Genomic DNA, 144,179 nt, shown 5'->3' on the forward strand with positions numbered 1-144,179 from the left:
TCTCTACAGTCTTTGCACACCTACTGCAGATTATCACATTCTTACTGACAGATTATCCCAAACTCTATCATATTGGATGGGAAGTGTCTCTGAATTGGTCTCAACAAAGTTATATTGGCGTCTGGATTCTGGTTGAACTCCAGGGGCAGTCAGAGACTTGTCTCGAAGCCACTACTAAGTTGTCAGTTGTCCAGGTCATCTTAACCGTGACCCAACTCTCTGAAGCAAGACCTGTCTTACCACTCTAAGACCTCTTTGTATTGAAGTCTACCTCCACTCTGCTGCATAGGACTACTTTATCATCTGAAAATGCATCACCTCTGCTTCAAATTTGCCTGTGTCCACACTATATGTACTAAAAATGAGAAGTTAAGAAACGCTGCTGCCTATTTATAGTTGCTAAAAAAGCTGTGTCTTAGTCCGGACAAGCAGAAACTGAGAAGATTGGAAACAATGATGTAGAAACTCAACTGCTTCTTGTTTACACTGGCACACACATGCCCAGTGTACATGAGTGATCTGATAATGTGATTTTTCAGGCATATTAGTATGGATGGGGATGGGATGAAAACTGATGCAGAGCCAACATGCTTGTGCACAAAGATCATTTTAGTTTAATAATGCTGCTTTGAGAAGCAAGCCTCTATCACCCTGCTTCACCACAGGGACGTTGTTAGCAAGGTGACAAGAAGTGCTTGATGTTCACCAGTCATAGTGATGGAGGATGGTGCCCAAAGAGGTTTTTGTCTCATTAGTGGATAATGTTTTTCCTCATGCTCTCAGAGTCCTTGAAATGTTGTTAGGCAAAAACTGTACACTGAATCTTTGGAATTATTGCTTTTTTTTCACAATCAATATATATATATGGGCAATGTGTCTGAGAGAGAAGGGAGGAATTGAGAGAGAAAGCAATATCAATCAATATACTGTATCTCCATAGCTGTTGAAAAAGCATGATAGAGAGGGGAAGAGATGAATGGAAGAAGACATGCAGGGGACTCCAGGGCAGGAAGTAGAAGGACAAATACTGGATAATTTCATCTGATTTCTCATGCAACCCATGGAGAAAAAAGGCAGAGTGAGAGCAGTAGCAGGAAATGACAGCCGATAAACAGGCTCGGCTGTTGCCTCCATTAGTCGTCATTTCACTGCCTACCGTGGGACAGGATACCATTTTCAAATGCTGCTGAAATCCACAGAGAATAAGAGGCCCACAATTATTATAGACATCTCATAAATAGATATGTCATATCTTTCCAATCACTGTCTGGGGGGAATTTGTGAATTACCTCCAGCCATTTGCAGGCAAAACCTCTGAATGGTCCCTCCATTTGTATTTATCTTGATTGTGCCAAAATAGATTGTGTAAGATGTCATGTGCGTCCGTGGAGGTGCTGCATTTTCAGGGGGAAAAACCCGGAATACAGTGTATCTCATGTACACAGATGTGAACTTTATTGAAGTAACGGATATAGTGATTTATTTTGCAGCTCCTCACTTGGAAATGAAAAGAGATGAATCCATCAGGTGCTTTTATATGCCTGGAGGATGATATCACAGGAGGTAGTGAATCTGACAAGATAAAAAGTGAAAATAAACATCAAACTTTATTTGAACGGAGCAGCTGTCAACCGTTTGACCTCCATATTAGGCTGTGTGTGTGGTTGTTGGGGGGAGGGGGGGGTTCCTCAGGATGGAAATTGCCTCTCATTTTTCACTGTAACTTTGTTTTGCCGAAGCCGTGCTGGGGATATGACTGTGCACTCCTTTATCGTGTCTGAAGAGGAAGAAGAAAAATCACCCCTCAGAAAACAATGCGTGCTGCAAAGTGACAGAGAGAAGGGGGGAGAGAGTGAGAGAAAGTGTGTTGAAATGGCAGTCCCTGAGATGGATGACAATAAATTCCATCCCTCAGCTTGCTTTTTCTCTTTATTGCTTTTTTTCATACATCTGTTGGAAAATATGACCCAGCTAAAGGCATTGCATATGCTCCGCTCCTCAGCTCTTTGTTGGTGTAATTGCTTAAGTGCAGTTAATTGCCGTATGCTTAGAAAAGCAGGAAATAATCCACAATACACGGAAGTACACCCAGAGAGGAAGGGATTATAAATACTTTTTTTCATTTGGAGGCAATTCTTGAGGAAAATAGTGCAATCCGAACCAAACAGTAATATGTGATAGTTAACTAAAACTCTTTTTCTGTCATGTACTTGAAATTAAATGTATTTTCACACTGTACATTATTCCGATCAGTAGTGTTTGCATATATCTTCAGGATTTTGCTTTATTTAGTCGTCAAAATGTAGAAAATATATCAACCTACTAATTCCATAAACGTCTGTCTGACTGTATTTGGGAAACATATCTCGTGAACAGTTCATTTAATACACTTCACACTTGGGATGTGTTTTTGTAGAGGTCATAGGGATTAACTCCACTGATAACCTACAGCAGTGGTCGGTAATTGGATCAAACTACAGGTCAAAATCGCAGCCATATCGCTTTGATGATTTTGTATTTATTTATTTCACCATATCTGACTGACACAGTCACATGCAGGCCTTCGTGGGTGTAGTGAGTGCTGAGCTCCGCCATGGCAACAACATTCAGAGAATCCCTTCCTGTTTGGCAATTTTTCTTCAAGGTAAATGAGCAATGTTCATTTTGGTTCTGCAATGCTTTAAATCAAGCTGAATTACAGAGCTTTTATTTCAAAAAGATGTGAACTTTAGTCTGAAGACTGTGTCCATTACTTAACAGACCTCTGATATAGCTGAAATGTAATGTAAAAAAAAAACCTTTTAAAGTAAATCATTCAAACTATATATATGTATACATACACACATTACACATACATGAACAAAAATTGTATTTAATTTATGAAAAACATTGACTACAAAATCTTCACTGCAGGTAAACTAGATAAAACCAAACAATAAAAAAGTGGCAGTATATTGTAGAACTGTTTTTGGAGGACTCACTAATGACCATGAATAATTCTGGTAGCTCCAGAGCATTACCACAGGCCAAGCACACAGCCCATTCCAAACAGGCAGGTTTAGAACAGGCCCTGTACGAGTAGAGTTAAAATTATAATACTAGTCCATGAAATACAATTTTGGAAAATCTCTAGGGTGTTTCTGTTCATAACGGTTTGAGAGAAAACTAAAATACTTCTCTACAAAAAGCCCTTTGTGCACCAATTCAATGGTAAATAGAGCAAAGTGGTGAGATCAATGTTATCATCTAGGAATTTACGGGGACATTTTTTTGCATTTTGGAAAAGGTGTATAAGTACATGTTTGGATTCTTTCTGAATCACCAGAGCGTTGGGGGGAATTACTGGTAAAAGTAAGAACCTGAAAAAGGTTTTCAACAAATTCAAACGTTTTTTCTATTTGATTATAATGTGGTGGTTGTGAGCTTTTCCATGTGTAAATTTAAGCAAAACAGTGGCATTCTTGTTTTTGCAGAAGTATAAATTGAGGATGATACTATACACTATACTACTATACACACCTTATGTAAGAAACAAAGGTCATTCGATGTGTATATGTGAACAAGTGTTCGGGCCAATGGTGAGAAATATGTAAAGCAAATGAAGTCATTTTAATCACGACTGAAATATGACTTGGAGACAGCTTCCTGACCCCCACTGTTTTTGCCAAGTTGCTTTGTAATGTTGAAATGTACAATTCTTCACAAAGCCAAGCTTCTACTGGGCCTGTCTGTTTGAAAACTCTGTGCTGAACAGGATCAGTTGTCTGATGGTGGATCCTGATGGCGGCAGTGGACAATGACTGTGGACTATATGGTGGCATCCGATCATGATGGTGGATCCGGATCATGGTGGCTGCTGACCATGGACTATGATTACAACAAAACTGCTTGTAATCTGCTTACACGTGACATCTATTGCACTTCTGTCCGTCCTGGGAGAGGGATCCCTCACATGTGGCTCTCTCTGAGGTTTCTACTTTCTTTTTACCCTGTTAAAAGGTTTTTTTAGTAGTTTTTCCTTACTCTTGTTGAGGGTTAAGGGCAGAGGATGTCACACCATGTTAAAGCCCTATGAGACAAATTGTGATTTGTGAATATGGGCTATACGAATAAAATTTGATTGATTGATTGATTGATTTGTCCCTAAAACATCAATGAATTTAAGGAATTAGGGGGACGATCTAAAAGCAGCGCTCTTGTCTTTGAAGGAACATATATTAACTGTGATTTTGAAGACAAATACTGAGGTTTTAAGGTGAGATTTGTTTGCCCCTTTGAACAATGCCCCCCAAAGAGACACGCTGAGAACAATGCTATTTGACTCTTAATGCTGCAAATACAGAACAGTATTGGCCATGACGGTGCAACGGTGACCTTAAATCACACATTTTTAACCAATAACAGATACCGATGTCATGAATAACGAATCCATTTATTGTCATTATCAATGGTTGGAATACACCTGAACATGTACTACATATTGCAACACATTAACAAACTGCACTTGAAAGCATGATAATCACCACTATAAATAATAATTCAAGCTTAAATCATTAGGGACTCTCGTGGATTTGGTTTTACTTTGAAAAGGTTGCCCTCGACCGTGGTTACTGTTAAGGCCTGGATTCTCTCTGTCATTGGGTTTTGATTTAGTTTTTTTTTTTTCTTCTATGTGAATCCATGCTCTTTTTCCAACTGTTTCCCTTTAGCCTTGGTGTCATGGTCATTATCTGTCAAGGACAAAAAATAAATAAACAGAGGCCAGAATGTCATCAACTGTGTTGCCAGAAAAAGGCCTTGAGAGCAGTGTCGAGGCGAAAGGGACATAGCTGAAGATGAAAAATCCCTGCACGCTGGAGAACACTGGAAGATATATAGCAAAGGTTTGTTTAAAAAAAATGTTATGGATAAAATTCCTGCCTTGCAAGCCATCATAAAAGTCCTGTCCAATAACTCAGGTGTGGCCTTTTCTTAAGCCTGAGAAAAACTGTACACCATAAAAGAGAAACATGGCTTCTTCTATTGCAGGCTTTGTTTACCTCGTTTCCTCGGTGGCTCTGAAGCACAGAGAGAGTGATGTATCTGTCAATGCTCTGATGGTATGTTGGGGAATGTGGCGGATGGAGGTGAGGGAAAACACATCACAACAACAAATAGGAAGTGACACGCATGTGTGCAGACGAGGATGTACAAACAAACACCCACTCGCACAGACACTTAGAAACATGCTCCAGCTCCCAAAGACACATTTACTTTCTTGTTCCATCACACCCCTAGGAACATTCCGAGAATTTCAGGAGTGTGTGTGGCGTCTGTCAGCGTGGCAAGACGGCCGGCTTAGTGTGCTCCGTGGTGTGTGACCACAACAGCCTGAGCCACTTCCAAGTGTGTTTGCATTTCTTATCTGAGTCAGGGGCCAGGTCAGGAGGGGTCACTGCTCTTATTTGCCATGCTGATAGACTGGGTAATGAAAAAGCCTCCCAGCAAAGAAACCACACACACTGGGAACAATCCCACAATCGCATGCTCAAATGCATTTCTATTTTACTTCATCCTCATTCACATCTCCCAAAAGCTGGTTACTTCAGGTTTTCAAAGTCGGCTAAACCTCAATAAGAAAAAAAGAGGAAAATAAAAGTTAAACACTCCAGTCACTCCAAATATATTATTGAGACTTAAAAGTTACGAAACATTGGGGGAGATTTTAAAAAAGCCCTTTGAAGTCAAATATGACTGAACAGAGTTACCGTCTGTTAAAGATCTTTGATGGTATTTTTAGTTTCAAATTTGAATTACTATTGTTTGTTAAACAGGTGTGACGGGATAGTTGGCTAACCTGAATTCTTCACGTCTTCTGAAAGAGATTAAAGGGACATTTCTGCAAAGTTAACACATTTTTGGTCATTTGGTGGCAGAAGAAAAACGAACACAAAAGGCGTTCTGAGATTAAATAACATCCAGACGAGATGTAAGTCTACTATTCACTCTAATTCACAACTTTATTTCGTTTTATATTATAAGAAATTAACATATAGGCTGAAGTAGAACAGTAAACTGTGGCCCCTCAAAGCAGATTTGACGAAAAATAAGCAAATTAAGTAGCCGCTGATGTGTTTTTTCTGTAGGCAATCGATAATTAAATAACTAAGGACCACTGTACTGCCTCCTCTTTCGCTTCTTTTGGCATGTGGGTTTAAAATGTATCCAATACAATGTCTGACTTGGGAAAATTCAGTTCTTTCATCCCTGTGGTCCAGCTCTGGGGTATGTCCGACCCTGTTTGGCCTAATCCTGGAGATGTATCACTGCAGTCTGCATCACTCATTTTACCGCCCTCCATGTACCTCTGCTGCCTCTCTGCTACAGGCAATTTCGCTAACTTCAGGAGTAAAGTCAAACATTAAATAAATGTAAAGTCAATTATTGCTTTCAGTGGTCAAACCTCGACTCCAACAAGCCATCATCCCACCTTCCTTAAACCACTCTCATGGAAAGTCAGTAAAAAAATACAACATAGCACAGATGAGAATACAATAATTTCTAAACTGCAAAAATATCTTTAAAATCACTATTCTAATCGTCATTGTCACTGACAAGCTATTGAGGATACCAAGTTTTATCTATGATACTATGTGCTGCTTAAAACAGATGCTTGGTATGGCCAACAACTAAGCGAATGAAACAGTAATGTTGTGAACCACAGAACATAACAATTAATAAAGCTATCTGTACATTTTATTTGTCGCTAAACCACCCTTTACACACTGTCAGATATTTTCATATTGCTAGTTTATACCTAAATATGCATTAGAGCTGCTTTAAGTTATTTTAAATACAACAGAAGAGCATTCTCCCATTACATTAGGAAAAGTCCTGACAAATGTCTCTCAAATGAAACACTTTTCTTAAAGTCAATACTCAAATTCAGATATAAATTGTGTACATAAAATGTGTTAATTAGTGTTTACATTTCAACATGAACAGAGTCATGACCCACCCAGTACCTGGGAGGACGAGACAAAGATCCTGGAAGTGATTTTGTTTAAAAAAGGTGGAAAAGACAAAAGACAGCATAATTTTTACAGTGGTGATACCACCCTGCTGATCTTTCAAAACGTTTGATATACTCAAGATGTTAAAGGGAGAGTTCGCCAAAAAATGAAAATTCAACAAACCCAGAACAAGAGATGTGTCTTTAGTCTGCGGCGGAAGATGTGTAGACTGTTTGTGCAAACAATTGTGATTTTGTCGAGTGTTTAGCTCGCAGTGAGGGAGCAGCAAGCCGATTGGCAGATGCAGAGCGGAGTGGACGGGCTGGGGTGTAAGGTTTGACCATGTCCTGGATGTAGACTGGACCCGATCCATTCATAGCACGGTACGCAAGTACTAGTGTATTGAAACGGATGCGGGTAGCCACTGGTAACCAGTGAAGGGAGCGGAGTAGTGTGAGTGAACTTAGGTAGGTTAAAGACCAGTCGAGCTGCTGCATTCTGGATGAGCTGCAGAGGTCGGATGACACTAGCAGGTAGAGCTGCCAGGAGGGAGTTGCAGTAGTCTAGGCGTTAGATGACCAGGGCCTGAACCAGAACCTGCACCGCCTTCTGAGTGAGAAGGGGACGTATTCTCCTGGTGTGCAGCATGTATCTACATGAGCAGGTTGTTGCAATAATGTTGGCAGTAAGGGAGAGTTGACTGTTGAGTGTCACACCCAGGTTCCTAGCAGTCTGGGTGGGGGATAACACGGAGTTGTCAAAGGTAATAGTCATGTCATGGATGGGAGAGTCTTTTCCTCGGAAGGAAAAGTAGTTCGGTCTTGTCAAGGTCAATTTTCAGGTGGTGTGCAGACATCCATTGAGAGATGTCAGTCAGACAGGCAGAGATTCGTGCTGCTACCTGTGTTTCTGATTGGGGAAAAGAGAGGATTAGTTGGGTATTATCAGCGTAGCTGTGGTAGGATAAGCCATGTGAGTGAATGACAGAGCAGAGAGAGTTGGTGTACAGAGAGAAGAGGAGGGGACCCAGGAAGGAACCTTGAGGGACCTCAGTAGTAAGAGCACAAGGTTCTGACACAGAACCTACTTCACTTGTGCTTATGTTTTATGTTTCAGAGATAATAATGGTCCTGTCACTTGATAACACGGCAAAGCAGGCTTCACTTGAGGTTGGGTTTTCGGTTCGATCCCCCGTTTCTCCCATTGTGCGTGCTGATGGACTCTGCAGTAACTCCGTATTTATCTGCCTGACCTCCTCGTAGAAAGTTCGTCCAGAAATCCAGAAGAAGTCGATGTCTGAACACAGCAGGGGATCCCCCGCTAGATTCACCTAATATCAGGGCTTGCAGACACTTGGATGACACCACATGAGCAGTATGGAGGCATTTTATGTTTTTTGTTATGACGCTTCCTCCACGCAAAAAAAACCCCAAAGGAAATGAAATTTATCCCGGTGAAGTGGTGTCATACACGTAGAAGACACACTGACAATGTCAAGAAAGTTCGTGATGATAAGAGCCGACAACGGTGTCGGGGTGATGTAAACATGATCACGTGATCTCAGCAGCAGAGTTATATGTCACTTCCTGCCTCTGTCTGCTGCACCCGGCTGCTCCAACTCTCACCTAAATGTCTGTGCAGTGAACCCTCCGCTGTGTTGTGCATGTGTGAAAGGGAAACTCTGGGTAAACTCCATATAGCCAATTCTCTGGGTTTCACTGTAGGTCATGTCTGAAATGGTTTATGATTGATGTATGATAGAGAAGAGAGAGAGCTGCACAAAGATGCACTGAATGATTGTGAGTGTGATGGCAAAACTATACTGTGAGGTGCCTTGAGTGGTCATCAAGACTAGAAAAGCGCTTTATAAATACAGACCACATATATGTTATAATAATATAATATAATAATTCTCTAATATCTGCGCTATAACCCGTTCCCAACATTAATACACTTGCTATTTAATTCTCCTCTTCTCCAGCCTCTGCTCTTCTTTCTCTATATTCCCTCTCTTCCTCTTCCTTTGGGGAGATTTTGGTCCCTCTATCCATCAATGCAACTATAGTGTGACCTTCTCCCCTTGTGTAAGCAATAATAGCACCCACAGTGCTAACACTAGCCAACCAAAGCCCAGCTCATTCAATCACTCCCGATATGAATCTGCTTAAAACTCAGCCATCGAACACTCAGCCAAATCCATCAGTGCAGGCTTAAGATCTGTGGCCCACGCGGTGCTGATAAGACGTTCTCTGTGGTCAGAGCCTTGTGATGAGGAGCATGGTAACAGCTGAAAGGCTCGGAGACTTAAACAGTGGTAAAGGACGGGAACCATTAGAAGAATACTTGTGGTCATGGCTTTGGTTTGTTTTGCTGCTGTGGGAGCCAAATACTTAGTTTTTATGTAATTGGAGCGGAGGATCATTTTTGTCAGAGATCGTGTATATGATATTTTTCTTAATTTTTTTGAGGACTGAGAGCTAAATTGGATGCATGCCCTTGATCCCTGCTGTTGTCTTTGTTATTTCTGTCTTTTGCACTTTTAGTCCCCTTGACCATTTCAGCGCACAAGATGGAGAGTTGTTGCTTTCCCCTCAGCGCGGAGAGCATACCCATTATTTGTGTGCGTGTATGAGGTATATATTCTGTGGATTAGCAATGTCAGCTAAACCCATACTGCTGTATAAACGGGAGGAAGCTCAAGGACAGGTAGCTTATAATAGAGCACTGGGTTCTATGAACTCAAGCCTCTGCAGATGGTGAGGGTCAGGGTGCACAGGCCTGCTGGGAATCCAAGTCAGGGGCTTGATTAAACACTGCCCCACTGCAGGGGATCCCCAGAGGGGTCACATCAAGGAGCCTTGCTTGCTGTGTTTCTGCTCTATAGCCTCCTGCCACGATTTGGAAAGTTTGCATTAACAGGTTCAGGAAAGGAGAGATAAAAAAGAGAACAGGGGCAAACAGCTTTTGAGATACTGGCCTTAAGTGTATGTATTTTAATGAGAAACAGGATATCCTGCAAAAAGATCCAGGGAAGATGGAGATGAAGAGGCAAGAAAAAGAGGACAAAGGTCAGATACAAATAATACAAGATAAAAAGGGCAAAGATGACAAAGGAAAGGCATTAACAGAGCAATAACCTTCTGGGTGTTGGCAAAGGCCTGATTATGGTCCTTCTGTGCATCTCTGCAGGTTAACTTCGGACTCAGGCAGAGTGGACGCAGCTGCAGCAGCGTGGAAAGGAAACTCTAAAATCATATTCCGTTTGTCTTCCTCAATACTTCGATCCTTGCCATATCTCTCTGATGCATCTCACGATTGCCACATCTCCACTCCACTCTTGTAAATACATCATTTCCTCTCCTGTCCTCTGCTGCATAGCCTCAAAGAAGATTAGAAATTATTCAGTCGCTCATCTATCTTTCACTGCCAAAATGAATAAAACAGGGGGGCTGTTATCTGCTCGCCGTCTACCCTGAGACATCTCCACCCTATCGCATGGTTTTAGTTTTCCTAATCTCTCTGCTCCAATTTCTTTATGGCAAAGCACTGCTGCTCGCATTCTTCCACTGTGATAGGGCAATCTGCTTTATTTAATTATTCACAAAGCAATCTACCCAAGGTGCAGATTGTGGACAAACATATGCAGCTGAATTGAGGGAATAAATACACTGCACTCATGGGAGGGCAAGAGACATTTTTAGGACAGGCAGATATCTATTTCCGTGTGGTATGGCACATCACCCTGAGGATTATGAGATCTACTTTACTTTAAGACATCCATTATGGACACAGTTAAACAAAACGGGAAGCTTTTTATCCAAAGCAAGCAGTTTTGGAGGTAAACAGACAAAGCCTTGCACAATCTCAGGCTTTCTGCTGCTTTATGTACAGTCATTTCTAAAATAAGTAAAATTCTACCATGAGACTTTTCAAAACCTAGATTACAAAGTGCAAAAGGGGTAAAGGATTAAGCACAAAATAAATTAGAAACAGAAATGGGTGTCGGTTTGTTGACCAGTCCACTACCTGGGATCAAGGACAGCAAATGCAAAGGCTCCTTATGTTTACAGTGTTGAGTGAGGTAGGCTACAACTAGCAGGCCTCATCATGAGGACCTGAGGGGCCTGGCAGACGGCATCAGCACTTCCCTGATATACTCTGGAGCAGGATTATTAAAGACTGTATAAATGAAACAGAATTAAATCCTCAATTTGATCAGAGTCCAATGTAGGGACATCATAACTGTCTGAGAGTGATATTAGGTCTTTGTGAGTAATCTTGCAGCAGAGATTTGGGCTGACTCTAAGCGGGTAACAGCAGCTTGGCAAGAATAAAGAGCACCACACTGGTCTAAGCAAAAGCAATTATTTTAACGTCTTCCAACTGCTGTAAAGAGAGGGCATGTTTGCACATTTTCCTGAGGTGCAAGTAGCGGGATTGAATGACTAGAAGTGTTTATCAAATTTCAACTGGTCATCAAAAATGATGTCTAGGTTTTTGAAAAGAAATAAAAATAATAATCTATTAGTAGGTAATGAGCTGAGGTGTTGGAGGATGTTTGCAGAGAACTGATGTGGAGTGAATCACAGAATCTTATTTTTAATGTGATTCAGTTGAAGAAAGTAGTCAAAGTTGAGTGGCTTAACAGATAAATAGAGCTGTTTGTCATCAGTATAGCAATGTCAATGTCAATTTTATTTATATAGCACATTAAAAACAACTTGGTTCACCAAAGTGGTAGGTATAAGGTACAAAAAGAAAACAGCAACACGCAATAAATCAAATACCAATAGTAAAAATAGAACAAGATAAAAATAGAATAAAATAAAATATAATCTGCTGGGATAAAAACATTCTCAACTCGAAAAGAAGGCCAAGGAGAAGAGATGGGGATTTAACGATTATTTGAAGTGTGCTAAAGAGGCGGCGGATCTAATTTGCAGCTGGTGGTGAGCTGTTCTATAACTTTGGGGGGGCGACTGCAAAGGCTCGATCGCCTCTAGTTATGAGCCTCGTTGTAAGTAAGTCCAGGAGCAGCTGAGTGGCTGACCTCAGCTCTCTAATGGAGTGTGAACATGTGCCAGTCCATTAAGACATTTAAAAGTTAACAATACAATTTTAAAATTGATCCGGTGACGAACAGGAAGCCAGTGGAGAGACCGCAACCCAGGTCTTATAAGGCTCCTCTATATAATAAACACAAATTTGGAGTCACGTGGACGGGAAGTCGAGTGAGAGAGAATTGACCACTTGGGCACCCACAAGTTGAACAAACAAGGAAAAGCCCAAATAACATTATATTCAACCATTTGGAGAGGTAACTTGCAGACTAAGACATATATGTAAATGGTAAGTTAGGGATATGACTGAAGGTAAGGATTCTGCAGACGGTGTTGAACTGAGACCATTTTAGGATTTAGGTACATAGTGTGATGAAAGGGACAGGTTCATAAAACCAATAATTTTAACGGCCTCTTTAAGTAATTTGGGAAGCACACTGTCAAGAGGACACACAGAAGAACGAGTGTGGGTAAAAGTATCAAATCAAATGGGAGAACACTTGACTAGCGGGACAAGACAGATGTGGCATGGCTCAGTATTGGAGCAGGGCAGGCTGGAGGGCACAACAGATGTTCTTATTCTGTTGATTTTATCTGCACAATTAGATAAAAAAAACTTTTCACAATCTTCCACCAAAGGTCAGAATGTCAATAGATAAAAAAAAAAAAACTAGGATCATTTTTTGTGGTGGATGAGATCATTGACATAAACGGTATGTACATCATTTGTTTGATTCAGTACGACCATTAAGTCTTGCATTTGAATGTAGTGGAACGAAAGTCATGTGATTTTACACATTCACTCTGCTTGTCCACATTCTCTTTATACATGTCATAATGTATCTAGTGAGAAGACGATTTGGAAACAGATTTGGTCCTCAGAGGGGCAGCAGCTTCTTGAGCAGATGCACATATATCATTGCAATGGTTAACCATGTCATCAACATGCAAAGATGATGAACCACAGAAACAGGAGATGAAAGGAGCACTCAGGGATTGGAATCGAGAGCTGTTGTGGAGTTAGTTCAGTTGCACAGGGATTTAAAAAATGTGAGGCAGCATTCAGTTGAAAATGCCTTCTCAGGTTTTCTTATATTTACCATTTACTCATAAATATGACAATTTGTTCATTGGTTTGTGGGAAGACGTATATAAATTCAATCACCCCTTTGCTACACATCTGTTTTTTTTGAAGGTGTATGACATCTTGATTGGGTTTAAAGGTTCTAAAGATTACATTGGACATTAAGTGACTTTATAACAAGACTTATTACACTCAGCAACTATGGACAACAGTTGTAAAAATAATCACTTTTGATCACTAAAATGATCACTAATGAAAATGGAAAATAAAATATGACACCTACTTATTGAAAAGAAGCTGGACTATTAAACTAAATCTAAAGAAATGTCTCAGAACTTTAGACAAAGAAAATAATTATTGATTGAGCTTTTGAAAAAGCCAACAGAAGAGATGGGTTAGAAGTATTGAAGCCTTCCCCTAAACAAACAAAAAAAAGAACAACCCTTGTATCTGGACATTGAATGATATCTGGGTAAATTCAACGCATCAAAAGCAAACATTGGAAAATCCCATAATCTGACCTGAGTTGAGTCAGATTCATTTGTTCTGACCAGTGACAAACTGCCTCAGAACTGTTCACGGGGTAGAGCAAGCACAATGTAACAAAGCCAGAGGGGTTCAGGGGAGGGTTTGAAGAAGTTTGAAGGCTGCCATCTCCAACCAGGTTAGCTGTGGACATGAATTGGATCTGGTGCAAACCCCTGGATCATATGGTACCATTGAGGTGACCATCTTGCAGCATACAAGTCCGATGTAGGAGTGGCAGGGACTGCTTGCCCCGCAGCTGGCCACTATCTCACCGGTGTAGTGCCAGGCAAGGGAGCGTGGCAGGGAAGTTCATCATGTACAGGAGCAGGGCTGCACGCACCAACAGACTTAAGAACAGATTCTATCACCAGGCCATCAGGTTTCTAAACTCAAAGTCAAATCATGTTTAATAACCTTCAGCATATCTGTTTACCTGCCTGTTTGCACTTTCTTTTTTTTTCTCAACCTCTGAAAAATGTGCAATTACTTATGCATACACATTCCATACAGTTAAATTAACATTACATTTGCATCCTTAAATGCTACACTGGACCTTTGAATAGTTTTTAGTTTTGTATTGTATTAGACTTTTTTATGTTAAGCACCTTCAAACTTGCTTTGTGTTTTAATTTGATTATTACACTGCTGAGCTGATCTGTTCCTTCCTGTCCAACACCACTCATTGTACTGTTGACCCTGTGTTAACACGCACATGTCAAATAAAAACCTGAAACTTGGCTGCAGAATGCAAAACCACCAGGGAGGAGGGTGGATCAGGGAGCGGAGACAGAGCAAGTGGAAGACTGCCAGCGCAGCAATTATGACGATAAAACAATTGTGAAGATACAAAGCAATTATGGAGATAAAAAAGTGATCTCTTAACTATGTGTATCCAAGTTTACACACACACCACCTTAATAGTAGCAAGCATTCAGTCCAATGTTACTCATTAAAAAAAACATCTGATAAAGAGAGAAACTTAAACAAGCAGGATAGTATCCAACAGTGTCCAACAATTAGTAAAATAATAGCAACAATAGCAATAGAAGGGTTTATTTGGCCCTATTGTGTCCCTGATGCATGATGGGCTATCATAAGATGACCAATGTAAAGGGTTAGGGTTAGGGTTAGCCTAACCCTAACTTAGACCTGGGGCTTCTAGGTAAAATGCAAATACAAAAGCCTACATAGCACACTGTGCTAAGAACTAAGGATTTTAGTACTTGACTGTTACAAGACTCAGTCTTCAATAACTGGAACCTTTTTTAAAACAATGTTTTAGTCTCATTCAGAAAAAACGCTGTCACATATATCTGCTAAAAGTCAAACAATACACCTTATGTGCAGCATGTGTTATTAGTATTGGCTTAATGGATATTATTCTAAATGTTCTCATTGGCAACACAATGGCCAGTAAATTACAAGATGAATTCAAACAGGCAACACCAGATAATTTATGAGCCTGTTCCCGATGTTTAAGACACTGTTCTGAGATAAGATGTAAGGGGAGATATTGGTTACACTTTGGCACCGTCTAATTGAGGTCTAATTTGGACAGGTTGAGCACTGCTTGCGTTGCTTGCCCTGACGGCACGCCACCGCTGTGAGGCCATTTTATTCATCCAAACTTTACAGCTGCTGCCTTTGAAGATTCAATTAAAGAGTACTCTTTAACTACTCTCAAGCCTCAGGTTTAACATGTTTTAACTAGGTTTAATCGTCCACATCATATCGTGGATATTTTGTTTATATAGTTTGTCCTTGTTTAACATTGGAAATGACCTAGAATTTACTACCATTTAGTTTTTTATAAATCATTAATTTGAATATGAATAGCCATTCTTCTGATTATCATTCCATGCCCTGGTCCACTCAGTTATTTACTGCTATTGGTTTTAATAGTAGCCTCAGTCTAACTAGTCTAAAGGAGTGCAGGGGGCCTCATATGTCAGAAATGTTCAGTTTGCTTAAGACTTAATAAACATATATTCCTGGAATGTGGCAAACAGACACTCAACTTCTAAAACTGCAAATATACATTGCAATACTTTCATCACTGGGCTATAGGCTCAATCCCCATTGTTTTATATTATAGAATTAAAGACGCATTACCTATGCAGCTTTTTTATAGATATTGTTTTTGGCCATAAACCTCTTAAAGTAGCCTTTTTCCAACCTGCCAACAACCAATACAACTCAAATACCACGAAAGACATAAAAAAGACATTTAAAAAGTGCTTGTGCTGCTCATTGGCCAGCAGCATCAGCAGCACCAGGTGCTCTGGGCAGGTGAAACCACCTGAATATGAAGTAGGCCGGGGCTAAAAAAGGAGCACGCATGATCAGCAAAAACCTTCGATAGGAAAAACAAGAGCAAAAAGGGCCAAACACACAAAGTCTCTCCTCATCTTTACTTGCAATTCACATCTCAGTGCTTCTTCACGTTTGCTCCAGACTCCTGCTACGCAACTTTGATTGACACATCTCTGACTCATCTGCACCACGTGACAATCCCAGCTTTCAGATGGCTTCATTATTAGCTTTCAGAATGAGTTTCCCCACTCCCACAGGGCAGCGGAAAGAAGGCAGATGAGACGTGGTTTACTACCACTGGAACAGGCGGGCAGGTGGGATTATGAAGGGGCAGACAGTTCTCCGCAAAATCTCTTTGTGCAGCAATTTTCTGTTCTCTTAATTTTGAACCTTACACCTGCTCACATCGTCCCTGTTAATTAGGGAGTTGTGTGTGTATGTTTGGTGTGATTGTGTGTGAGAGGGCAGAGTATTTCTGTTTTCAGTGGTTGGATTACAGACACTGAAAAAAACAATTTGTGATTGCTTTGGAACAATAACATGGTAAAAAGAAGATCATGAGGAGAAAAGAAAAAGGAACACAACATGTGTGGATGTGGGGATGGGGGTTTGTAAATCGCAGTGGAGCCAAAAGTGCAGGTAGGGTGGGGCTACAGTGTGTGTGTGTGTAAGCAGGTGTATTCATGTGGGTATGCGTGGGTGCGTATTTTATGCTCGCATGAGTGAGCATGCTGATGTGTTTGACTGATACTGTGTATTCATGCATTTTAATAAGATTCTTTTTGGGTCTGTGTTTCTTAAGATCTCACAACTGCACCCGCTTGCACCCAAGAGGGAGGCCTCGCCCTCACACCAGGAATGCTGGGAATTCTGTCTCTGGCTCCAACCTCTCAAATAAAACATTAAGCGCTATGCACACACCCCGGAAAATGGAGTACATGTGATTGTAACATTGGACTCAAACCAGCACAGAGGTAAAAAGGACAATTTGCTGTAAGACCTCCTCCTACACAACTCCAAACACACACATACACATGTTCACACACACACACGGCCAAGGCACTTTACTTTGACACATTCAGTTTTGCAGGGACATGAATATACATTTCATTGCAACATGAATAACTAGGGTGAGTCGAGTGGCACAGTGATGAAGCCTAGTGCCTACTGTCTGCCTCCCCTTTGGTTAAACAGCATTCAGCATAACTTATGCGAGTGCCAATCACTCCAAATGAAAAGTGCAAATTAAACTCTCACGCTCAAATGCATAATTAGACCTCTGACTTGGCAGTGGAGCATAAACGATTGAGGGTGGAGAGATGAGTGGCCTTGCAGTTTCCCCCCCCCCCCCCTAGTAGAGGTAGGTACACACGGTTATTAAACTGTGCTGGCAAAGTGTCACAGTCTCTCTCTCTCTCTGTATATATATATATATATATATTTATATATGTGTGTGTGTGTGTGTGTGTATATATATATATATATACACACACACACACACACATATATATATATAGATATTCTCGGGCAACTGAGGGGGAACATTTTCTTAGGCCTGTAGACACTTTTTCATAATTCAAATTGTACATTTTGAAAGTTTTGACTTACCCATTCACTACAGATATAACTACTGCATTTTTAATAGGATGACCTTCAGTAGCCAACATACTTCTCGTCGTGTTTCTATGCTGAAATGATACAATGATGCAGGTTATTAATGTATTAACATTCTTTGCATTCTTCACAATCACTCGTCTAAAATCTGATCACCAATAATAGGAACATATATTTACATCCAAACATGAAACATAAAATGCATTTGATTGCTAACATAATTTTAAATAATTAGTTTTTCACCAAAAAAATAAGCAATATGAGTACTGGACAAATTCTAATAGCGTAACTACCCACGGCTTCATGTTTAACTGAAAAAAAATCATATGAAATTTATGTAAATAATAAAAATAGTATTATAGGTATAAACTGTATCAGCACATGTTTTGACTGTCAGCTCTCAGACTTATTCTGGTACAATCATACACATTATCAAACATAAACACATTCTGACCAGACACTGGTGCTGTGTGGGTGGACAACTGTTCCAATAAAAGCTGCCATGTGAAAAGCAGCTGATGTTTGTCAGACTACACAATGCATAATAAATAAATAATAATAATAATAATAATAGAGCTCATGCATTACCGTCCGGCTGCAACCGATAGATCAGTGGGTGCATTAATACTGATGCTGAAGTAAGATGAAAACAGAGATGAATACATAAACTATGCTAGACACACATTTTGCAAACCACTGCACAAATAGAAACATTCGTTTCAATAAACACCACAAAAAGTTGTGGATATAATAACCAGACCTTGACTTGAGTTATGATCATAACTGTTTTCATATTTGTTTTCATCCCTCGCAATGTTCCCAAAGACTCTCTGTCTCAACCTCCCTGCTGAGGTTTAGACTTTGGAAAGTCTCGAAAAGCCATACGATTAAATCACTTTTATTACATTCAATTTCTGCAAGGAGCCAACAGGAAGTCAGCTGGCTTGGACAGTTGCAGTATCAGACGCATATGTTCACAACTGGCTTGGCTGGAGAAGAACTCTAGTGTGCAGGCTCTGTGGGCCCAAAAACGCTGAAGCATGAAGAGGCAAGTAGCAAATGCATTCAGTCAGCAATTTTCCTAAGAATGAATGTGGTATCCAATTTTCTGTCATAATACACCCATGGGTACAACGCACCAAAATATTAGGATTTATGGAATGAAATTCATGTACTGTATCATCCTAAATTTCATGGCAAGTAGTTCTTGAGATATTGCCACAATACAAAATCAGTGAAATGCTATTATGCATGTAATTTGATATAATTTACAGACGCAATTCTAATTTTAAAGACAAACCCACACTGCCTCTGCTCAACACTGACAATATTACTTTGTATATTTCTGCAGCAGAGGGAGACTGTGAATAGCACACTGCTGCCTTGGAAACAGAGGCTCTGGAGAGAATGAGGAGCTGATTAGAGAGAGGGAGCTTGTCTCCAATCAAACACAGTGTCTTGTCTGCTACAGAGAGTTCTCTGCCCTGACCGGGAGGGTGTGAGGGGTCGTGTCCCTATTTGCAACTGGTGCAACAATCCAAAGCCAGTTTAAATGAAGACGTTTTTGAGAAAGGATTCTAAGCTCAGTAGGTCCTACACAGACTCTGTGGATCAGATTGCGCTTGCATTTTATTCTTTACCATTGTTTTAACTGGTTTAGAACATTTGACTGAAATTCCAAATATGTCAAATTCATATTGTATGTATTTTTTTTTGATTGGCATATTTAAAGGAAGTGTTGTCACCTGAAAATACGTCAGCCATGTTGTAAAGCGAGCAGGTGACAGGGTCAAAAACACAACTAGAGTTACCGCACTGCGTTTGTATGACTCTGCCAAACGGTGCAGTTTTTGTGTACATATTTCTACATACTTTTGTCATATAGCTGTCACTGTAACCTTTATCTTTGACAGCTTAAACACCGGAACATGAAGTCATGGTGACCTTAAATTCCGTCAAGGCATTCTTGAGATATCGCGTTCACAGGAATGGGACGTACGGATGGACGTACAGATGGACAGACCCAACACATTATGCCTCTGGCCACTGGCTGTCGCCGGCGCGGAGGCTTTAAAATGTTCTGCTCATATCCAGTGCACCACAAATAAATCATTTCTATTCCTCAGCATATAATCCACTGTGTATGTGCATTATTTTGTGGATCTTCTGAAGTAGCTAATAAAAATTGTTAAATAATGGCCAGTGGTGAAAGAATGAATCATGTATGACTCATGTATGAACACTATAATGGTGGATCATGTATGCACTGTGAAGTGCTATCAATTAATAGCATTGTATCTTGTCAATCGAGAATGTCTGGCCTCCAGCCTGGAAATCGCCTGTTACACAATTTGATCCAGAAGTAATTCATGTACACAAAAAGATGTACTTAGAAATCAGAAAAAAAAATTATTATCAAGTTTTGAGAGATGAACATTGTTGGTAGTGATCTTTGCATTACATTTATTGACAATAAGGCAAATTTAGAATAGCCCTAGTAATTGTGGCTTGGTGACGCGACAGGGGGCAGGGATATCTAAAATGTAATAATTGAATGTAAACCCATGCAGTGGTGATTACCTTCCCTCTCAGGGTGAAAACCTCCTGCACAGGAAACACACGCTGACAGTATTTGAGATACGATGAGATTAAGATTCATCCTGTTGAAAAAGTGAATGCCACAGGTACAGCCATTAGTTTCTACATTAAAAAACGTGACCACATAGATTCTACTACACACATTTAGTGTGCTCTGGGAAATGCAAACCTAATACACATTAATACACACACACACATGCCGGCTTGACTTTATTTTGGCATGCTGCTCTGCGGTGAGTGGTGCAAGGGTTTAGAGGGATTGGACGCCGTTGACTTTGCCGTGAACCTGCAGAGCCTCCGCACTCTCACAGCTGCCTCACTCATCATTTGTGGAGGGCCTCCAATCACTGTGGAAAATCAGGGCTGGGAAGGGCAGAAGATATATCACTCCTCTCCTCCTACCCCATTTCTCTCCTTCCCTCCCTCCACCTCCTGTTATACTGCACTCTCCAAACGTGAGGGGGTTTTATTACCTCTCATTCAAGGCAGCTGTCATAACTCACATTTCTTTGAGTTTATCTAATATTCCAATTATACAGCTGCATATTTGACGACCGCTATTTTTAAGAGCACTTCTCAAGGGCACAGTTGCAGCTCAGGCGTTTCTCAGCAAGCAGACTATCTCAGGTTGGCTGGCTGTGGCGTCTGCCTCCTCGACAATGGAAAAAGTCAAATCATTTCCACCTGAGTTATTTCAACCATTGTACCCACAGCCAACACATTTTATTGTTATAAATATATATTTTGACATTGCTCCTAACCATTAATAGGTGTGCAGGGATTTTTGTTTAAATCATGGACTCAAGCATATGAGGATGCAGAATTACTCTTTCTTTTGTTTCATCTTTTGCCTTCTCATTCACAGAGTTAAAAATACTCAACGTATTCATACAAAAATAAAGATACATCAAATATCAACCCATTTGTCAGTAAAACAATATCTAACAATATTAGAACTGATTTAACATGACCGGTGTGTATAAAATACATGTACAGCTTCCTCCTCTGGTGGGCAAATGGAACATCCCCCCTGGGACAATACCAAGTCACTAAATGTACAGGGGCTTAAAGTTGGCTGGAATAAACCACACCATAACACAGCTGTTTGCAGGACACATAGTGATGAGGTAATGTATCGTGATTCTCATTCTTATCTCATCCATCTTAGGAACATGGAGTTGGTGAGGACTCGGGAGCGCTGGTCTGTACAGGTTAGCCTATAGCCTAGCCTATAGCCTAGCGCGTAGCCCGGCTCACTTCCTCCGCTTCTGTTTCCTCTTCCTCCGCCTAAACGTAGGCTTTTCCAGCCTGACTGCCGCAGATCATTGCTCTGACCTTGTGGGTAATCCGTCTCGACCACAGACATTGATAATAGTTTATAGAAAAAGCCAATTTTCTCCCGGATTGTCTCATTTGCTTTTGTAGGTCATAAAGAAGCAGCAATATAAAAATAAGACAGTTTCATTACCAGTTAAAACTCATTGTAGGGGCTTTAAGAAAGTTCCTTTGAAAAACTGTCAAAAAAAAAAACAGGAAAGGAGTTATCTGATCTGGACCAGCACATCATTGGAAACACAGCACTGCAGGTGAACCCTGAGCATCTGTAGATACCCAACCCCAGCTTGACAGGACCCGTTGGGACCGGACATTTCAGGCTGGGTTCAGAACATTTTTTTCTCAATAATATCCAGGTTCAGATCAGTCTCATTGACTATGCTGGTGTCTATAACGTGGGAAAGCATACAATAACCCCCTGTTACAGGGACACAGTAACACGTACTCAGTGCAGATACATTAACTGTGTCCGGCTCGAGCTCGGACACAAGAAAATATAATGCCTGTCAGGTTCCGGTCGGTTTCGCATCTCCTGGGTCATCTCTCATCTCAGAATCAGAAATGAACAGGATGTTGTGGCTCAGAGGGGAGAGTGGTCGTCCTCTAACCAGAAGGTCGGCGGTTCCATCCCAAGTGTCTTTAGGCAAGATACTGAACTGCATGGATGTGTGTATGTATTGATGAAAGGCAAAAACTGTGCTGTGCTGTAATGTCTTCTAAAGAATTGTTGGTGAATGTTAGAGACAAACTTAGAGAATTGTCACTTAATGCTGTATTACAGTGAAGTATTTTAGCATGTTTCAGCTCATCATTTTGGTTTGGTGGCCAACACTCTCTCACAGCTCTTACCAGCCTCCTTTCATCAGCAGCAAGCACCTGTTTTCAGTTCACTACTGCACTACATCCCACTGTACACTAACTACACAACACCAATCAGAAAGTTGAAGCAATTATGCAACTACTGTATTTACTTGACCATCCCAGCTTCGAAATCACAATATCGGTACACTGACTTGTGATAAAGAGAATGGTGCCTCTTTCATTCCCAAATCAAAGGCTCCGCCTGTTCTCACATTCCAAAAATTTGGTGGGCAGGTACATTTGATCAGTGGAAGGCATAAATAGTCGGCAGCATAACCCTCAGCAAATCCTGCCCAGACAACACAAGAATAAAGCCAGACAGTCGATCAGTTCAAAAGACAAACAAGTCATTAATAACTAAAGTTTATCTCTAATATTCAACAGAGAAACTGTAAAACTGTCACGAATTTCAGACAATTTGTGTCTGTTACTGTGACAGCACATTCTGGAGGCTCTTCTGTAAACTAGGGATAATGAGGATTATGCACAGTTCGGCTGCGTCTAAGTTAAAGATGGTCCTGTGCAATCAAAGCTCTGGTGGAGCGACTGCTTTTGTACATGATTTGCCAAACCGCTTGGACTATCTTAAATCAAGAGTTCATAACGATTTGTGGTTGCAGAGGCCACTTTTGCTCAGCAAACATTACTTTGTGTTGCTATGTAACTTACCATTAGTAAGTCGGTGATTAGCTCCAGCACATAGTATGAGCATTATGCAGCTAAAGTGCCGAACCAATGAGTTGTTTTAGTATTGGTCTGCTCTAACTAATGATTGTTGCGTTATGTGTGATGGTCTGGGGCGTCAATTGTAAAGTGGGTTATGCTGAAAATAACAGCTTTTCACCAAATGTAGCCCCACAACGCATACAAAAAGTGGTAAGTCTTTTTTGGTAAGTCTTTTTTTCTCAGATACACAGCAATATCTATATTGTGTAGTATATATTATACCAATATATCTACAGATTGTATTATACTTTGTCATAATCTAAATATTAAATTAAGTCTAAATGTTGGATTTTAAGGGAAACTAAAATTCACTCATTTTGTATACTCAGCACTCTGCCGATGGAGGGGTGGGTGGAAGACACCATAGGAGCAGTATGGAGGCATGTTGTGTTTCTTTTCTGTTTTTACATTTGAGGGAGTTCCCAGTGAAACACCAAACGTGTTTTGTGGACTCAAACACTTCACCCACCCCTCCACTGGCCTAGTGAGTAGATAATGAGTGAATTCTCATTTTTTGGTGAACCATCCCTTAAACACTCAACAGTTATTTGACTTTAAATTTACACACCACCACTAAATACACACCACTTTTTAAAAACGTTTTACAGCTAAATATACACTTTACACTGGCGCCCCTTACAATGGAGGGTGTCGCGAAGCAGCTTCTGCAGAGACACAACATGTCCCCTCCTCTGCATCCCACACAAAGTCAGTGACAAAAAATATTTCGTTTTTCTCTAAAAAGGCTCATTTTCTTAAAGTGTTCTCAAAAATGTTTTCCTCAAAACGACTGCCTGAATGCCACAGTGATACTGAGCGGGTCAGGGCTCCTCTTGAGCTCAGCCAAGATAAGAGCAGAATCCATCATTAGACAGCCCATCAAATCATTTCACTAAATAAGATTTTTGGCGAGTTAATACTAAATTCCCTTTCTTAAGATATCTGATACAACATAGAGGAAAGAAGCACCTGCGGTAGATGCAACAATACCAGCAGAAGCTTTTCTTTTCTTTCAACCCCTTAATCTGTCAATGATACTTTTCCTTGCTGTAGTATTTGTATTTGCTGTTGTTCCAGTCCATTGACTGGAGAGACACTGGACTACTTGGAGTCTCCTTGCTTCTCTTTTACGTCTATTTCTGTCTATTTCAAGTAGCAGCTTTCATCTCTGTCTCTTCCCAGATGTTGGCTCTAGGCTCCCTGTCTGCAGTTGAGAGCTGTACTGAGGTTGAAGAGTGGAGAAGTGATGAGACACAGTCTGGTGGAAGTTAGAGAGCAGACTCACACACGGTGTTCCAGCCCATCACAGACCCAGTCACAGGATCCTCTCTGGGTTTTGGGTTGAAGTGGGACGTAGCAGGTGGGGGAAGCCTTAGATCCGGTCAAGCAGGGAGAAGTGACTCACAGCTGAATGACTGATTTACCTTACAGGTCTGGTGGCTTCATGCACACGTGCTCCTCTTCTGTAGCTAGAAAGATAAGTACCACAACCACAAATGTATCAACATATGCATAATGGTGGGTTCATCCACAGGCAGGGACGCCATATGTCGGTAGCCTGGCTATTAAGATTATTATCAGCAATAAAAATTCAGCAATTCTGCTCCTCTGCTATAGTGTAAAGCTTATGCTGTGCTCATGGATAAGATGGATAAGAGCAACACTTCTACATTCTACGCCAATGATGTTAAAGACCATCGCCTGTTGTTATTTGTGTGTGTGTGTGCGCTTAATTCTCTCAGTACGTCATTTGAAAACGCAATCACAGCAGTGATACTCCTAATGCATATAATGCATGGGCATATTTTGAAATGTCATCATGTGGGAGGAAACACGGAGGGGATTGAAACTCCAGGAAACAGCAGGGAGAGCAACAGGAAACTCAAAATCACCCAGTGAAGGGAAAGGATGAAAACGGATAGATGGATGTGTGTTGTGTGTGTGGGCGGGACGTGGGGGCACGTTACTTACTGATTTGTTGAGTGAGTATCTCGATGGCATCAGCTGAAAGGAACTCCAGGTGCAGATGGTGATGGTGGAAATCAAACCTTGAAGTAAAACCCATTATATTCTGTTGATTTGTATCCAAATTAAGCCTTGCTCAGTTTTTTTTCTTATTGTTCCACAAACATCGTTTTAATACACTCTGAAAATTATATATAATATAATATTGTGCTACAAGAAATTGTTTTGATGCAAAGCTTACCATATTAATTCAGTTTCATAAGCAGGGGAACTGAAGTGTTTAATGGTTTATGGACTGATAAAAATAAAAATCACCCACATGCCTTACTAGGTTCTATGTCTGAAATTGGAATGATGGAGTAACCATCATGGCTAACAGCACCCACCATATGTAAAGACCACTGAAGGTACTGTATTTCCTGGACTGTCTGGCATTGATACATGACCAGGTTCACACCCTGAAGTTACTGACTCTAAAACTCTGTGAAAAGGCTTTGCTCATTCACTGCCTGAAAACCCAGCAGACACTGAATAGAAGAATGATCTATTTCAGTTCATAATGAAACCCAGTGCGCAATTTTTTTTCAATTGTGGTTTTGCCCAGATACAGTAAGTGAAATTCAAGCTCCTCCATTCATTCCCAGAGAACATGCAGCACATACCAAAAAACAAGCTGATTTACAGCAACAGCAGAGGCTCTGGAAGCAACAGGGTGCGTTACAGAGAAGGAAGAAAAGACAGAGAATATGGGATTTATTTTTACATGTGCTTGTGGCCAAAGAAAATGGGCACCCATTTCCATTTCAGATTCTTTCACTCTGGACTACAAGCAGCATGACTTGCTGACCTTCTCTGGTAGCCACTGGCTGCAGGCAGACAAGATATTCTAGTAGATTGGTGAGAAGCATGTCTGGTAGGTATAGAGAAGCCGTTTCTTTGCTTCTCTCATTTACTTTCATACCTACAATATGACTTATAAGCCACTCCGACCACAGGGCCAATTTCAGGAGCAATTTCCTGGCTGGCCAAAAGCAGCTGTGCACAGAACCTGGAGCCGAGCGGTGTAATATAAAAGCAAATGGAGCAAGGCTTGAACTCTTGTCCATTTAGGCTCACATATGGTCACATTTCATGTGAAAATGAGAATATGGAACACCACAGATTTTTCAGAGAAAATTATTCTACACACAGGTATGGCTGCCATTGAGCCAAAGTTCAGTCTTTTGTTAACCCATCACCTTCGACTTTAGAAGTTAAGGTATTTAGAAACCATAAAGTCCCAGAACACTCACTACAGTTTGTTGTATCTGGCACACGTACATTTATTTTGCACGACTGGGCTGGATCCCTTTCCTATCCTTATGGTCAGTGTCTGTGGTCAAATCATGCAAATGATATGCAGGGGCGGTTCACTTAACATATTTGGTACAAACTGTTTCCTCTCACTTTTAATTTGCTCTGACACATCCGCCAGTTGAGGTATTTTGTCATCAAAGTCAGGTCTCGTGACAGGGGCTGGTCTTGGATGCTGCTGGCGTGCCCAGGGGTTGTTTAGCTGACCTACTAATCAGCCAGCTCGTCCATAAATAGAAATCAGCCATTCTCTGTCTGCAGTTTGGTAAAGAGGAGGAATGTCCTATTTTTGCATATCTAAAAGAAACAAAAGTAACAAAAATCCCTGTGATCAAAAAATGCAGCTCGACACAGCATCTCATATCACTCCAAATGACTATAATAATAATAATAATAATATTCAGCTGCATTGTGTATATCATCGGAAAATCACAAAGAACACTGACAGGCATCTGAATCCAAAGCATCTACATAAACACAATGCAATATGGCTTCAATGTTGCCTCATGGCCTTACTCCTGCTCTTATTGTAACTACATTTTTCTTAGCGAATGAGTGTGGAGACTTCTATTCAATTCTATTCTGTGACATTTCAATGGATGTAAATAGCTCTTCACCTAATAATAAATCAATCAGGATTACAGAACAAGAGGAAATGAGGTCAGTGAATCTAAAACTTAGATCCTGTCAACAACTGTTTAGACATGGAGACAAGTTATTGATGGATGTTCTTTATACTTCAGTTGTTATCTCCATGGCTGAACTAACACACGTCCCTCCATCACCACAATGCCTTGGTGTGCTATGTAGGCTATTTATCATTATTAAATGCATGTCTATAGTATAAGCACTATAGAAACTTTGATGCTGAATTTGCAATTATTATAATAAAGAATCCAAATAATAATTATCCTTTTTTGATAATCCAAAGAAATGAAACCAGATCCTAGTTAAATATACTTGTTTCATTTCAGTTGAACATAACATTAGTAATCATAACTCACAGTGCACTGAGCATCTAGGGCTTTGCAATGTGATCCAACCTTCCAGGAGTTGGGGACTTGTGAGTGAGTTGTTGTTATTGCCGTACACACTTTTATCAGGAGTTAAAGAAAAACCATCAAATTCATTAATTTATCAAGTGGTAAAATGGCCTGTCTCTATATAGTACTTTTCTATTTTGATGACCGCTGCATCACACACATTCAGACACACACATTCATACACACACTCTTACAGTGCATTACTCACAGCTGTTAGGGGCAATTTGAGGTTCTTGCCCAAGGGCACTTCGGCACGCGGAATACGATAGACCGGGATCTAACCGCTGACCTTCTGGGGAGTGAACAACCTGTTTTACCTCCTGAGCCACATCCGTCTTCGTGTTGTAAGTCTAGTCAGAGTGGATTCTAACAACACATGCTGGAAGGTGTTATAATGAAGAAGTGAAAAGCTTGTGTTAGTGTGATGAGATAGTACCGTGGGGACCACGGAGAAGTCTTCGTTTCCTATTTGTTGTTTCATTTTGAGGGAACACTACTCAGGTTCAGACGTGCTGGAAGCACCATGTTCAAGCTGCCCATAAGCCACTGCACTGACCTACACTTTCTTTTGTTGAGCAGCACAGTTTGTGACTTCCCCTCAGGACACCTCGAACATCCGGGCTCCACTGCCTGCATGAGCGGCGGCTTACGGCTGCACGTGGTTCTGCTACATGATGTAATTGTCTGCTGTTCACAGAGGCAGCATGTTTGCTGTGACTCTGCGGCAGAGCTACTTTGTGAGGTTTCTGGTATAACTACTGTATTTATTTGAATAAAAGTTGATTTATGTACTCAAATCCAGTCAAATAGCTAAAACAAATGAATTGATTCAGTCAACAGAAAGATGGGGGGGGTATTTTGAAACAGGTACAGGTGGTGCAAATATGTATGTCCATGTCATATTCGAAAGGTAAACTTTGAAACTGTGGTGAAAGATCTATTTTACAGTATGCAGAGAAAAAGGGCGAGACCTCTAATCTCTAGATAGGCAGCGTGGCTACTGCGGCTGAACCGCGTTGCTCGGGCAGCAGAAGCAAACTCAACTGTATGCTTCTACTGTTGAGAACGTGCAGATCAACAAACTCATAAAAAACAAATGTTCACTCGTCTCAGCTGATACCAGCTCTTACTCGCTTTAAATACAAGCTTACAGTGTCTGGCAATTGCAATTTAATTTGAAGAACAAATACATAAAGATAGATAGATAGATAGATAGTTAGATAGATAGATAGATAGATAGCTTAAGGAACTAATTCATTAAAAGCTCGCACTATCAAAAGACACAATCACATAGAAATCAGGAAAGGCCTGTGAGAGCATAAATGTTTTAAATTAGCTTTTTCTGTGCTCTGACATTTATTCACTCATTATCCTGTGGAGATTAATCCTGAGGCTTTGGAGAGGCTCTCAGCTGCAGGTTGATTAAGTTACACGTCTTTTAGTGTCAGATAGTATTAGTTATTGTATTCATAAAGTATTAGGTGAAACACCTAATAATTTGAAAAAACTCAATACGTTTAATGGCTGTGATTAATGTACTGTATGCAGGGATAAAATTACACTTAAAACACCACAGTAGTGTGCACGTTTGGAACATGTCCATATACAAATACGTTCACGTTGTGGTGTGAATAGAGGCGTCTGAGAGCTTTGGGCTCCAAACAAAGAAAGTACACCTGGTAGTTTGCAAATCTTTCAGCCACTACAGATTAAACACTGGAGCCCCTCACTCTCATATGTGAACAATAAAGTCCAAGAAAATCGGTAATACATTTGTTTACCAGTGCTGCATCACAGGTAAATGCTATTGCACAGTAAAATATTTTGAATTTTAACCAGTTACGGTTGACATTTATGTAACATCTAATATGGGTTGCCCTGTGATTGGCCAATTGTATGCATTAAATCAGCTAATTATTTGCTGTCAGGTGGACAAATTATAATTTTGTTTGTCTTGTGTAAACTGTAAATAAAACATCCAACACGTAAAGATGGATCCTGACTGCATCCGTTCTCTCGCAATCACTAGTCAATCGTTGCTGGTACTTTTAATGGAAATTCGTTTTTGAATATTCACCACAAAAGACAGTGTTGACTGATGTGATACAGACTCTAAACTACCTATCAACCACATTTACAAATCTATTTGCGTTATGTAATTACCACATGGAAATATTGTGGCCATGTACTGTTCTAACATAAAATACAACACAATACATTGCAAATCAGCAGAGCAAGAGGTATGAACATGCAACTCGTTATGACCAAGTAAACACTCGAGTTCATATGAAATAAATACATGAAAACAACGATGGCACTAAGTACATATGTGAAGGCTGATGCAAAAAACATCTAAAATCCATAAATACAGTAGAGCTGCTGAAATAATTATCTTTTTGAGTGTGTTTAAAATGGGTCAAAAGTAGAATGTTGACTTTTATAATAACTGCAAATAAATGATGTAAATTCACTGCTGAATTAAACCTCCATTGAAAAATCTGCATGAATGAGTTGTGTGAAAGTATTTCATCATCACCTAACTATGCTTCATTTGTATGTGAAGGTTATGGGTATTTGTTAAAAAGTATTCTGTAAATAATAATACCGGGAGTGTGTAATTTTCGATTTTGACCCTTTGTGCTAACAGCTACTGCTAACTTAGCTTTCGTTTAATGACTGTGTTTGTATCATTGGGTGAGAAGCATTCATTAAAATACTTTTCTAATTTTCTCGCCTTAACTTGCAGGAAAGATAAAACCAAAGTAAAGATGCTTTCCTTGACAGATGATAAGATGATGTAAAATGAAAGTGAAATGAATTCAGAAGTGTAATGTCCTGCAATAAAGCTGCACCTAAAAACATGACCTGCTCATGCAATTGAAGACATGTGAGAGAAGACTTAACAAAAAAAATGTTTAGAGCCTGCCATGTGTTAGCTCTGATTGTGTGTTCAAATACACACATCTGTGATAATTTGTTAGTATTCAGTGCTATTATGTGAATGATGGGGAACCTGCGGCCTCTGGGACGTATGCCTGCTAGACAGTTTGATCCATGAATTAAATGATGCAATAAAGCAACTCCATATAGGAGGAAAGATCTCAAGATATTAATTGATTATTTACTGTCATATATTTTATACTTGCAAAAATTACAAATTACTAGATTTAAATGTACTTTGGGGTGGTGATGTCAGGGTCAGGGTGAATGCGGTGCACACATTACAGGTACATGTCATCGTTGATAAGCATCATAGCGACTGTAAAGTAAAGAATATTAGATGTGGAATGTTGTGAGATATGCACAAACTGCTGTTGTTGGAAGTGAAAAACATGCCAGTGGGTCTATTTTGCTAGTTGGGAGTGATGAAACACACCGACCCCAGCATCAGTTCACCTGAAAGCATGCAGCTATGAACAAATGGTCTTGGATAAAGCTGGCATTGCCGGTGGAGTTTGGTGCCCACGAGCAGCTTTCTCTGACACGTTCTGACAGAGAAACACGATGCAGTTTTAGGTTACAACGTGATGCAACGGTGCATCACATCTAACCACTTGTGCGTGATTGGCTCCAGCTGCTTGTTGGAGGGGCACACCTTCCCACTTCCTGTGTCTCTCCCAGGCTCCTGGTCCAGCTCTTCAATCCACAACATCTGATCTGACTCCAGATTTCGTCGAGAGCCTGGTGAGCCGGACATTCGGTCACTCACCTGCTGTGTGCGTCCTCCGTGACACTTGGGATTTCTGATTGTTAATTTTGTAACTTTTGACTATAGACCTTTTGAGGTGCTCTGGAAAATGACCTGGGGACTAATATATAGAGAGATATATTTGAAGGCAATCTTTTTTGGGGTGCTGATTTAGATGTTTTTAGATTATGCAAAATAGAAAAGTTAGGTTTTGTTTTCATTTTGTATTACCTTAATGAGTCAGATATTTGACAAATCTGGTTTCTAGAGACCTCTCTTTGTTATTTTGATGTCTTTGATTTATCTTCTAGCTGTTAATAAACTATTAGATGTTATTAAAATTGATACTGACCTTGACAGAAAAACAGGTTCTCCAGCCTTGCCCTATGATGTCTTCTATTAGAAACATCTACTGTTTTTCAACCAACAGTTAACCCAGTTTACCACCTCAGACATGCATGCTACAGTAAGGCTGCGCATGCATAAAGGAGGATGGCGCTGAATCTAAAATCCGGGGATCAGTTTTGATTCTGTGGATGACAAGTAATAGAGAGAGGGAGGGAAGTGGTATGGCCTGCATTACACAGACAGAGCCCTGCTATATCTTATGCATGGAAAATGAAATGTGCTCCTGCAGGTTGAGTCTTCCAGCATGACTGGTATTACTTCTGCTCCTCCACTCACACATTTTCTCACAGCCATCTGTCTGCTGCTGAATATAAATGGAGAATTTGGATGGTACAGTTGCAGCTGCCACAACTACAACTACCACTGCGAGGCACTTGTGCAGTTAGATTCTCAGTCTTTGCAAGTAATTCTGTCTGTTCTCAGCGTGATATTTGTCATCCTCAGGGTCTGCATATTCTTGTCAGCTTCCTGGTTTATAGAGTGGGTGCCTGCAGAGCGGATGCAGTCTATTGTGAAGATTGGGGCGTGGTGTGGTGGCCAGAAATGACAATTGCCGCGGTGACCCCAGCTCCATTGTGCCAGCCTCCCTCTTGTTTCCTGTGTCGCCATCTCTGTAATAACAGCCCGGCTCCCCCCCCTCCACACTCAGTCCTTATTTCATTTATTAACATTGCCACTGATCGCAGGGAAGCTGTTTTACTATAATGTACTTTATATGGTGTCCATTCCGACACGGTTCTTGTCCCACTTCCTGCAGTGTCCACAGCTGAGTCACGGGGTCACCAGTGTCTTGTGATTGGCAGGTCAGATCCCCCCCCCCCCCCTACCTCCCCGATGCACACATCCGTTTCTTACTCCCAGCCTCCGCGCTGAGTAAACACAGTCTCACGGTTGACATCAAAATAGCAGGAAATGTGTTGTAAAAGCTGTGGAACGCTGGAAGTGAAAAACTGCACTTTCAGATGGAAAAAAAAGAGAGAAATTCCTCTGTATGGAGGTGAAAAGGAGACAGTTGGTTTGTGTCCAAGTTTAAAGAAAGACAGCAGACTCCATACGGTGCTGTAAAGTGTCAGACCATAAGTGAACCATTGATTCTGAATCATGCTGTTATTGTTCTGTTCACTCTGGTGTCCAGTGAAACCTGATATAATCACATCTGGCTAAGTGGAATACGTGCTGTCTTTGTGAGGAACAGTTTGGGCTCCAGACTTGGGAGTGAGGACATAGGAACGTGCAGATGCTTTAGCCAGTCCCTCTTTCTTCACAGGGTTGGCAGGTAAGACTTTTTAAAGTTTATAGCATTTTATAGTTGTATATTGTTAAAATATGTTATTTTATAGTTTTCTTATTTTTGACAAATCCAATAAAATGACTACACTAACAACATGGTATATTATCACAGTGCCTTCTGGCAAACATTAGTTCAAAATAGACATGTGTGTGTAGCATGCTGCATGTGGGTCTGAATTAAAATAATGGGTTCACAGTGAAGGCTCATTTGTGTTCTGAATCATTTTTGGACAACAACAGAGAGTCATGGCAGAGATGAAGAATATAAATCAAGCTTTAGATACAGACTGTATTTGTTTATCATGTCACGAGTGCAATACCCGTCCAAAAGGAATCCAGTTAACCCTAACCCACCATCATCCAAACAACTTCACATAAATGACCTGCTACTCAAACATTCCATAGGGACGGACAGTGGGCCAATAATATAAAAAACTGACTTTTCTGTACATATATTGAACAATTATATTTAAGTTTAGGGAGAGTGTTGACTTTAATAATTGTGCGGGACTATGTCAAGTGTTCAATAGAAGTACAGATATGTATGTCAACATTGCAAGATGAGGGTGTTTTGTTCATGTAGACATTCAGCACAATGGTCATTCAAGCTAAAACAAAAACTAAAACGGGCCAGAGTTTGTGTTTCATGTGTGTTTCCCCAGACAGGAGCATGTGACGTGATGATTTATAAGTTATGCAGGCCTGGCTGAGCAACACAAGTACAGTGTTGTCACGTGTCTGCAGGTTGTTTATATTTGGCCCTTCACTGCAAACCACTTGCATCTACACAGTAACGGGACCTCTACCACTGTTACCACTTGTACAGTCTACTTGTTGTCTCATATCTTTTGTGGCTCAAAGGGAACTCCGTTAAATCTGACGATGGGGATGGCATCAGGATAATCTCAGCTTCAGTTCAGACAATACAAATCTCAAATGTAGCGCTTAGACTGGAAAAAAAGACATTACACACTTAATGGGATTAATATGCTGATGGCTTATTATGTATTATTGCATCATGAGAAATGCAGGATTTCAGCCTTTCCTGTTTTCATTTGGATTGCTATTTCTTAATCAATCAATTGCATTTTATTTGTAAAGCCCATATTCACAAATCACAATTTGGCTCATGTAACAAGGTGCAACATCCTACCAAAAAAAATACACTATTAACAGGGGGAAAACCCTGGAGTATCCTTTTAATGAAAACTGTTTCGCCATTAAATTTGTGGTAACAAAGTAAGAATGATTAAAAAAAATCCATGAAGTTATCATCTCACTATTATTAATTCATTAGACATTCAACAAACATGACAGGACATATTTCATGGGGATAATACTGATGAACTGCACTGTTTTGTATTTGTCTCCATGTGCACATTCATTTGTCTTGACATTTCCAGACTTGATAACCAAAGCAAATATGTTTACATGCCAATAAGAAGAGCAACTCGCTGGCTCAGGCCTTCCAACAACGCCCAACAACTGCTGTTGGATGCCACACATTCAGTCTAACCACAGACGCAGCCTTACATTTTTACCGACTGCTTTGAGGATCGCAGCAGCTCAATCAGAGAACGCAAACAAAACAGACCTTCAGGCAAAAGTACGCCACACCTGACAACAGAGCCACAGAGCCTTTAATAGTTTATTGCATAATTACTGCTTTGATGTTGACAGCTAGCTCAGAACGAAAGGAGAGCAAACACCCGAGACGCATGTAAAAACACACAAGTGTGTTTTACTATGCTGTGTTATTGACACGAAAAAGTATGTACAGCAGCTTAAACAATAAAACGCAAATAAAGGAATTATACACTGGTGCATTCATTTAATGAGAGGGAAGAGAATGTGAAGGAATGTGGCGTTGCATTCCTCCATCTCCCTGTAGAGGGTCGTCAGAGGTGCGTTCACAGAGAACACTGTCATCGCTGTAACCTGAAACTGTTTATTTGCATTGGTTAGAGGAAAGAAGGCTAGACTGTTGTCTCCTGGCAGCTCGTCCTCATAGGCACGGCTGATTGACAAATGTGTTTTGAGACCAAATAAAAAAGTAGTTGAACAGGGCCTTCATCGCCCTTTTGGGAAGCGCCGCCTGAAACCAGACACACTGCCGGCTTTATTGGGAAATATTACACTTCAGTGAATGTAATTATTTGTGTCATGTCTCGTTCCTCAGAATCTTCCTTTGCTTTGTTTGCTTTTACAGCACGAGACTTAATAAGTCATGGAACACACATTTGTACAAATACACAGTGGAAGTGGCATTCGCAGAATGCGATTACTTGTATGGATATTTTCATATGAGCTTGAAAACATTCAGTGTTTTAACAGAATGCTTGAATGACTGCACAAACAATATTCAAACTTATTTTCCAAAAACATGTCTTGGTGATTAGGCTCACATTTTAGTCTCGTCTACTGCTCTTGTCTTCCTGGCCATTGGAAACAGAAGTGTGTGTGTGTGCCAGGTGAGAGAGAGAGTGTGTGTGTGTTGTCCCCTGAACTCTGCAATGACAAATGTGCTTGTCAAACAATGATCAAGCCGCAATTTGCCAGCCGAAACAAACATATCATCATTGGTGCAGTGCTCGGACGGCTCCGTGCTACATATCTGCTCAGTTCAGTAACCGATCATAAGAATAAAGACTAATTGGGCAACTATGATTTTTTTTATTTTCAAATCCTAAATACAATGCATCTATCCATGATGTATCACTTGACATTACTGGACATCCTTAAGAGTCAGTGGTAAACAAAACAAAATGATCATTTTCCACAGGGCCTCGTGGCCTCAGGGCTCAATACCCTGTTGTTGAAGATACACATAAAGGTCACTCCAGTGCGAAACAAAAATCCATAACTTGCAATTTACACTTCTCTGCAAAATGCAGTGCCGTTCAACCACAGACCCAATCCTCCAAAATGATTTCACAATTGAATCCATTCCACTATGGAGCCTTTACCATTGTTGGCCTTAAAACCCTCATGAAGGGAGGATTTTTTTTGTTGTTGCAGGAATGCTTTATTAGACTGCAGTGGTTTGAGCTAGGTGTACCTGTTAAACTGGCTAATGAGAGTGTATAGTACATTCAGGGGTTGAATATACAGCATGTTGGAGTGATAAGAAACACGGCTGACGGTCGATCTTGGTGACAAAAAAACTGATATAATTCCGGTTTTATCAGATATGCACATTAGAAAGAATCAAAATCTAACAGAAAATAAATGTTTTGATAGTTTCATAAGTCATAGAGACATGAAAAGGAATCATGTTATTCAAAGATAATTTTTGGTGAAGGTGATTTTGGTTTCATCCACATCTACAACCTACAAGGGACAATTGTTGGCATCATATGGCCCAACCCTCTTGTCTGAGTAGTAAGTAAGTAAATAAAGTGCAAGGCAGTTCTTTGATACTCTGCACATAAGTGTATTTATATATATATATATATTTTTTAAACTTCATACACAAAATAGCAATGTTTTGATTTTTTCAATTTTCATTGCAAAACACATACAAACATCCCAACATGCAGGCAACACCAAACCCCAAAACATCCCATGAAACCCTAGAGAGACTGATCGAGAAACTTCTAATCATCTAAAATGAGGCCTCTGGTTCCCACAGAAGAATTAAACATCTGATGTAATATTAATTACAGAGTAGCAGTCTTGATCTCTGATTGTTTATACCATTACTTGCCAACAAGAATAATTTCCCAGGAGGGCCATTGTTTGGGATAAACAAATACATCTTTAATTAATTGTATAGGTGAGTTTGGCCTGGCCCACACAACTTGTCTGTTGTGGTCAGAAAACAAATGCTGCATGACAACAAATGCTTTCTAACCATGTACTGACTATATAACAGTTCGGGTACAAAGTGTTAAATTGAATCTTAAAATTTCACGGTCATAAACTGATGCTGAAGTCTGTATCCATACTTCACTCAGGGTCAGTGTTGAATATTGTCCACTGGAGAGGGCTTCTAAAGGAGAGTGGTAAGTTCAATTTACTACCGATTTTACATTAAATGTTATTTTCACCAAATGTTGGAGAAAACCAAACTATAAAAATCTATATCATGAGAATCGGTGGAGAAATTGGATGCGGAACCAAAGTGTTACTGGCTGGAGTCGTGGCCCTAAACACTTGCCCGTGGTCCTCTGCCATGATTGAAACCATTAATCATACGTAGCCTCTTGTAAGTTTGCAAAAGTCAATAATTCCTCTCGGGTACAAAATAACACTGTAGCAGTTATTGCCATTTCCATGGTAATGGCTAAGGGTCAGTGTCAGAGTCCAGAGGTCAATGACCTCCGGACTCTGACACTCCAAACATCAAAACAAAAACGTGTTTATTCAGGCGAACAAATAGCTGCGTTGTTAGTTTACATACCACATGGGCATAGGCAATAACTCCCAGTCTGTTATTCTCTTTCTTTCTTTCCTGTGTGTCTTTACTATCCAAATTACATAAGGTCTCCCCCCCCCCAAAAGAAATGACATGTATTTCTCGGGGGTAAAGAGCCTCATTTTAAATTCACTGACAAAAAATAAATGATCTAAATATCAACTTCATTAATTTACTCCCAGCACAGTTCTTTGCTCTTCTCATGTTTTCTGTGGTTCTTCTGCTGTCAGCCAAACAATCATGACAGGAACTGCAGACTGAGAGGAGGAGTCGGTTTAGTCCCCTCCGCCTAATGTCTGCCTCTTAATGGCACTTCACAGCAGTAATGGTGCTGGGGTTAATGTTAATGTGGAAATGACTCTATGTGTGTGTGTGTGTGTGTGTGTGTGTGGCCGACGGTTGGCCCGTCCTTCATTCCTCGAGCTGTAGCTCTTTATCAGCGGAGAGAGTCTCTCCCTTTCTTAAAAGGTTTATGGGTCAGCGCCTGCAACCCTGGCTTGTTCCACGAGGCTGACACAAGCCTGTGGCATCACCCTCTTTTCCTGTTGTCTGCCCCGGAGCAGATACACACACATCGTGATTTACAGGCCTGATGGTCCACAAGCATAAGCCCAGAAAGACGAGGGCTGGGCTGCTATCGACCCACCGTTTGATTGCTTTGGTTTACAGGCTGCTACAGTTTAATTGCAGTAAACCAAAGGTCCTGTGATTTCAGCTTCTCAGCATGAGCTGATGTGTGATTAGTGTAATGGGTCTGGACAGTTGTTCTTGTATCATACATCAAGTTTGTATCCAACACATTCGACACTTTTCATTTGCTTTGTTTCAGCGAGCAAAGATCTAAGGCGGGTTAAACTGGGTGCATCGATTGTCAGCTGCAGCAGGCGAATAAATGTTGCTCACACAATTTCCAGTGACAGTCTGGTTTGTGTTTTTTTTTATCACTTCAAGATAAAATGCAGCCACACACAATTCCGATCTAAACTTTAGTTAGTAATAAATACCTGAGCTGTACATTGTTGTATTCTACCCCCTCTGCCTTGAACTGAGATCCTGTAGCCATCTGGCTCCTTCTTTATTCCCACAAATTGATCTACAACTAAGCTAACCCTCCCCACACGCAATATATATGACTTCACCCTCCATTCCCCAGTTAACCCGCAGCAAAGCAGCCATTTAAGTTTGGGAGCTTGGCCAAGGCTATATCTCAGGAGTGAAAAAGAGGGAGTGAGGTGAAGATTTGGGTCTATGACTAAAAGTGCTGGCTCGCACCCAGCTGAATAGTCAGGGTTAGGGTAGATGGAGCAAACTGCTTAGAGCTGACATTAGTGTGTGTGTGTGTGTGTGTTTCCCAGCTTCCTGGTGTTATGTTTCAGTTTTCATGCTGATGGTAGGAAACGCTGATTTAATTTCAGCCTGCTTTGAGTGCCTCTGGAACTCTGATTTACAGCCTGCGATACTTTGAGATAATACATTGTGGCCGGAGCAAATTAGCTATAAGAGCAGGGAAAAGTTACCATTAATGCTGTACTGTAAATACAAGTGTCATAAACAGGGCTGATCCTGATCTGAGTCCTAGATGCTTTTTGAAATGGAACAATGTTTCGCAGCAAAGGAGAGTATATGTCTGAGCAGTTATATTTAGGCAGAATTATTCTCCTTTAGCTTTGCAAATGCATTTCATTGCAGTCTCTTGGCTCGCACGGCCTCATGCATATGACAGAGAGGAAAACAGACAAACAGGGAGAGAGAGATGAGAGTCCAAGTCTTGACCACACATGCATGTCTCTTTTTTCACCATGGATCTCCTAGATGAGCTCTAGCAGTTTTATGGCCTATAACCATTCTGGGCTATAACAGAAGATGTCATTATACATTCCGTGGCAGAGAGGCTCTCCTCGTCCGTTCTGTCCCATTGAGCAGGGCGGTGCTTTTCAAAGGGGATGGGTCCTCCAGAAAATGAGATGCTAAGGTCATTAACTTTTATTCTTCAACTAGGTTATGGATTTAAGCTAGAACCCCAAGGCTGTGCTCAAAATGTGGCCGTACACCAGTGCACTGTGGGAGGCCAGGCTAACAGAGATGGCCGAGGAGTGAATTCTGGTGGATTTGGATGCTTTTCTTCATTTTCCTGGATTGACTTGAGTGTGCTTCTCTTACCAGGGTCAGAGCAGCAGAAAAATAAATACAATTTTTATAGAACACTGAAATACATGCCATAAGTAGCCGAACGGAAAATAGGAACGAGGCAGCATAATGTCTTGGATAGTGGCTATTCCATTAACCTCTAAGAAAAGAGTTAAAAAAAGGTATGGTAATAACATGGAATGAATTTATTTTATTTTTGCATGACTATTAGTGTTGGAATCAGTATTTAAATGGTGAAGTTGATACAGTGTTTGTTCAAAACGTTAGCATTTAGTTCACACAGAGGAAAAGAGGTTGTCTGACACTGCCACAGGACATCCACACTGACATTCCGCTGCACAGATGAGACAAAATCTAATAGGAAATGTCAAAGAAAGCTTGAGATACGGGTTGTCATTTCTTAAAACAGACCTATTCTGCTTTTATGGTTCAGGTTACTACCCTCCTCTTATTGTTTTTAAATGAAATCTGTCCCCTGCTCGCAAATCCATCCATGACTCTTTAGACACGCAGGTCCCTCACACTGTTTAAATATATTATGTTAATCCTTTGCAGTTTTAATGTCACATGGCCATCATTTTGTACAACAACATATAAATAATTAAATTTTAAATGTGGTAGTTTTATGGTCAAATCTGTGGCTGTTTTGTACAATAATATCAAAATAACCATATTATGTAGTTTGGTAAGTTACCAAACCAAAATTTAGAACAACACTAGCTTGGTCGAAACATCAGAATTGAGTCGGTGGCTAGTTTAGTTTTTTTTTAAAGAAAGGGAGGATTTATCTGTGTGGAAATGCAATAAGAATGCTAGCTTTTTCTTTCTCTGAAATTCCAGAAGAGTTGTTTGAAGAATAACCAAATAATAATAATAATGATACACCAGATCTGCGTGCCTACATATGCCTCAAGCTGCAACAATATAACTGGTTGTTCGAGCGCGAAACATTACTGAAGCATAATGTGAAAAAAGGAAATAAACCCACACACTGCAAAAGGGGAAAAATAAAAGTGCACCAGAACCAAAAGCACAGCAGCTGTCAGTCAGTGTCAGTCAACTCCCGGGACATTGGCGACAGCGTGTGTGTTGGGGGATGAAAGACTTTGCAGCACCTCACTCACCCGGAGGGTAGAGAGAGCAGGAGACAAACACAGCAGGCTCTGCCCTGGGGTTTTTCACTTCATCTCTAGAACCCTGTGCAGTGTTTTGATTTCCATAGGCGATGGAGCTGGCAAAGAGGCGATGTGTGATTCAGAGCCCGGCGGTCCTGCTGCGTGCCTCGATGCATGTGCCTGTCTCCTTCATTCGCCTGTCACTTCCCCATTCCTTCCCCCTTCTCCTCTGTTTTTTCACTTTTGCCGGGTTGTGTTTCCTTTCAGTGAATGGAGAAGCAAAGGCACGGTGACCCTGCAAATCCAAGTGGATCATGGGAAGTGAGCACATCCCTTAGAGGAGTTCTCTGGGTAGTCAGTTCAAGGAGACACCAATGAAAAGGACTATAAAAAGATATTATTACTACATGTTGACTAACTGTTACAAGTGCATAAGGGGCCTATGAGGAATACCAATTTCTAGGACAGTTTGTGATTTTCCCAGCTCCCTATTGTAAGTCAGATTCCACAGTGTGATTTCACAGTTTTACCTTTTTTGGTGGAGGGGTTTGATTGTGGCTTGTCTGTACAGTCTTCTCTTGTGATAACGGATGTGTTTTTTCATGGGTTTGAACTCTGGGACCTAGAGTATATGAGCCTGCCACCCTCCCTTCAGCTCGACTCCCACATAGACATTCACAGAGGCAGGGAATAAGAGATGGAGTGGGAAATAAAAGACAGGTAGAGGGAGGGATTGTGAAACAGTGATAAAAAAAAAAAACACCATTTTAGTGAAATTAAGTGTCTGTACTGTGTGTGTGTGTGTGTGCATGCCAGAGTGAGCCTCAACTACAGAGAGACACGGCACAGAGTACCATAACAGCAAATTACGATAGTTCAGGGATGAGCCCAGAGCTGTCAGCAAAAATGGAAATAAAAAGGGCTGTGAGCAGCCTCACAGCAAGTCAAAGTGACAGCCATGTAAATAATTTTGGCGGAATATGCTGCAATTTACCCAACCCCTCCCAAACCTGAAGAGAAAAAAAAATAACAATTTGTCTTTTGAAGGTTAAAATGAGCGTTTGGGGCTTCCATGAAGAAAAGGCCTGTGTTAGCTACAGTCAGGGCACTGTGAGTAGAGCCTGTGCAGGCCTGTGCACTTCCTGCATCACTACCTGGCCCGAGCTCTGAAAACCATTACGGCACCATCTGTCTGTCATGACCTTGGCATATATACACTTCACATTTATGACGTTTAAAACGGAAAACAGATGCAAAGTTCCTTTAAAGAGAAGTCTGATCCACCTCTCGGGGCTAATGGACCTAAAGTGTGAACGCTGCCTTTGAGGGGCTTAACTTAGCGTGCTGTAATATTGAGCCGACTGCCATCAAATAAAAAAAACACACAGAGCTGGCAAGTGTGCCTCATTATGGAGACTGACAAAAGCACTTGAAATGACAGATTTTGGAGATTCTGCGAAGTGTGTCAAACTCTCATTGTGTTGGACAGTGGAGAATGACCAGCGCTTTCCATCAACAGCAGAGAAACAAGGAAATGACAAGTACTTTAGCACAAATATCCTCAGTGCCTTTGCAGGGAAAAGACAGGAATAAGACAACATAATGCACCCCGACAGTACATAACCATGATTAAAACTCTTGTAAAACAAATAAATAACCAAAAGCATTTGTTTGATGATGGAAATGGCCACAGATAAATCTACACAACTGTGATTGATAAACTCTATTTTTCTGCCTTTGAAGATTTTGGAGGGTGCTTTCTTTCTGCTTCGTCTTTTTGTTAATAAAAACACAACAGCAAAAGCTACCATCTTATACCAGCTACACTAGAAACATATGCCAACATTACTTCCAAGGTCCAGGCTCATTAGCTACATTTTGTTGAGTTAGAAAATTTAATTATGAAAAAAGCCTTGTTCCCATTGGCACATGGACCTGGATGCTATTATAGTAATAGCAGCTTTCTGCTCTCCATGGTGTTACAGCCAAGTTCAGGGAAACAGAGGTGTAACCTGAAAATGAGACTCCTCTCTTTCTGGTTTCAAAGAACCAACAGCAACAATTACATTTTGACTGCAATTAATTACAGCATCAAAGTATTTATTATTCACATTTCCTAAGGAATGTTGTAGCTTTAACTTATTGTACATATTCAAACAAAAAGACTAAACCATAGGCAAATCACTTACCTAAACTCCAACAGAAAGACGTACATGCTGGATGCTGCCTCAGCAATTTTAACAAAGTGTAGACCAGCATGCAGAAAAAGAGAAGAACAACGTACACACTTATTCAGACAGTTATTCACTAAGCCAATCAGAGACTGACCTGGAGCCTGTTACATACAGAACCCCGACTGAAGAGGGAGAGAGAGGTCACAGGCACATAGAGGAGGCTTAAACACATCGTACACACACACACACACATCGTACACGCACACACACACACACACACACACACAGCCACTGTATATTTTCACCCCTGGTTGTGGAGTTACCGTCCTTTTAGTTGTGCCATAACTGTAAAGGGCTTTTTCTGAGAGGTGAAAAGAAGCAAAGAAAAAGAAAAAGCTGTTCCTAAAAGGGATTAAGTACTTAGACACAGCAACAAATAAATTCAGCAAGTTTTATAATCACGCTTATATAACAACAAATATCCATATATATATATATATATGTAAGTATACAGACATCAACATTTGCAAATAAAATTGAGATAGAGCAAAGGTTTGACAGTAATAATTGTAATAATACAATTACAATTATTAATATTATAATTATTATTACTATTATTAGTAGTAATAATAAAAAAAACTCAGACACAACAACAACCTTCCTAGAAAGGATTAATTAATATTATGCAGTAAAACATTTAAAGAATCATTTTCAAAAAACTATAATTTACAGTGTCACAGTTCCGGAATACAAAGCTGAGATCTATTACGCTCACACTGAACCATAGCCTTGGCTTCCCCTCCTCACCAAACTCTCTTCATAGACAGATTAAGTCATCAGACCTTATCCAGTAACCAGAGATCCAGTGTCCATTTTCCCAAAGCTTTCATGTGCAACACTGGGCCCAGTCTGGCCCTCAGGAGCTGATTAATCTGTTCACTATCCACAGCGTTCTGCCCTTCTCTGCCTGCCGCACAACCTCAGAGAGGGAGGAAAACGAAGGAAACCCACAAGGTGCAATCCAACACCCCCGAGGACCTCTCTCCCACTGAGTGGGAGTATTGTGAAGCTGCTAAAACAGTGGTGTGTGTGCCAGCATAGTTTCCAAAAGGAGCAGAGGAGACATAGAGGAGCAGAAATACCAACTTGTGGACTGCTGCTGTTCCTCCACCGCTCACCTCCCACAACCCTCATCCCGGAGACTGGGGAGGTTTTTTTGAGGAGTGAAAGTTCATGGATAAGCGGAGGCCTCTCCAGAGGCTGCAGCCACAGGATGTTAATCCTTGTGTTTAAAGCATCTAGTTTGTACTTCAGTAAATATTCAAGGATGAAAACAGAAACACACACAAGTCGCGCACCTCAAACAAAATAGCACACAAGCGCTCTTTGTTAACTGCTATGTCCCACGGGAAACTCTCCGAAGCCTGAGCCTTTGAAAAGGTTAAAGATGAGGAGGAGTAAAGTTCCCTGAATAGAAGCACACCCTCTGAGACGTGCCTCAGTGCCACTGTCAGGAAAGAAAATGCAGCTCTACATTTGTTCTTTAAAAAAATCCCACAAGTCTTGAGGGGGAGTTAAAGGAAAATTACATATTTCACTTAAGTGATGGAAAAGTAAATAGAAATGAATATTAAAAGAGTTCAGCTGATGTTAATCTGTAAATGTCAGTCAGCACTTTTCATTAAAAATGATTTAGATGTCTGTTTATCTATGAACTTGTGCTTATTTATATTTACTCTCTATGTGTGCCTGCCAATTTCAATGTTTTTTCCACTATTTTTGCCTCCTTCCCTCTTCTCCCCCCTGTGTATTATTAAGTGGTTTCTGTCCTGGTTTAATTTGGACGCAAACGATTGCTGGGTTTCTTTAATCCTCTAGATTGATGGAGGCCTCGCCTTTAGCGGAGGCTGCTGTCATGGAGCGAGAGTGCAGGCAGCAATGAGAGGATGAGGAGTAGAGAGAGAGAGGTGGAAAAGGTAGGTCCGCAGCCAGCCCCCTGCCAGTCAGGCTGCATGCTTTTATTGGCGACCATTAAAGCACTTACAGTTTAGACTGGGTAGGAGAAGCTGTTGGGCTCCGCTCACCCTCATCCACTTTCAGACAACACTCTGTCAACATCCTGCTTTCTCTTAAACACTTAAATAAAATCCCCGTCTTTTATCACATTCTTCCTCAGGCACCCAAATGGGCACCTTTTCCTCCCACCGTGGCCTGCAGCTACATCCTGTTGGGTTTGAACTGTTCACACAGAATCATAGAAAGTCACCTGTCTAATACAAACAAAGTTTTAATCAGGATGCAGACAAAACCATTCCCCTCTCTTTTAAGTATACATGTATGTATACACACGCGTACATTGATTGACCACATTAGTGAATTGAGCGACTCCGTGCGCCAGTGTAATACCTCTGTCTTTCTGCTTGTCATGCCCGTTGTGTGAGAAAGCATGACTGGAGGATTCCTGCGATGACAGTCCCAATCAATCACGATGGCCACTAGAGTGCAGAGTTCGAGAGCCGTTTTGGCAGTGGGCTTCCCTGGGGGCCCGCCAAGGCAAAGAGACTGAACTGGAGTAATGATTGCCATTAGGCCGCTTTATGAATATTTATGACAAACATCTGCACTGAAAACATCGCATGAATGCTACACAGGAAGGTGAGTTAGTGGAGCTATCCCTCATCTATCCGACCGTGGAATCAGGAGCCAGACAAACAGGAGCTGGACAGCTGATGTCAGACAAACCTCCAGCAGGGTGAGAGGGTCACAGGTGAAGAGGCACCAGCAGGTAAACCAGGTGTCTGGGGTCAGTCTCGGTGCCTGATGTCTTTAGGGCCTGCTGGACCAAAACCACATGCTTAACAGGATTTAAATGGATGTTTTTCTGCTGCAGATGTTCACACTGCCTACTATTAGAAATTAATACTCTGAAGACATTGTGGGAAAAGGAGGCACAATGAAAGCTAATAGGATGAAGTGGGGAAATGGATATAAAGAATACAGATTCGCTATATTTGCCAAATTTTCAGTGTACGTCGCCTGGCAAAGGCAGCATGCAGAAAACTTACAGATTACTTGTTTCTGTCCTTGGTGTTTCCCCGATTTGCTGAAATGTGGTGGAGATCTTCTGGTGAGCTCGCTTGACGTTCTTCGATGAGAATGTCACCTTTTTCAGGTCACTGGTGATGCTGGTACCCAGAAACCTAACCAACCCCACCCGGTTGGCTGTGGATTAGGAGATAGCTTGGGTTGGTAGTTCAATTCCACCCTGCCAAAGTCTCCTTGGGCAAGACACTGAGCCCCAAATGACTCCTGATGGGTATCACCCGTACTGTTAAGTTCTTTGAATGGCCGTTCAGACAAAAAAAAAAAATATTATTGCAGTCCATTCCATTTACCTTTATGACTGTGTTGTTAATAGGAGTAAAGAGGGTGGATGTTTCTGAAAGTCTCCACCATTCTGCTCTCTAAAGGTAAAGGTTGATTGTTTTGTTTCTAACCTTTCACATTTGTACGTGCTATGACTGGTTTATTCACCCAGAGTCAGTATTCAGACACTAGTTGGTCAGTCTCATTATGTTCTATGTAAAGCACCTTGAGATAATGTATGTTATGATTTGGCGCTATACAAATAAAATTGAATTGAAATGAATTACTTTGTATTTTGTTATCTGTAACGTGTTAGATCAACAAAGGGTTAACCTAGAACATTAACTGTCTTGTTATTTACATGAACAGGGTGACTTGAGATGAAGGCAAATGTCAGTTCCCCGTGGAGATCCATTCAGACAAATCATATCCTCATCGTCCCAAAAAGAGGATGGCTATCCAATATGTTGGTGTGACATTTAACCAGTTCATGAAAAATAATAGCTAACCAATTTTTTTGTCCCTGACCTAAAAGCAGCAGCGGTTCTGTTACTCAGTAGGAAAACATTTCAACTATAAGCCGTATTGGTAGTAGGGTTAAAATATTTTTCTAATGTTCCTACACCATGATTATATTTTTCAATGCTGCCCTATAGTTTTTTTTACATGATCTGACTTTTTATATTGTCATTTCATATTTTTGCATAAAATATACAGTGGTAACATTTTTGTACTGCTGCTGAAGTTTTAGACATTTTCTGATAAGATGTGTATAACCTCAATGAGCACTGCACGTTCTCTATGCACATACACATTCTGTGTTTGTTGTACTAAACTGAGCAGGGTCACTGGAACTTAGACGTCTTCATAGTGAGGAGAATTTAATTCAAGGAATCACATCAGCATACATATTTTATAAAAAAAATAAAAATCCAAAGTCTTCTACTAATGAACTTGCAAACAAGTAATTTACTGCACCAAGGAGATGTGCCTTTCTGTTGTTCGCGTGGCCCTAAAAACGTCGACGCGCTTCACTCTGTGGAGCCACCACTCCTGCCAACTGATTCAGCAGTGCAGCTTCATCACAGTGCTGCTCCCCAACAACACATTTTCCAAAGTGATATTAAGCCTGCATCTGAGAGTTAATTACTTTCACTTCTCAAAAGCCTGGGCCAAAAACAAATTTGTCCAAATGAAAAACACAATTAGGATTCTTTTGCATCCTCAATTGGTGATGTATGAGAAGCTCAAGTCATGTGTATCAATTGGTGTCATTTTATTTGTTATCAACAAAGTTGGAATTGGCTGAGATGAATGTGTGGTTTACACAAATATTGAATAGAAGGGGTTGAGTTTCTTGAGGTCGACTCGAGTGAAGGAGTGGAAAGTTATTAAAATAATATATTTTCTGTGCCAAAATTAAATTCCATTCAAAACTATGGAGCTGTGCCTTAGACACTCAAATATCTCATCACAGCAAATGGCCACAGCTTATCTCAGTCAACCTGTCATAGCCTATTTCTTTTACATCATGTACTGTGTGCCATAGAATTACAAGCAAACAAGAGCCTACCCACATTTTTAACGATTCTCAAATTGTCTAGTTATATTGTCTAGCTAAATAAAAAATGTTCCTCTGCCTGATCTTCCCTGACTATTGACACATGATTATTTTTATGACTATTGTAACAAAGCTTAAATGTTGTCCTTTGGTTAATTACCTCCTCATTGCATTTTAAATGAGTCTGTGCAGCACTTTTTTTATATATATATGCTTTATAAGTAAACTGACATAACTTGACATACGAACACACACATAGATTGAGGCCTCCTTGCTCATGGCAGCTCAAGAAGGGGGTGTTCTTTTGACAGCAACTGACACGTCGAGTGAGGAGTGTGTTTCAAGTGGTGCCAACAGCCTGCCTGTCCTTGTCCCTCCTTCCACCCTTTGTCCCTGAGTGGTGCTCTTTGTCACAGACAGGCCTCCTATCAAGCCTCGCTGACCCCCCCCTCCCTACCCCTCTCCCTGTTATTCATGGAGGAAGTGTCATCTCGACTCTTATTATTCCAGCTGGGCAGGAGCTACCTCTGCCATGCAGCCTGGACCGGAGAGTTTGGCCCAGAACTGCAGTGGAGAGAGAGAATTTTAGCGTGGCGTTCATACACATCCCTGCTTACGCCATTCTGTCTAAGCTTAAAGATAACAAACAAGGGGAAGTCATTTAACTACAGCTCAGTAGACTTAAAAAAAGGTTGTATGACCCCAAAGGGAGTGTTATCGGCTACATGGGACTCTTGTGTATGTCTGAAGGAAGGTCGACCCACCAATGTGTCAGAAATGAGGCAATCAGCTCAATGCAAGGAAGTTGGAGGGTCAAACAGGGTTGGGTATGTTTTTCAAAGAGACTCTGCCAGCGCCTACCTTCCACAGGTCTTGACGCAAAGCCGCTTCCTGCTCTGAGGCCTTTGTAGACGATCTGTTCCAACAAGGACTGGCTAGTCAGCAATGGTTCAGACAACACTGGGGAGGGGCAAATTTGACATGGCAGCTCTCATATGCAGTAGAAACAGTATTCCATCTAAGTGATGGCACCAAGAATTGGTAGGATTTTGAAACATAAGTCATTGATAAAGTTTCAAACCAGCAATAAGTCAGAGTGGCAGAAATGCTTGCTAAAACACCTCCCTTAGCCTTAACTGTAATCATATACTGTAATGATATAGGACCCACATCAACACTGTGTGGTGGCCACAGCCAGGCTCTGTGGGTTGGCCTCATTCACCTCCATTACTCCATTATACTCAACCATTTTTCAAGTGCAGTTTACCACCTTTTTTATTTATTTTCCTACATCCAAAATTCAATGACAGCCCACAATAGAGTATATGCTATGCATAATTAAATGTGTAAAACACATATACAACATACATGCACAAGCATTTTGTTAGGGACACCACATTAATACTGGACACTTTTTCCCTCTGCTCACACACAGTCTCAGCTCTTCATGACTCTGATTCGGATGTTTGAGGCTTTCCGTTTAGGTTCTGCCCCACGTTGACATGACTGCATCACATCATTTCTGCCCTGGATTTAATCTGGTGACTGGGGAGGTTAATAAAGTTCAATGAAGTCACCGTCATGTTCATGAAACCAGTTGGAGACTTTTTCCATGCGACATGGATCATTATCTTGCTGGAAGTTGCCATTAGAAGATGGTAAACTGTGGCACAGGGATGGACATGGTCAGCAACAATATTCAGATAGACTGCTACATTCAAACTATTATAGATTGGTAGAAGGGGCCAAAGTGTGTCGACATAGACTCATTCAGAGTACATGCATGAAATAAATAAATAAACAAAAAGTAATAAAACTACATTTAGACACATAGCCAAAGACTAAAATATGGAAAATACATTCGAATAAAAAGTACAGTTTATTCCAGTTCAGGTTTTATGACCATCATTTCTCACAGTTGTGATAATGACTTACTAAAGTCACCGAAGACATGTGGGAACATGGTGAAATAAGAAGAAAAGGGCAGGGCAAGGACAACAAGCACAAGAAGTTACACAGTTACACTAGTGGAAAAAACACACCACGGTTTCACTAGATGAGCCAACATTTTATAAATGGTAAATGGTCTGTATATATATATATATATAGTGCTTTTCTAGTCTCAAAGCACTTTACATTAAGCTTTACATTCACCCATTCACAAACACATCTATGTGCAGCCCTTTTTTTCAAATTGCAATTTGGGGTTCAGTATCTTGCCCAAAGACACTTCAGAATTTGGAATGGGGAAGACCGCCGACCTGCTGGTTGGAGGACGACCGCTCTAACCCCTGAGCCACAGCCGCCCTTTTATGAGGAGGAAAAAGTAAATGTTTGCCCAGTGGCAATGTTACTAATAATCCCCTCTTGCAAAAGAAAAGTGTGAATGACCACAATTGCAGCAAGAGCTGTTAGTCAGATTTTAACAAGAAAACTCCTCTATAAACTGTGTGTGACTAACCCATGGAGGTTGTTTGTTTACAACCTGAGTCATCTGAATCCTTGGGTTTTTTTCCCTCATTAGAGCTATTTAACTTTTAAATATACACAAAAAGCAATTATCCCTCAAACAAAGCAAAGTCAAAAATCTAAGCAATAAAACTGATGTTCTATGAGACCTGCATCTTTTGCTTTTGCCTTTAAGCCTTTATTTTTCCTGATATTTCAGGGCCCCATGAAATGAAAAGTCAGAAACTGTGTGTCTGTGTTAACTTTCCATATATCTTGTTATAAAACCAATATCATTGTATTTTAGGTAAATCTCTGTCTTTTCTGGAAAACTTATTTTAACGTTTGATGACTCATCCTGCACTGGGACATTTACAGTTTTTTCAGAAAACAGGGATTTACACTGCCCAATTCATCGGTTAAATCTGCAGGGCAAATGAGAGCAGGCCGTTGCCATGACTTTCTATGTTGAGCTGCAAGTTTCTGGAAACTCTATGACCGCAATGATTTCCTCTATAGCTTCATATTTTTTACAGAAATGGGATCCACAAATTAATCTGGATTTAAATCAATTTCTTCTTTCCGCCACATTGCTTCTGTTGTTCTGCACCTCTTTTTATACATGTGTGTGACATGCAGTGGAAAGGCTTACCCATTTATTTCAGCAGATTTTACCATCTCATTTAATGCATTGTTAAACACATAAAAAGCAGCAGTTTCTCAATACCTTCTGTTATTAAGACAAATAAAAAGGGCTAAGGTTTGCTGTTCCTTGTATTTTTTTTATTTACCTCTGTTGTATAGATTTCAGTGTCTTCCCTCAAACCCATTTCCTCTTACAGATGGGGCGACCTTGTCTGACCCTCTTTCCCAGGTTCTTAACACTCGGTTTCTCTTTGTCTCTCATTACAGGTTGTTAATGATTATTACAGGGCGATATGGAGAGGCAGAGGAAGGTAGTTTTTTTATACAAGTGCTTCACTAACTGTGACACTTTATTATTTGTGTGCTGCCTATGAAAAGGGTTATTTAGCTGAAACAGAAAACAGCAGGTCCATTTATCCCTCTTATTTGTTTTGCCTGTCACCGCTGATTCAGACCTCTCTCAGTTCCTCTCTGTTTGTGTACCTTTGCCCTGTGCTGCTGGTGCTGGTGGGTGGTATGAAAATGAACAGGACAGGAGGGAGAACACGTGAACACTATCATGCCATTGTAGGCTGATACCGGGGACCATTCAAATCACTTTCACCTTTCCACTTGCCTGTCAGACTATCAAGTCTCCCTGTGACCTGAGCATCTGGGGTCATTGTTCATATTTGTGCATGCATACATACTGTAAGTATAAGCAAGTGTGCATGTGTGTCTGTGTGTGTGTGTCTGTGTGTGTGTGTGTGTGTTTGTCTGTGTGTATGTATCCACGTTTGCACATTTAAATCTGTGCATTTGTTGTTATTTCTATTTGTAATATTTGTGTTACTCTCACTGTGTGCAGTGTCAGTTGTTGTTTGTATTCTGCAGTGGTGGTGTAAGCTGATTTCCATGTTCCCCACTGCTGCTTCCTATGAGACTAAAAATGTAACCAGAGGTCGATCCAGGACAAGGACATCTGCCAAGGGTGTGAATAATGCAGTCTACGGTGGCAAGTGTGTGTGTGTGTGCATGGATTTATGTGCTGGTGTTGTTTCTGTGTGAAAGCGCAACTAATTCAACATATCTGGAAGCATGCAATTATCCACAACAATGGGTGTTTAACATCTATCTCTCTATCTATCTCTCTATCTATCTATCATTCCATCCATCATTCCATCCATCCATCCATCCATCCATCCATCTATATCCTCTTCTATGTCCAACAGAAAGTCAATGTTTAAATGGACCTTTGTGCTGTTCTCAGCCTTTTAACTGTATTGGCCTAGTAGACATCTCGGTGCCTTAAAGCTCTACTAATCAATATTTTATATTAAATGACTGTAGCTCATGTGAGAGGGGTCACAGGTGGGAAACAAATAGGATCAAGTAACTCCACAGTTTACCTTAGCTCCATGGAGCATTTTAGCCTCTGCTAGCTCATTGTTTTCTGCAGATAATGTATCAGTCTTGTATTCAGTCTCTCTATTCTCACCAGATGTTGTTTGCAGCTGCAGTCAAAAGTTATTATGGTATGTTGTATGGGTTTCTGAGCATTGCTCAGACAAATCAAGACATACAAGTATGTTTACTTGGGCTTCAGGGATGAATGATACTTTCTTCACCGTTTTCTGACATTTCTTGGACAAAACATGCAATTATTACTACAAACCAATCTGTCAGTCTTATAGATCAGTCCTACTACGGACATTTGATGAAAACATATTACGAGGAAATTCCCTGAAGATAAAGTTGAAAGTGTATGAAATCCTGGAGTAAGAATGGAGGGTGAGTATTGAGAGAAAATAGACTGAACACATTGTAGGTCTTTTTTTTCATTTGTAAATTTGTGACCGTTTTGAGTATAATGTCTCTCCATATGTGAGAGAGTACAAACTTTAGCGGAGGTAAATATAAAATAAGAATTAAGTTTTCAATTGATCTTGTGTGGTACAAGTATCTGTTTACTTCACACAAAACGAGAAAGACACAAGCCTCATAATTTGATCAGTGACAGTATTACAGTGGAGCATTCTGCTGCCACGTTCCATTTGAAAGTAAGTGTATAATAAAATGAGTTTAAGAATGTTTTTAAGCTGAAGTTCACTCCTTTTAAACTAGACACATGCAGTACAAGGGTATGAGTCTTGAAAATAAGGTATTTGTCATGAAATATGAAACTTCAAAAGGCTGCTTTATACCATCATACAAATGGCTGACCTTAGTAAAGGCAAATTCTGAGATCATGTAAAAAAAAAAAATAAAGGAATTCGGTCGGAGCGTCAGCCTGAGGATTAAGCATCTAGTCTGAAGTGGCATACAAGGAAGAGGAGATCAAAACAGTCATCCATTCATAGTCTAAGACTTGTCTCAATAAAGCTCTGAGTTTTATTGAAATGCTTGAAAAATGAAGAGACTGATAGAAAGGTGAAAGATGACAAACTCACTTTTTCTGAATGCTTAAAAGACGAAGGCATTGCAGTGTTTGTGAATGTCAGAAACTCGGATTGGTCACACAGTTGGGACTTTTCAGGCTGAATTAGACACTAATTGCTACCCTGAGGTAGAACTCTACACTTGGAAAACAGATTTCCCTGCAGTCTAATGTTCATTAACAGCTGACCAACAACAAATTAATATTTACCCAGAGGCCAATTTCCTCATTAGCGGTCAAATGTAACATATTTTCATCCACATTCAGATTCAATTTTGTGCTGCAGGAACCAATGACCTTTACCAGAGGCACCACCTTGAACTTACTGTGGCTGCTGTTTAAACCTATTTGCAGGTGGTAACTTTATATCGTGTCATTACATACATATTGTATACCAACGTCCTTGACCATAAACAGCAGAGGGTAGCTTTCTCTGCTATTCCACCATGTTTCATTATCTGCACATCACACTTCAACCCTAAGGTATATTTCTGGGAAGGACAATGCGGTTTTATTTAGCATATTGCTGCCATATGTACAGGGGATGGTCGGCAATGTGATGCTATGTGCAGCCACATGAGACACATTTATGGGCAAGGGAAAGGGGGCTGTCTGATGGATAAAGGTATCAAAGTGTGTTTGGGCTTGGATTTATTATTATTTGCAGCCTAGGTGTCTCTTGTTTCTTTCATGGGCAATAGGGAACCATAATTTATAATAATTGCATTGATGATTTAGTGTAATTAAGGAAATAAACAACATGCAAATATTCTAATATGAATTAGTATAAATAAATTGCTTCTATGACTGCAAATGCCTACAGCAATGGAGAACAGGCTCCTGGGCATGGACGAATAAAAGATGTCCCCCACCTCTCCTCCATAGGAGTTGAGTGGCCCCTCTGGTTGTTTTGCATCCCTTTGTTTTCGTGTTTTGTCTCTTTGTGGCTGGTTTGAGGTGATTGTTTGTTTCTTTGAAGCCCTTTTGAGAAAGGCCTGTAGCCATTTTGTGTTATTTTTTGTCTCTATGTAGATGTTTTACTTATTAATTTAATGCTTACACTCACTCTACGAAGTGGTTGTGGACCTGGGCCCTTGTTTTCTCCAGTCTGATTTCAGGAGGGCTGATGAAAAGGTGAACAGCATGATGGGAATGTGTAGAGACACAGCAGGGTTGCAGCGTCAGTGGCTGATCTGCTGGTTAACCTTATTCACCTTGACGAATACAAAACAATCTCACATACGATGAGAGAGCGAGAGGTTGAACCCAACGTGTTATTGAGTTGTAAGTGAGCTCCCCTACATTATGTGCACAGGATGTGAGCAAACAAGTAAGTGATTGTGTTTGCACAGGAATGTAAGTAGCTTTTTGCTAATAAGGTGACGCACGGTTTTGTTTGCATTCAAGATAAGACACAAGCGTCTAAAGGTCACTGTTTACATCCTACCTGGTTTATCTGTAATTAAGATTTTACAGTCAATGTTTATATAAATAATAATAATAAGGTCTGTTAAGCAATCAACACAATCTTCAAAACCAAGTTCCCAACTTTTCAAAATAAAATCTCTCTCTATGGCCAAACAGGAAGTGGTTCAAATGAATGTCATTGCTACTGTCTCAGTCCGAAATGGTGAAAAAATGATTTGGATCAGTTCAACAGCTTGGGTTTGACATGGAATCTGGATTCCCACGTTAACTATGACTCCAAAGGAACATTTCAGTAAGAAGCATCCAATCAATGAGCTTAAAACTCTGGTGAGAGACTGCAACATCAAAGCATTTTGAATTTTAAATGGTACGTAAGATGATATTTAGCATTTACAACAGCTCAAAGCCGCATTTAATATCAAGGTAATTTGTTAAAAGCCATTTTTATGATTTTGTTCAACCTTGTAGTTAAGTCTAGCCTATTTGAATGTTTTCTTATTACAGGTTATATTACCTGTGCCTTGGTGAATATAAATTTGATTTAAAAAAAAATCCCATTTCCATTAATGAATCCAGATATTTCCTGATCCTTTAAAGCTGTTGTTTATTATATGGAGTTTGAAATAAACAAAATTACAGATTAACACAGAAAATGTGCTACAATTTAAAACGGTGGTTATTTAAACATAGCAATAAATCCAGAGATGTGGTTTCTTGGACGGAAACAACCCAGCATGTGTGGTCACACTGTGATGGGGTTGTTTTCTAACTGAGCATTTTTTGTCTGGTAAGCTGCCAGAGTTGCATTACAAGCTGAAAATGTACAGTTTGTTTTAACTTGATCAGCATTTCTTAATACACAACATAACATATGTTGCCTCAGCTAATATGTTCAATATGCTGAACAAGGTAACTTGTTTTCTACACTCATGGATCACTGCCAGTATTTGAGCCACTTCCCTCTGGCCGGAGGCTGCGGGCCATCGGGACCAAAACCTTGCGCCACAAAAACAGCTTTTCCCGACTGCTGCTGGCCTCATCAATAAGGCCCGGGACCCTATCACTGGACTGCACCGATGTCCCCACCTGTGACTGTGACACTTCAACTTCCCGTGGCCAAAAACAGACTAACTGTACTTTGCACAATCCATTCTCTAGTGTTTATTTAGAGTGTAATGCACAATCTCTGTCCGGGTGTTAATTTTGTAATAATCTTTGCACAAACACATCACAGCAAATTCCTTGTACATGTAAACCTACTTGGCAATAAACGCCGATTCTGATTCTGATGTGGAAACGCACAGACTTATGAAATGGAGGGTGAAATACTATAAATTTCTGAGGTTAGCTTTTCAAAACCTCACCCAAACCCTGTTGTGCCGTTTGCTCAGTCATCGCCAGTCAACAGTAAACAATACAGCCTTTTCTGTGCTACAGTTATGGTCATGCATTGGTACATTTCAGGTAAATTATGTTATTTATCCCACCTAGAATTCAATATATTTCAGAATGAGGACAAAGAAATCGAGAATGCAGGCAATTTACAATCAGTTCAAAACACCAGCACCCCCAAATTATTTTAGCACACGCATCTTTGGAAAGGAGGCGTACAGACCTTTCACAAATAGTTTTGCTTTTCATACTGACTCCTGTAATTGCAACACCACACAGTTATCACTGCTGCAATCAGGCAAACTAAAGTCATGAATGAATAAATCTGGACTTTGGTAAGAAATACACTGGATAACCAGGTGTGGGGGAGAAAGAGAACCAGTCAGACAGATAAACACATCATCTGTGCTGTTGTAAAAATGCCATAACTACAGCTGCTCTGAGCTGTGGGATTCTGGCAGTGACACCCTGCCCTTCACACTGACTGTACTGCAGAGTTACAGTGGCACAGAAGCTATCTAAGATCCATACACCAGAGGTTATGTCAATTTTTCCAGAATATAGAAAGAAAAGACCTTCAAATGCAATATTAAACCATATCTCGGAATGTTTTGATTGAAATCTTAACTTAATTATAATGAAGTTTAAAAATTCCTGCACATTTGACTTTGAAAAAGGTACATTTAATTAGATGTCTAGTACACTGTCAGGTCGCAGCCAGAGGCCAATAATGAGATTTAACCTTGCATCAATAATCAGCTGATAAGCCTGGCTCCAAATAAGTCTTAGGGGCACAAAATTGCTGCTGATGCATGGTTCATTAGAAACTATTATTGACTGTACTCTTAGTCCTGAAGAAAGTGATCAGTTCCACAAATAAGTCAATTATTTCAGCAGGTTCTTGGCTGAGACCAACATTCCTACAAAAACAGCAGCATCAAGTGCATCAAACACTGGCTGTGTTGTGGAGCACTGCTTCATTTAACATCCATATCAAGGTCAGTGACAGTTGGCTTGTACTGATTCTGGGAAACAGCAGTTGTTCTTCATGATGCAGGTTTTGGGCTGACATAGAAAAGCATGTCAATGATTTGAGTGGCATCAATCGTCATTGATTGTGTAGCCATTTGGTCATTTGTTCAAATGCCTAAAATAGCTTTATTTATTCTACATAAACCTGACAAGGACTCTGAGCCATGACCAACTGTGATGATTCTTGTTGTGCTGATAGAGGTTACATAGGTTTCCAAAGGAAAGCATAACAAGTTGTTTACATGTTGTTGTTATGTTGTTTCTCTAAAACATTACAGTTAATGGTTTATATTCGTATAGGGCTGTTCTAGTCTTGATGACCACTCAAAGCACTTTACAGTACGGCTTATTGCCATTCACACACACATTCATAAAGTGCATCTATGGACAGCACTTATTTTCTTTGAGGGTCAATTCAGGGTTCAGCATCTTTAGTACACCATGCAGATGGGGAAGACTGGGAACCAGCCGCCAAGCTTCTGGTTAGAGGACAACCAATATTTTGATATGTTATTTTCTCTCCTATTTTTCATATTTTTTACATTTATACCTGCACAAACTCAACACAGCTAATTCCTTCTATGTGTAAACCTACTTTGCAATAAACCCTGATTCTGATTAAGTAGAAACCAAAGCACTGAGTCCAGCTAAACTCCCAACCATTGACATTCAGTCAGAATGTACCCTTGTTTACCCTACTGGTGCAGTGCAAGAAATAGCCTGAGTTAAGGGAGGGGATGATCCAGATTTCCCCCAGTCAACCACCATACCAAGCAAATACAAACAAGTTGGCACAGTTACTCACTGCTTTAAAGCTGCAATAAATTAGTATGCATTCAAGGCTCAACATATCTCAGTTTATGTAACATGCTATAGCAAGCCCCTGACCTTTAGTGTTTCCCTGTGTGCATGTACAGCAACACAAGCAGGGCATTGCGTTTATCACTCTCTGTGTAAATCTCTGTGTGTACAAAATAACTCAAGACAGATTTTTAACCTTGATATAAGTATTACTTTGCAGGCTGACAAGAGCTGATAGGTCAAAGGTCAAGCTCAACAAAATATGGTTAGATAAACCAATGTCATGGCTGCAAATAATAAAAACATTCTACAGTTCATATTATCCCCCAAAAATCCACCATCATATGAAATCATATTTTAAGTGACATCATGAATGTGTTTTTTGTGGCAGGATAATGATATTCTATTGTCATTTGGTATTATTGTTATTATTATCATTATTATTGAAAGTAGTAGAAGTAGTATGAAATGCCATTATTACAGTATAAAAAGTTAGCATTGCCTGATAGAGGTATACAGCACACAGAGAATAAGCATTTCCCCCGATGCTTTTCATTTTAGGTTGATTTTCTTATTGCAGTTCCTCTGAATATTTTTCTTCTACTGTCCAGGCACCATAGTCTAGATCAGTGGTTTTCAAACTTGTTCTGCCTAACCCTAAGGCACACTGAAGGGCACACCTGTATTCTTATTCATGCAAAACCCATGTTTTTCTCTTTTTTTAAGTTGCTCTCCTTCACACTGACTGTTAATCAAGGTCTTCGATGTGTCACACACTAATAAGTCCCACCATCTGACAACTGTGCCAAAGGGGAAAATTGGGGTTCTGAATAATTTTTTAAGGAAAAGAATGTTTGAGAAATTAGTACATAAAAATCAATCAATAAAATTGTATTTTTATAGCCCGTATTCACAAATCACAATTTGTCTCATAGGGCTTTAACAAGGTGTGACATCCTCTGCCCTTAACCCTCAACAAGATTAAGGAAAACTACCAAAAAACATTTTTTAACAGGGGAAAAAACGTAAGTGAAAGTCTTAGAAATTTGTTTTAAATAAGGATCAAAGGACAAATCGGGATCAAAGATAAGTCCCAAATTCTTGTTTCACTGGAAGCAAGGGCAATGTCATCTAGAATAGCTAAATCATTAGATAATGCAACCTGTATCGTGTTGGCATCTGATAGTGGTGGTGGATCACGATCGAGGTGGCAGCTGATGGTGGATCCTGATGGCGGCAGTGGACAATGATTGTGGACTATGGTGGCATCCCATCGTGATGGTGGATCCTGTTCGTGGTGGCTGCTGACTGTGGAATATGATTACAAAAAGACTGCTTGATATAAAATATGTCTACTCAGATACTCGACCATTACTGACAATCCATTAATTAATTTACCTTCCATTAAGCTACAAAGTGTTTATTCTAATCAATGCTGTAAATACCCTTATCTTTCTGATGTTCTCCATTACACTTGATATCTACTGCACTTCTGTCCGTCCTGGGAGAGGGATCCCTCACATGTGGCTCTCTCTGAGGTTTCTACCTTCTTTTTACCCTGTTAAAAGGGTTTTTAAGTAGTTTTTCCTTACTCTTGTTGAGGGTTAAGGGCAGAGGATGTCACACCTTGTTAAAGCCCTATGAGACAAATTGTGATTTGTGGATATGGGCTATACAAATAAATTTGATTGACTATCTCTAGGGTGTTTAGGGCAGAGTATTAGAACCTCTGTTTTATCAGTGTTGAATTGCATATATAATGTGAATAAAATTGGGCCAAGCACAGAACCCCGAGGAACATACGACTCGTCTTTAATTTGCACAAATTCTAATCAATCAGATAAATAGAATTCAAACCAGTTTAGGGCGGTTCCTTTAATACCAATTAGCTGCTCTAGTCTCTGTAATAAAATGTGATGATCGATAGTGTTGAATGCTGCACTAAGATTTAACAGGATGAGGACAGACACAAATCTCTGATCTGAAGCTATTAGAAGGTCATTAGTGGCTTTTGCCGAGGCTGTCTCCGTGCTGTGATTAGCTATAAACCCTGACTGAAAGTCTTCATATACATTACTTTCCTGGAGAAATTCACACAGCTGATTGGCTACAACTTTCTGGAAAATTTTAGACGGGAAGGGGAGGTTGGATATCGGTCTGTAGTTGGCTAAAACCTCCAGGTCCAGAGTGGGTTTGAGGGGGTTTGATAACAGCTAGCTTAAAGGACTGTGGTACATATCCTGATGCTAACGATAGATTGATTGTATTATTTGTACTATTTATTGAGGGCAGAATTTCTTTAAGCAAATTTGGAGGAATGGGATCTAAGATACAAGTTGCAGGTTTAGATGATTAAGATTATTGAAGTCAGCTGATCAATAAAAATAACTGCTACAATAAATTAAAAATACTTCATAACTTTTGGATCAGGGCTCCAGACTAACTTTTAACATTGTTTGCATTATTTAGGTTATAGGTCATTTAGGTGCCCTAACCGCAGTAATACACATATTTTACCTTTTCTGGACAGTTCCCATATGCATTGGTGATTTCTTTACTAGGGCTGGGTTTGATTCCATTAGATTTTTTCAAACTAGTTAAGGATATTTCAGTGTACAATGATTTTGCCTAGATATGAAAGAAATTCTATGAACGAAAGCTGTAAACTGTATGTAACCCTCCGTTGTGTTCAGGTCCTGATAACCTGAGTGTTGGTGTTTATAGTTAAAGTGTAAAGTGAGTGCAGGTCAGCAGGACAGTCAGACAGAGACTATAACACAGTACAAACCAACCGCTGCTTCTGCTCTGAACCTGAAGCTGCGGCACTAATCATTTTACAGCGTTGGGCCGTAGTGGAAACTCTGTATTCACACTTTCTGTTTCCACTGCTCAACATACATCGCCTCGTTCACCTCCTCCTCTCCCTCATCTCTGTTTCAAGTGTGTGAGTGAGTGGGGGCGGGGCCAGCCCGGGGGCCGGATTTGTCTGAGCGTAAACTCCGCAAAGGAGATGAGACGAGGAATCGACACGACTCTATCAAATCAGAAACACACCAGCTACATTTTTGGCACACCGGTGCAACCAGGGTACATTTTTAGTCGCACTTCACAGATTTAAATGGTTCCACACTGGAGCCCTGTAGTAGTATAAAAGTATCGCAATCTTAATATTGTATATTTCTCTTAAAATCCCACGGCACACCTAGACTTGGACACCAGTCGGAAACCACTGGACTAAATGACAGAAGATTGCAAGATTCTTTAGCAGCGAGTTTACTGACAGCAGTGATGTGAAGTAGTGCAATGAGTGCTGTTTTTCTTGTTTAAAACCACCTTTCCTGAACCCTAACCTTTGTACCTTAACCACACCAAAGCTGAGGAAGAGGAGAAAAACACTCAAACGGGTGAACACTGATATGCACAATGACACAAAATATTCTGTTGTTTTTGGAGAAAGGACAGACCATCCTATGATGACGTGTCATTTGACGTTAAAAGTTGTCCTGTTATTCTGGGACGAGAGCTGTCAGTGATATGGCCGTTTTTCTTTCCATGTAACTAATTCCATTCCAACTTCACTCCTTTGTTCCTCTTTCTACTCATCTGTTTGTCTCCCTTACTCTGACTTTCTGTTATGATTGGACCTGATGAGTAGGAGTGTTTGCCTTTTTGGCAGGCAGAGCTTTGGAGGCTGGCGTTCTCTGCCAGGGGACATAGTTTATCTGACTCAACGGTGTGACCCTCCTGTTATTTCTCTCCAGCCCTCTGACACTAGGACTCAACTTCCTCAGCCAGTCTTATCAGCTTGATCCACAACACTGGAATGGACCCAGGGACTGTGAAAAACATTTTGTCACCAAATTATGCAAAGCTGAAGTGTCAGGATGAGAGATGTGCAAGTTGTGCAAATATAATCAGAGATTTGGAGATTAGTATTGTATCGACAACAACAAAACAATGGAATATTCAACCTTGCAGTTTCAACCTTCTAGAATACAGCATCTTAAAGTTAGTATACATGGTCAATGTTGTAAGGAGATTTTTTCAGTGAGACAAATGTCTTCCTGTAGCCCCGTCTCAACTCCACATCACCAGTAATCGTGTTACAGTACAGTACATACAGTTTTTGCATCATTAGCTGGCTAACTAGCCACATTGGTTATTTATCAAAGCACCAGTGTTCTGCTAAATAAAAAATATAAAACTAAAAATACTTGTCTGTGGACAATAAGTCAAACATATGGTTTTGGATGGCACATATATAACTGACCTCAAGGTTCTGTATCCGATGGATGCAGTTGGTTTTTTGATAAGTAGAGCTAATCTTTGGAGTGGAAATGAGACCTCTTGTTGCTGCAACTATTTTACAATTTGAATGTCTCTCAATAGGTTCATGTTCTGTAACAAAAGATGAGGATTACTCTGCGTGTTTTAATACATTTGTAAGTGGTCGGTAAGTCTGCTTATAAAATGCATCTCAGCTTGTGAGACCATGTAGTTTGCATGCTATATACGAGAGTGATGACACACAGTGGAAATGGATCATCTATTACCTGTGTGTGTGTTTGGTGTGTGCGTGTGTGTGTTGACTTATCTGGGGCAAACACCTTGTGACAAGTACCACATAACTTAGACTTGAGTAATAGTTTTGTAGGAAAATGACACCTCCAACTGGCAAAAGATACATCTTTTATGCAAGTCAAGATGAAACACTGTGACAAAGCGATGTAGTGAAAGGTGAGTTACTGTATTTTTCTCCAGCTCCGGCAGATGAATTGGATGGCGACAACGTCTCTCCTTGGTTTCCCTAAGAAGTGACTGACGTTTATGGTGATGGATCTCTTAAACGGTGGCTTTTTATTCTATTAAAGGTACCCTCCTAACGACTTTCAGGAAGCAAAACCGATGACAAGTTAAAATAGATTAATTAAGGTACCTCAGCGTTGAAGCAGCCACTTAATCATAGATCGTGCTTGTCATGGGGATTTAGGATCTGATTGACTTGAACAGATTATGCCTCTCTTCTTTTTCTGCCTTTGTGCAAAAGAAAATTAATTGTCAGTGACATTTGGTTGTAATCCCCCGCCACTCTCTATCTCTGCTTCCTCAATTAATTGGCAGTCTTTTATATTCTCGTTCTAAGGAGTTTCTTCTGGAGATACACAAGGCAGAATCATTTCCTCAGCTGCGGAGGACAACATCCGCCTTTTAATGGAGTCTAGGCAATCTAATCATCAGCTGTTGCTGAGGCAATATTCTCATACTTAGACTGCTCTGTCAGTGCTAATAGCCACCATCTTAATCACACACTCTCATACACACACACAATCTGAGCTGCAGCCAGAGAGGAAGGTCCCATTCACCTCGACTGTCAATCATCTGTGGCTTTGACAGCTCATTTAACTGGACAGGAGACAAGAGAAGGAGAGAGGAGGAAAAGGAGTGAGGAGAGAGTGAGTGTTGTAGAAATAGAGAGCACAGGAGGAGAAAGGAGAGAAGAGGACCAGAGAGGAGTGAAGGAGAGAGGAGATGACAAGAGAGAAGGGAGGGAAGGAAGAAATCGAGTGGGTCAGATGAGGAAATAAGAGAGAAATACAAAAGAATAAATTAGGTTATTAATGAGAAAGTGGGGGGGGAAATAGATATGTGAAAAAGAGGTATGAAAGAAAGGGTAGTTGGGGCAAAATGAGAGATGGTGGAAAGAGAGGAAGAGAAGGAGAAGTGAAGAAAGATGTGGCAAGTGAAGGCGGAAGTCGGAGAGGTATTGTAAGGGGAGATGATAAAGAAGCATAAACTGAGAAAAGAAGAGGAAGTGACGGAGGGGAGTGATGCAGGGAATCTTCTCCAGCAGCACAATACCAGAGGGAAAAGGACAGAGAAGATAGCTGGAGTAATTGTGAGATACAGGCATCTGACAGAAAGAAAGCTGGGTGAGAGAGGAGATAGCATTGTAGCATGATGAAACTTAGGTCAAATGTGTGTGTGTGTGTGTGTTGTGCTTGTTTACTGCTTCAAATGAAACCACAGAGGCAGAGAGACATTTCATTTCCCAGATATGATTGATGGATAATGTCTGTGTCCCAGAGAGGTGTCAGATTGTATGTCATGACTTCAAACACACATACGAATGGATGTACACACAAATTATGCAGTGGTCTATGGCAGGCAAATAGTAAAACAAAATCTCGCAGAAAAAAATGAATCTAGATTGAATGTATGACTGAGTTTTTTAAAACTCTCTTAAAAGCTAATAATGACTTAAAAATACGGACAAAGGCATTGAGAGGGACATTATTTGCCTGTGTTCAAAAGGTTAACATAGTAAATCAGTTATGTCATTGTCACAATTCTACTGCTGAGTTGGTATTAATTAAATCTACGAAAACTATGATACAATATATTTTCCCCAATAATAAGATGTAATGATGAAGTGGCACCACAAACAGTAACTGTGACTGTATAAACATGCAATATCCTCAAGAAAAAAAAAAAGATCTCTCTAAAATGTATTATTGGTAAATCTATTTAAAATAAAATATTTACCTAAATCTCCTTTTTGGGATGGAAAAGGTGATGAAATTGCAGTGTTTACTTCAAATAATGACATAGTATAAATGTCCTCTGAATGACTGCGATGCACAATCATCTGCCTGCCTGCTCTAATAACCTTTCTGGCGATTCAGCAAGATAGTAATGCAACATGGAGACACAGACAAACAATGTCGACTGGACCTATGGACTTAAACGCTACTGCTGTAGGAGATCAGATAAAATACAGTGAGGAGAAAAGACCATGACTTCAACCAAACAGGTTGACATTTGGACCCACTTCAAATATAACACTGCAAAGAGAAAAAGAGAGTGTGAAGTGTTGTCAGGACAGAAGCCCTGCAGCAACAAAACCAACTGGGGAAAAAGCCCAAACCTGAGGAGACACCTTAGGCTGTACAACACAGAAACTGAGCAAACCCTTGTTAAGATTAAATAATGTAATGTTACTTTTAAACCCACATTAGGAAATCTACTAAAGGCCGTGTGCCAAAATTAATTAGTAAATCTAAAACTGAATGGCAAAATTAACACAAATTACGGTCTCTTTTTAACAGAATTATTAATTTCTAAGCTGTCACTAAGCTACAGTCAGTGACCGTCAACACTTTCAAAATGTGCATGTGTCTCAAGAACTTGGGACAATGGGTTGTGCAATTTCTGTGTGTTTTCTAGGTCTGTTTAAATGAATGTTGCAGTTTGGGTGTAGGTTTATCTGCAACACAGGGAATGCTAATAATCTGCATATTTATTCTATTCCCTGATATACAAAACTGTCCAGCCTTCTTTATAATAAAACAAACAGGGAATGGCTGCAGAGGAAATGCCTACAGATTGGGATCCATCTATTTTAAGATTCCCTCGGGTCTCTGAGGCACACAAAGGAAAGCAGAAGGAAAATTAAGAGAAACAGAGAAAGTATGAGAAAATAAAATCTGATTAAAAAAAACTAGAAGAGAATTAAAGAAGAAATGTAATTTTTTTTTTAAATGCACAAGGAGAGGCCTCAGAGTTCAGTGGTTAATAGGGCTGACTTTTGCTATGTGCTGTGATGCATCCTCTCAGTGTGGGTCGTGCCCTCCGGGAGACCTACAGCTCTGGTTCAGCATGTCAGTATGATGTATGTGCAGGCAGTAAGGGAACTCCGCATTAACTCTCACTATCCCCTTCACACCATGAAAGGAAACAACCCCTCACCTCACTGCTGCCAGGAAGCTGATTGGACAAGTCCTCTCAGTCCATTAATTGTCATTATAACGTTGCCTGGAAGAGTCAAGTTTTCCCCACCACTCTCTGACCTTCCAGAGTCGAGCCAGCTTTGGTGTGCATCACCATCATCATCTTCATCATCACCATCATCATACCACTGTGGTAACAGAGGTCTCTACAGTAACATCTATTACAGCTAATAGATTTTGTCAGTTCAGACTGCACTGTTTTCCTGCACATTACAGGCCTTCGGGGTGAGGTATCCCTGCATTGTTCATGCAAATTTCGTGTTGCTGATGCATAAACCAGACATCATGCTGATTTTAATGGTCTCAGACTTGAGTGGCTGTGTTCACCACTAAAATGCCCCATCTGCTCAGGAAAAGAGAGGGCTGTTTTCTTGATGAGGTGATCCCCATCGGGGATGGTGAAATAAGAATAAGAAGTTGTTTAACCCTTTGATACACAAGCTATGCAAACCCCTTCTAATGCACAACATGGGTCAAACATGACAAGTAGTCAAATCCATTGACTACTTTATAAAGACTTTTTTTAGTAGTTTTAACTCAAATGAAATTGTTACCTGAATTTTGAAAATTGGAAGTACATGATATCAAATTCATGTAAAAAACAAGGAAAGAGAAGTAATATAATATGAAAAGATATATTAAACCAAACTTGTCAAAGAGAGGATACCACCGCGGTCCAACTACAACAAAATACACCTCCTAACATAGACCAGACATTGTGCTAGTTTGCTTCATATTTAGTGTAAATATATGAAAATAGGGTTCATACCTTCTCCAACCAAACATTAAAACTTAGCATTAGCTTTGTGACATGATAGCGAAAGTCTTCCGTGACTCCATGTCTCCTCTTAGTCAGTTGGTTAGACTTGACTTTATTACTGCGCATATACCAATGAGCCTATGAGCTTTTTTACTGTAGCGGCAAATTCAATGAACTAATCATGACATTTTTGTACAAATAGAACTACAATTGACCTGCTTACACACCATTGTCCATATGACAACAGAACCAATGGGATTAATCGCAGAATGTCTTTCTCAGAAAAATAAAAGTGCTAAATGGAGTGATGCCATAGAAGGGCCATTTTTTTGTTCAGCGCAAAGATCCAAGATCACAGCTCTAGAGAATCAGCTGATGATTCAGTCATCATCATGGGCCAGGAAATCATCATGGTGGCTAAACACTCATTTCCTCCTAATCCTTGTATCCACATACTCCTCCATCAGTGCCGTGCATCCATCACGCAGCATTACGAAAGAGACTCACAGCAGTATTTATATTTACAGCAATCGGACCAATTACTTCATACATCAGTGGGATCCTAACCTCCAATCTGGGACAACATTTGGAAATGGAAGTTGAACACATTTTATTGTTCTACAGTGCGCTCTGTGCGCTTGACCGCACGGACACGTTCACCGCAGCAATTTTACACACACAAACACAAACACACACACAGACGTATTATTTAAAAACTCGTAATACAGATGTAATGTATTAGAAGATATTATTAAAGACTATTAATCACTCGGTTCTGTAACAGTTATTTTATGCCATTTTACCGTAATTGCTTAAAGTTGGTTTATATCTTTTTTAATAGAAATTTCTTATGGAACAGTTATGTCATGCAAGCACAAATAAGGCTTTTGGTTTTAATGTTAATGAGGAAGTGGATCAATGATCTGGCTTCAATTAAACTCCTAATGTCTGCATCGTCACTTTCCCTTCCTTTGTTTTTGTAGATCCCAACGTTTGCGTGAGAAGTGGCGTACGCACGAAATGGTCTGAAAGATGCTAACATTATAAATGAGGCCCCTGGACTGTTGGTCAGACAGAACATCATATTTTGAGATATCAACATTTTCTTCATCGATCAATTAATCAAGAAAATAATGTACAGATTTATTGATAGTGAAAATATTGCTATTTTCTCGCCACAAAATAACTCCAATAAAATAATGTAAAATATCTACAATATGAAAATATTCAAAAATTGGTGATGACTGCGTGAAGACCCAGAGAGCATTCTGAAGAACCATTCTTTTTCTGAGAGTAGGGTCTTTCATACACTTCCACGTAACCCAAGACATAGGGAGTTACATGTTCTTTCAATACAAACAATCCAACTGTAGTTTGATCTCAATTCAATACATGTTTGTTGTAAATGCACCATGTCCCCCTTTAATTGAGTAATGTTTGCTACATGTAATACTACATGTAGTAAATTATAAAATTCCTATGTTATTAGTAGTATTGCTGATACAGGTGACTAATGCACTGGGTTGATTTTTCCTTTAAGCTATATATTAAATGAGGAAAACTCTTAAACCCAGACATTCCCAGCCCTCTGCAGAACAGCCTCTCCACAGGACGCACCCAGGGGGGATTGGTGAACAGGACAGGGAGCTGTACAAAGCCTTCACTCTGTTTTAATGGGACAGAAACTCGAACCATAAATAACCGGACCACGGGTACGTGTGTGTGTGTGTTTGTGTGTGTTGGGGTTGGATTGGGGGTGGGACTATAGGAGGGTTAACCATCATGCACCCCTGCAGTGAGCTTAAGCACCAAGAAATTTGAGAGAGGCTGTCACGGTGCTGCTGTAAATATCCGGCAAGCTAACTGATTTGTCTTTGGCCATAAACACGACATAAAGAGCTAATATACAGGTCAGCACCAGAGTAAATTACACCCCCAAGAGGGTGAAAACTTCAAAGCATTTCATTTCCTTGCTCTTGACTCACATGCACATACTGTGAAAAGTTTTTCTTGTTGTTGAACTTAATCCAATTTTTTAAAAAGGTTTTCAGATTTTTTCAATGAAACAATTTATTGCCATGAAAGTAGAACAAACGTTTGGCATTCTTCAAAGTCAACACAGGCTGTTAATAGAGATTTAAAAATTGGCAGATTATCCTTTTAAATGTTTTGCTGCTTAAACTCCAGGGATTGAACGAGAGTCCAAAATCAATATCTTAAAGACAGAACGTCTTTTCATTTGTTTGTAGGCTGGGACTCAGAAATCAATTTATCTGTCGTCATTCAGTTTAACACTGCAACACAGCGAGATGAGAGGCAGGAGGAAGAGAAGCCCTGCTCTGATAAGACAGCGCACTGATGAAAACATCAAAGTCTCTTTAGGAGAAACCTTTGATTACCAAAACAACTGACTCCATAGACTGCGGGGGGAAGCAGGAGGTTTGAACGTGTTGGGGTTCTGAGGTTGGGACATGAGGAACCTCAACTTCCCATTCCTGCCTTCTCAACATACAAAACCAAAAAGAACCCTAACCATTTCTTCATATACCAATAATAATGAGTTCAAAATGACCATTCAAGCATTACACTCTTTACTACAAAATATTATCTATTAGTTTTCTCTCTGGGATTAATCAAATATTTGAGATAATTCCAGGTTTGGGATGTGCTGTCATTTCAGTAGCTGGGCTGTTGACTGATCCTAAACTGCTCCAGAGCAGGTCATGCAGCAAGTTACCACGGTGATTAACTTGGTCAAATGTGAGCAAGCTTAAAACTGATGACCACAGATCCTGCTACACAATACAGGTCAGACCCAGAAATGGCAAACCAGATAAAACTTGGGAATCCAAACAGTGAGGAAAGATTTGCAGATCATGAAACAAGATTTGGGCTGAAGAGAAACAGAGAGCATGTGAATCTCTTTTGTGAAAACCCTTGTGACCTTATGTGTCCATGTCTGCTGTTGTTGCTGATGTGACACAACTAATTCTGAGTGGATCTCTATTTCCCAGGAAATCTGCAAATAACAAATTCACTCATGGACAGCAAGGTCAAGGAAACCTTTTAGAGAAATAGTCTGACCCTGTCCCCTTTTATTTGCAAGTCACATTTACAACACAATATTTGAGGAACGGAAATTAATTTATTATCATATTTAATTTTTTTATTAAACATTGTCATAAAGGCAACATTTTCAAAAGAGACAGGAGACATATGGATTCAGCTAATTAATAAGTTATATCCAGTTTGTCTAACATATGCAACAAAACAGAGTAAAAGGACAAATCCCTGTGTAGTGCCTTATGCGCTGAAGTATTTCTTTGTTTGGACCAGTAACTTCCTGAAGCCTCTGCTGGCCTTGAGTACTGGTGGAGCATGAATGAAGCATCTGATCAGCCCATACAACAGGAAATATCATAGAAGTTCCTTCTTTTTTTTTTTTTTTTTAAATCAGTTGTACATTGATTAGATTTAAATGTGCATTAAATGTTTTCTCAGCGCATTTCATAAAAATGGGAAATAAAATGTTACATTGTCTTATTCACTTTTAGCAAATAGACAACTGTAAGTGCTTAATGCAACAATTGGCATGAGCTTATAAAAAATTAAATTGGAGAAAATTCAACACTGTAGAACATGCACTCTCTAAAGGGAACTGACAAACTGCACAGCCATTTCACAGACACAAACCACACATACAAACACACTTACACTCAGAATAAATTGAGTCTATTACGTACAGTGGCTGACACTTATAACATAAAGTAGGCACTGAAGGGGGGAGGATCAAAATGAACAAAATGCATTAGGCGCTGATGGCGCACAGACAGGACATGGTGACACTATGTTTCCTGTATCACTGAGCTTCCAGATCCATGTGCCGACACATTCTCCTGCAAACATACACGATTGAATGTCAAATACATTCTTTTCAGTGCAGTATCTAACGAGCAGCAGTTTTTCTTCTGGAATAATGGGTTATCCTTTCCTCTGGTAAGCACTTGAAATACACCAAGACATTAAGACCATGTGTTTCTCGGACCGACGGTACATACATGTACAATCAAAAGCCCCAAATCCACTAAATTTACAGATTTCTTATGATTCATTTGAAGTCGGTTTAATTTATCTTCCACGTTTGCCCTTGGAAAACTAAAACTTCTCCCTTTGTGCACAGAAATGTTCAGGACATAAGATGTAGAATGTAAAACTCTATCATCAAGCCTTTTTTTGTCCTCCCTTCGCACAGACCCTAATAGCCTGTTTCTCCTTGTGTGTGTTTCTCACACAAGATGTCCATCTATAACGTGTAGAAGGTGGGACCCCCGCCCGGGCCAACCATCTGTCACCTGGGCACCTGGAGGGACTACATGCTTGTGCAGCTTAAAAAAGGCAAAAATCATTAAGATGTTAAAATAACAAATGTCTGGATATGTTTGACACTCAATCACACAGACTAGGTCCAGGTTCATACTCTTTCAAGGTGAAGAATATTGCTGCATTGCTAACTTTTGCTGAGCTAAATGAGACGACAGACACATCACTGAGGAGACGGTTTACTTCTCCTCGCCTTTGAACGGTCCCGTTCTTTGGCTTGAATCCTGCAACCGGATGTTTTTTTTTTTTATGTGTGCGTGCCGTCCTGCTGAGATGCAATACAAGCACACAAATTAAAACACCACCCAAGATCGCACAACTGAACACATTCCATCACTCCTTTGAAACCCTTCTTCCCTTCAGTTTCTCCTTCCCTCACAGAAACACAGGCAGACCCAAGGTCAGTGGAGGTCTGGAGGGGTGCTGATGAATGAATGTGAAGGGTGTCATCCTGGACAAACACAGCCAGGGCCCACATGCTGCTACATCCTGAAAAATATGCCTGTTACACCAACAGCTGAGGGAAACTGGAGGTCTCTCACATCCTCTGCATCGCTCACTCTGACTTTCTCTCCCTTTCTCACTTCATGGACTGTACACACTTTCTCATTCCCTGTGTATGTTTAACTACACAGACAGTGCCATCCGTGACAAATCATCTACAATGCATTGCTTTGTGTCATCTAGCAGGCCATTATCTGATACATGACCCAACACACACACACACACACACTTTCCTTCACACTAAATCAATGTTTTTGACAAATGATGGTGCATCAACACTTCTGCTTCCCTGATGTTGTTATAGCCTAATAAATATGTCTGCCTCTGCCGCCCTACCTCGCTCCTCCACGGCTCTTCAGCCCAACAGCTGAGTGTAAATGGCCTCTTAAAATATGACTTTGCCAGTGGAGTTAACAGGAGAGAGAAGGGGAGAACGAGACGTGGTGGAAAGTGATGGATGGCGCTATGACGGACAAAGAAAAGAAAAGACCCACATCTGACTTTCAAATTCACGCATGAACCACAGCAGTCTACACATTAAATACATGCACCTTTTTTTTCCCTACACACATGAGAAGCAAAGTAAAATGTAATGTATAATAGCATACATCAAGCCATTGAAATCCTAAGAAAATGTCAAGTCAAATGTATATTGCACATTAAATGGGATTAAAACGGTTACAGATTAAATGTTTTGCTCTTCATAAATTAAATAAACGGTGCTGTCTTGAGGGTTAGCCCTGTCTTCTAAAACACCCTGTGTGACAGCAATGCAGATCTTAATTGATGTTTCTGCATTTTTTTCCAACCAGGTTAAAACCCCAAATCCCTTAATAATGTGTGTGTCAACTAAAGGATAAAACACGAGTATTATGTTCTTACCTGGAAGATTTTCTGTGTTTCTTAATCCAAAAGGAGATACAAAAGGTTGCAGCTTATATTCAGAGGCTTTCTAGGCCAATTCACCCTATCAGAAAATGTCTTAATCATAATAGCATTTGTATACAGTGCAGTATCAAATTCCCATGAATGACAGGGATTTAATGTATTTCCTAGTTGGTTAGTAAACAGCGCTGCATTCATGTAACAGGAAGTTCAGGTACTTAGCAGTCATGAAACAATCCCAAAGCCGTTACAAAGAATGATTTACAGTTATTGTCAGGTTTAGTTAAAGCAGGTGAAACCAAGTTGCAGAGACAAAAAGGTTTTCACAAAAAGTTTCCTTTCATACAGGCAAAATCCATAAACTAGAAAACTACAGGGAGGGAGACAAAATCCCCGAACATAAAAAGCAGAACAAACAAAATCCAAAAGTCCATAAACAGAAAAGCACTGGTATACAAAGAAATCCCAAAACTCAAAAAAGGCTAAACAGGAAAAACAAGGGAGAACACTAGAAATGTACAAACATGATGTAGGATCAACAAAGATGAGACACGTAAGACAACAAACCACCTAAGACAAAAGGATTCACAGAGACTTATATACAGAGGAGAGGCAGGGGTAATTGGCCACAGGTGAAACACATGAGGAACTGGAGCAGACAATCACAGGAGCAGGAAACAGGACCAAGACAGGAAGTCAAAGTGGGAAAAACACAAGGAGCAGAAACTACAAAATAAAACAGGAAATAGAACTCAGGGAGAACACATAAATCCAAACACAAGAAAAAAAAGGTGCAGGCAAAAAACAAACTAGAATCTATAATCTAAAAGAAAACACTCCTGATTAAAGAGGCTAAGGTCCAAAGAATAGAGAGTCCAGAGTCATAATAGTTCAGAGCCATGACAATTGTGATGAGGTACCAAACAATGTAGTGAGAAGTTGTGCCTTTGACTCAATGGTAATATGGTAAAGATGCATATATAGGCTCAGTGACTCATTAAAGCATCGCATTCACTAATTCACACATTCATTCACACAGTGATAGTTTAATGTTTGTAGTTCAGTGTCAATTTATTACCCACTGTGAACATGTGAAATAAGAAGGAACGTACTCTTTTTTTTTTCTTTAAAGTTTAAGTAGTTGGGAGAATAGGGGGGGAATAATTGAATTGATTAAAAAAAAAAAAACTAGACATTTATGGAAAAGCATTTTTGTGTTCATACCATGAACACATACTGTATTTTGACTAAATCCCATGTAGATCATTCTTCTCCAACATACACTCATTTTGCATTAATACAGATACAAATAGTCCCCAACAAATGCTCTATTTTCTCATGCACACTTTTCAGCTTTTCGAGGAAATCCCTGCACTTTTTTTCAAGAAAATTGCTGAAAAAGTTTTAATGCTTTGTTGAACTTGGCCTCAGTAAAAAAATAAAAGTTCTATATACTCTATAAGTGATTTATGTGCTGCTTGTTAAAATTGCTATGAATTATTAAGCTATGCAAAATAGAATTTATCTATTATTACTGATCAAAATATTTCAATTTAAGTTAGTTAAGTTCTGAGTGATAAGTCAGACTGAGGCTTTACAGTGAAACAAAATATCACTACATCACAGCTCATTTAATATGTTTTACAGTGAAACTAAATATCGCCACATCACAGCTCATTTAATATTACTTGTTCTGTTTGAGTGACAGAATCACAGTCATCATCCATGTGAGACAAATTCAGAACGGCATGACGGGAATGATGTGGACCTCCTTTGATCTGGCTCTTGACTGTGCCTGAAACGATGTGGTCTCTGTGGAGGCAGCTCCTCAGACAGAGAAAAGAAATCCTGGTTTTATGGTTTACTCTGCAAGGTAGACCGAGGAGAAGATGAAGAATGTGGTTGGGATTGGAGCAGAGGATGAGGGGGGTAGGAAATGAGCAGGAGCAAAGGGAGGAGCAAGGGGAGGGGAGGTAAGATTTGTGGTGTGGTGTGTAAATGGGATGGGGTGTGTTGTGGGGGTGTTTCCATACAGTGCACAGGGTTGGGGAGATATATGAAGGCTTGTCACATTGCAAATGTTGAGGTATGGTCTCTATTGGTCCAGACAGTGACCTCCAGCGCAGGGCCAAAACATTTCCAGATGTCTGCCAACAGTGTTACTTGAGCCGCTTCCATGTGCGGCTCACTGCGGGGTGAAGAGGAGGAGGAGGAGGAGGGAGGGGAACTTGGCTTGCAAATCAAATGATGAGTATAGACATAAAAGTCTTTACAGAGTGCAGGGGGGACGGAGAGAGTGTGGAATAAGGCAAAAGACACGTGTGTGTGTGTGTGCGTGCACATGTGCATGTGTTCATATCTAGATATTAGTGAAAAACAGAGACAGGGACATTAAAGTGCTTTAGTTTTCCTTCTTCCTCTATGCTTCTGCTAAAAAGGGAATCTCTGACGTTCATTTATTCCTCTCCCCAGTGTGGCAGTTTGTTGAGGATCCAACATCTATCACATTTTTTTCATTTTTTTATGTTCATTTTGTATCGTCATTTTGAATTTTGGTTGTCATTACTTGTGATAAATAGGCAGAGTCATTGTCTGGGCAATGATTAAATTAGAAATGATACACTGGTAAGTCTATGCAGGCTCTAATAATGACAGGATTTGGATTGTCTGGGAAATGTTCTTGTTAAAGTTGAATTTTGGAGTTCAAGCTCAGGGGAGGCACTTGGACAAGAATTATCTGCAACGCTGAGTCACAAGGGAATAAAAGTAGGTATTAAAACGGAGCAAAATTTCAAACTATATAATTCACATTTTGCGTCAGTTGTCAGAAGCAATTCCACTGGCTTCTGTATAGTACATGTGTTGTCTTAACTGTGCTAAGAACAGAGCTGATGAAATATTTCATAGCATTCCCTTCACAGCAGAACATCATGTCGAAGAATATTCACCAAAACTGTCACACTGTAGCTGCAGTTAGATTTAGTTTATACGTAGGACATTCCCTTAAATTCCCAGGATATTGAAGACCAATCATTGCATCTCTTGTTGCAAAGCAATAACAGAAAAAGGAACAGACAGATAAAATGTTGAATCATTTCAAAGTTGATCCCTTTTCCATTCCCCACCAGCTCGGATCCGGGCCTGTAGCGTTGAGGAATGCTGGTGAGCCTGGGGCTGTGTCTCTGCAGGCTCTCAGTTTCCCGTTCCATCTCACTTCCACCTGTTGAATGTCCTGTACGCCTGCTACGCCCTTCATATATAAAGAGGTTTCCAGGCAAAAGGGAAACAGTCAGTCAGATATAAAATCAAACCGTGGCGCAGGACATAAATCTGCAGAGATTTCAACATTACGCTATAGTATGGCCTGGTCTAGACTGAAAGCTTGAAGCAGGTCTGATGCAAAAAATGTAGACACTAATGGAATAAAAGGGGGCTTAGATAAAAGCCTTCACAAAATGATGTATGTTAAAGAGACAAAGATGAACTGATCCCCATGGAGAAATTAGGCTGTGATTAACTGGATTATACACAATTAGAAAAATAGAAAAAGAATAGAAAAATCTGGTGTGGAAACACATGGTGTGGGCCCCATTTACAACTCAACACAAGAAATTTACTTTATCTTTGGTTATTAACGGATTTCTTCACAAACCTTGTGGCAGCAGACATCAAAAAGAATGCTAAAATGTTAACACCTGATAACCGCAAACTAGTGTTAAGAAAATGATTTGGACAGATATGTTTGAGTATTTGAGTTTTCTTAGTAAACAATTTGGCCTCCACTTTCTTATGAGAAGAATTATATCTGTGTGTCTAAAGTTGTCTTGACATATGTCATGTATCTCTATCTGTGTATATCTTTGTTTTTAATGTGCAGCTTAATTGCATATAATTTAGTTTTAACAAACAGTTCCCTAGTAACATAACATCCACTTAACACTGAGCATCTAGTTTAACACAGAATTAGGCCCAATCCCATTTCACCCACTACCCCTTGAACTGGAGTTACAAAGGGTAGTGGTTGAAATCTTCCCCTACGAATTGGGACAGCACTTCAGGAAGCCGTTACATCATCAGTAGTCATCATGAAAACCCGACACGTCAGTCGTCGTCGATGGAAACAGATGAGACCGTTTTGCCGGGGATGTCATTGTAATAAGATTGTTGAAATCTTAAATAAACCAAAGCTATTGCTTGAGGTTACTAAGGTGACAAACCTATAATTATCCTAATTAACATCTATGCTAATGCAGGTGAATCAATGTATATGATCAATGAGCAGTTCAGTTCAGTAACCTCGCTGCTATACGCTGGTTAAATCAAGTGCGTTGTGTATCTTCAAAGAGGAGGGGGGTGCAACATACAGGATTGACATGCAAAAAATAACACTAGCATGCTTGTGATTTTCTTTAAAGAAAATGACCATAATACATTGAAACAATATTAAACACCATGATATTACAATTATTATTGTAATTTTTAAATCCTTATTAATGGAGAAAATACTACATGTGTGGGTCTCTCTCCCAGCTCGCCGGTGAATTGCAAGGCATTCTGGGAAATTCTCATAGCCCTCGGTTTGAAGTGTGGGTCTGAAACATCTTCGTTTCGAGGGCTGTACACAAGCAGTAGACACACGATGCAACAAAATCCAACTAAAAGCAGTGGGTTAATGCAAATATACATGTATGCTTTTGTTTCGAGCAACATTATGAAACAATTTTACATTAGATGACTGATTCAAAACAATTATGATTTTGAACTGTTACATGTCTGCTCTTCACTATATGTAACTTGAGTTATACTGCAAGAAGTTTGTAACTGCCGCTTAAACTTGCAGATTCAGGCCATGTAAGCTTTAAAATAAAGCTGAATCATAGATTAGTCAAAAAGACTAAAAAACAAGAAGAACCAGCGTACAGGTCTGATCAGTGAAGAACATATACTAAATTATAAATGGAGTTTGGCATGTTGTGGTTCCAGTGCTTGGGAAGCTGGGGCTCATGAGGAATATACAGCGTTAAGCTATTTCAGTTCAGTGAGTGGGACTACACATCGGAGCTCAGTTCAAGTAAATGATAGGCCTTCTTTTCTGAATAAGAAAAATGCTTAACTGCTCAAAGTCACTGCTGAACAGAATGAATGAACACTTGGCTGGAGGGGCAGCTCTTCCTCAGCAAACGTTGCATGTCGTTGCTTTAACATGATTAACACTACAGAATGGGCTACAGGGTGATCTGTGGTGAGCAATGAGGTGCGCTCTACTGAACTCAGAAAAATCTTATATATCTGTGGTGTCACATCAAGCACAGCAACAGCATTGTAACAGATAATGAAGGGTTAATTTCTTCACTTGTGGTAGACCTCTGACCCAGTGGCACACTGTAGTGTTGGCATGCGATTAATATGAGTTACTCAGCCATGGACAGAAACATCTGCCCTAGCCGTCTGCGTCACGATTTGAGTTAATACAGCCATATGGAGACCCAGCTCAATGCTGGGCTCCTAAACTGCAGAACAGGTTACCAATTTAAATCGTAAATCTCACCCCAGAGACAGAGTTGATCAGGAAATTAAAAATTCAGTGGGAAAAACAAGATAGCAGGCCCACTCCGCCTTCCCATGTGTCTCAGAGCACACATGGGCTCATAATAGCTGGGCTGAAATTTAGTCCATTTCCCTTCCAGGCTAGTCAAATGTTGAGTTTTAATGACAGCGATTAGCCTCGCTGATAAATGCTACAGCCTCACAGAGTAGATTGGGCATTTTCTTCCTTATCTTTCTTTGGTTGTCACGCAATGGACTCAGACCCAAATTCCAAGGCCATGACCCTTCCAGTGTTGTGTCATACAAAGAAGCAATTTTGTTCACTCTGTGACCTTGGTGGCAGCTTTTCATCCCTACTTTTCTTTGTCCAAAACCATTTGCCATGACATGCAACTGGATGTTTAAAAAGAATATGCATACTTTAATGCTAATCTGTTAAAAGGCCACAGCATGAGCAGCATGTACAAGCATGAAAAGCAATACTCAGGAAAATGTGAGGAATTTTCACAGCTACAAGGTAGAGGGTGTTGGTAGAAATAAACAGGAGCTGGATAATCAAATAATGTTTTTCAGTGTTAAGGTGCTTATTGGAATGTAAAATCACCAAACTATATACATGCTGAAAGGCCTAAACCTAACTATCATCATTTTAATTCTTCCAAAAGATGTGTTCTGACAACCACTGCTGTGCAAGTTCACACATAAAAAGAGCTCGCTTAAAGTTTAGTTCATGAAGATAAAAAGGAACTAGTTCACTTGCATACCTAATACCATAGTCCAAAGAAATGAGAAAGTTCATCCGCAAATCATAAATTGTTTTTCATCTCATGAAACCCACTCTGTCGCCAGATGACTTTACAGACAAGTTAATATATATGATTTAAAGTTTTGTTAAAACGGATATTCTTTACCTCGTTAGAACAGATAGAAACTTGGCTAAACGGACATGGCAACCATTTTTACTGAAGCCAAACACATTTTAAACAGATCAGCATGTCAACAAAACACAGAAACTATAAATGACCACTAAGTCTTTTACCAGCGATCATGCCACTTCATGCTAACAACATAAGCCCGGACTCCATAGATTCCAATGGTATATTTCTTTTCTTTCTATGACCTACACTCACTGAAAGCAGCCGAAGAAAAGAGCAAAAAATAAAGTTCAGTTAAAGAGTGGCATACATAAGTTATGTCTTACCTCTGAAGTTTTATTTTAGTCCATAACTCTGGTCCAGACGCATATCCAATGTCTCTGTGTCACTTTGAAACAACTCCAAGGTGCATACCACCACCCACTGGTGTTCTGTTCTCATTTACAGGCGGTCCCAACTAAAACCATCTAACTTTGCTCTGCTTAACTTTATTAAAATAAAAAGTGGCAAGAGATAATGTTGAGATGTTTTGCTATAAATTACTAGAGGTTTTGGGCTACAAGTGAATGATTTAATAGGAAAGATTCACTCAAAAGTGTAAGTCTTTTATTTTACAGTTCTGTAAAACATGAGCATCGATCAGTCCTGCAAGCGATCAGTGCAGTTCACTGTTAATCCATAATATGAGCACTTTCAATGAAAGATCTAACGAACAAACACAGCACTACGACCACTTTGCTTTAGTTTTTTTATCTGTGATAACCTCATGAACTTGAGGGGACAAACTGTTCATACCACAGAGTGCTCCCTTTGATCAGACCAGAAACCTGCATGCCACAATAAGTGTGTGTGAATGGGTGAATGAAAGTATAATTGTAAAGCACTTTTTTGCTAAGGTACAGAAGGGCAATGAAAGTGCAGTCCATTAAGCATTCTTAGAGCATTAGGAAGACTGCACTGTTTAATCATGCAGCTAAAAAATCCACCAGAAATGTGGTTCCACTGCAGTGCAGTGCAGTGCAGTGCAAACTATCAAACATATACAGGTTGTTGGTTTGAATATGGTGACCACTTGTGATATTCCATTTTCCCATTGAATCCATGCTGCCAACTTGTTGCTAGTGGTGTAATGGTGTGGGTAATGTTTGGTTAACACACTACTTTATTCTTAATACCAATCAATCATGGTGTGAATGCTGCAGAGTGTTGCTGTTTTCATCCCTTTATTTATACAGTTCCAAAGTCACAAGATGTAAATCCAGTACAACATGTGATGTGGTAGAACAGGAGATTGACAGCATGAATGTGCATCTGACAAATCTGTAAAAATGATGTGACGTAGTCATGTCGACATTGAGCAAGTGTTGGTAATGTGTCCCTGATAACTGGCCCAGTGACTATACGATCACTATAATGAGCAGCACATTTAATTTAATCTTACCCAGCTCTTTTTATTTGTATTCAAACATATTTATACCTAAAGATCTGTTCCAGTTCCTAATTAAGAAGTGTCCAGTGTAGTGAAATAGCTAACGCTGACAGGTGGTACTTGTTAGCAAGTATGTCAGGTATCGGAGGTTACTGTATAGTAAGCTATCAGGGGTGAATATGAGCTTCGGGGCTCAGTCCTACAGCAGTACCTGTCGGCCAAACAGCTGCTAATGCTGACTGACAGCTGAGCCTTAACACCTGAAGCTGAGATGGTGCAAGTGAAGCATGACCAGCACCACTCCTTAGGATGGGCTTCGGCCCTGTCCCAATTCACCCCCGTAGCCCACAAACAAAGGGGACGGAAATTCATGAATGCTTTACGAACGGAGGAAGTGAATAGACATGGCGACCGCTGCGTGTAAATTGCTCATAAATGTGGGTATGAAATCTTGGAAAATAACCACAACATTTCTTTTTTTAATCCAGCGGAATATCTTATTTTAATCCAGCAGCAACTGAAAATGTAATTGAATAGCATGAGTTTCAGGAAAATCACTATTCACTGCGTCAAAACAAGCATGCTAACAGTCTGTGACGGGGGTTTCCAGTAACGTTCATTACGCCTATTAACTGTATATGAAGTTTGAAAAAAACGTCCCTGCTCATATTATAATGTTTTCAGTGCAGGGCAGAAGTTTCTATGGAAAGGACCAAATAACAGCTGTGCTGATTGGCTGATGGTGCTGATTGACTGTGTATTGATCAATAGATCAATTTGTCCTACCTGTCAGGTGTGTCACTGTTATAATGTTGGTTGGCTGCTGATGATGTAGCGAGTGGTGTCCTATTCCTAGGGAACGGTTTTCTAGCCCTGCTCCTTCTGGCTCCGTTTGGAGAGGTGTAGGACCAGAGAGAGGAATTGGGACAGGGTATTCATATCCTTATCTGAAATACCCATCACACTTATATTCCATTGTACCTTCATTTTGTACCCAGAGAACTTTTGGAAATGTTCCACATTGAAAAAAGGAACATCCAAGCAACACTGACAGTCAGCATGCAGGGATGGTGCTGCTGGTGCAGCGAGTCTTGGCAATGCCCCTCTGAAGAAGTGCCCTGAACAAGTGGTAGTGATTATAGCTAGTTATCGCTCATTTAAAAAAGATTAATGTCTTGGCCCAAAATATTGTGGCGAGGCTGTGTTGCACTTTGATTTTGTAAGTGTGTGTAATTAAGTCTATTGGAGACTTGCATACATGAAAGCACAATGAAAAAAGAGAAACCATAAAATCTTTCCATATGGACGTTTTGAATGAATTGACAGGGGTTTGAAATCTGTCCAATATAGAAAACAGTTTAAGTATACATTCCTTACTCTGTTTCTGAAGAGGGACAGGAGGGCCTGGCATCGAACTTGTCTATCAGTCAGTCACAGACTCATCGCGGCAGTCAGCCTTGTTATTGACCCTGTCTCTACAGTGAGGGGATGACGCCTTGCTGGCCACATTAAATGTAATTGAGGTGTAATGCTTTGCACAAACAGTGAGACAGCTTCCCTTCTTTAAAGGATTAACAATCCATGTCCTCGGGGTGGTTCTTTCACGTTCTTCACACCTCCTCTTGCCACTGGCTTGCTCTGTCGTGCTCTCTGTTGATCGAACAAATACTCTAAGAGGGGTAATGAAAACAGCTTGTTCAAATAGCACCACAGAAACCTATCAACAGGTCAAGTTGACAGACACACAAAAATTCACTGCTGTCCTTTAAAGCTCTAAGATATATCCAGCTACTTTGTGTACAATCCTGTTTAAGGGATCCAGCAGGCTGGCTGAAACTGTACTTTTGTGTATCTTTTGCCTTTTCATGACAGGCTCAATTGAATTTACTCCCTAATGCTTTGATAGATAAGCACCCCACTCATTAGCATGGATCCAAGGGCTCTGGAAGGAATGAAGCAATCAAACAGTAATTCCACACACAAACACGGCCATAAATCACTTGCTCCCACACACTGAGAGCATCGGCACGGTGACCGCCCAACAAATACCAACCCACAACCAGCCAAGCAGGCGAAACGACCTTTCTCAACTTCACATGTCTCCCAATGACATGCAACTTCCAGTCAGCACTAAGGAGACTGGAGGACAAAAAAAAGTGGGTATATAGTTTGGTGTTGATTTGCTTAACAGGTTGAAAAACACTTTATCAATTACAATACACTATAACTCAACTTAAATGGTGGAGAAGGCAAGGACACATATTGGGATGAGGTGGGAGTACTTTCACCTTAGGACAGAAGATCATTTTGAAAGGGAGTAGCAATGGAAAAGGCCCCGTCCGCCCAGGTCCGGTGCTATGGGGGAGATATGGTGAGAGCCTGGCCTCATTGACCTGAGGAATCGACCGATCAAAAGCTTTGGAGAGTAACTTAAAACAAATTTTACAAGTTTAGAAAATCATGGGCAAATTGTCTGTGTTATGGAATGTCTCAGATTGATTTTTTTTTTTTTTTATTTAAAGTGACATGTCGCAAATGTTAATGAGATTTCATCGGACCAAGCTCACCAAGTGAATATCAACTTGCAAGATGGCTGCTAGAATTAAGCAGTGTAGTTTATGTCAGCTGTGTGCCGTAACCTCCCCATGAACCATGCAAACCTTAATATGCGGTCTGAAACTTCTCAAACTTACTTCAGATCTTGCACAGAGCCCCACACCGTCATTAACAGAAAATATATTCATATAATAATAACAAAACAGAACTAAAAGGCTTGGGTGCAATGATAAATGGTACCGAAATATGTAGCCTACTGATCTGCTGTATGCATGTCCACTTGTCAACACATTTGTCCCCGCAATGTGCAATCACATGCTTGATAGCTACACAGTCAGTTCCACCTATGCAGTAATGTATCGACATCAGTTATTCAAAGACAAAGTGTTCGGATTTCAGTGCAGTGTACAACACGTTCCCACCTGCTGTGCAATGCAGAGAGATAAAATGTGACGTCTCCAGAGGCCAGTGTAAATCAAGGTAGCATAAATAAACTGAATTATTTGACTCTTTTCAACCTGATCAAAGGCAGATGAGGCCGTCATCGCCCCTTCATCTTCCCCACAGAATGTCACAATGTCTTGTTATCTCTGTGATGTACCCTTTTCCACAGTTTTTATTGTAGCGTGGCCTACTTTGACCCTACTCTCCTTTCGGATTCAAATATTCACATGCTGCGTATCATCTGAGGAGGCTAATGATTGAAGCTCAGTGCTGAAAAACCATGATCCATTTGTACCACAGGGTATGTGGAAACAGATGAATTCATTTATAAAGTAATCTTAGCTCTGAGCACTGCAGAATCTCAATTGTGTGTTCTAGTAACATTACAGTATATCCTTTTTTTAGCTTGGGTAAAATGACAGGTTAGATACAGTATATGTGCTATTCTAAGAGCAAATTGAACACAAAACTTTTTATAATCTCCAAGACACTCAACACTCAAATACTCAGCATTGTATACTATGAGGCACATACACTCATTCCCACACGTATTCATACAACACTTCTATAGCACTTTTCTATCACTCATCCCCAATTTGGGGTTAATTGTGTGGTCCAAGGTCACTTGGAGATTGCAGAGTGGAGGAGCTGGATCACAATACCAACCTTTTGATCAGTAAATGGCCCGCTCTACCCCCTAAGCCACGGATCAATAGTACATTGTATTTGTATTATGTATTAGTAGATGATTTAGAAAATTATCTCCTGGGAGCAGGTCATCACAAAATATTGAATCAGTTTAGAGATAAAAAGAGAGGTTTTAATATAGAAATGATTAAAAAGAATAATAACACTAGGGCACAGGACAAGAATTTGAAATGTGTATTTATACTTTCAGTGTCTTAAAGGTTTTGTCACAACTGTGTTAAAAACCAGTCAAGTCAGTGGAATTGCTTTGATTCTGATCACTTGCAGGGTTGAAGTGAATCAATACAATTCAATTTGCACCAGTGGTCAGTTGCAAACCATCCAGACCAGTGGTCACAGACCTTTTTGAGCCCAAGGTCACTTTTTAATTCCAAACGTAAACTGAGATCTACCACCCTGATATATTCCCAAAAATAGCACTTTGGAGGTTCATATTTATTATGTTTGCAATTTCTGTTAAAGGCTCAATGTACAAGCATAAATATACACAAAGAAAGGCAGTTATGCATCTTTGTCTATTCAATGCGCAATATTCACATCAATATCAATTCATATTTACAGCATCTGTTCCATGCACTACTTTTATACAAGGAAATAGGCATATTTACGGCCATATACAAGGCAAAGCCTTTGTAAAAACATTGTGCTGCAGTAGCAGAACTCTGCAGAACATATTGTTGAACTGAGAAGCTAAATATTGAACAGTTGCTGATATTAATGTGAATATTGTGCATTGAATAGATAAAGTTGCACAACTGCCTTCTTTTGTGTATATTTGTGCTCGTACATTGAGCCTTTTACAGAAATTGCCAAAATAATGAACATGACCCTCCTAAGTGTTTTTTTTGGAAGATATGGGGGGGGGGGGGGTAGATCTTGGCTTACGTTTGGAATTAAAAAGTGATCCTGGGCTTGAAAAGGCAGCTTCATCTCACAGGTTTCAACCCCCAGATTTTAGCATCACTGCTTGCATCGCTAATATTAAATTTACCCCTGTGGCTCTGGAACGGCTGTAGCTCAGAAGGTAGAGCAATGACATCTATCATTTAGAGAGGTTGTTGGTTCACACCATTGAACTGTCCATAGGCAAGATTCCAATGAAATGCTTGAGAGGATATACCATTGACGTGAGAATGTAAACAGGTGCTGGTTGACTGTGTGTACATGTAAAGAGCATTGAGTGGTTGGTAAAACTAGTAAGGCATTATATAAATGCAGGCTATTTCCCTTTTAATGTGAAGTAGAAAAAAGTAACATTCCTGCTTGGGTATACAGGCTGTATACAAGGAGCTATTGTGTTACCACGCTTGTCACAAGGAGGAGTGAATTAATCTTCACTCAGCACACTGTTAAGCATACTGTAAATCTGTATGCAGCAGGTCAGTAATAAGATTACAACTGCCCACAACTTTGCTCTGGAAACTTGGCTTTTTTTACTTTTACTATACGAATGTGTATACAAACAGTTTTTTTTGTTTTTTGTTTAACACTTTTTGTCCCCAGAGAAACTGGCATTGATCGCTGTCTCTATTCAGAGAGGAAAACACTAAGCTTCCTGAGGAGCCTCCTCAATTATTCTTCTTTTCCCAAAGGAGTGAGAGAAGTGACACTGGGCAGCTCAGTGTCAGTCTGTCTGTGTTTAACAGTGGTAGTGAAATCTGTTCAAGATGACTTTCTAGGTTAAGGGACAGAAGAATTTGCTGGAGAGGAAAGTCATAAATGAGGGCAAAGGGCAGACTTTGATGAAGGATGCAGGCCATCCCTGGACTGTGGTTTGATGGCTCTGTCCAGGTGTGAGGAAGAATGGTGATGACAGGGCTGGTCAGAGTTATTTCTCCTGCTTGATGTGTGCATGTGGTGGCTAAGGTAGCACATGGATGCTCATGTATCTGGGAGAGGGAGTTGGGACCCAGCATGCTTGATCACTTCACAGACTGCTCTTTGAGAAAAGAGGGACCAGCTGAAAGCTTTTAGTCACACAGAGCACAAAGTGACCCGACACTTGCAGGTTATGGGAAAGAAGGTAAAAAGCAGAGCAGGTTCAAGACACAACAGAGGCATTTGTCTGAGGATGTTGACTATTGCAGTTAAGGTCATAACACTAGAAAGAACATAACAAAATAGCATTGGAGTTTCCCTGAGGGACAAAATCATATCTCAATAGGCAACTATGGGGATTTTCCATGACTACGAGCAGATATACTGTTGAGGCAAAGGGAGTGAAAGGGAGTAAGGTTCTGCAAATCATGGAAATAAAGAGTGTACACTCCAAGGTTACCCAACTGAGTGAGCACTGAACAGATCACAGCAGCTGGGTGGAGGAGGATTAGGATAAAAAACGATTGAAAAAGATGGGAGGAGAGAGAGTGAGAGAGGTGAGTTGAACAACAGTGTGTTCCTACTTTCCTCCGGCCTCCTGTTCTGCCCTGTCAACCAGCAGGAATTCATGGAGGATGAAGATGCAGGGGGTGGCTGCATTGAAAAAAATAAACAGGAAAAATGGTGCGCTGACAGTGACAGGAGAGTCAAATGATTTGTTATTTGTTTGGCATGGTTGCAACAAAAATAAATGTTTATGGGGGTTCTTTTAAACTGATTATAAACATGATGCATCATCCTTCATGCAGCATGTGGTGGATAAAGATACGCCTCCACACTTCCTGTTGAAGCAGAAAACTCGCAAGCCATCCCACTGTTTTAACACAATTGATTACCAGTGAGGCCTAGAGAAGAAATATCACAAACACTTCAAAATACTTAATCTGGCTTCTTTTTTGTCAAAGATATCAAATACAATCGGATCAGCACCATGGCTCCTCTTTCACAGTTATTATGAACCTTGAACGCCAGTGGTGTAGTGCAGGGTATGTGCAGGTATACGACGTATACGGAGCAGCTTGATTGAATTCAAGGTGACTGTTGGCCATGGCAGCTGTAAGGACTCTACTCAGTTCCATAGTTGTGATAAAACTTTAGGTGTTTGAAAAAAAGCTTTGGCTACATTTCAACAAAAAAATCCACCAAACTTGTCAAAGGCCATTCAGCAATCTCAAGATACTTGCCAAAAATCGAGAGACGATCAGCAAGACCATACAGCAGCATTACTGGCCTGACCAGACACACCATGTTTGTCTGCCAGCTTCGCCTTAACTGCATTTCCCTATCAACAGCATAAACATCTTTCCATAAAGCTGTTCAGATAAAGATTGTCGGTCAATACCAGGAAAAGGAAGACTCGTCCTAATGACCAGACAGAGCAGTCATTAGACCTATTGTCACACTGTTTTGTTTAGATTTTTATGTCAGAAACACGGTTCAAAACAAAACAATTACCAATCATAGTATACAATATTTAATTTGACAAGGACAAAGCTTTACCTCAAAGGGATGAGGATTACATTTGGGGAGTGAAACCAAACTTCATGGCTCCAACATCCAAGTACATAGGAAGCATAGGCATACATTGTTCTGATAGTACTCAAATAAAACTCATTTGTATATAACTGTCCATATGGATTTTCACGCATGCAGCTCCCCAGTACAGTTGCTCAAGGGTCTATGTCACTCTTAATCGGAAGATGACAAATATAGATGAGAGAAAAATGTTTTCTTGTTAATAAAAATACATTGATCTCCCTTAAATTCTCAAATTCAGTGGTATTGCACTTTTAAGGAGGAGGCTTTCTCCAGAGAATGGCTCTCGAGCCCTTGCTTCATCTCCTAGACCCAGACCGGCAGCTGCCACCTTGGCCACTTACTAAAGCTGAATGCTGACTATGCTTCATTTATTCTGTTTTCTCTTTGTCTTTAACGTCCTCACTCCCTTTCCACCCCACTTATTTGTGCACCTTCACCCTGTGTTTATTCCCCAGTCATGGCAGCTCTGGTTGGGAACAGGTTTTGGTAAACACATGGTGATGTCCAGTTCAATTTTTCATCTCAATGAGTGCTGGCACACTGGACGCTTTCCTTTACTGCATCACTGAGCTCTTGTAGCAAAAAAGATTAGCTATGGCTGAGGCTCTCTACCTTTCCCTCACATTTGTTCTTTACGTCTCTGTAGTCTCCATAACCTTTCTAAAAGTAATTCCTGACAGGACAGAGCAGAAACAATTCATTACTTCATAAAGTGTGTGTGCACAAACACACACATGTGTATTAGCATGTTTGCATGTCTCTTAAATAAGCATATTTCATATGTATTAATAGTTGCCTTGTTGTGTGTGTGTGTGTACCTCCAAGTTCATGTTTTTATGCACACTTTGCTCATGAGACCTAGGTGCATGTGCATTCTTCACTTGTATATTGTTACGGCTATCTGTCATTTCGTCTCCTCTCCTTGTAATAACCCTTACTTGCTTGCTGTGTTTTTGGATATGCAAATTAAGATGTCTGGTCCCTCATCTCCGATTGGTTCGCACCGTAGAGGTGTGCCCAGCCCTCAGTTCCTACCTCTTGTCTGGCCAGCCTCGGCTTGTGATTGGAGCAGTCCCGGTGCAGCGCCCCAATCAACAACCACCACATGGACGGCACCTTCAAAAGCCTGTGAAGCTCATCAGTCCTGGCAGCTGATTGTTCAGGCCGTGCCTTTAGGCAACAACGTTACAATTGAGGCACTTGTTATTGTAGAAATGGGCCAGATAGTAATTACTGATTTACACAGACAGACACACATACACACAAAAACTAACATAAAGTTAGGAGTGCTGTTTCTGACAGTAGTTGGGGTTCAATAGATTAGTAAAGAGTGAAGTTTGTTTGTTCCATTTCTAGTTTTCATGGAGGTAAAAAATATAGCTTGCATTTTAGAGTCCTCTTTTGTTCATATTCCTTTTTTGATTTTAGCAGCACCCACTTGCCCTTTGTCTCCAGATTTACCTCACCTCCTTTTATCAAAAAAGTAATTGAAAATTATTTTTGATAAATAACTTTTGGCATTTTTACCAAAAACAACTGGTTTATGTTGCTACTATTCGACCAGACTTTAGTGGAGGTTTGTTCATTTGGGATGCTCTGTGTGCACGCAAACAGCATCTGTTACAACATACTGTTTCTGATGGAACTGTGGGAAAAATGTAAATGATAGATTGGACAAGATTTAATTTGCTAATTTTTGAAGGGCAACACTTGAACAGACTTAAGTCTACAAATAATGGATGGTTTAAGTGTGTGTGCCAAACTTAATATAACATATTCTTCCAAAGAGCTCCATTGTTGTTCATAAACTATTAAACCTCATCCATGAACCACACTGAAGCACTGGGGATATGTTCCTTGATTATAATGAACATTGGCACCGTAGTTTATTTTTAACCAATTGCACACTGTCCCTCTGGAAATTCTAATGACATCACCAAATGACCATTGTTTCATGGATTAAAATAGTCTCCAACAAATGTTCTTTGTACTTGTATTTGCTAAAGATGTCGACACTCAGCTGTTGTAGGGGAATACTTTCTGCATTTAAAAGGTTACCCTTTTGTGTGACCTGTTTTAAAAGAAGTCTTCAGTGTAAATGAAGGACAGAATTGTTTGTCTTTCAAATTTTTGTTTTCAGGAAGGAAAATAAGGAGTAATGATAGCATGGTAATTTAATGACTCATTAAATGCACTAAACAGAGAAAGATATAAAAAGGATACTGTTGCTATGGAAGTCATCCTGAATACTAGTTCCCAAGATGTCCACCACCTTTGGCCCCAATGACTTCAGACCAGTGGCCGGCTTGTCTTGGACAACAGGTTAAACCTTCTCTACCAGTTCCATGGTCGGTTTGCTTACCTATGTTAACCTCCTGGTTCAGTGTGCTTATTCTCACCTGACTGGTAGTTGTGGCATTCTTTTCATACTTTCCAGTCCTTTAAATATCCTTTAAGTACTTCTGTTGAGAAGCTGCTGAGAATGGGCGTCAGAGGGGCCACTGTCTCATGAATCTTAGATTATCTGTTGGATAAGAGCTCCATGTCTGCTGTGGTGGTTAGTAACATAGGAGCACCACGGGGGGAAAGTCCTTTCTCCATTTCTGTTCACTCTGTACACCTCAGGTTACCAGAATGACTCTGAGCCATGAAACATGAAGACGCTCTCTGCAGCAGTGTGTTAGAGATGACTTTAATAGGATGAGAATGGCAACCAAGCCCATTCTCATAATGGATGAGGAGATTGGAGTTGTGGAGCACTACAAATACTTTGGTGTCCATTTGAACATTAGACTGGACCTTGAGGGCCCAAACTGACACTAACTACGAGAAGGGGAGGAGCAGACTTGCAAGTGCCATCAACTGTGCTGTGGTCTGCTAGCGGAGCAGCACCTATGCCAGAGATACCACAAGATCAACAAACTCATTCACAAGGCTGGAACCATCACTGGTCAGAACATGATGACATTTAGTCAGTGAGGTCACTGAATAAACGGCTCTCCATCATGGAAAATCCATCCCAGAGTGAACAAGCTCATTTTCTAACAGACTCACTCAACTCAACTCTAACAAAGATTCAGGAACTTTTCCTTTACTGTAGAACAGCTCATCTTTCTCAATTATTTGCAGCATTCCCCACAGTTAACAATCAATAATTCAATCTATGGCAGTTGCAGGGCGCGCATGCACAAAGGCCTGTCTCCCCCGCAACAGATTCCAAGTGCCAGGTACAAAGACTGAAGAGTGAAAGGGAAGTTCTCACGTGAGAGAGGAATCTGAATTGCAGGCCACTTCGGGCCACGTGCACAACTGCAGCTGAAAACTATGACATCTGACAGTCAGTGCAGAAAACAAAAGCTTTATGGACCATAGAGCGAGCGTGCAAGACAGCACATGACAAATAGTGCTGCACACAGCTATACAATCCAGCAACATAGCAAAACACTCACTCAAAGTAAAACATGAAATTAATAACAGAATAGTGAAGGGTTTCTCTTCAGTTTCAGCACTTCTACTTCAGCATTCTTTTTTTTTTAGATCTTTTCTAGTTTGAATGCCCACTTACAGCGCTTTACAGTTTATTGCCATTCACCCATTCACACAAACATTCATACAGGGCATACATCTATGGGCAGCACTTTATCTATGAGGACGGTCAGGGGGAAATTCGGTGTTCCGTATTTTGCCAAAGGACACTTGGCATGCAGAGGGGGAAGACTGGGATCGAACCGCCGACCTACTGGTTAGAGGACGACCAGCCCTCAGCCACAACCCCCCATTCATATAAAGAAACATCACCAAAAAAAACTATAAGAGGTGAGGTCAAAATGTTCAAATGTTTTATCATTAGACCCAATGTTTCTGAGTACACCTTTCCTATTTTCATTTAGGTTTTTGTGTCTCTGCCAAAAGCCCATTTGATTAAAAATGCTGAAACTATGATACTTCTTCGAGACTGGGTAGGCCAACAAGATAACTTATATAAAAAAACTAAATCTTTCAGATACTCCCACAACTCAACAAATGCAGCTTGCTTGTTTTTTTTCTCAAGCTTTTCTGTCAGGGGGAACTGACCATTTAAAAAGCTGCGTGGGTGAGATGCTGTATACTGGCCTGATTCTGTCTATTACGATATACAGTTAAACTACCTGTGCTGAGGATAAATGCCTCAGTACTCTGTATATAAATGCAGTATATGGGCTGGCTGGTATTTCCCAGCAGGCGAGTTGGTCAGCTTGACCTCTGTTAAAGCTTCCGTTTCTGTCACCAGGAGCCTGACGGAAATAAATTGGCTCTGGTCTCTATGGAGGACTTTGCTGTTGCTGCAGACCTGAGGCCTTATTGGTAGAGCAGCAGTCTCACGAGGGCAGGTCTTTGTGTGTACGCATGTGCCTATGTGTGTGCGTAACCCTGACCCCAGAAAAAAGGTTTATGTGAATGGCTGTGACCTGAGAGACTGCCCCAGAGTGTAGCAGTGTGTGTGTGTGAGTTGATGTTTGTGTGTAACCCTAACCTCAGTGAAAGGAGAATCTGAAAACCTGAGAACCTGAGAATGATCATGACCTCTATATCTAAAGTACTCTAGCATGTGTGTGTGTGTGTGTGTGTGTGTGTGTGTGTGTGTGTGTGTGTGTGTGTGTGTGTGTGAGAGATCATTTGTGTACTTGACCTTGGAATGCTTTCTGTGGGAGTGAAGAAGGTGGAATATCCTGTCCCCAAATACTGAAAACATGTTGGAAGAAGACTAAGGCTGTGTCCCAGTTCCACAAACTAATCTTTATGGTATGCTGTTTATGCAATCAAAATGCAGAAAACAACGCTAGTTTAAAGTGGATCTTTACCAATTTCACACCTGAAAGTGTGTTTACAGGTCTTGGAGAGTGCTGCTGCATATATGAGAAATGCTGTGACTCCTGACTAGTCAGTGACAGTTGGAGCCAAAGCTGATAGGTTTGAGTTTCTGGTCACACAGATGTTTGTTCATGTTTCTGATAAGTTTGGTTTTAATTCGTTATTTGATGCTATAGAAAGAAACCGACATAAGATTGGCTTAAGAGCGTGTTTTTCAGCGGGACCTTGATACCATGGCTACACTCCACGTGAATTACTTTGCAGACTAGGAATGTCATGATACCCAAAATGTTATCGTCGATACAGACACCATGATAGTTCCACATTCTCGATACCCAATTCGATACCACGGCAAAAAACAAAACAAAACAATAAATCCCATTTACCCAACAACACACTCCTTTATGAAAACATTTGTCCATACAAAAAACAACATTGGTTATGTAGCCTTCAACTTCCATCCTTTTGATTCATGAAAAGTCAACACATTGAACCAAAGTGGAGGACTGCTCCACTGACTGACTATCCAACTAAATACAAGTTAAAACAACATTTAAGTGCATTTAAACCACTTCCAGTTTTCCACAAACATAATCGTTTCATATCTTGTCAAGCTCTTACCTCCAGGGAAAGTCACTGGAAGTAGAAAACAATTGTAGTAATTGAAGAAACCAAGGCACACAAAAGAGCAAGAAACCTTTTCTCCTAGAAATTAAACTTATAAACAACTAAATTGAAAATACAAATAGATCTTCTCAGAAACCTAATTGCTGGCTGGATCATGTTCAGAGGTAACATAGTTTTTTTTAATTAATGAAGCGCTAGATTTACTAATGGCAATTATAAGGGTGGATGGGAGCCATACAAGGCACACAACTGTCTCACCCAAGTGGAGGCTTATCTGTGGTTTGTTAACATAAGAAGTTTGGTAGGGTTTTTAGGTAAATATAATAAAAGCTGTTATATCTGACCACAATCCTTCCCTAAATATGTCAACAAAAGCCATGACAAGTAGATGGTATACCACAAGGTCAGGTATTTTAATAAGAAATAAATGTGTGCCTGTGAACATTCACTATCAATGTATTTGTGACTTTCCAAATATGATCATTAACAACATATCCACATTACATTAATTAAATATTATGATTTGATATTATAATCACAATTTTAATAATAATGTAATAGCATCTTACTATCTACAATGTTTTGTTTTTTTCCGTTTGCAGTTTGTTGTATAGAAACTCAATTATAATTTAGGAGATAGAGTTGGAGCAAGAGGAGAAAAATACAGACACAGCAAATAAACATTTGAAAAGCTTCAGATTTCCTCCATCTATACTTTCAATTTCTGGGAACCACGGATGACCAACCTCCAATCATTTGGCCAGGAAATAAAACCAAGCTAATTAGAAGGATCTGCTTGGGGGGGGGGGGAATTAACATAAAATCAAACTACATTATGCATAGTTAAATGAAAGAGTCCAATAAAATCCTCAGAGGGCTGCACAAAGTTGTGCAGGATGAGAGGCCGCTGATCTTCCTTGTCTTTGTTCAGCAGTTAAAAGTCAGGATGCTGGGGTACATTTCAACAGAGACGGGAGGCTGGGAGGTTGAGACATGCCGAGTGCCAACTGTAGACTTCAGCCATGTGACTGGAATGTAAATGAGCCAAATGTGATTCACCTCATCCTTACCCCATCTGGCAATAGTCTGGGTATGAGAGACAAAAGCTAGAGAGAAAACACTGACAGTGTGTGTGTGTGTGTGTGTGTGTGTGTGTGTGTGTGTGTGTGTGTGTGTGTGTCTGTCTGTCTGTCTGTCCGGGGGTAACAGTTCACAAGCTTGTCAGGAAAGTTTCAAATAGTGATTTGTTCTGTGGGAGCAGCAGTTTGATCGTAACTTTTGCAATGCCTCATTACAATTATGTGATCTCGCAGTGAGTCTGCGTATGGGTGCTAGTCTATAATGTGTGGGTGCACTGGTGTGTGTCCTGTTTCCATGGTGTTCATGCTTGTATATGCATAGGCTATTTATCAGATAGACAGTCATGGGGCAGATGGTGAAGCGCTACAGTGCGTCTCTCTAGTCATCACATGTTAGACTGCTGTGACTATAGTGCAGTGCTGTGTGGGGTCAGTTGCTGTTCAGTGTAGCTAAACCAAACCAAGTCAGCCATTTCATTTAATGAAATACACCATCAAATGAAATTGAATTGAAACTTATACTCCTGACTAATTGTATTATTATCTCTTTATTGCAGTTATCCTGGTGGACATAGACTCTTATAATATAACTAGAATGGGATTCAATAGAGTGCATACCTCCACCGAGGCCAAACAGTCCCCTAGGAAACCGTATTTACATTAACTAGATCTGGATCTGTATTTGGATCTGCACCAAATTGCACACACTCAGAAATATCGTCCAAAGATGCCTGATTTTTGTTTTCTATCCATGAGTGACCCATGAATTATTCTCTGGAACATCAAAACAATTTGAATGAATCCACACCAAAGTGAAATGGATTCTTCCCTGGCCAATACCACATCCTTCCACCAAGTTCTGTCCTAATTTGTTTAATTCTGCCAACAAACAAACAAACCTAGCAACAAAGAAACGGACAGGGGTGAAAACATAATCCTTTTGGTGGTGGTAATACATCAAAGGTCCATCACACTCAGCTAAAGTTACAAGAAATGACACCAAACCTTTTACTTTTGTGCCCAGGTAAGAACAGTGAATAAAAATGAGTTCAGAATCAAGCACTGCACAGGTATGATGTGTTGTAGTCACAATTCAGATTCATCAAATACAATCCTAAATTTAACCCGTCAGAAACAATTAAAATATATTTAAAATATAAAATGTGCAAATACAAAATATTGATATACAGTCTTATTACACTACTGGTTGGTTTGATATACAACACATCACATTTACTAATAAGAGTTTTGATATGATGTTAGTCACTGTTTTGAATGAAATAGAATAGTGCATGGAAATACCCTATTTCCCTATCAAACTGACGGCATGGGTATAATTCACAACATGTCTTATTGTAAAATGAAATGTTAGTTAAAGTTAAAAAAGTGATTTTCAGTTTTAAAAAATCATTTAATTAATTTTAATGATTAATTTCCTTAGTTTGTCTTCTCACATACAAAGTAAAGCTTGTGTGTGTAGTTAGTGAGAAAGAGAAGGGAAATCAGGGTTGGGAGCTCGGTTCTGTTTCGTCCTGTTCTCTCTGGTCACCTATACTTTGCTGTAATTAATTCAAGTTCTTGAGTTTACATCTTTTTGTTTCCATTGTCAAACGACAGAAAAAGCTGCTGAGCTGCAGATGACATCTGGACGATTAGACATCGGAACTTCACGTTCAAGAACAGATAAAAACAATTCTTTACCACATGAAGATAACCCGTAATTGCATATAAATGCATGTGAATCATGCAAGAGATATAAATTGTATTAGACATGTGGCTGCTGAAAAGTAGACGCTTCACTTCTGACACACTTTCAGTGGATATTGAAACTGCGACGGAGCTGAGACGTGTCAGCTGCTGAACCAAAGCCATAAAGCCTTTAAAGCGTTAAAGGATTTATGCACATGAGTAAAGGACATTAATAGATACAATATGTGGTTCTGTACAAGACTTTCTCTGCCAGATGTCAAGGCCTGACCTCTTATACCAAAGCAGACTTTCACAGGATGTTCGCTATAAAAAGCTTGAATGATATATTGATTTAGTTCAAAAGAATCTGTACTTCAGTGTGCGTGATAATTAACCCATAATTTTTTCATCCATTAAAATTGGACACTGAGGCCACTGCAGCATTGCTCTGCTGTATCCTGAGGTTTTATGATAATACTTAAAAGGAAACAGATGAACATAAACATGAGGTTAGAGCAGAAAACACTCAGTTAGTGAATCCTTTTGTAACGTTATTGGACCAGACAGGTTTTGTATTCTGACTTCAAATAAAATTAAAGCTTTAAGTGAACACGGTGGCAATACATGATGCTTATAAGACAAATTAGGAAGAGGTTAGTTTGTGCCAGCTAATTATGAGGTTTCAGGGTTAAATCATTAGTTTTAGTCCCCTGTTTTCTCAGTAAATGAGTTAATTTATCACTCAGACTTTATAAATAACAGGACACAAAATTGTTTCAGGCTTGTAATCTATTAAATATCAACCAGTGTGAGCCAGCACGCATCGTTATTTTCCTCTGCACAGCATCCACCTTGTGGCAGTGCTACTATAAGTCATACATGCCTTTTAATACATTTTACCGTTGACCTTTTTTGTGTCTCTTCACTGTACAGCCAATGAGATGACAGCTGTCTGGGATCAGTGGTGGAGGAAGTGATCAAACTAGTTTCTTAGGTAAAAGTACAAATTATTCGACAAAAGTGTACTCAAGTAAAAGTAAAAGAACATTTAAAACATTGACATTTTTACTTGAATAAAAGTGAGTATTGCTTTTGAACCTCTTCAGTATTAAAAGTACTTATTAGTAAAAAAAATATCAAAGTCCCTTATGGGTTTCAGCCTCCTCTGAATCCATTTCAGGTTTTTCTTCATGAGTGCTGCTGCTGCTGCATGTGTGCTTTCCTCTCTTTGAAGGGGGCAGGGTCTAATGTTATCTGCCTGCCCTGATTGGATCAGTGGACCAATCCCCCTTTTAATATTGATTTGGTCTCTTACAGGTTAAGTGGAATAGCTAATGGACGTCATCTTTTTGAGGTTTCGGGGGATGCTGGAGCCAATGTTGGGCGAGAGGTGGACTGCACCCTGGACAGGTCGCCAGGGCCTCATATAGAGACAAACAACCATTCACATTCACACCAAAGGCCAATTTAGAGTTTCCAATTAAGAACAGGCAAACTCCGCAGAGAAAAACCCAGGCCGAGCCAGTAACCCTCCTGGTGTGAGGCCACAGTGCTAACTACCAAACCACTGGGCCGCCCAACTTAAATAATAGTTAAATATATAAAAACACAAAATGAACGTGTATGCTGTACATCATAAAAATGCAGTGGAGTAAAAAGTACAGATATTCGTTTTTATATGTAGAGGAGTAAAAGTAAAAAGTACCTTTGAGTAAAGTACAGATACATGAAAAATGTACTTAGGTACAGTAACAAAGTAAATGTACTTTCTTACATCTCGCCACTGTATGCGATTGATCCTGAAAGCTTATTTTATTATTGTCAATGTCACTCACAGAAGAGAAAAGAGGAATAGCCCTTGCTCACAGTGACTATAGGATGACATAGAAACTTGAGGTAAGACAGCAGCCATGTTCATCAACAAGCTTCCAGCTGATGCTGCGTCACAGCCTCCGCTAAAAGAAGATGGTGATAGGCGCTTGTGTGTAACTGCATTCAAAGGGGAAGGAACAATTTAAGCAACATTTGTTACTGCAGCTGTGTAGTTGTCTGATGCAGGATCTTATTATTCACACGCTATTCTGCAATGAAGACAGCATCAATAAATAAATGATGTGATTCAAAGAAAATTCCGTCCTCTTCAAAACAGGAAGCAATTTCCCAGGATTTCACTCTTTCATAGCAACATGTAAATAGATTTGAGCAATCATTTTCACACTGTGGTATTATGCAAGGCCAAAAATGGGAGTCATTAGGGGGAATGTGATTAAGCTAGATTGAGTGATTTATTTGGGGGAGCCATTTATTGCATTTGTTTGACATCACATCTTGGTCTCATTGTCCCACCCAGTTAATAGGACACCACTTGTCCCTGGCTGAAATGAAATCTACCCTTTCACTTATATCGACCACCATTCTGCTTGGTAATTCCTTTATCAAGGCCAGACAGATGTTAAAAACATGTGTGAACTAGTTGTATTCAGCTGTTGCTTATTAGTGCAATTTGTACCAAAAAAGTGAGAGTTTTTGCAGCAGAGGAACTTAAATGCATCACAGTAAAAAAAACATCACATGAGCCATCTTTAGAGATGACCTTCGGGTAAAGTCTGGAGAATTGGCTATGGAGTTGACCCACCTTTCACACATGCACAATGCAGCGGGAGGTTCTCTGCACAGACACGTTCACAACAGGAACAGATCCTCAGCATTATTCAGGCGAGAGGTGGAGCAGCCGGGTGCAGCAGGCCGAGACAGGAAGTGACGTATCACCTCCACTGCAGAGTTCATACATGCACCTCATCTGGAGAAAATACTGAGTTTCTGCAGAGTTCAGTGCATTTGAAATTGGTCCATCTAGCTCTTTTACAATTCAGACTTACCCCGTGTCAGTGGTTAGTGATGGTAAATAAAAATTCCTCCTTTTGGGCCGGACCTCTAACCCTAACCAAGCCCTTACAACACAGATGTCTGACGACTGGGTGACTGGATGATCAACAAAATTATACCAATATTTGGCAAGTCAAAAGATAGACTTTTTCAATGGCTGTTGGTATTTAAAAATGAAACTGATATATCATCATGGAGTGCGACTTGTTTGTGATAGCTGCTCCGATACTCTCAGCCTTGGTGTCAGGTGTGTGTGTTAAGAGATTCAACTTTATACATACAGAAACAGTTAATAGTGTTCATGAATCACTATAAGCAGTTTCAAATGCTTATGACATAAATAGTGTTTATTTATTCTGAATGTTTAGATTTCTGAATATGTTGTGCCATTATTTTTATTCTCTGCCTCTCCTTCAGAAAAAGGTCGTTATGAAGTTGCATTAATACATTGTATTGTATTATATGTATTATGTTTGGCCATGGGACTGAGGAGAACACCATCAAACAACATGAACCCGGAAATAAAGTTTCAACATTGAATGCTGTATCTCCCTTTAAAATGTTGACCTTCAGGCAAAGTTTGACCTATGACAGAATAGAGAATTTAATTGATTTTATTTTTCAGTGTAAAAAGAGGTCATTGAGTTGAATGGTTGTGAAGAATGGGACTGTTGGCTTGTGTGAGCGTTGCTACTGGCACCAAGCGTGGCACCCGGTGGTTTTCAGCCCAGCTTCAAATCACTATCCATCATCTTCCCATCTGTCACTGTTGATGTTTTCCCATACTGTGGCCTGTATGCAGCAGATTTTAATTTCATACTTCTGTGCTGCTAACATTGGTGTCTCTCATCCTGTCTAAAATGGCTGACCAGGGATGAATCACAAGCAAATTAGCGTTCGGAAAGCAGATGGAGGCCCCTGATTCCACAAAACAGATAAACTTAGGAAAGACGAAAAGTAAAAGAATTAAATAGTGGGATTAGAAAAATTAATGTTTTTAGGCGTAAATAACAGATGTTGACAAACTTTTGTGAGAGGTCAACATGGTAGGAAAAAGTTGAAACAAACCCTAGACACATCTGTCTTTTGTAGGTTTACCTCGTAAGACTAAACAATGGCCAACTTTTGTATTATTTTTCCTGCTACTCAAATAAAGTACTATTACAATAAAGCTAAATAAAGTACCGCTGTTGTAAAGTTAAATACATTATCAGCTTTATTAGGGTTGAGCCGAGTATCCGGTACAGATAATGTACTTTTACGAGCACGAGTACCATCCGAGTAAAATGTGTCAATATCCGTACTCGGGATGAATGAAAATCCTCATTGGATAGCTGTATCCAAATCATTCCTTGATAGGGGGCCGGATCTGTTACAATCACACCTGTTTTACGGCCCTGTTCCAGATACAGAGTGGGCGGTGTCATGGGAACTCACAGTCAGCCAGCAGAATCAAAGCAGTTACGGCCCAAACTGAGTGCGCAAATTTTTTATTTTTCTTCAGACCGGGTCAGATCAGACCAGGCTGACCGCGGCCATTCATACAGCTTGGATAGGTACAGTAAGGTAACAATCTTGTTGTGGTCAATCAGTGTTGAAAGTGTCATTGTTTTTGATTGCAGTTGAATGCTTAATGACATTATTTCAGATGGTTAGGGCGGTTAACAATTGATTATATTAATTACAGATGTCCCCAAAATGTCTCACATGTAGATGCTAGTATTTATAGATGTTCCTCAACACCTCATATGCAGGCTAACGTTACTGCTGCTACCAATGGCGTTTCTTTTCCGCTGCTCTCAACCCAGTTAATTTTGCCATATACTTCACTACAGCGGCTAATTACCCGCTGGACATTTAAATGTACACTAGCTCTGCTCAGGCACTCACAGCCCTCTCCTTCTTTGAGTGAGTTCCTTGGTGATCCCACATTTGGTGTACACACTTTTCAGATCCACTAGTTACTTAGCTTACCGGTTAGCGATGGCTTCTCACGTTACACAGTGTGAGAATTTTCACGCTACTGTTGATGTCCAGCGTAACGACAGAGACATTTGGAAACGCGAGTTTGTTTATTTGCTGCCTCACACGTGGTTTTAAATGAGGTTCAAAACAGTGCAGACTAAACTGGACTCTTGAGCTTGAGATCAAAACCTTGATCTGAAGCTCAATTCCAAGGCTGTTCTGTAAATAGTTTTCTAATAAACAATAAATATAGCAACTGATCAACCCATATCCATGTCAGGCTACTTCCTAATATAACAAAAGCTAAATCCTCAAATTGTTCCTGTGAATTCCAAATGCCAGACAGTAGGCGATGTACTAGCTAGGGAAGGACTGCCATTTGCCATCCGATCAGCCAGAACTTTTTGGCACATGGATTCACTAGTAGAATTATACACTGCATGAAAAGAAGAACTTGTGTCAGTTAACAACCCTGTAAATTTCTGTGGAAGTTCAGGTTAACGACTGTTCACAGGAATCTGCAGGCGACACAGAAAACTGCCAGGAACTGCGAGGTATTGACGTGGGGTTCCAGTTTCGGGCAGTTTTACAAGCCTGAGAAGCTTGGCAGTTGACCCCCCTGCTCCTAGTTCTATGGGGGGGGGGGGGGCTTTCACATGTAAATGACAAAACTGTGATCTTTACAAATGCAAATCAGGATAGTTTAATTCAGTGGTGCAGAGGTTGCACCTTTTTCTAAAAGGTACTAACTCCCTTTTAAGAAAATCTCTCTTATAAATACATCAGGCTTAGTATAATTATAGAATCTTAAATTGGAGCTTGAATAGATTTGCCTTATATAAGTAAGTATGCTATAATGAGTGTAATCAGTGATACAATTTTCAGGCTACATCTGATGATACATTTATTAACATTGCATGTCTGTCAAGCTCATCCAAGAAAATCAGTTGGAATGGAGAGAGTGGCACCACTGAACAGTTTTCTAAGAGAAGTCTTTCTGCTGACACCAAACCACTGTGCTTCACATAAAGCACATCAGCTGTGTCACCGCGTGACAAACCTATGAGTCCCAAATACTTAAAAAATTTGGACTTCAATTGTCCTATTGTTGTTATTAAACTTTCCCAGTATTCCATTAAAACACTCTTACAGTAAGTGAAATTCAACTATGAGGGTACAGGTTAGTGCTTTATAAGACAAAAAAAAAAGACCAGGAAAACTTCAACCCAGTATACAAAGTTTGCATGGATGCACTCACTGTCACGAAAAGGCCAATCCCAAGCATCAATGCATCTGTAAACAAGCTGTTGAACTACATAAATTGAGTGAAGTTGTAAACGTGAAGTTTAGTTGTATCGCACATCTCACAGATAAAAAAGCTATCATTGATTACAAAAACAACATCAAAAATAGCAATAGTTAAAATCACAAAACAAATAAATAACACAAAAACAAGTAAAAATGTGCTCAATAATTTAATATTGCCTGCAAAGGATCAATTGAAATGGCATGTGGGTGCATCGCACTGTCTAAGCTAACCTGAGTACAGACTTAATCCCCACACATACAAGTATTTACAAAAGTTATTATGGACAAATAACTAATACTAAGGATGTCATGAACGTTGTGTGTCATGGACGAATTAACACATGTGCATGTGTTTTGTGTTTTGTGTCCTTTCTGACAGTAATACATCTGTCCAGCAACGCCCCATGCTGTACAGTACAAATGTAATTAATCTCTATCAGTGACATTCACAAGAGATCCAAAGAAAGACATCTAAGAATATTTTTCTAGCTCTCACTTTGATTTACTTTGATGACACCACATGGCGTGGGTGGACTGATTTTGATGGATGTTGGCGGATATATTGAAGTGCTTAGGCTGTTACCGATGATTGAGTCTCTTGCTGCTTTTTGCAGACATTGTCCCCTGCTGAGTAGGCTTTTATACTTGCACAAACACACACACACACACGTTGATATTCCACAGGGCTCGGAATACTGCTTCCAATCTATTTTCTGCAGATGAAGTGACCCATGAAATGGTGCCAAGTCGCTCTCTTCTCCTCAGCAGTATGTAAAAGCTGCACATTGCCTCATTCAGCCTCCAATATTAACCCTTTGGCCACCTCGTAATACCTTGGCATCCCTGCCACTATACCCCTGACTGAGCGGAAAACAGGTATTTTTCCACAGCCAATAACTCAGGTATTTGTATGAATGATGGTGTTCATGAGCACACTTTGAAGTTTGAAACAGTATTTGGCTGCCAGGTGTGTGAGTGTGTGTGTGTGTGTGTTTGGGGGGGGGGGGGGGGGGGGGTACATTGATCTGTTTACACCTCTGAGAAATGCAGATGGCCCTTTTGAGTGTGTGCATCCCTGTCTCCTACAAATTACATTTCTATACAACTAAACTGTAACAGTTTAGAGGAGAGATACTTAAAGAGGTGCAGGTTATATCATTACATATTTATGCAATCACCAGAGATACTTTCTTCTCTCTATGGTGCCTAGCAACAAAATGTCACAATGTATCCAGCATCTTAAACAACAATGCATTACCTATTAATACCAAAAAGGCCACATAGGCACAGTATACTATATATATATATATATATCAGTTACAGAGTTGGACAATTTACTTGAAATGTTGAAATAAGTTACTCCTTTCTCTTATGATTATTATCTATACTAGATAAGCAGCAATAATACCAGTGCAAAATACCCACAGATTAGTCCAAACTGACCCCACAAGCTCCACACAGTAAGGCCCCAGTGGAACGTACTTGTGCATGTTCTTGTGTGAGGAAACAATACTGACCACTGCACCACCACGCTGCCCTATGGGCAGAAATCATTTCTCAGCCCAGGAGGTCAGGTTGTAAGCCATAGTACAAATATTATTCACGGACACATACCCATGCTCTCATATACACTGTTAAAGGGATAGTTCACCGAAAAATGAAAATTCACTCATTAGGGGTAAACAGTGTTGCAGCCAAAGTGACCTTTTCTCCAGACGTAATAAAACAACAGAAAAAAACACAACATATCTCCATAGTGGTCGTGTGGTGTCATCCAAGTGTCTGCAAGCCCCGACATTAAGATTTGATTCGAAACGGCGTCATTTAAGCCATGTTCTAGGCCTAAAAGTCCACTACCACCACCAGTGTGTGTGGTTTTCCGGTGTGTCCCTGAGAACATGAACGCGTCTCAGAGAGGATATCAGAGGACATTTAGGCCTAAAACACGATGTAAATGACACCGTTTCAAGTCGAATTTGAATGTCGGGGCTTCTACACTTGGATGACACCCCACAAGCAGTATGAAGGCAGGTTGTGTTTTTCTCTGTTGTTTCTTTACGTCTGAGGAAGGGGTCCCTTTTACCTCAATTGTATTGGATTTGGCTGTAACACTGTTTACCCCTGAGAAAAGTCCAAAAAGTGTTTTGTGGACTCAGACACTTCACCCACCCCTCCGTCGGCATAGTGGTGAGTAGATGAGTGAATTTGAATTTTTTGGTGAACTATCCCTTTAATTACAGTCAAGACAGGCTCCAAGCTAACACCTGTGGTTTCTCATGGCCAAACCAGTTCAAACGATGTGTTTTTCTGGTGGTATGGAGCCAGCTTGATTTGGGATCAAAACTACTGGTGTTTACATTTTCTGTGGTTCAAATGGGCCTCCTGGTACTCAGCATCTGCAAATTACATCTACAAGAACTATATAACAGTATATAGAAAAGCTACTGTCTGTATTTTCAAGGCCACGATCAGATCAGTAGTACCTCTTCATGAAGAGATTCTTCCATTTATTTTGCTGGAGCCAAATATTTTTTTGCAGCTTCCCATACATTCCCAAAAGCAATACAGTACATCAGAGTTCCTTTTTGAATTAGAATTAATTACTCATGATTCATTCTCTGTCTTGACACTGAAGTTACAGCATGGGTAATTTATGTTGTGTCTTTCATCCAGTACACAGAAGAATTTCCACTTAGAGCTGTCCTGTCCTGCTCTTTTATCAAATCAAAATTGGTCTCTCAAAGTTTTGTCAGTAATATCAACGGTGCTGCTAATGAACAAGCTGTGAAAATTCTTACACGTAACATTCTTACATAGTTTTCTAAATGCTGTGTGTAGGTTGTTTGATATCCTACTTCATTTTTACTGCTAGTGTAATGCTAAATGTATCCCCAAAGAACTTTGACATCTGAAAGTTAAAGTTTCATGTTTTTTCAGAGACAAAAGCCCAGACGTCATCCAGGTTTGTAACAATATGCAACAAAGAACTCCTTCAGATGAATTGCGGAAGTAGACCAAGGCTTGTTTAGTGAAAGCCTTTGATGTCTGAGGAGATAAGGGCTTCAAAGGGGAACATGCCATAAGTATTGTCGAGAGAGGGAAAAAAAACTGATGCTGCTCCATAAGAATGAGCCAAACATAAACTCAATCAAGTTGCCCAGCCTCAGAGTGCACCCACAGCCTGCATGGATTTTTGCTTTCATGGGTTTTCGATCAGCTGAAGTGCTTTTGTGGCCCACAGCTTTAATTTAAATAATGTTTCAATTACTGCGATCTCCCTGTATATGAAGTTTTTTTTTTTATCCATAAACCAAAACTGAAATAGTACTGGACAGCCAAAGTCCCAAGCTTAATGTAGATCATGATAAATAAATCATCAGCACCCTAACTCTAATGTGATTATCACTTTGGGGAACTATTTCTTGGCTCACCTTTTATGAGGAAGGCGATTCTTCACCAAGAGGCTGCAAAATGCTCACTAAAGTGATGAGACAGTAGTAAAATATCATGAATTAAAATGAACTAAAACTAAATGCAGGACAAGCGCATATAGTCCTTTATTATCGCCTCATGAAGTCAGTAATGTTGGAGTTAAAATGAGCCCCCTGGGACATAATGCATTCACAGGAGAGTGTTAGCACAAGATATGGGCTACAGATGGAGGGAATGATAAAAACAGGGCAAAGTGGACTGAGAGAAAATGAAAAAAAGAACAAAACAAATACAGCAAATGAAAACAGATGGCACAGAAAAGATGGAATGAAGAAGGAGCAGAGGGAACAGATGCTGATCAGTGCATGAGCCCTTGCAGCTTCTGGAGTCTTGGCTGGATGCTTCCTGCTTCCAGTCACAGTGTTGCTAGAGCAGCACTTTCTTAGAACAGAGCTACAAGAGCAGCCACGGTGTGTGTGTTGGTCCAGACAAGACGATGAGCGAGAGAGAAATGTGTCCGACATGGCCTTTAGTTTTGGGATGTGCAACGCTAAGCTAGAATTTGTGACATTTTCAGGGGGGGGAAAAAGAGAGAGAGAAGATTCAACCTACACAGAGCAAAATAAAGCAGGGAGATGGAGCAGAGGGGGGAGCACACTGCTCTGCTCTGAGACCGATACTGTCATTTCCAGAACGTGCAAATTGTAGCTTAAAGATGCATTTATATTATTCCATGAATGCCAGAGAAATGTATCACATGATGAGTGTTAAGAGCATTTGTCTTTTCATTAAATAATTCTGCCTGGGAGTGAGTGCTTCTTTTTTGCAGGGTTGTTTGATATCTGTGAAAATTCAAGCTAAGAACAGTAAGTATGTACTAATTAAGCTTGGGCTGCTCTAATTAAATAGTTCTACTGGGAAATAATGAGTTGATAGTCACCCTAGGTGACTGGTCCAGCATCACATATGCTGGCTTGGCATCCAGCCTCCTGTGACCCTGAAATATTTTGCAGGTAGAAAAAAACACGTCAGCCCCTTGTATCTCCAAAGCTTTATTTTCAACTCTGGAGGTCAATTCTCTTTTCACAAAAATAAACATTAGATCCCGAATAAAGTAATTTATATATATTTATAATTGGAAAACTGTATTCATGTGGTTTTCATATTCTAAACTATGAACCCAATGTGAGGATTCTTCGGCATTGCATTTGAGGACTAAATAGAGTTTTGTAGTATTTTCTTCCATATTGGCAATCGTTCATTTGACCTAGGAAAGAAAATACCTAATTTTTAGACATCACTCCATCCTTCAAGATAAGTGCGGTTTGAAGGTCAATTGATTTGTTGTAAACAATCATCAGATATGAATAGGTATTGTGTTCTTTGTAGATATAAACAGCATCCCAGTCCCTAATCCAATTAAAAAAAATCATCCAATGTGAACACCAAGATCAGCACCCACATAGATTTTCAATTTGTGATGAACTTTGACATGCAAATTAGCACCATTAGACATTAGCATGGTGTCTTCACAGTACTGAATTATGAGTGTGACATGAGCGCGAGATAGTAACTGCAATTTGATTTAACCTCACTGAAGTTTGAGTTTTGTTTGTAACATCAGATAAATGAATGAACTGCCTGAAAAGTCACATTAAACACTTAAATCCATCTTTACCTTCATCTTAGCCAGCTTCTATTCCAACCTCCAGTTTCAAAGAAAAATCATATGGTCAAATTCCTTCGTTTGAGCCTCACTACTGGCTGTGCTCTTTCCACTACGATGATGGACAATCACTATTAATTTAGAAAATTATAATGCAAGCAATATTTACTATTTCCATAGCTAAAAACACATGTGATATATAATCATTGTGCTTCAGCAGGACAGGTGAAAACAAACAAAACAATTTTCCTCACTTCATTTGTCTCACAAACTTTATCGACAAACGTAAGTTGTGCAGGTCCCTTCTGGCATGGTCAGTGACTGACCACCACGGAACAAATGGGGATCAGGGCTTGACAAGCCATTGCACGCCCCCTCTAAGAGTCTGAGGTTTGTCAAACCTTCCTTTCCTCTCACAATTAAGAGTTCTTCCCCTGGTTAAGGTCATCTGTACTGAAGATTATTAAAGTGAGATGCTTTGCTCTTGACTCATTTCATTGAGCGTCCTAGATATTTCCATGGGACAAAAAAATCCTGCTCCACATCCATGTCCTACTGTGTGTACATGTGTTATAGCTTGAAGTCAATTAGGAAGATATTGACATCTCAAGGGGCGTTGCTGGAGGGAATCACTCAGACCAGTTTGGTCACACAGAGTAATGATTCACAGTCATGGGAGGTTGTGTTTTTGGGTGTAAGTCTGCATTTCCATTGGTTGTATGTATTGTGTGTGTCCCACAGGAGAGTGTCTTTGCCCCCGCAAGAGCTGACTGGCATGTATTGGCAGAACCAGACCTGACCTTATATTGTCCAAAGGATTGGGCCACAACTGTTTGAAAACTGTGTTCAATGTGCCTCACCATTGATCCAGAGTCAGACTGTGACTTTCAAAATCAATGTCTTACTCTTAGCCACCTCAAACTGCCATAAGGTTGTGCAGGAAGGTCAGTCAATATCTCACAAAGCTCCTCCAATGCATAAACAAAGTTTATTTATACCAGGGGACTTGTGTCCTTAATCACTAGCTCTTTAGATGGTGTGCTACCATCATTAAGTGAATTAACAGTGGGAGACAGAGGAGAGGGGCCAGTGCAGGCAGAAGGAAGAAGGGAGGACGTGGCAGAGTAAACATTACCTTCTGCCTGTGTGGATACGACAGGCTTCTTATGAGGCAACATTAGAGCTGATGGCGAGAGGCACAGATGGTGATGGACATAAGAGGGAGCAGGGAAGGAGAAGATACCTGAGAATTGTGTTTGTGTGTGTGTGTGTGTGTGTGTGTGCATTGATACGTGCTATTCATCTGCAGCCTTGTTTCTGCCGTGATGAGGTGAGGACAGGGCAGATGGCATATAGGTGATATGAAATGGGCTGAGTCCGTGCTGCGAAACAGCGAGCGGCACAAGTGAGATATGAGCATGGAGCAGAGGAGAGGACGAGTGAAAAGACCTGATGTCGACACATTAGGAGTCTCTGTGGAGATGGTGGGAGTGACAGGTGTATTACGCCCTGTTTCAGCAGTGAGGACTCGCCGCATGGTCGGGGGCTTATGCTCGGGGGAGGAAACTGATAGAGACTGTGGGATTACACCGGAGTCAGCAGGATTCTATTTATGCAACTATCTCAGTGTGTCGAGTGCAGAACTAATACACTCGCAATCTCACAGTTTAGATTTGTTCAAATGTAACAGTATCTCTCTCGTTCTCTTTCTCTCTCTCTATCTGTGTGTGTGTGTGTGTGTGTGTGTGTGTGTGTGTGTGTGTTGTTCTGCCCTTAAGTTGCTGAAGGAGAAAGAAAGAATCCCAACATGTTGAAAGTACCCACATGTGGCCGATGGAAGACAAATGGTGGGAGAAGTTTATTAATGATGCCCAGAGTTTGTGGGCTGTATAATATCTGTCTCTTAAGAATGGCTGACTTAGTCTTTGACTTTCATTAACTGTGTGAAGGCTAATGATTTTCTCCCATAATTGACATTGTGACGCTGTCTTTGAAAAAGAAAGAGACATCATTAAGTTCCATGGTAATGTTCCTTGTTCTCCAGCACCACTCCAAAGGGGACGTTATAATAGATCATGAGGGCCCGCTCGCCCCAGCATAGGCAGCCCTTCATTTTTCCTGCCAGGGCCCAGGTGACAGAGTAAAAGGTGTGCAGAGGGGCACCAGAGACCTTGGGCTGTGGAAACTAATTACCCTCAGTGGTAATTATGAGAGCACAGCTCAGGTCTGACCTTGGAGAGGTGATTTACTGACATAGGGGGCTAGGCCGGCATTACAGGTTGCCTCAAACTAAAAGGGGAGTGGGAACGTGAGACGATGCCGTGGGTAATGGATACCAGAATGGAGAGTGAGTGTGTTTTGGATTGGATTTTGAATCTAAAATGACATAATACAATGTGAGTAACCACAGATCAGATTAGAATATTAGATTTACTAGAAAGAGCACAACAACAGAAATTGTCCCAGTTCAGATCTTTTAAAAGATCAGTTAAAACAACATGGGACAGAACAAAATTATTATTATATATATAAATAATATTTTCATTCTACATTTACAAAGCTTACTGTTAACTCGGCTGTGATACTCACAAAAGCTCAATTACAACAACAATTCAAGGCAAAGTTCATCTCAGACCCCATTCAACAAGATGAAATTGACTTCCCGTTAAGTCATTCTTATCCAAACACTTGCACACTTAAATACACTGAGCAGTACTTACACTGGTATGAGCCAAGGCTGGGACAATTGGATTGACCCTGTGTTAACATGGCAGAGAATTGGGTTTGGAAAAAACCAAAATATTTGAGGATTGCTAAATATCAGTGTCACAAAATGAAGCTAACATTGTATGTACTGTAAATTTTAAACATACCACACAGAGTTTTGTACCACACTTCATCCAAATTTAACTGCTATCTCAATAAAGTGAGAACTACAGGAACACAGCACTAAGACTTGTACGTCTATACGGACACACACATTCCCCTTTCCAGATTTTCCCCTCACTAATTCCAGTTACTATCACTACGTCATCTTTTATATCATCAGAATAAATGTCAGCTTTTCCTTTTGTTACATGCATCCGCACACACACACACACACACACACACACACACACACACACCAACAGTGCCAAAACCAAATTAATTAATTTAATTTATAAGAAAATAGTAAGTGTGAAGATATGGATGTAGTCAGTAGTGGGGTACATGTTTTACTGTAAGAATGTGTTGTGACAAAAAGCAAACCAAAGAGCTGTGGCTGCCCTGTGGAGAGAGTGAGGCTGCCCAGCCAGAGAGAGAGAACACTGGGCATTAAGCTCCTCCTCTCCCTCAGGTGCAGGCAGTGGCTCTGAAAGCCCACTCAAGTCCCCACAGGAAGAAATAAACAGCACATGAAGGCCAGTGGGTGGCGCGTCACACTTCGGACATTTAACTTGAAATATTTTCAGGAGACGCTGGATTTATTGACAACAATAAAAACACTGCCATTCATTTGTAAATCCTGTCCGTTAGATCATAACTTAATTGTTACACTGGCTACAAAAGCCTTTTTTCGGCTTTCATTTGAGAATTTACGATAGAAACTTTATTATGTTCTTATATTTTACATATTTAACAGTGTGCAAAAATGTGAACCCATAAATCTGAGAGGTGACCTTTTGTGGTTTGTGTAGGAGCTAATAAAACAACAGGAACATGTTTTTAAACCGATGTCTGACAAAAGCCGTTTTTCAGACATGACCTACGGATAGAGTCTGGAGAATTGGTCACAGAGTTTACCCACAGTTTGCCCTTCACACATGCACAACACAGCGGGAGGTTCTCTGCTCAGACGCATTCACAACAGCATCAAATCCTCTGCATTTTTCAGGTGAGAGGTGGAGCAGTCGGGTGCAGCAGACGGAGGCTGGAAGTGACGTTTTAACTCCGCTGCGTAGATCACGTGATTTTGATTACATCACCCCGACACTGTAACCAGCTTTTATCACCACAAACTCTCTTCACATCTTCATCAGTGTCTTCTACATCTGTCACACCGCTTTTTCACCTGGAGATATATATATTTTTTTGCGTCTGTCGCATGTTAAAAGCATCATCAACCCCCCCACTCACTCACTCACTGTGAATCCAGCGGGGGATCCCCTGCTGTGTTCAAACATCGACCTCTCCTGGATTTCTTCAGTCTTTATACTCGGAGGTCAGGCCGAGAAGGGCCGTAGAAACACACGCACCTCCTCAGGATCCGATCTGTGGAGTCCGGTGCATGTCTGAAAGCAGCTTAAGAGGTTTGTTTTTTGTGTCTCTGTCTATGTATGCTGAAGGACACATCTGTCTGAAATGTGACTCTCTTCACTCTTTCTTTTAAGTAAGGGACACTGAGAGTATCACAAGTCATTATAACACCTGAACTATTTCACTAAATGCTGGGTCTCTCCTTCCTGGAGCAACCAGTTTAAGGAAAACAACACCCCCCCCTCTCTTTCCCGCCCCCCCTCTCTATCTTCTGACCCCTTATTTCCACCCACCTCTCCTCTCTCCCCCGTTTTTTCTCTCCTCACCCCGACCAAACAGATGGCCGCCCACACTGGTTCTGTTGGAGGTTTCTTTTTGTTAAAAGGGATTTCTTTTTCTCTCCACAATCACAAAAGCTTGGATATTGTGCGAATTGCTTGGTTTTTCTGTAATTTTGTAAAGGTCTTGCAGATAATACAAAAATACAAATAAATCTGAAGTGATCTAAACTTTCCATTTTTGACATTATTGGAAATCAGCTAGTAGCAGTAGTTCCCTCCTAAAACTGTAGGCTTCTGAACTCAGGCATAATTAGTGCAAAATATATTAAATATATACTTAAGTGAACATTTTCCTTACATAGATATGCTATATCTCCATTTCCCTTTCCATGTTACTTTCACCTGCATAAACAAGCATTGGACAATGGCTGATCATAAACCTAGTTAATATCATGATTCTTTTTCTCCCATTAATCAAGCTCACAGTTTCCCCTGTGTCAGCACTGTACAGGGGTGTAATACCACAAGATTTAAAAACTAATATAATCTCAACTTGACCTGTTGGCAATTAAAGCAAATTTATATTCCATTAGTCCAACATATATCATATCATATAGTCACAAGTCTGCTGCGCCTTGTTTCACACTGTGTCTACTTTGCATCCTTCCACTGTTGCTGAGCCAGTGTCAATAAAACTCAACACTTCCTGCAGAGAGGTTTAACAATAAAAGCCGTCCAGCCGATTCATGGGCCTGATTTTCCTTTTGGCTTGTAGAATTTTAATGTGAGACGTCTTCAGGAGGTGTTGAGTTTCACACACAAAATGGCAACGTAGAGCCATTTCAGAATTTAACTTGTGTTGTGCCGTGATGATATACTAAGGGACTTACTGTTGTGGAATTGACTTTGTGCTGTTAGTATCTGGATTTCTGTACTGTTTTATTAGCCTCCTTTTTGTTCATGCTTGACATTCTTTATTATGTAAAGAGCATGAATGTCACCCTTCAAAATGATCTTGAAGGTAAACTGATTGACATCACAGACTTAATAAATTTTGGAAAAATATATGATGGATCTCTAGATCACACTATTTAACTTCCCATAGTTTGTCCAAGTTTAAAAACATGAGAACATGTGTCTTTCTGGATACACAGTGCTGCATTTTATCCATCCAGAGTTCACGGTGTAACCTCTGATCAGGACATTAGACTGAGCTGTGCAACTTATCATCAAAATATTCACAAGTGATTGTGAAAGCATTCAGTTTCACAATGCCAGGTCGCAGGAACAATCAGAGAGAGCTTCTAATCAGAAGTCATTGTGCGGCTCAATAATGGTCCGAGCAGTTTTTGCCAGGGAGGTATTTGACCCCTAAACTGTGGATGATATTTGCTATTAAGTGCCACAGGAGAAAAGCACAGGACGCTAAGGTGAACCTGATACAGTGATTTGTATTTCATTTGTCTCCTTATAATATAACCGCAGGCCGTTGTAGTTTCCTGCCACATACTGTAACTGCTCATCAAAAAGTTCTTGACTCGAAGGTGAAATCTGAACTTTTGTGAGAGCAAGTTATGGTCTGAATGAATTATGAAAATCATAGTATAAAGGCAAAACTGCATGAAACCCTTGAAATTCTATCAAGCTGAAAATGAATAAGTCGTTCCAGGTTTAACTTTCTCCCATTTGTTCCTGTTTTGTTCCGTCTTCTTTCTACAGGAAAGTTTTGGCAAAGTGAGTATTTTTTTCCAAAACATCCCAAACAGCCCTCTGTTTCAAATCCTCTGACTTGAAAATATACGTTTTAGTGGTTAGATAAGACAGAGCAGCACTTTAAGTGAAAATCAGCATTTTTTCGGGAATCATTCTACAAACAGAGTGCTTGTGTTGTAATACATTATCCTATGATTGCAATCTGCAATCTGTCCTTTATATCACAATCCACAGATTTAGATTCAATTTCAAATGAGACAGTGCAAAGCCAACACAGGACTGCTTTCATTTACATTTACTGTTCTCACTGTATTTATTTCCTTAACTTTTCAGGAAGTCTTTGTCCCTGTCCTGATGCAAGTATTTGAGAGATTGTTTGGGTTCTTTTAACTCTTTCTTTTCAACCGTATTTTCTTCCCCTCTTTATACAGAGGCCGTATGGTCTGACAAAGGCCAGGCGTGCCGGCTACAGCCGAGCAGTGAGAGTCAGCGGGACACTACAGTCTCTGCTCTGTCTACAGCTGCCCTGTCACCCTGTGTTTGGTCTTCAGGGCCCATGGTGCATGGCTAAGACTCCAAAGCCTGTCTTTAACATAAAGGCAGCGGTTAGCAGGGAGAATGGTAAGCTGGCCTGCTTTGTGTTTCGCCCTGGCGATAACGTGCTCCGACGTGCTAACACAATCCAGCTGCCACCCCTACAAGGGGATACAGACACTGCCTCTGCTGCTCTCTTTCACTTTTTCTATTTTTTCCTTCTTCACACTCCTTTTATGTTAAGCCCTCTTTCTTGAAATACAGTCAACCTGTTCCATGTGAAGTGAATGTCAGGCCTGCCAGAAATGCTGTTTTTAGCTTCAAAGATAACTCAAAGTTTTCTGGTACTTTTCTGGATGTTTCCCGCTGCAAAGATTTAGTGCACATGGGATCCTCTCTGACAGCACAGCTGCACGTTAAAACCAAGGCGATGCCACATAGTATGAGGACATTTCGTCCAGACTGAATTGGAAGCAGCGGGGGGTAAAGCCCACGGCCTGTGTGGACAGCTCTGCTCAACAGTGATACAGTGGGGAACAATGTTATGATCCAAAGGGGAAGAGAGTCTTAATTCAGGAAGTGAATGGGCAGACCGAACACAAACTATGGCAGGATGCTATTTCCTTTTGTGGGGTCTATGTTGGAGTGCTTCTTCTCTGTCAGTATCTGAGGCCAACAAGGGAAAGAGCAGCAGTGGCATAATGAGAGTGACTCAGCTCCTCTTAATTATCCAATAAAGTCTGCTTTTTACCTCAGTGTGCCCACCCAGCCAGTTCAAGAGCCCTCGTACACACACACACACACACACACACACACACACTTCATACCTAACATCAGTTTCTCGCTGTTGCCACCTTTTCCTCACACACAAAAACACACACACACACACACACATATGAATGCATGCAGTATGGAGGAACTGTCTGTGTCTTTGTCTCTGTGCCTGCGAGGTGTAAATGGTGGGTAATGGTGTGTGTCAGACCTATGTAACAGCCCATTAGGCACACAAAGTGAGTTAATCTGATCTAACGTCTCTGTTCCCTACTTTTAAAACCCCACCAGACATCCCTTGGCTCAGACTTCGGGGAGGCGGGTGGGGGTCTGAGGGTACAGGACACCCCCAAAACTACAACAGCAATGTGTACCCGCCTTGACACCTTCCTGAGCCCAAACTGCTTCCATATGTCCTGTCCATCCAGTGGAATTACTCCACTCTGTACGTAATGTTGGGGACTCACATCCTGTACATCGTCAGCAGCGTCTTTTTCAGTGGAAATTAGTATTTAGGGGGGAACTCATCAGGATAAATTTGAAGGTTTAAAAATGCTGCTTTTTCCAGCAATGAATCACGCGTACCATGCAGCAGTGCCTGTTTGATTCTGATTCCTGTGGACACACACACACACACACAGGAAGACCAAGGACATACCAGTCACACGGCCACCACACTATCTGCCATTATGTAGCTACATGCAGGCTGAATCTCTGACAGCAGACCAATTCCCTGGCCAACCTTCGAGGGTTAAATGCTTTCAGACAACTGGATTTAGTTTCATCACAACTGATGTATATTTTTTAAGGGGGCCAGGCTCTGGACACACTGGTGCAGAGAAATGGAATGTGTTCCTAGAAAAAGTCAAAAGATGTAATTATCTTTATTATGAGTGGGTTCATTTATTGGTGGAAAGAAGACACAAGGCCAGTGAAAACAGTGAGGGGAGAGAGATAAATAATGAAAGACTAGAGTATTAACTGATTTTATGTGACAGTAGAGAATTCATCACAGTCCTTACCTAAATGTAATTGACAAGAAAACACAATACAGCCGACCGAAAAGCTGAATTTACATTGTTTCCTTCAACAAAAGAAATATTCTATAAGAAAAATGCAGTTCATTGGTTTACTGCAACTTCAATCGTATATTCAACATTTTGGCCACTGTTTCTCTTAGTCAAGTTAACATTGTACAACTGAGTTTTTTTATGGTTCCGTTGCTCCTTCACTCAAACAGTGCCGGAAACAGGAACAGCCTGACAAGCTGTGGACAAGCCAGCAGTGTGGCCCCACCTTCTAACCTGCTGTTCTAGAGGTAAGAGCAGAAGAACAACTGGGCAGCCAGTAATAAACCTGTTAATGTGCAGGAATCGGTTCATTTAATTTAGCCAAAACTTGAGCCAGCCTGTTCTGTATAGAGCCAGGGAAGGGGAATCCATGTCTTTTGATGTACCTACATACACCAGGTACAGCTCTGACCGGATGCTGCTTTTACAGGGCAGATACAGAAAAAAATATATACCAGTACAAACTATGTCAAGCACGGCATGTGAAAGTTGAACAAGGTTAGTTAGAAAGTTTGAGGAATAAGTTTACGGTTTGACTTTTTAATAAATTTTGACTTAATACCCTCCTTCCTATTCGTTCAGGTTCATTATTGTCATTATATTGTTATATTTTTGTCTTTTTGTAAACAAATCTGGTGAAAAGAGTTTGTCTGTGACTGAGCCCCAAGTTCATTCATCTGGATTGACACACATTTGGTGCTCTAGTAAGTTAATGCCAGTGGAATGGTACGGCTCACTGATGTGTTTTTAATATCTGTTTTGATCTCTATAAGGCACAGAGGAATAAGATACACAGGGGACTGGATACACACACAATACTTGCTAGCAGGATTGACTCAGGGTGGCTCGCTTGTACAGTGATAAGTACTGTCCTCTCGCAGCAAGAAGGTTCTGGGTTCAAACCTACCGCCTAGCTGGGCCTCTCTGTGTGGAGACTGCATGTTTGTCTTCCTCTGGTTGGTCCCACAGTCAAACCCCCAGTGTACTCCCCTGTCAGGGGGGCTGGCTCTCTGTTGGTTGACCTTAAAATAAAACATTCCACAAAATAATTAAATTAATCAATTTTAATATTTGTTTAGCCCGAAAAGCTACATCTCTTGTTAGTTTTTACTTTTTATACGCTATTTGAGACTCTTACTTGATGTCAGTTTTTACAAAGAAATACGCAGGCAGGGATGATTACAGAGACAACGCAAAAAAGAGTGGGGAGCAACAATAAAAGAACACGGGAGAATTAAAGGAGGAGAAGAAAAAATTCCTCTGTGCCCGTGGGTCTTCTCTGCTCATTTCATCCAGATGCTGCTGGTATAATGTATAGTCAGGCTCCTGGGTGCTTGTGTTGCAGATGTGTTTCAACTCAATTTCACCTTCAGCTGTCACAGAATTCACAGTGTGTGTGTAGAGCGGTCGTCCTCCAACCAGAGGGTCGGCAGCTACAATCTCCGCCCATGCCCAAGTGTCGTTGGGCAAGATGCTGAAACCCAAATCGCCCCTCATAGATGTTGAATGCACTAATTGGAAGTCGCTTTGGATAAAAGCGTAGGCAAAATGACATGTAATGTAATGTAATGTGTTTGTGTGGGTGGGTGGGTGTGTGTGTGCGCACGCACACACTTGCAGTCATACAAGAGTAGTGAATGTGTTTGCACTAATGCATATAATTACTTCATACTTCACATTTACGATACAGTCTCACCAAACTTATGTGAGTCAGACAACTTTTAGTCGTGTATACACAGCAAACAAGGTAGGTATGAATCTCTCAGGCAAGCATGTGGGGAGTCAGTACAATAGGTTGGCAAGATTTTTTGTGTGTTTGAGGGCAGTTGGTAGATTGTTGCTGGGGCGTTTGAATGGTGGAATAGAATAATTGCTTCCAGAGCTCCCTGTGGACTAATTGCGCTTCCTCCACCCAAAAAGCTGTGCCTACGTCTGAGATTCTGCTGGCCACCATTGCTGCAGAGATTGTTGGGCCAGAGCTTATGGCTGAAAAGAGAGAGAGGTTGAGGAACGGATTCAGTTTGGCTGGTGTGACGGCTTGCATGTGCACATACAATGGAGTGTGTTTCCCATGTGATTGAGACTGTATGGGTGTGTATTTTCACTGTTAGGATTGATTAGTGGGGAAGAAACCCCACTCAGTGGGATTGTGAGAAAATTGCCCTCAGCTGCACATTAAGACATCCACTTCAGGCCATGTCCAAACAATCTAAAAACTCTTAGACCTGTGGCAACTCACACACAGAAGACTTTCTGGTTCTAATGATCCCAGAGGTTGTTCCTTAACGCATCTTATTACAAGCAATAGTTACATTTTATTTTGTAGCAAAATCTAGTGGCATCACCATCTGTCTTTATAGCAAATCCCCCGAGGCAACATGTTAACCTTTAAGTGACAAAAGCCTCCATTGACTGCAATAATGATGAGCAAAGGGGGAAAGTCCAGACTCTCAAATAATTCAAACTTTATCTACATAGTACCAAATCACAAACTATGAGTTCGGAGGACTTTCAGATTTTTCCACATTTGTTTTGGCATTTCCAAGCGTTTTGTTTTGGGAAATTAAATTAATATGAAGATGTTGAGTGCTATATCTTACTTTCATTTGGGTAGTAAACCACATATTGAAACACGGATTTTGTATTAATATTTATGAACATTATTTCAAAGACATATTGTGCTTTTTTGACGGATACATCTCCTTAGTTAAGGGAGTTGGTTTTTGAAAGAATTCCATGGAAGTACTCTCAGTGAGAGCCGGACAGTGGGGTGTGATGTCAGCATAAGTCAAGTCATACCACAGAAAAAGAAAGAGTTTGAACACTCCCATAGACCTCTGTTGGAATCAACCAATGTGGAAGACACGTCGGTCATTAAACGATGGATAGTTCCAAACAAACTACTCATTTGCAGTGTTTCCCAGGCATGCTCAAAGGTAAGTTGATGAAATGAAACATTTGTTTGACATTTTAATGCATTATCTGACCTTTTATAAATGTAGTCCGGGATGATTTATAATTTAATAAAGAGTTTGCTAACGTGGGCTACACTTGGCTAGCTACTATAGTCATATGTCATTTGACAACTAACTTCACATTTACCAAGCATTATTGCAGTTACTGGTGTTCTGTGGCATTTCACATGTTTAATTTGTTAATTAAGTTAGCAGCACTTAGTTTTGACCAAAAGTGGGAAGTAACGAAGTACAAATACTTTGTTACTGTACTTAAGTAGATTTTTCAGGTATCTGTACTTTACTTGAGTATTTATTTACTGACGACTTTTTACTTTTACTCCCTGCATTTTAACACATCAACATTTGTACTTCTTACGTTCTCAAAACTGGCTCGTTACTTGTTTCAACCTCCACGTACGACGACACAACTTAAAAGACTTAACAACACAAAGATGTAGTTTGAGTTTCCCCTTTTCTTCTTTTTTCTTAATGTAGAAATGGAGCGACACCGGCGAGCTAGTTCAGTCAACCAACTCGAGCTGCGCTGCTCCAATCATGTGACATACATCATGTGACATACCTCACTCTCCACAACCATCTATAATACACACCCACCTTATCAGGTGGTCTATTTAAGCAGAGAGAAATCCCCTTTGCTCGCACTGCTGCTGCAGTATTGCTACCAGTTGCTTCAGCCCCTCCACCACCCCAGCATCCACCTGTAGGCTCTGACGGGGGGTTACAAGTATTTGCTCATCACTCCCATCATTCCTGTGTAATCATATGGGGGAGGGATTAAGTTGGAGTCTAGACGCCAAACACTAAACCTGTTCTACTGCTGCAATAAATGTTTGAACGTGAGTTGTCTGACTGAACTACATTACACATATAAACAATCTCAACAAACATTAACAACTTAACAGCTTTAACTTTCCTCTTTGTTCCCACTTTCTCTGGTTTGGTGAGAGAAGTAAACTCTACCGTGTGCTGCCAGGATTCACTACCGCAAAGACGGAAAAAGCTGAGCAGGTTAAAATAAGATGACCGTAAGTGCGAGAAAAAGTGCGCAGGTTAAAATACAAACACTCCTTCACAATCAAATAACAGGTCTGGGTCCGTATAGAGCGGCTTCTAGGTCTGGTCCGACTATTGGTGACCTATGCTCGATGATCGTGGGCGATTTTTTCCGGTTCAGCTTGCTCATCAGGTGAGTCCATGCTTTGACTGCGCAGCCACCTTTCATACGACGCGTCGCACCAGCCCTAGTGTCCAGTGATTGTTTTCTTTTGTCTGTACCAGCACTGTGCAGGTTGTTAACAAAAGAGGAAAACTATCCGGATTTTTTGTGCCGAGAACTTTTTTTGTTTTGCCGAGTTAACATAAGGGGCATTGTGTATCATTGAAGTTAAAAAAATTGTTTTTACCTTTTACTTTTATACTTAAGTACATTTCAGGGCCTGTACTTGTCTTACTTGTACAAGTTGAATCAGTAAATCTACTTTACCAGAGTCTTTTTTTACACAAGTATCTGTACTTCTACTTAAGGAAAGAATGTGAATACTTTTGCCACCTCTAGTTTTTACCGTATCAGCACACTTGATTACAATGTATGGTAGCAAGCTCAACAAGATAGCATGGTTAGTTTAGGCTAATTCAGTCATAACACACATAGTTTATTGACAGTGGTGGGTAAAATTTGCAGCATACAGTTGTATGAGCTCCAACCCACTGTGATTCCCGCAGACCAGTCAATGATAGGGTTGTGGGATCAGGCCTAACATCAGTGGGGAATTAGGTGAGGATGTGATGTAAAACTGCATTGTTTCATGGTGATTGCCAGAAAGAATGAGGTTAAAGGGAGTTGAATGTTGGGAAATATTGGCCCAGAAAACAGCCATCTAGAGCATTAGCAGTTAAAGGGTTAGTCAGGGGCTCAAGGGGAAGGCCAGATTAAACAGCAAAACCATGATCTCTAAAAAGCTCTCCTATGCCCCTAAATCTCTCCAATGCCTAAAGTAGAAGGGACAAAACGGGTTCTAAAACACAAGGTGGTTGGGATTTGTTATCTCTGGAGAGACTGAGGTGGGAACAAAGATTATGTGATCAAGGTGGTTGGACGCATTCCAGATTTTATCAATAAATGCTTCCCATGTACAGGATGTGACAACTTGAGATAATATCTCCTCTGCCCAATGCAGAGCTCTTCCCTGTAATAAACCCACCACATATTGTATCTTTGAAGCATCAGAGGAGCAGAAGTGGATGCAGGTGAGTAAAACCTGAAGGTAGTTAGACAGCCAAACAACTCAAAAGGGCTCCAAGAATAAAATTTACTGACTACTAAGTTTGGCCGAAGCATGAGTACTACTGGGGTGAACTGATGAACTGCCAGATAATAGATGGCAGTGCTGCGTATACATACTGCTGGAGTAGATTGTTTGATGATTCACACGTGTGAGGTGGGAAAATGTGAATACATTTGTGAAGCATGCTGAAGACTGAATGATATTAATGATATTGAATGACAATGTTAACATGAAAGTAAATAAGAAATAAACTCGTGTTTTGTTCAAGAAAAATATGTTTGTGTGTCATATTACAAGTGTATCTAACAGTGTTATTATTACCATACATGAGATTTTATGTGTGTGTGAGAGTGTGTGTGTTTTATTTAACTAAGGATGTATTTTGAGTTGAGGCGTGGAGTGATGATCAGGCTGGAAGAGCTTGCCTTTCCTTCAACTAGTAGAGTGATGAGGAAGCTGGTTAGAGAGGTTATTGTATGGTTGGAGTGCTGGAGCTGGTGAGATGATGCTTAGGCTGGATAAGTAATATTGTACAGATTATGCTCAAATTAGAATATCAAGGTTGTGGGATATTTGTAGGACCAAAGGTCAGACCAAACTCCTACATAAACATGATAAAGGGGTTTGGTGGGGGCTTGTTTATTGGAGGCCTCAAGGTTGCTTGGCTTTGCTGATTCTTCTTTTCACTTGTTTTCAGTGTATTGCTCCCAAGATACCAATTGCCGGACAGTTGTTTTATTTTCTTTCTGCGCTGATATTCTTTACTGAGATTATCGTGATCAGATTATTATGACTGTTGTTATTTTTTTTGTACATTATGGCATGTGGGAAGCTTGTTGTCCAAGAGCCTAGTCTCTCTCTCCAGCAAATCAACATTTGGGTGCTTCATGAAGGAGGCACTGGTCCTGGATGAGAACAGCTTCTCAATTTGAACCACATCAAGGGCCACTTGCAATGGCGAACAAAGCACACCTGGTTTAAATTCTTTCAGCTTCAGTGAAATACTGAGAACTATTATCATTGTGCTTAATGGTCCTTTGTTATTCATCACAAACGTTTGCATTTCTTATAACTTTAATACAAATGTGGAGGTGAAAGCAACAGTCTCTTTTTGTGAGATCAGGAGCAGCTTTGTGCTCCGTCAGCTCCTCTACTCTCAGGCTAGGGCTAGGAAATGTCTCCTCTGATTCCAGGAAGTCTGCCAAAAGGCATTACGATAGCTTCCTGTTTTCACTGTCACAAGAAACTGGCCGACTGATATTGATCAGAGTGCCTAGTGAAATCGGGACTGCAGTATGCAGCTGAATGCATACCCCATCGAGACCGTCTTTGGTAAGCCTGCTGATCACCACGAATGTTTCCCTGGGCCAGCATGTCTTGTATAATTAAATTGTAGATGTTGCCATCACAGTTCCAGTTCGCACAGGCTTCTAGCTACCACTTATTCCAATCTTAGGGCCCAAGAGTTGGTTCATGGCCTGGAGGAACTTGATGGCTATTTTATGTTCCTCCACCATGTGTAATATATGGAGAGAGGACATGATGTTACACCAATGATGGTTTGGTAAGAGGGGGGGGGGGGGGGCATTGCTCCAGCTCTACAATGTCTTCTGCCCTGCACTAGTTACCTTGCTGATGACATTCATGGCCCAGCTAGTCAAAATGACTTGGCTGAAATGCCTTGCTCGACACATTCAGGGCAATTTCCAACAGCATCCCCTCTTGAAATTCCATCAAATCTCTCACTGCACCAATCACAACGTAATTGGAGGAGAGGTTCTCCCACTGTATTTGGGGGAATGGTAAATGTCTGTCCACCAACTAAGGCACTCTTGAAGTTTTTCACTGGATGTGGGAGGTCTGGCATGAAGTACAAGCATCTTATCTGGACCTCCAAACCGATGGCCACAGCGATTTCAGATCAGTTTTTCAGAGGGCTCCCACGGTCGGCACAGCAGCTGACAAGGAGCAAAGTCAGAGCGTAGCAGCATTTCAGCACTGCAGAGAGCTAAAAGATGGCTCCCCATGGGCAGCTGGAGGAAAAACAATGAACTCAGAAGATTGAGACAGAAGGAGCAGGTGTGTATTGGTGCAAAGGTATCAAGTAGTTGTGTGCCGGTTTTGATTGTTTTTTGTTCTTTCTTGTCTGACAAGTTGTTGTCCTCCTGTGATTTTGTCAGAACTCCGTATCGCCTCTGATTGATGAATTCTGACCGGATATTCTGACGAGGATTATATGATGCCATCGGTCTACTCAACATCAATAACTTTTTGCTCACCAGTCTTGCCAGGCCCACCCCCCAGCAGCCCAGTGAGGAGGAGGAGAATTAGGCTTTTGCAATCTTGATATCGTGAGCCACCCAGTGCTGCGATGGTGTCCGGCAGGAAGTGGGCCTCATTGTCCATCAGAGATGAGAGCTTTGCATTATTCTCCTCTTGAGATTCTGCTGCCCCAGCAGACCACACCAAAGAAGATGGCATTATCAGTCCAGTCCAGTTTATTCAGGTGAACACCCAGGTACCCTTTAGAAGTCACTATCATATTGGAATCAGTATAAAAACAGCATAATGTTTTGTGTCTGTATATATGTGTATATATGTGTATATATATATATATATATATATATTATTCCAAAGATCATTATTTAGTTTCTCTGTCCATCTTAATTTCCACTGCTTGTTCTCAGGATAAGGATTTTTATTTTGCTGGAATTATTTCACATTTCTACTTGTAATTGAAGAGTTTTTGTTAATCGTACTTCGATTCATACTTAAAATATGAGTCTGAATCTGCTGGCAGCCAGCTCTGTCTATGACGTTCCTATTGTGTGGCTAAGCTGAAAAAAAATATTTATGTAGTTATTGTGGTCAGGTAATTTCATATCATTGTAATTTACGCTGTGTTTTGGTTGTTTCTTTCCGATATGCAAACTGTCACAGGTCACCTTGTATCATTGTGGTTCCATTTTGAATAGGTTTATTGACATAGTGGTGTTGTCTGACTCATATTCTTTGAGCACACTTATTTCCCATCCATTACAAATACCTGTTGGTACTGATGCTGTTGCTAGCAACCACAGCCACACTGCCATGTTAGCTTCCTAGGTTGAATAGTTCATTTGGAATGTTTGAAGGCATTCATTCCCAAAACATGCTGATTTCAGTGTCATATAGTTTGTTGTTACTTGCTTTAAGTAGTGTAGTCAACCTTGTAATCAATGCAGATTATGGGCTAATCTTTTTCCCAATGTAGTCACTGCTGCTGTTTGTCCAGCTTGAATCCATTCAAACAGAGGAGGTTTGTTTGGAACTTTTGAGAGCTACATAAACGGTGTTGTGGCAAGATCAAAGAATGTTGCAACTCTCTTTCTACGACGCTGGTACACAACAAAGAAAATAAAGAAGGAATTATGATAAAAGAGTGAGAGAAAGAACAAAAGAGAGATGCTGAAAAATGATTTGTTTGGCTGTCTTCAGTCATACAGCTGCTAGCACAGACAGGAAGTGACGCCTCCATCAACTCCTCCTGATTTCTATCGACATTATAGTAGGAGGCCAGGTGGAGAAAGTCAGAGTGCCACACATGCACCTCCTCTGGAGAATATGGAGGAGCTGCAGAGTTCAGCTCATGTCTGAAAGCAGCTGTAGAGTGGTCTCAAATGTTTGGATTCCACTGCTGCAATGGGGAGAAGGTAGCTGTCTCTGTCTCCACCCAACCTGTGGTTCAAACATGCATGCTTATTCTTGCTAAACTTTAGCATGAAAACACACCAAACTCTTGATTCCTAACTCTAACCCTAATCCTAATCTTAAAAAGCAACATGTATTCTTTTTTCAGGGATTAATTATATTAAAATGCATCCAACAGTATCATTGCAGCTTAGTTCTTCCTTCTGCAATATGCATATAACACACTTGCCTATTAAAGTGAGTCTAATTTAGAAGACAAATTTATTCTTGTTTTTCAACGCTCATGCACAAAGCAGACTTTGAACCCTCTGAAGGCCACATAACAAATGTAGAGGGGCTTTAGTAGTGCCTTAGCCAAGATCTGTGGTTACAAGGGACCTAATTATCCATCTTTTTTTGTATCATTCTTATTTTGTTCACTTTTATGAATGTACTTGGTGGGCGACTTAAACTAGTATTTGCTCTGGTGAGGATAACCAGTTGGCTGTTTCAAACTAGCAACAGGAGATAACATCCTGTGTATCCTTATTTCTACATCTGACCTTCCTCAATTTAAATGATTGGTACTTTCATTATTGGAAAGTCATAACTGCCCAATAAGGACCCTACCTTTCAATGACTTCCTCTTAATCATGCAGATTTAGGTAGAGATTTAGCGTTCAATAGAGGTTCAACCCTGTAATGACTCATTTTTTTACAACTTGGTGTGGTACATTTCCTATTGGTATCATATTTGCCAGCTGTTAAATTTTAAATAGTAAATAAATTGTGTAGTCTTGGGGAAAACCCTTGTTTCTGTCCATCATTACAGTTAGCTGCATTATTACAGTATCTGTGGTGTCTTAATGGTTTGAGTATTCAAGGTCAGAGTGACCTTAATAAATATTATTTATTTATTTTGTAACAGGGACAGATAAACAGACAGACAGGGAGACATTTCACATGCTGAGGTGTCCTTGGTCGAGACACTGAGCCCCAAATTACCCTAGATGGTGAGTACTGTGTGATAGAGAGAATGGAGTAGATAGATGCACTGCATGAATGTGTGTGTGAAAGGGTGGAAACTGTACTGTATAGCGCTGTAAGTGGTCATCAGGACTTGAAAAGTACTATATAAATACAGACCATTCACCATATAAAAGGACCATGTCCCTAACAATGAAATATAGAAACAGATATAGACAATTATACTCTATTCTTAAGGGTACATTGTGGAACTATACTACAATGGGGAACAGATATGCACATAGAACGACATTTAAAGTAACATAAAGTAAAAACCTTACATCACACCATTTTAATACATGTAGGCATTGTAACAGCCCCTCAACATTTCTGTGCACATCCCTGCAGACAGCAGGTAACAAAATACTGACAAGGCAAGGTAGTGGCATGAAGACCTCAAAGGGACATGAGACATGAGTCTGATGACTCACTGTGGAAAACAGGCTGGTGTAAGAAAATGGGGAAATGAGGAACAGGTGTGTAGGTAGGTGGAGGAAGTTCCAGTGATTGGGAACAGGAAACAGGTGAGCAAGTGGATCTGGAAACAGGAAGGAAAGTTCAGGGGCAGGTGGATTACAACAGGAAACAGAATGCCAACATAAACAGGCCTCAGGCAGGAGCCATTAGGTGCGTTCGACATTATGCAGATCTGTGCAGCGCAGACTTGAAGGTATAGTTCACCCGAAATAAAAATGCACTCATTATCTACTCACCACTATGCCGGTCAAAGGCTAGAGTCCACAAAACCCTTTTGGAGTTTCAGGGGTAGACAGTGTACCAGCCAAATCCAATTGAAGAAATTAGTGATATATCTTCCAAGTGTCCAGAAGCCCCGACATTCAAATTTGACTCTAAACGAGGTCATTTACACCAAGCTTTAAGCCTAACTGTCCGCTGATATCTTCCGACAAGGTGCATTCAGGGATTCGAATTTGTCTCCCACTTAATCCAGAATTTAAAAAACGTCATCAGGTCCCATGACATTAAAACAGAGCAGGAGCAAGGCGGCTGCAGTCAGTCAGTTCCTTTCCTCCAGCTGCAGCATCTTGGGACCGCCTTTGTGACCACACAACACATGACGTGTTTACGTTTTTTCTCTAAGAAATGTATGCATTTTCTGCTTACTTTATCTATATATATAGATATAGATAAAGTAAGTGTTGTTTTTTTATTCCATATGTTTGTCATAATCACAATCTTTACCTTTATCCAGACCATGTTTCACAATACATTCTTGTCTGGTGAAAGTTGTTTCAATAACTAAAAGAAAGGATGATATTGAATGTCAACAATTACATGTGCACGTATTTGACATTCTCTTCCAGGAGAACATAGGGAGTATTTCAGACAGTGAAAGCTCACAAGAGAAATAAAGTGGAGGTCAAACAATGGTCACGTGATCAGATGGCTATAACCGTCTACTTTCTGCTGCCATCTCTTAGAAAGACCTACCGAATGGCAAGAATTTGTCCAACTGAAGAATCAGTATGTCAACACCTTATACTTCACATCATCAGCCACACTGCTAATATCAAGACTTGTTGTTAGCACATTTCCAAAATACCCCTTTTGGAGGTGGGTGTGGCTCGGGCGCTTTGTAGGGGAGAGAGGAGGTGCAGAGCTGGCTCAGTTGATTGGTACAGCTACTTTCAGTTGTCTAATCACATTGGGCCTCATTCACTAACATGTGCGCAGAAATGTTCTAACTCTCCGCCGAAAATAAGTGTGCCGGATTCATGACACATGCGCACCAGCCAATTTTGCACCTCCCAGCTCCTGTCCCAGTTGTGCTTGTTTTTCTTGTGGAGCTGACTGGTGATAAAGAAAGGACTAAGCTACCAGTGCCACCAATTTACAGCTAATTAGATAAAAGACAAAACTTGTGTCTTGCTAATGTACACGCATGAGTTACTAGCTAATGTAATAAGTTATGGCATACAGGCTAATGTATTGTACTTAAGAGGAGACACTACAGGTGAATACAGTCAATTATAGGCTAATCAACAATTTGATTAAAGCCAAAACTGTTACATTTCAATATGAACATTCTTATATACTCTATTGTAAACTAAATAAACCATCTCAACTGGTATATTTGAAGATTTTAATTCTGACAATAAATGATTATTTAATACATTTGGTCAATGCATTAGTAAAATACATTATTTTGAGTTTTAACATATTATGCATCTAGTTAAAAGGCATCTAGCAGCTGGTCCTTCATCATTTGTGCGTACGCATGGTCTGAGGAAATTCTAAATTTGTTCGTACTCTACAAACAAATTTAGGTAAGAACATATTGATGAATCCCAGATTTGTGCTTCAAACGTTCCTAAGCACGGGGTAAGCACAGATTTGTGGGTCCGCACTGTTTGTGAGTGAGGCCCATTGACCTTTAAATGCAGTAGCAGCTGGACTGAGTAGCAGAGTGGCAGAGACATACCTGTAAGGCGCCAATCGTGGCTGAGATTTCAGGCTGACGAAAAGCTCAGGGGAGTGCAGACAAGGACGGATTGCCTCTGATCTTGTTTTGCAGTAAAGAAGCCGTAAGCTGAAGCTGTTTGTCCTTTGTGTGTCATTTGAGAGAGCCCACCTTGGTAACTGCAGATGTAACACTCTTCTTTATGGCAGCCAATGGCATCAGGTCAAAAGTGTACAGTGATGTATAATGGATGTGATGTGTGAACCATGCTTGCTCATTATTACGATGACAGTAAGTAAACAGAAGTTTGGAGCCAACACAGGCAGCTCATTATAAAGCCATACACTTTCACTCTTTGCTCTCTCCATCCTGCATTCAACCTCCATCTTTGCTGTGTTAAGTGTCTTTTATTATTGCTCTCCGTTAGCCAAATTAAGTTATCCTTCCACTTTATTTTGCCAAGAGGGAAATGAGACGTGTCAGCAGAAAGTAAAAATATCATCAGCAGCCTTGTGCTATGACAGATTAATTGGATTATAGTTGCATTTAGCCTAGATTAGGTCCTGCATGGGGACCTGGATGGTGACACAGATGGATTAAGTTAGAGAGTGCTACACTGATGGGAAGAGCTCTTAATTGTGTAAGGTAAATGCTGTGACACATGGGTGACATCAAAGTCCAACTATTTCCTCCCCCTTGATAGTTGTATTCAGTGATGCTTTCCACCGGCTGTTTTTTAAAAGTAATGTGGTCTAAAAAATATTCCACAGATGCTGTGTTCACTGTTTCCCCTGCAGTGACCAATAAAAGTAATTTTATTGCAAAATAGTTCATTTTAAGGGTTGGGAAACCATTTTTTTTTTTTGGCAAGGTTGAAATGTGTTACCTTTTGCCCACACCCTACAGCAACAGTATAGACAGATCCACAGCATAGTTATAGGCTTACTCAGTAAATGAATTACAACACAGACCTCATTTTGGTTGTTTTTGTCATTGTTCCTGTTAGTTCTGATAACATTGTACTTATATATATTTCAGTCAGACAACTCACGTTCAAACATTTATTGCAGCAGTAGAACATGTTTAGTGTTTGGCATCTAGGCACCAACTTAATCCCTCCCCCATATGATTACACAGTTATGATGGGAGTGATGAGCAAATACTTGTAACCCCCCCATCGGAGCCTACAGGTGGATGCTGGGGTGGTGGAGGGGCTGAAGCAACTGGTAGCAATACTGCAGCAGCAGTGCGAGTAAAGGGGATGATGGGAAATGTATTATAGATGGTTGTGGAGAGTGAGGTACGTCACATGATTGGAGCAGCGCAGATGGAGTTGGCTGCCTGAACTAGCTCGCAGGCGTCGCTCCATATATACATATTTAAACCTAGCAAGCCCAACAGTGAGACACTTTAGGTTTAGGGATGCAGACTGTGTGGGCTCCTCCCAGCTCACCTGCTCTTATCATCCTGAAACAGCTGTCCAATCACAGGGATGCATAACAATAGCTCAACAAATGGAAATTAGGTAGAGCAACACAATCTGAACACATATATTCTGTTCAAAGTGAGGTTAATCATTTTAATTAGTTTTATACTTGAACATATTTACATGTTTTCATAATCTTCAGATAATACATCTTTAAATACATCTTTTCAGCCTCTGTTTTTTTCATGCTTATTTGAAATTTCTTTTTTTTTAAAGGAGGTATTGGTCTGTATTTGGTAAATGGTCTGTAATTATATAGCACTTTTCTAGCGTTGATGACCACTTAAACGCTTTACAGTACAGTTTTACATTACCCATTCACACACACATTTATACAGTACATCTATGTGCAGCACTTTTCTCTATGAGAAGGGCCGATTTGGGGTTCAGTATCTTGCCCAAGGACACTTTGGCATTCGGGATGGGGAAGACTGGGATGGAACTGCTGGCCTTCTGGTTAGAGGACGACCATTCGAACACCGAAGAAACACACAGGACTGATGAGGCACTTTAATCTGACACCCCCCACTTAATCAACAAATTTCGGAGCTTTAACGAATCAGTCTGATACGTGTAGCAATGTACAGGGTTGCTTTGTAGCAGCTTGATGTCACTTGCACGTGGTTGGTTAAAGGTTAACACAGTAGACAGCCATCATTGCACTGGGATCTGGTGCAGCACTTCTCAAATCTCAGCAAGCTGATTTATGTCCTGCTAGCTTCAGATGGCTGCAGGAATCTATGGAAGTACGAAGCAGCTATGTACAACAAATAGTTAAAGAATGACTCACAGTAATGTATAGATAGTAGATGTCCCTGTTTTAAACACACTATGTTTTTTGTGTTGATTTAAATACCTCTACTGACCCATCATACTTTATTCAGTTTACATTTGTTGATAAGTGGAAGTGAAAGAACACTGCACCAGAATCAGACATGGTTCTGAATTGACTACTCTGCAAAGTTTAAAGAATTGACAGTCATTTGTCAGTGCTGATAACTACTTATTTGGATTAGCTGAAAGACCTCACTAAGGCAAACTACAATATTTTGACCCACAGTGAAAACATCCATCACTACGTACTGTACCATACGTGCACACAGTGTCCTGTGCAATGGAGGATACCCCCAACTCCACAGATGTGTTTTGTTTCAGTTTTACTTCAACGTAAATCTCTTCAGACACTGTAATCTGGCTAAGCAGTTGGCTTGTTTACAACCTGTCTCATGAACATCTGAACGATCACGTTTCCTGTCCTATCTCTACTTCATCTTCTCGATACCGTCGTTTTCCCAGATGTCAGCAATTACTTTGGTGGCTACAGTGTTATCATAACAGTATGTCCAGAGCTTCAAAGATAAGTAGTAATAAACCTGAATTATTTTTTGGGAAAGTGAATTTGTTGTGGTAGGATGGAGGGGAAGTATGAACAGATAAACAGGGTATGAAATTAATTCTAACCAGTCTGCTGGCTTTGAGCTGCAGTTTAACAGATATGACCTGACAAGCCACGACTCACTGATCTCAATTTCTACATGTACAGCCCCTCCACCCACTCTAAATATGCCATTGTGTGTCCCTGTTTTCTTTAATGAGCCGAAACCACACAGATAGATGTAATAATACTTCCAGAAGCTTTAAATAGATGCCTCTGTCAGTGGATTTATTTAATTGTCCGACTGATTGTCAATCACAGAAAATGTCCCGAAAAAGAAAGTGTGTTATCATCCACACTATCTACCTTGATGCAGGCAGCTGTTACCAGTCCTCAACTCCGACCCTGCTGCTGGCTGCCGGACATAACTCAACCCTCATGCATTCTTAAAATGTAGTTTCATGGTGTCTACCAGATGTTCACACTAAATCCAAAAACAGAGATATCATCCAGTTTGACTGCAGCAAGTCAGTCGCGGTTATAGCCGGTGTTCCATATACAGATGTTTGTCATCTCATCATAATTTTTATGTGGAGTTTAGTGTCAGTGTCAGAGGTGGCTCTGCTCGGTGTGCCCCATAGGGAAAAGGAACAGGTCAGAACAGTGAACCAGCAAGGCATGTGATAGCAGCACAGCTGGTGGGAACACATGTAAGGGGCTTGCACATATGTTAAGTATTTAACCTATCAAAGAGATTGTAATCCCGTGAATTGAGAGGATCACCATTACAAGTGTCCTTTGAACTAACTTTTAATAAAGATAACACCCCACTGTGACCTTTTCTATCAAGCAACCTCATCAGATCCAGATGCCATAAAATGGGAGCTCATTAAATCTAGGTTTGTCCAGGTTCCATTCATCTTCTTTTCCCTTTTCTTTTTTTTTTTTCTGTGCCCCAATTGATATTGTGAAGATGTTCTTGTTGAATTATTAAGGCACTCAATGACAGTACATTCATCTAACCTCACTCAGAATCTCCTCCAGTGTCACGGCCATTAAGTCTGACGCAAGCCTTGATTATCATGGCAGGAAATGTGCATGGGAGAGAAGACAGGGTCTTAAGCTGAGGCTGAGAGAAATAAAAGAAAGAAAGTGAAGGTAGACAGAGTACTGAAGGCAAGCTGAAATAAGCGTGGAGAGAAGCTGCAAAAGCACTGGAGCCCATCTGATGTGTGCATTAGAAATGAGATGGGAATTAAAGCATGGTACAGTAGCTGCCACCATATTCAGGGCTGCTGCTGTGTGTTCCTGTCAGATCCATCTAACTGCCCAGAGTTGCTTTGCACTACACTCATGTAAAAGCGAGACTGATGCTCTGAGCTCACTCACTGACTCCAAACTGTTTTAACAAGGGTATTACAGTAAATAGAATTAAGAGATTATAATGTCATGTAATGTGAAATGTGTGCAGTGGAAGGTTTTAAAATTAAAACAGACTTTATGAAATAACATATATATCCAGATGGTGTAAAAGGAGCCATTAAATGAGTTCAATAATATAAGTACATTGTTATAATATAATAAGTCACTCTATGCTGGGAAGTGTCCAAAATAATGTTCACAATAATAACAAAATATAATACTTCCCTTTTTCTCTAAGGAGCAGTTACATCTCCTGCATATCTAGTTAGCTGAACACACACACACGCTCCTTATTATGTGATCATGATAAACGAGCTACAACTTGAGTCAACAGATACTCTTCTTCACAAACCATTCTCTTCTCATATTCCTCATTTATTGGGTTGAATTATGCAGTCCAAAACTCTGTTTTTAAATAATTTACTGTGTGCTGCTCAGTGTCTCCGGGGAGCGCTAAATTAGATCCAATTTCAGGCTCATGTCAGGCAGATCTATGGCAGTCATACAAATGCTGCCTGAATGCACAGGCTGAATGGTTGCTGGACTGTGTGCATGCATGCGAGCATTTCTGTGTGTGCCAGTATGAATCAGGATCCATGACTATCTACAGTGTCAAGATAACCCTTTGGAATAACCTGGTTTTCTGCCTGAATTTGTATTAAAATATGTGATTTGATCCTCATCTAGGTCAAAGATATTAAACACAAGGCGTCAAAGCTGATAACTCTCAAACAATTCAAATTTTTGTCTTTTAAATACACACATAAACATTTATTGTCCTCGTGGAAAGAATAAGTGAACTATGTGGTTGAACCACAGCTGCTGATCAGGCCAGCACATTTTTCTCTTGAGCTAATTCCACAGCATCTCTGTTGGGTTGAGGTCTCTGATCTGATCTCAGCAATCCAGTAGGCAAATCTTCTTAGTTTGAAGTTGCTCTGTAGTAGATTAACTTCCATTTGTAGGGTCATTGCCCCACTGCATCATCTAATGTCTGCTGATCTTCAGCCCCATTGCCTGTTTCAGTGAGGATACATTCTATAATTGCAATAAGTTATATTTGGAGGTATGGCTCTATTCTGGGATCTCTCGGCCCTTCCTCATGCATACATGGAAAGCCTAAAGGTAGGGAAAGCACACCTCCCTATGAGCCTCTATGGAAAGAGCAGCAGGGAGAGTAACAGCTTAAAGACCCCAAGGAGACCAGAGCAGACACCACATGATAATATGGATTTTGAAGTGGCTTCCGTTGGAAGCAGGACGAGTGGGCGGGGTTAAAACAGCACAATATGAGTTTTGCAAATTGAATGAATAGGAGGGGATTAGCTGAGCCATTAGCTGACGTGGGCTGGTACCAAGACCTGCTGCTAACAGATGATGTACTGGATTGTGGCGGAGCTTGACTTCCTGACCTGCTTGAACTAATGCTATGCTCAATAAGATGGAGTGCTCCACTGGAAATGAATTTCCCCCTTGTTGATGTTGAGCTGTCCAAGCCCAGAGGCAGCAAAGCCCCAAATCATGATGATCCCTCCATCGTACTTCACATTCCTAACTATGTTTTCCTGTTGGTGTATAGTTTACCCAAACAATTGTAGTGTCAAGGTGATCTGAGGCGAACTTCTTTTTTTCAAGGAGCAGCAGCGGCTTCTTCTGTGATGTCCTGCCAATTATTCCCTCAGCCTCATTACTCTGTGCTTCTTTTTACCTTAGTGAGCATCTGTTTTTTTATTTTCTTTTAGCTGGAGGCTAAAATCTAGGGAGAGTAGCCTGAGAACTAAATCTCCATTTATATAGTTTGTGTGATTGTGGATTGATGAATGTCTCTTTTTGATGTTACTTTACACCTCTTTTCACCTTTATGCAAATCAACAATTATTTATTCTTGTAAGATAAAAAAATTATAAAATAAAAAAAAAATATTGAACCAGCTGTAACCCCAAACTTCCAGTCTGGTTGTATTGGCCTGGCCTTTTAGCCAGTCTGACTATGACAGACAACTCACTTGTCAGTATTTTTGTTTGTGTGTGTGTCTGTGTGTATGTTTGTGAGAAAAAAAAAAGATCTACAGTATATGTGGTAGTCAGTGGTAATATTGTGTTCAGAAATAAATCAATGTAGGCTTCACGAAACACAGAGGAGTAAAACTATTTTTGTTTCATTGTGAAACTGTAGCAGGTCAGAGGACGTCAGGGTGGCCCACAACTAATTCACCTTCACGCTGCTAAAGAATAGGGCCACATGTGTCTTAGACCACAGTGGTATGAGGAATCAGAGGTAAAATGCATCTTCAATGCATCTTAGGTGGGTCCACACTTGTGTAACTCCAATTTCACTTTGGGTTTTACCATCAGTCATTCAGATCACATGCTTTTTCCAGCCTACATTGACAATGTTTGTCTGATGTAATTATGTACTGGAACTTAATTTAAGACAAGCTTAATTACAGGTCCTTACAGGAGTTATCCTACTTTTCTTGACACTGTCCCTGCCCAAAGGCATTAAACCCTGTTGCCTGCAAGATCTGAACCCATCCAGAGCATTTTCTTTAGGGCAATGTTGCAGCAGATTGTCTGGTGTATTTCAGAATTAATTGTGCGGTCATATGCTGGTAGCTTCAAACAGGGCTCCCATATGGCACCATGCACTGTGTGGGCCAATCTGCGAGGGGGCAGATGCAGATGTGTAGACCACAGAGGGACGCCAGGCATGAAACGGAAATGAACTCTCCTTATTGTCTTGTAAGTACTATTGCTGTCATTACCCAGGAGATAGGACAAGCAACAAAGGCTTTGTCAAACCGGTCTGCAAACCTCACCTGGAGATGACTTCTGCTCCCATGGTTCTCAGTCGAGCAACTAGCGTCCCAGGACGCCATCACAGATGTTGCATTGTAATAAAGCAGCCAACAGCAGGAGGAAATATGTCAAAAGAATGGGCCCTCCACACTTCATCAAGCTCGAACCCTCTGCTGTTGTTAATGGTTAATCAACACATGACTGAAAATGGAGGCATCCACATCTCAACAGAACTAGGTTGGGTCAGTATTCAGTGATGGTTGTGTTGTGTTGTAACTGCAGCTTTTAATAGGGCTTTCAAAAGAAACTTAATTAAACAGACAATAACAAATGATTACCTCTCCTTCCCACTGATGCTGTTATGGTAACATCAATAGTAGGTAAACACTATCATGGAGACTGATCAGATTGAAATGGTGAAGTGAGAAGTAATTAGCATTGGCATTTTGAGGAGTAATATGACATGAACGAGTCTGTAAAATGTCAGGTTAGCTAAAGCCGTACACAACACAGGTGATTGTCATGTCTGATATCTGACCATGTTCTTGCATGACGTGTGCTGCCTTTACCGGTTATACGTAGGGTGAAACCTGTGGCCAAAAGTATGGGTTATGTTAAACCTCTTAGATCTAATTATATATTTTATTGAGTTTATTTGATGCAGTGAAAGAGGGAGGAACCTAGGTCACACATACCTGCAAAATGCAATGGATTACAAATTAAAGTCCAAGAAGTCCAAGACAATAAAGTCAACAGTAAAATCAATCCAAATACGAATATCCCCAAAATCGGATAATTACATACTAACTAATTCAAATAACAAGCTTACACCTTTAGGTTTCATATAAGCCACAGAACACACACTTTCTTTCTGAAGCTGTGATGGTTATTATACAATTAAATGCAATGCAACTTATCCCAATTTCTTGCACCACGCAGTCTAAAAAAAACCATCTTTCTTGTTGCAATTGAACCGCAACACTGATACCCAAGCAGGTTTTGATAATGAAGTGGCAAAATGATATAGACTCAAACCAGAGCAGTTGACCAGTAACTATTGCTTCACAAAGCAATGCAGAAAGGAAATGCAGGTGCTACTCACAGCTGAAAGACAGAAACTCTAACCTACAGACAAACCAAACACACAAAACACACAAAACACATATTTTGGCATTAATTTGTGAGTCAGTGATAATGAGTCATTCAAAATGGAAGTTTGACAAAGGCTGACATTGCACTGTATGAAATAGAAAAAAAATATAATATGCTAATGACAAATCGTATATATTTTATAATGTAGTTATTGTAAAGTATAGCCTCTGTACCCGCTGCTTTTAGTAAGTATGACATTTCTACCAATTAATCTGAATATAACTATATTGATAATTAATAATACAGCATTTTGCATAGTTTTTTTGACTAAAACAAACAACATGATTTACCACCATGTTGTTATAAATATACAGATGTGGAAAACAGCCCCAGTTTTTTGTGTTCCTGTGTTTTTCAGCTTAAGACTGCATGTCCATTAACTGATCCATTCATTGATCAGAACTGTGCATAATACCTCTGTGGCAGAACCCATTATAGTATGTTGACAGATGCGGAAGACACTTAGCGCTTGACACTCTACTGTCTCCAGCATGTCTCAGTATCCAAAGGAACAAAGACAGATGCCGCTGACATAAAAGGCCAGAGATCCTATCAGCTGCGTGAGAATGTAAAGTTGAAGTTGTTTGTTATGAGGACGTTTGCCCACATGGGGAGCTCAAATAGACATGGCAAAGATCTAACAATCCACTGTCCTCCTGCATATTTGACAGGTCAGGGGTCACTGGCATGCTGAGGCAAATGGTATTTATTTCATTAAGTGCCACGCTCCTCCAAACTAACCTGAGGGAACGTCGTCCTCTGAACGGTGAGTCGGCATGTTTGATCGGGGAAGTATCTCTCTTGCCATCAAGGTTAAACGACAGAGGCGTGAGCGAGAGGCCTTCAGGCCAAAACCAAAGCAGGAATTAGCAGTTGACATGTTGTTGTCATAAATAAAGTTCTTTCATCCTCTTTTTCCACACCTGTTAAACCTTGACAGAAAATGGTTCCTGTTTAACAGATGTCATTTTTTTTTTACATATTTCTAGCACATTTGGTGCAAAGGGAAAAACACAGGGTCCACATTTATCAATCATCTAAAAGTAGAGTGTCAGTCCGAAATTGTGCTCACACCTAACTGGTATTCGAGCAAATCATGTAGTGTAATTATTGGGAGGAAAGATCCTGGCACCAAATTCATAATAATAATTATTTATATTGAGGTGTCCTTACAAGCTTCTCTATGCAGAGAATGCCATATGTCAATCTATCCATTATTATCATTTACTCTGGACTCTTTATTACTCTAGACTTTGCCTCCTGAATGAGGAGTGTTTTTTGGTTTTGATTATAGATTCTTTGCTGGATATATGTTTTCTCCCTGTTTTCTGTTTCCTGTTTTATTTTGTAGTTTCTGCTCCTTGTGTGTTTCCTCCTTTTACTTCCTGTCTTGGTCCTGTTTCCTGCCGCTGTGATTGTCTGCACCATGGTTCCTCATGTGTTTCACCTGTGTCCAATTACCCCTGCCTTCCATGTGTATATAAGTCCATGTGCTTCCGTTTGTCTTTTTCGGGTTGTTGTCGTTGTCCATGGTTGTCTCACCATCCCATCCTCTCCAGTAAGTTTTCTAGTGTCCCCTGGTGTCTACCTTGTTTTTGCTGTGAGCACTTTTTTGAGTTTTATTGGATGTTTGGATTTTGTGTGTTCTCTGTAAAGAACCCTTCCTAAATTAAAGGTCAATTTCCACCTTTTTGCTCTAAGCATTTTTGGTTCCTCCTGCTTTTAACTGAACTGTGACACATGCACCCTCACAGCTAAGCAATGTAGAGTTTCCAGTTAATCTACATGTATTTAGACTGTGGAAGGAACCTACAGTCCCTAGAGAAAAGCTACAGCATGGGGATAAAATTGACAAAGAGAGAATCTGGAGGACCAGCAAGGTTAAACCCAGAATGTTCCTGCTGTTAAGCAACAGTTCTTACCGCTGTGCCACCCTCCGCTGATGAAGTTTTGCAAATATAAATGATAATGAATGATTATGAAAATGTTTGCTGCTTGAGGTGTCCCTAGATGATTTAGACTGTCACAACCGGCACTGTTGAAAGAAATACTACACTCAACTCTGCTCATCTGCACAGCTCCTTCTGCTTTTGCGGTGATGCACTAGTTTGCACATAGTGAGTAGTTATGGAAGATCAAGCTGCAGGTATAATTTATTTATTCAACCATTTAAAACTACTGGTAGCAGAACAACTGCATGAATATGTTGCAGAAATAAATCAGTTTCCTCACCTGAAAGGACACACTGCACAAGTTCAATGTATGGCGTCCCATTCAACATTCATTCACTCTCAATTACATGTAAATCTCATGGTTGGGCTATATGAAAAGTTAAAGGATCACCAAACTCCACACAATTCATCTTCTGAGCACCACACAGGTGGAGTCTCTCCATGAGACGTGTTTTCCAAGTGACGTCATCAGTGACGTGCAAGCAGGGGGTGGGGGGCAGGGGGCAGACAACACACCAAACTGACTGAGAGCTTATGAGGATTGTGCCTAAAGCTGTGTGAGTCACAAAAATAATGACTGGAAAATGTTCATTATCCTGTTAAGCAAACCTGCCTGTAGCCCAGATGATCTGGTCAATACTCTATTTATGAAGCCTGCTGTGTTTCAGTATGAACCAACAAAACAAACATCAGTTTTAGGGTCAGGCAGATTCGCTGCTTTCAAACATGCACTGGACTCCACAGATCCTCCATATTTTCTCTGGAGGAGGTGCATGTTTGAACGCAAATATCCGAGTGACACTCTGCAGTTTATATGGACTTCATGTGGGTGTGTCTTCTGTCCCGATGCTGTGCTGCACTGTATAAACTGTACTCTATGAACTGTATGAAAGACAAACAGACCCAACTCTGAAATGGTATTTTATCATTTAGCCAATATTAATGATAATGTGAAATCTATATTTACAACAGTTGTGTTATACTGCTAAAGAGGTTTTGCCTCCCTTATGTGTGTATCTAGGGAACAAGAAAGCTGTTGACATTTTCAGTCTCCAGACCAGCAAACTGGTGTGTGTGTGTGTGTGTGTGTGTGTGTGTGTGTGTGTGTGAGAATTATTCTAATTTCTACACTGAGGTTGTTGTGTTTTTAGTCTGAATTTTACTTCTAGTGTGAGTGATTCTGAGCTACATGATAAACACAGGGCAAGATCTTTTTTTTAGCCAGCCCCAACAAATTCCATTCCACTGGTGATCAGAAATAAATTTTGGCCACTTGCATGTCACTTATCTTCTTGCTAGCTGAATGAGAAACACTGGAATTCTCACATACCACAGAGAATTGTTTTAGTTTCTCAAACAGACGAGTTGTGGTTGGTGGTGGCAGTGGATGGAGGCAGGGTCACCTCTGATGCAGGTTGCCACTCTGGCTGCTGTTCATCTCCCCAGCCGAACTTGTGTTTCAACTCTTTTTGCTCTGTGCCCTCCAGCCAGACCTCCATCTTCCCCCCAGGACCTTGTGAGCCCATCCAACCCCTGCAGCCCTGCTGCAGGCTGGGCAGAATGACAACACCATGGCAGGGCCTTTGGCTCAATGGCAGACAGAATCTATTAGCTCCCAGCTGATACATAAAGAGTAGAAAAAGTAGAGCTAAAACAGGAGTGAGAAAAAGTTGTAAGTGAGATACTAAACATCCATAAGGAATCCTTTTTGGCCACCTAAACAAATCACCTAAGAATGATAAGTACCTTCTCACTCAGGTTGGGCCCAGCACTGTCAAGCAGAGGAGTGTTCTCCCACTCTGCTCTGCTAAGACCATCCTGATGAGGCTCAGTGGAGACCATGCTCTTTGAAACTACTCAGCTCCACAAAATTGTTTTCTGTGTGTGGTCTACATCCTTCTTTCTGTCAATAACCTTATTTAACCCACTTGCAGCTACTTTAACTTGACATTCCTCTCCCTTTTGACCCTCTGCTCAATCTTCTATAAAGTGTATTCCCTTTCTACTATCTGCTCTGCCTGTCCATTATTTGCATAACTTATTTTTGTTTATCACAGTTAATCTACATTTTTCAATATATATTTTTTTTCATAAGCTTCTCCAGAGACTCTTTTTGAACTGTATTATATTATTCTGTATGTGTGAATGCAAATATCCTAATCAGATGAACCAGACATTAATGGACATCACCCTGGCACCTCCTCAATACACTGTGTGTGCTATGACCAATTAAGTCCATGTGTGAATCGTGCAGGTGACTGCCGAGAGGATTCAGGATTCAGTGAGTGGGTGTGTTGCACGCTGTAAACACAGACAGTGTAAATTGGATGATTAAATTCAGCCAGACTGACGTGTGTCCTACATGGAGCTGGAACTGAAGTACGTAGCCTAGCAGTGGAGAAAGCAAAGGATGGAGGCAGGGGATCATCTGAGAGCTGGCTCTGCAGAAAGTTGACTGACAGTACAGTTTTATGGTAAAGTCTCTGTCTCCAGGCTCAATTTGTTCCCTTCATATTGAAAGTGTGTGCACACATACAAAAACCTTTTGAGTGAGACATGTGAAGTTTGATCTTGTTCCATCTTTAGAACCTGCTGTGGCTGAGGGGGTAGAGCGGTTGTCCTCTTCCCAGAAGCTTGGTGGTTTGAAACCCAGTCTTCCCCAACCTGCATCCTAAAGTGTCCATGGGCAAGATATCTTACCCCAACATAGAAAAAGTGCTGCCCATAGATGCACTGTGTGAATGGCGATTGGCAACTGTAATGTAAAACTCTGGTCATCAACACTAGAGAAGAAAAGCACCATATAACTACTTCCCATTTGAAGGTTCTGTTGCATGAAAAGGCAAACTTCATTCCACAATACACATATGACAGCAGATCTCCCTCTGCATCTATTTTATATTCCTATTCTAGAGCAGTCCACTAATTTCCCTATTCTGTCTGGCATGCCTTGTCTGACTGTCAAGTCTGTCCTTTGCCTATCTTCGTCTCCTAATCACCATTTTCACTACAATAATATTTTTAAGCCCTGCTTTCTGGAAATTTTGAGGGGTGAAGGTGTCAAATGAGGATTAAATGCACATTGAATAAAGAAGCTGTTTATTAGGAAGTAAAGGCAGAGTTAACTGAACTGCAACAATTATCAAAGATACATCTACAATGGTCATCAGTGTGTCTTTAATTTTAGTTTGACTCCACATCCCATGAAATTCACTTGACTAAGAACGTGATTGTGTATTTTGGATCTCACTCTATTATACTTATATCATTTCTCTCAGTGATATTTAAAATTAATTGAACAAAGCAAATTATGTAAATCCTTCAGGTGACATGCAGCCCATTCACGTCATCTATGCCTGTGACAGTTTGTAGCATAACCATAACTGAGACGAACTAAGACTTGCAGGTGAAAACTGCACCTGAACTTCAATATTGTCTTGACACAAGGGGTTGGGGACTTCTTACATGTCCGGTGCCCACTGGACCGGATCTCAATGCAGACTTTGAGCCTGAGTTGCCCTGCTTTCAGGAAACCTAAACATCACAGCACATGTCAACATTCTATTTAACTTGTGTTGCTGTATTCCAACACTGCGACGTCTGAGCAATAGCTTAGAGCAGGGAGCTGAGGAGCGAAGTTTGTAGAGTTAGTGGTGATATATGCACCTTGTTATTAGCAATTCTGATATACACCGAGGGAAGGAAGGGAGGAACACAACACATTTAATGAAGCACCTGTCAACGTGCAGGACACTGGATACATTTAAGAGGAGAGCGATGCACCGTGGTGACTGCTTGGGTGATTATATGTCAAGCACATCAGCCAGCAGTGTGGGCATCCCTGGCCCCGGCAGTGGGGCTGCTAACAGTTATTAGGTTAAATTTAAACTTCCAATTTAGCATAAGCTTCTTCAGACATGCACTGAACTTCGCTGACCACTCAAAGCGCTTCACAGTTCAGTTTGCCATTGACCCATTCACAAACCGATTCGTACAGTACATCTATGGGCACCACTCTATGAGGGGCCATTCGGGGTTCAGCATCTTGGCCAAAGACGCTTTGGCATGCAGATGGGGAAGACAGGGATTGAACCGCCAATTTCAGACCACTCGACCCCCAAGCCACAGCCGCCCCATAGAAGACACTGACGACGATGTCAAGAGAGTTTGTGGTGATAAGAGCTGACGACAGTGCCGGGGTGCTTTAAACATGATCACGTCATCGCAGCAGCTGAGTTAATATGTCCCTTCCTGCCTCTCTCTGCTGCACCCGGCTGCTCCACCTCTCACCTGAATAATACTGAGAATTTGTTGCTGTTGTGGACGCATCTGAGCAGAGAACCTCCCGCTGTGTTGTGCATGTGTAAAAGGCAAACTGTGGGAAAACTCTGGATTGTAACTGTAGGTCATGTCTGAAAATGGCATTACTAATATAAAAAAGGTCCCCCATTTTATCCTTTTTTTTTAATGGCACCATTTAAGCACCAGGACTTTTATAAAAGTATAACTTTAGCACCAGAAACTTAAAAAAAAACAAATGATACACAAGTTGATGAGAGGCTGCAGCTCCTTTCCAAAGCTTCTTGCCTCAACAGATCCAAACTGATACTCCTCCTCTCCCAAATATAGGACAACCCTCTCAATTTGAGACTCTTTATGAAGACAGAAAACACTTCTACACAAATTCTATCGGGAAAAATCCGAGAATCTATTCATCCAAGGAAAAGAGAGTCACCGACATTGAAGCCTTTCTTCTTGTATAACAGAAACATGAAATTGTAATATATGAAAGTCCCATTTGTGTAGCTTTATCAGTCACTCGCTCACACTTTCTCCAGTCAGGTTCTGGGAAGCTGTCAAAATCATTTTTCTCTTAAGGCTGGTCTTTTAAGCTCATCATCCATGACATTTGAAATGTTTTGTTTTGTTTGACAGATTTTCTCCCATGGCAGTAGAGCCATTGGGAGACACTATAAAGTCGTTTTCAGTCATCATAAATCTATGTTGCAGCAAAGGACTAAACGCATGGATTCCGAGACTCCTGCTGATATGGCGTGTTTCCTAAAGCTTGCACAGAGAGAGAGAGAGAGAGTTAGTAACTTTATGCACCTGAAAGCATGCTAAGATGTGGTTCTTCAAAGTACAACTTTGTTCTTACTCGTGGAAAAAGATGGTGAAAATATGCAAACCAGCGATGTTGGGCTTGAGTAGAGAAGATCAGTTTTGTTGAAACCTACGATAATCTTTGTGTGGTTCTTTCTACAACCCAAGCCTTTAAATTGACTTAAATGACAATACCATGGCAGGGCCTATGTATGCAGTGTTGCCATGGCAACCGGTTTCCATATGGATGTGCCAGACTGATGTTGAGCTTCCTATCAGAACGGACCTCCAGGAGGTCAAAGGCCAGATCTTTTTCCCACAGTGTGTCAAACATCTCCACTGGTGCCAAGCATCAGTGTAACCTTCCGTTCATGTGGTAACCGAGCTGAAGGTCAGTGACTCTTGACTGTGTGTGTGTGTGTGTGTGTGTGTGTGTAAAATAACAATTATCTCAGGATGAAAAAGCAGTTCCACACACAAAAGATGGAGATAAGAACTGACTCTGGTGTCGATGTGCTGTAATCAAAAACATGCGATCTCCGCAGCAGAATTAAAATGTTACATCCTGCCTCTGCCTGCTGCACCACCCCTCACCTGAACGCTCTGAAGATTCCTGTGGTTGCGAACGCGTCTGAGCAGAGAAGCTCCTGTTGCTTTGTTCATGTGTGAAAGGGAAACTCTGGAGAAAGTCCAAATCACATTATCCAGATATTCTCCAGGGTTCATGTCTCAAAATGTCTTCACAGTGCGTTAGCCTGAAGTATGTTCCAGAGATGAAACAAGATCAAGCTTCACATGTCTCGCTCAAAAGATTTTGTATGTGTGCACACACTTTCATTATCAAGGGTACAACGTGAGCCTGGAGACAGCGACTTTACCATAAAACTGTACTGTCAGTCAACTTTCTGCAGAGCCAGCTCTCAGATGATTTCCTGCCTCCAACCTTTGCTTTCTCCACTGCTAAGCTACGAACTTCAGTCACAGCTCCATGTAGGACACACGTCAGTCTGTCAGTCTGGCTGAATCCAATCATCCAATTTACTCGGACTCTGAAATGGGGCAAGAACAAACAGCCTGATTAGCCCTGAGCGTGAGTGGAATGTTTCCTCTCTTCCCATAATCCAGCTGGGCTTTGAAATGTGCCCCTTTTGATCAGCGACAACTGAGTGATGGCCGGCTGGAGACTGTACAGTACACACTCCCTAACAAAGGCACATATTCAGTTCTTTTTTCAGTACACTTACAAAGCTTGAGGCAACATTTAAACGGGAGAATTGTGATTTTAGGCACATTTTGCCCCAAAACGAGGA

The sequence above is a fragment of the Hippoglossus hippoglossus genome, chromosome 21 (genome assembly GCF_009819705.1).
Source record: "Hippoglossus hippoglossus isolate fHipHip1 chromosome 21, fHipHip1.pri, whole genome shotgun sequence".
NCBI classification, from domain to species: Eukaryota; Metazoa; Chordata; class Actinopteri; order Pleuronectiformes; family Pleuronectidae; genus Hippoglossus; species Hippoglossus hippoglossus.